The following is a 144,179-nucleotide window of genomic DNA, read 5'->3' on the forward strand; positions in this document are numbered from 1 at the left end:
CGCCTGCGCTCTATGTTTCATGGTTCTAAATTTGGTTGAAATCCGTACAATTTTGTCAAATTTCGTCGAAATTTCTTATTTTGACCTATTTTGGATGCAGACATCAACGCTTAAGAATAAAGCTTTTGACAAAATAGTAAAATAGTTTACTTTCTTACATGCCTGTAATGGAACTTAAAACATATTTTATCTTGTACCATGTAAATTTCTAATCAGGGCCAAATATGGCCATTATTGAACTTACTCCTTTATTGATGCAATGAGATTTTAAACTTTAGTTTTCTATAACCTACAGTTTAAAAAATGCGATTTTATTCTTATGTATAAGACTGACTGTTTTTAGAAATAATTTTAGCTACATGATTTCATTGCAACAGTCAATTTGATGTTCAATAATATTTTTTCTTTTTAAAAATTCTTTTTTCACTTTGACTGCTGGATGGTTTGAAACTGTCTCAGATATTTGTTTTATGATTTAACTACTGGTATATCTTGTTAATTGTGCACAATTTTCTTAGTACTTTTCAAAAGCAAATACTAAATGTCAATCTTACCATTCCAGAGAATATGAGATCACAGTGGGGTGTATGTTGCTTATCCTTTACTTTTCTATGTTGTGTCTTGTGTAAAAAGTAAAATAACAAAAATAACTAACTACAAGGAATATCTAATAGGGAAAGTCCTCATGAATAAGCAAAATCAAATGCTCAAACACATCAAAGGAATGGATAACAACTCTGATATTCCCGACCTGATACAGGTATTTGCTTTTATCCAGGAGCTTTTTTGTAATCAATCCTACCAAACAACGGCATACAGTTTTAAGTAAATTGATCGAAAGAAATGGAAGTTAGTGTACAATTTGTAAAGAAATACCTTTAAGTTATATTTGCAGTCATTCCTAATGTTCTGTTCAAAATCTAAGAATTGGGTAAAGCAAGTTTGTGCTTTTATACAACACATTAACCTAGGGATGGACGATGGATAGATGAACTAATGGAAAGACAGGCTAACACAATATGTCATGGTAAAAAGTTAACTTACAAAAAAAAGTTGCACCTTAGTCAGGTAATTTAGATATTGGGCTTAGAAGTTATTTCTACATATTGCAACAAGTAAATACCATATTAGACAATTATAATATTCATTTGTGAATATCCTGAGGTAGTGTTCTACAACTGTGTAAGTTTCATCAATGTGCCTCTAACTGTGACAGGAGTTTACATGTTTACCACACATTGCAATATTTCTAAAGTAAGTAAATTCCATTATCTTCTCATTTATAGAAAAACAAAAGATATAGAGGTATCAATCCATGACACAAAATCTGTACATGCACAGCAAAACACTCACAAAAAAAACCAGATCATTTATTGCAGTTCTCCATCTGAAACATTAGCATGTTGAACTGGGATTATATCCATTCATGCATGTTGTCAGGATCTACAACTATATAAAGGTGTCAGACCACCAATTAAAAATCCCTATCTGCTCAACCAAATTTTGCAATTTTCACAGCTTTCTAAATATTTTACCTCAAGTTTAACTTCAAGGAAACCAGGTATATCCTGAATTGTACATGTATCACCTTTCTACATGCCAATTTTTAACTAATGTTTAAAGTCTTGTAACAAATTTCTGAACTTGAAAAGACAGGTACTACCAAAATAACTCCGGTTTTCTGGAAATCTTAAATTAGTGTACTATGTAGCGCATTAATCCTGAATTTTTAATGCAAACTCATAGGCAAGTGAATTTTGGCTCAAAATGGTCTAAATATATTTCCCTTTCACCAGAAGTTTCATTTCTGCAAATTTGTTGGTTAGTTTAAGTAAACAATGACATCAAAAGCACTATTTTGTGTCAAAGTAGGACTACTTTTACATACGTTCTAAATTGGAGGGAGTAATTGGTGGTCTGACACCTAAAGCTTCATCAAATTGTGTCCATCTCCCAAGGAGGATGTTTGCTTACAAGGCACATTGACAAGTGGACATGTGGTTCCTAGATATAAATCTAAACATTTTGTTAGCTGGAGAGGTAAAAAAAAGAACTGGACAAATAGGTATATTGGGATTTAAATAGTAAAAACAAAACTTTATAATTATTTAATAAATACTTTATTAAGATGTGAATTATTCTATATAAATTATCAACTGTATAATCATAGATCAAATTTTACAAATTCAGTCACAACCAAATGTTAGTTACTGTCATGATAACAATTGTATAAAATAAAAATTTATAGATATGTTGTTTTGTCACAAATAGATATATAAACATACATATATATATATCACCCTTCAATGTTAGAAATATAATGGCTATGTATAATGGCATATGATTTAAACTATCACTATTATGTATTTTGATATGTCTGTAAACAATTAATATCACATGAATTTCATACACTGTAAAATATATAACAAGATGATGGGAACTTGAAAGAATCAATTACAAGTCTGCAATGAACTTTAACTATTCCTTTTGTACAGAAAAACAATGATTTTGTTTCTAGATTATATAAGACTTTAGTAAAAGCCAGTTTCTACTTAACATCAATGTCATTTTTCCAGAATTTTTTAACAAATCAGTTGTAGCAATGCTACACAACTGTTCAGCAAAAAATATGATAGCAAATAACAACTTTTGCAATAATACAAAACAGAATTTTACAAGTAAATATTAAATATATATCGCACTGCAAGATATGGATAAAATCATTTCCTACCTGGATTTCATTATATAAATTAGGCAATTGAATACATATATTTTTAAAACATGATACAGGTTTCTTGGAATGTTTGCTAAAACTTAAAAACATCTTCCTCTTTTAAAGACCAATCATAGCTTTTCAAAAAGCTCAACAATCTTTGAAAGAAATGTTTTGACAAATCTAAATGATTGCATACAGTAAATACTAAACAAAAAATAAAGAACAAAAACAAACAGCAAGTAAACAAAACATAAACATAATACAAATTAACAAATCTTGAGCTAAGGAGACACACTTGTACTTTATGTAAGTCATGAGGTCATGTTTTCATTGTTAGATATAATATGTTGATGGTATCATCATATGTTGAACACTTTGGTAAGTTAAAAACTGTAGTGTGTAAAGAGACCATAGCCTGCCTTTCATGGCATCACAAGCAAATTATAGGCTTGCCTAGTCAGTACAAATTTATCTAGCTTAGCTTAAATATCTCCCTTCCCCACAAAAACAAAAGGGAAAAATACTTGGATCTAGGCTGTTCTGTCAACAAACTCTGATACTGTTGATTCAATCATATACATAATCCAAATCTTCAAAACTAACATTTTAAATCCCTAGTATATATAGAAAAAAACACAGAAAGGAATGCAATGAATACATCTTGATGAGTATATTGTCAACATATTGTTTACATATGTTTTGGGGTGACTGAAATGTGTATACCTGGTAAAGGCAATTATATACAATTTTGTAATTTATTTAACAGTCTAATGACTACTTCAATTTAGAATTTTTTTTCCTGCTTATAAAATAATATATATGTTTAAATAAATGAAATAGGGGGAAAAGTTCAATGGTTCATTTTAAACTTTTTGTATTCAACTTCAAAACCAATAAGATAGTTTGTAAGTTTACTAATATGCATGTTTGTAGCCAAAACAGCACACTGTTTTTTTCTGATACAAGAATTCTACAATTCTACTTCTGTTGCCCATAACACATCTACTCTGGCCATTTTAACTTTTTTAAAGAAAAATAAAAGTTGTAAAGTTTATTCTACACTGAAAAAAATAATCATCACAGCCCATTACAGAAACTTGTCCTGTTGAAAAACCCTGTCATTCTCCGAGACAGTCATTATTTCTCTCTTGATTTGATCCATTCACTTCTTTATTGTCTTTTGACGATTCATATTTGTCAACATTAAACTAATGTATGAGGTCAACAGATCATCCATCTTATAACCCTGAAATAATAATAAAAAAATAATATACCAATAGATATAAGAAGATGTGGTATGAGTGTCAATGAGACAACTTTCCATCCAAGACACAATTTGTAAAAGTAATTAATTATAGGTCAAATTACAGTCTTCAACATGGAGTCTTGGCTCACATCGAACAGCAAGTTATATATATTTATGGTGTTTTTTCTCCATTAAAATTATTTGTCAATTCAAAATGAATAAATACTTCTTACTTTTCTATGTAATATATGCAATATTCCCTGCTTCTGGTAAACTTATCAATGATTTTTCACCCAGCAATTTACTTCCCCTTATCAAATTTCTTGTCAACCTAACAAAGATTTTAATACAGCATCTAACAATTGTTGTAAAGACAATGCCATCCTCCTTTTTCCATAAATGTGACCTAACCACTTAGCTTTAGTTGTTTGTATACAATGTTAACTTCTATGTCATTTGGTGCCTGGCAGGAATGTTGTCTCATTGGTTATCATACCACATTTTTTTTTAATTTGTCACTGGATTCAGTCCTTATTTGAGCAACATAATGAGTACAACATGTGGAGCAGGATCTGCATACCCTTCTTGAGCACCTGAGATCCCCCCCTGGTTTTCGGTAAGGTGTGTGTTGTCAGTCTAGTTTTATATGTTGTGTTTTGTGTACTGTTGCTTCTATTTGTATTTTTCTTTTTTTTGCCATGGAGTAATCAGTTTATTTCTGTTTCTCGATTACTTCCCTTTCTATATAGTGACTTTCCCTACAACTTACCAATGATGTTTCACACAACAATTTACTTCCTCGTACTAAGTTACCAATAGTTGTATGGAAATAAGTATTACCACTACTCCAGTTTGATATCTTTGTAAATGGATGTGTGGCTAGGATATCCTGGAAAAAGGAAAACAGTGTATAGATTATTTTGCAATTAGATTTGATACTATGCTTTGTTTTATTTATTTCATAAGCAGTTGTGTCTACATTTTAATATCCTAGATAATTTTAGTTTTCTTTCTGTTAACCTATAACTTTATTGTCAAGATTTTCAATTTTACCTCTGAGCTAAATATAAAAACAAGAAGAAAAATTTTAAAAAGTAAACACAATTGTAAACACAACGATTTAATGACATAATAAATATTTAGAAATTGCTTATAAATTGTATTATGAGAATCTCAATGGAATTTGGTCGATAAAATGTACCAGTGTTTATAAATACTGTAAACCAACTTATTTTTGCGAGCGATTTAATTTTGCTAATTTCGCGAGCATTTAACAAACGCGTAAATAAATCGCCGCGAATAAGTCCATGAATTCTAATGGGGAATTTACAAAATTTAAGATGAGAAAATGACAAACTTTATTACTGAAAGGAAATTGAAATAAAAACACAAACATCATTATGTAAACAAACAGATTAGACAACATAATTGTTCAGATAAGTCATGCCGCAGGTGTGTACATAATTAATTATTTATCGACTGTCAACATTCCACTTCTCACCCAATCGTTACGGATTACACCTTTTTGATCTTTCACCTTTTGTATTGCTTGAATAATCCAATTAGCGTGTATTGGCTTTATGTTTGACAACTTCAAATTAATTTCAAAGTTTTTGACAGTTTTACCAGCTTTCAATTGCGTACCAACTTGTTCAACAGTTGTGCATACCATGCAGTGAAATTTTGGGCGACCTTTCGGACTTCTGCTTAATTCCACAATTATTTTCTCTGGAGTTATGTTCAGTTCATCGATATATTGTTTTTTCATAGATCTAACAGTACTTTCATTTATTGTTTTATCCAACAATTTAGAAAAATGTTTTGCAGCACTGGTATTCCCATGTTTGCAAGCATATCTTGCTATTTTAGCTCTATGCTCGGATGAATAATTTGAATATTCACCACGTTTTCTTTTTCGGTTAGGAGACTGCAGAACGTCTTTAACTGACGAATTTGCAACGGTGACAGTTTTCGCTGTTTCAGCGTCTTTTTCTACATTCGGATAGGGCAGTAATGAATTCAAAGCATTGTTTAATTCTCCACTTGTAGTTTTTTGTTTGATTAAATATTGCCATAAAGACATCCTTAAGCTGACAATTAAATTATAAGAATAAACAATGTTGGGGTTGTACAGGTGCGTGAATTCAGTTCACGTTCGGTCAAGTTTTAAATAGTGACAATAGACAGATAGAAGTGGGGATTTTTATGGCCATTTTTAAATACACTCTAGGGAGAGTGTTAATCGCGAAAATAAGTAGCCGCAAAATTGAATTGACTTCTGAAAACGCGAAAATAAGTAGCCGCGAAAATAAGTTGGTTTACAGTAAAAGCATTTTGCCATTTTCCTGTAAGTTGTGGTCAAAATTGATTTTTTAAATGCTAAAACTGGTAAAGAATGAAACTGGCTTCAATTTTTTTTGTAATTGCACACAGTATATATAACAAATAACTGGTGAAACAGTCAGAGATAATATATAAATCCCATACCTTTGATTTAGGATCAATTAGATTCATTCCATTTTTGTTAATTGCAATTAATAAAATCTCTGGGTACTGTGGCTCTGTCTGTTGCTAAAAGACAAAAAAAGAAAACATTCTTATTATCGCTATTTTGTGCATTTTTCCTTTGATCTTTTTTTGTGATAATTTTCTTATCATGCTTCTTGCTTGAGATGGAAAAATTATTGCTAGAAACTAAGGAGGCCATGTGGCGTTTCTAACAAAATTGACATTGAAATTGACAACGTCGTCATAGGTAAAATAGCGATAAACAGATTATCATTGGTCATCTCAACGCGATTGCTTTTCTCACTTTCGCTGTACCAGCTCAAGCGAGAAAATCAATCACGTTGAGATAATCAACGATAATCTATAATTATCACATATTGATATTTCATTTTTACTCAACATTAATAAATGTTTTATCTTTTTTCTTCTTCCAATGGTCAACAACTAGATTTAATTGATCAATCTCAAATATCTGATGATAACCAAAATGCAATGACAATTCTGTCAAAAGGAAATTATGTCCTCCTTCTGTAACCAATGAATTTGACACCATTTTGACTTACTGCCAGACTTATCATGAGTAACATGAACAGACACCCAAACCAAAGTAACTTATTAACATTCTAAATCACAAATGTTCAGTTTTGCTCTATCTTTAGTTTTATGAGAAATGTTGTGAGGTTCATTTTCATTGTCTTTTTCAACTGGTCTATTTTCTATGAATTTTCAATTGGTCTGTTAGTATCTTATTTTCATATACCATAACACATTCATGTGCCAAGAAAATGTTCAAATTCAATATACAGTTGTTCAAGAGGTATTTAAAATTAAATGCTATGTATTTCTCTAAAGTTTTTAAATTCAACAATATGTAAGTAGGTACTCAAAGTCTAAAATAAAGAAAATAATACAATGTACAATATCTGAAATTGTCAATTGACATATCTTACCTTAACTTCAAAGAATGCAGAACCAAATGTTGGCCATTTGTAAATCACCTTTAAGAACTCAATCTTGGCGTCTTCAGGAGACATTCCACCATTTTTGTTAAAATGGGTTATTATGCCCTGAAAATTAAATTCAAGAAAGTTTATCACTGAACACTAACAGAACTATTTTGATTACTGGACAAACAAGAGTTGTCTGTCCATAAGGCATGATTTTTCATTTTTTTTCATATGTTTAATTATATTTACTTAAATCTGTTTCAGACATATCTTTCAAAGATTACTAAGGTAAATGGAAGTTATAAAAGAGTAGTGTCTATTGTTTGTCACTGGTAGAGCATAAACACTGCACTTATTTACAGCTAATCATTTCTATCTAATATCAAGTCTTTTCAACTGCTATCATTCATCAGATATCAATTCATGTTTCTTTTCTTTGTCACATATTTTTTTTTTATACAGATTTCAAAGTTCAGATCTACTACTAACCCAAACAACAATCAATCAATCAACGTTGCGACTCATCTAACAATACATGTCATAATACAATTTACCATTTGTTCTGTTTATAAAGGAAAATTATGTCTTACCCGTTTCCAGTCATCTGGTGATTGTTTCTTTACTAAATCACTGGGAACTAACTCTCGTAATAATCGCCTAAAACAAATCACATTTTATGAATAAAATTTTAAGTCAATATCTATATGCATATCAGAAATCTCATCTGAAATTAAAAGAAATATTTAAACGTTGGAGATTCCTTATTCAAAATAATACTGGTATCTTAATAAAAACTAAACTAAAACAGACAATCTAAATATCAGGCAAAGTGAAGATGTATTTATATATGTAAGTTAGAAGTACAGATTTAATACATTATCAATGTCGTCCAACCCAATGAAATATGTGGATTATGGCACATGGCTAGTTTTTCTTAGATACAATTGCACACCAAATTGTATGGCTGAATGCTTATAAGTCTCTGAGACTTATCTTGACCCAGTCTGACACAGAGATAAACACCAATCATACTCTAAAAGTCCATTAACTAAAATTATGTATCTAAAAACCAGCCAATGTTTCACAGAAAAGCTGATGACAAGACATGATATTTGTAATAATTTTTCGCGACTTATGATCTCTTTAAGTTGTAGGATTTTCTTTGAAACAAGGGCATGTTTTTAATGATCTACTACTTACGGTATGTTTGCTAAGCCAGCCTTGTTATCACCAAACTTGACCCTGTATATCAAAGCAGCTAGTATTGATGCCTCCTCTTCACTGCATTTATGATATCCTCTCAAAAGTTTAGGCAACTCCTAGAAGCAATATTATCAAATGTTATTTCCAGAAAATATAGAAAATAAATTAATTCCAACACTGTATGTACATGTATGAATATATGTTATGCAAAACACAAGATTTAATAATTATTATTAATCTTGGCAGCTATGACGAAGCAATTATTGTCCAGTCTGTGAAATTTTGTCGTGGAAGCAAGACAAGCATGTCTAGTCTATAATGATTAAAAATCAATAACTATGCCAAACCTTCATCGAATTTCATAAAACTTAATTACAAGCATATTTTTTTTATCAAATGAGTCAGATTTACATTTTACTATGAAAAGGTCAAATGAAAAAATATTGGAAGGCTTATAAGTATGTTTTTGATATTTAATGTAGTGATTTATTTTACCTGATGATAATGGAAGATGATATCAGCTTGTCTGTCTTTACCAGGAACTGTGTTCGTCCATAACTTCTTCATGAAGAATACTTGATATGTAAAAGACGGTGGCGCTCCTAAATGTGCAAATTATACAAAAATTAAACACTTTAAAATTATGCTTGATGATTTTATCTTTGGTTTTAATAAGAAAGTATGCTAAATTTATTATTTACATCTTTGTTCTATGTTGGATAGTTGTTTCATTAGGTCTCATACCCCATTTTTATATTAATTTATACATTAATAAAACATTTATCGCAATTGTATATATTTGACATGGTTCTAAAAAAAAAGTTATCATAGTTATAAAAACCAACAAATAAACTGAAATCTTGTGGTATTTGGGATTTTCTAATAGTTCTTCAACAATCAAATTGACTACATATGGTATATTATGTCAAAGAAAATCATAGTTTTTTATCAAACAAAATTAAACCTAAAATTTGTAGGATGATTCTTACCATCTCTGGATGGTCTGGCTTTTCTGATCCAATCTGTCAAATGTCTGACAAAGTCAAAGAAGAAATCTCCTTCAGGAACACTTATCACTGGAAAAAAGTAAGTTTTATATTTATTATTATTTTATACATGTTATGATCTGTCTATTACAGTACATTCCGGTTATTTGCATAGCCTATTTGTCAGACGAAATTATGCAATAAAGCGGAGTATGCTTATATCCGAAATGACAAATTACGGAGTCAAATAACATCGATAGTGCAGATCAGCAAAGAAGAAAGATGTATGTCCATAGTCCACTTACAACATAATGAATGCTTATTTATTCTAATAAAAGTTATTTGTCTACTGTCATACATTTTATTTCATTGTGTATTCTTTCAATAAAGTTTATAAACACATTTTGTTTTAGTTTATTTATGTACCTACTTTTCCTTTACCTGAGATACGAAAATAAAATTGTTCTAAAAATAGATTTGTTTCTATGACCCGGATGTACAAATTAAATTGTTACGCTTTGTTTAAAATAAACTGTTTAACAATACTACACAGTTTATAATCATTGTAAACAATAATTGTGCAATGAACTGCCTTTGATATGCAGTATTTACCAATTACACAGTGATGTTACACTGTTACTTTAACACCGATAGTTTCGTTTATAATGCAAAGCAGTTAACAGGTGATGGGGCCATGCACAGGTTATTTGCTGGACACGAGTGTTGAAAGTGAGAAAATATAATAATCAGAAGTTAATTTTCTTTTAGAAAAATATTAAAAAGGAAAGATTGATGTATAAAATTCTTCAACCATATATAAATGCCCTGTAATATTTAACATAAATGTAGATCACCCAAGCTGAATTACAAAATTACACATTGGATAATGATCGATAATTAGCAGGCGTTAATGTTTTAAAAATTCACCCAAAATATAATCTATGAACAATGTTTGAAATCCAATCAATAATTAACACCTTTTTGAGATAGAAGATCATAGAATGGTTGTGTTTTTACAACAATCAGCTGATTGACATTTTTATGACCTCGAGTATTAAAATAGAATATGGGAAACTTTACCTGTGTTCACATCGAGGCCTTTTCTATAATCATATAAACACGAAAGATACTGTTTTAAAACTTTATTTGAATAACACACAAGTAAATGTGAAATAATAATGAAAATTATGATGCATTCAAGAAAAATATACTTACCAAATTGCCGTTTCCGGTCAAAAATCTCGTCAGTTTTAACTGAGCATATCTAGCTGGCGATTATTTTCTATGCAATAAACCGAAATGCCACTTGTTAGGCTATGCATATAACCGGACAATTTAACATTAGGTGAATGGGAAATGGTTTTGTGCAGGAGAAAAGTATGCAATTAACCGAATTATGCTATTAAGCGGTATGCAATTAAGTGGAATCGACTGTATCTTCAATCTATATTTTTTTAATTTTTAAAGTACATACATTGAAATCAATTGTATACATAGAGTGTTGTTATTATATGTGCATTGTATCTATTGTTTTAAAATATTTCCATTTTATGTGTTCATATATATTAACTAGATCTGCCATTTTCAAACATTTTTTCATATGTTTTAAAAAGATTGTTTTTAGTTTCTGATGTAACTATTGACTTTTAGCAGTTTTGTTTATATTCAAAAAATGTCGCGTCATATTCTTAACTTCACATTTCAATACTTTTGAGACCCTGCTAATTATAATATGGCAGCTTCTATTTTTTGTTTATATATACAATAAGATTTCTGACTAAAATCAATCATTACAAACCTTTATCAGCAATTTTGACAAATAAACTGAATCCTTCAGATGAAGTTAACATTAACTTTGTAGCTATATTGTGACAGAAATCTTTGGCTCTGGTGCTAGATTCTACTTCAAATGCCTACAAGATGAAAAGTACTTCATTAAATTTTAGATTTTATCAAGACTGTTTAACATTGCAGATTCCACTTTTAAACAGCTATTCTCAAGCTTATCTTAATATCATTAACAAACCTAAAAGGCAAGCAAAAAGATTTTAGCCATAAAAGAATAATTTTATTGATCTTAAACCAAAATACATTACAAGATATAGTAAATTACCTCATCTGTGTCATCAGGGAAGTAAACTTTATGTAAGATCTGAGTGGTCTTATGTTGTATGGCTTCAACTTCTACCTGATGTGGTGGGTATTTTCTTGTACCATTCCTGTAATAAAAATAAACATGTTTTACTATGAGAAACACCAATAATCATTTGCACTAACAAATACAATGGATGCACAATGCCATTAGTTACTAGAGATTTTCTAAAGATCTTAAATGCAGATACTTAGTGGAGATGGATGAACAAACAAATAACTGATTGACATAATAATTACAAACGTCCACACATCAATAACAGGGGTATACATGTCAACTTTTCAACTCCTATGATAAAATCATTTCATACTTATTTCCATTTATATGAAAAATATCCACTATATGTTATATAATAATTTGGCCTTCTTTTACTTTAGGGGTCCCAACTCATAAAGAGCTATACTAAACCCCATACCTAAACATAACACTTGCCCTATCTCTAAAACCCAACCCTTACCTAAAAATAACACTAGCCCTATCCCTAAAACCGAACCCTTACCTAAAACATCCCCTTACCTAGAAATAACCATGAATGAACCTTAACTCAAAAGTATAGGGACCATTAAAGTAAAAGAAGGCCAATGATTCACATGTATAACTTTGTACATATTATATTTTCTTTGCTATTTTGATAAGATCATAGAATTTTATTTTTCACATAAAACATATTCTATGAGACTCACCTTAGTGTCTTCTGAACTCTATGAACACAATCTTGAGCTATTTGATTTTTACTCTTTGATCTGAGGAAGCTATATAATTCTTTAACAAGATTTGTACTGGGTACAAAGCATCCTGTGGCCAGCCACATTAACTCCCAGCCTCTCCTATCACTGATCCTGTTAATAAAACATGCATTTCAATCATTCAGGGTAAATAATGTTAAGTTCAATAAACAAATTATGATGCTTTCAATCAATATGGAAATAATTGTTTTTGTTGGCAACAGTTTCAGTGGTTTTGGGATTCAGGACATATAAACACTGATTTTCGTTCTCAATTTTACATCATATTTGTGTATAAAACAGTTGACCATAAAATATACAAAAAGTGCATCTATGAATAATACCTCTTCCTCTGTGAATAAAAATAAAAAACATTTCTTTGCCAAGTGAAATATGAAATTTTATTCTGTAGGAAATTTCATCATTATTTTAAATCTAATGTTAATAATCAAGACAATACACTTACTCATTTCTATTTTCAGTCAACTGTTTCATCAACTGGCAGTAAATTTCATCTCTCAAAATCTCCTATTTCAGAAAGAAAAAAACAAAATTTAATGATATGTTTATTCATGAAGCAAACAAGAATTGTATTCATACCCGATCTTACAGTCTAGTATATCACAAAATTTCAATTAATTAGTTTCTGGATTTAAATGTTGTCTGAATAAGACATAATTATCATTTGTACAGAGCCATGACTTTGTATATCTGAATAATATATCATAGACTAGTATTTATTAATTTACAGTGAAGTAGTAAATTTGAATGTGGAACCATAAAAATATAAAACTATCTTCCATACTACATCATTATAGTTGTATAATTGGAAATCTAAGTGTAATATTAGAGGTTATGTATCATAGACGTACATTTATAATGAGCTTTCTATTAAAACTTGAATATATATATATATAATTATGTCTCCATGATTGATGATGAACTGTACATAAAAGCATATTTTGTTCTGCGATCTAGCTTTGTGTATACATCTTATCACTAGGAGATCAAAATAACAGGACATTACAATTGGTCCCATAAAATTTTGACAGGAAACAAAAGGGGAGAGGGGGTGTCTCTTCCTTTTCAAGGTATACAAAGATTGCAGCTTGTATGAGGCTCTAGTTTGGATTGACAAGATATATCATTGGGGTGCAATTTTATAAAGGATATATAATACTGGGTAGAAATTTACATGTAAAAGTGTTTGTAAAAACTGTGTACTGATCTATTTATGGAAATTAAATGATTGATCCCATGTGGTTACTTTAAATTTAAAATGTCACATACACAATGTTTGGTTTTACAATAGCTAAGAAATATATGAATGGGTTAAGATTTTCCTATGAAATATATATCAATGAGGGCTTTTTCGCAAAAATCAATATATAAATAGGGGTGGTTTTTAAAACCAATTTGGATATGTGCACTCAAATTCCAAATTCATCTGTCAAAACCCCCTGTTGCAGGAAATGTCTGAAACCACAATCAAACTGTGAATATTGTACCACAACATCAAAACGTGTTACAGTAACCAAAATAGGGCTAAGGTCTATGCTAGCTTTGCTATGTGAAAGTATTTTAATTCTGTTTAGTAACTCACAGAACTGTGGCCCATAGTTCCCTAAAGTGCAACATGTATAATTATGTATATAAAATAAATAAGTTTAAATATGAAATAAAAAGTTAAAAATCCCTTTCAATAAGTTTTAAAACATTGGTAGCCTGTAACTATATTAAACACAGGTTAATAAAAATCAGATTGAAAGAGTCACCAATGAGAAAAATTGTTCAATTAACATGAAACTGTACACAACCTCCTCGATGGTTAGAATTGTCGGAATAAAACATCATGAAAGTCTGAATCAGCATGGAACTATTTAGAACAATCATACAACAAAGAGGTCTTATATTTATCTGTAAAAGCATCTTAATTTAACCTACACTTCTTAATGGTGGTTCATATATCTGGTCTGTATGTTCATTGGCTACACGTCCACGTTTGGATGGATGATCTCCCATGTATTTCAAAATAGGTACAAATGTTAAGAAAATTAATAAAACTCATTTTTTAGATTAAGTTAGCAAAGGTTATTTTATGAATTAAACTTTGTGATTAATTTATCTGTGTACATGAACCATGAATATTATAGTTCATCTGAAGCCTTTTAAACCAATATTTAAGATAAATTTCAATATAAAAATACTCATATCTAATAGACTTGTTTTGTGAATATTGAAGTAGGATTTCAAATAACACAAATGTTTTGATTTTCAAATTCAGATAGTGAAAGGAGGCTTTTTCACACCTCTTCTTCATTTTTGTAACAAGTGAAATCATGGAACTGGTGAAAAAAATGACACATTTCAGTTAAACAATAATAGTTGTCAAAAGTTGTTAAAGCAATATCTTAAATCATGACAAATTTATAGCATTGATGGGGGTCTCATTTGGGGGGTTCTGATTCCAGATCCTGCTTAATGTTTTGTCAAATTCCTGTATTCTGCTTACCCTATGTATGTAAGCAATTCTTATTTTATTGTAATTTTCTGTGTCCCATTAGACTTCATTTCCCGTTTTCACGGCACAATAATTTGACTTTCACCTGTCCAGCTTACAAAAAAATCGTCAACCCCTCGTCAAACTTATGAGACCCACATTGATCCTTCAGTTCAATAAGATTTTAAAAAGGATATCTAAGTAACACATGCAAGCTTCTTGACACAAGTCATCTTTGCCAAGTAACTTTTTAAGTAGAGGTTGCTTTAATGGTTCTTTGCTGTATCTCCATAAATCATCTGGTCTCTTCCGTCTGGCTGTTGATAATGTCTTTGATAATGTTCTCTTTGGTGGTGGCCTATATAAATAGACAATAGTTAATTAGTATGGCGTTCATTATCACTGAACTAGTATATATTTGTTTAGGGGCCAGCTGAAGGACGCCTCCGGGTGCGGGAATTTCTCGCTACATTGAAGACCTGTTGGTGACCTTCTGCTGTTTTTTTATTTGGTCGAGTTGTTGTCTCTTTGACACATTCCCCATTTCCATTCTCAATTTGAATAATAATAAACTTCCATATATAGATATCAAAGATGAATTAAGTGACACAGATGTATTACTATGCTATTAATTTTAATAATTTTAGCCGATTATACTGTCAAATAACAACATTTTCAAAATGTGATAGAGCAATTAAGATAAGTAAACTGAAGTAATACAGGACTACATAATTTAATAGTATTAATACCTGAAATGATCATATGAGTATTCCTCTAAGGTGTAAGGTTTTTCTCCTTGGTCTACTGGGGTGTCTTGGGTGTTAGACGCCAGCATTTTTTCAGCTTGGTCACCAGATTGCATAAATAAGTTCTGAATATAGGAAATTATGTAATCAAGAGTTAGAGTTTTTGTACCTGATCATTCTACTTAATGTTAATGTAGATGAAATATATGGACTTATCATATGAGCAAAAATTACAGGACTTGACTACATCTATAATATTGTACATATAGAATTAAATAATTTACAACATGCAATCATTTACTGTTTAAAATAGCCATTACAAAAAGATATTGTGGCATACTTTTGAAGTGTTTTTTTAAGCTTCATCAGAGGCATGTCCTATACTAGAGATTTAGCATAAATCCCCCTCCTTTATTGAGGAGGGTCAACAGGAATAATTTAAAATGATCTCATATAAATAAACCACTGCATTTTATTGTAATAATTCAGTACACTGCTATATGAACATCTGTAAGTGCTACAAACAATAAGGGATAGATTGGATTCTTTTCTCTATAAAATAGGAAGTGAATTGTTTTACATTGTCTTATCGGGACCTTTTATAGCTGACTATGTGGTATGGTCTTTGCTCATTGTTAAAGGCGGTACGGTGACCTATAGTTGTTAATGTTTGTGTCGTTTTGGTCTTTTGTGGATAGTAGTCTCATTGGCAATCATACCACATCTTCTTTTTTATAATCATAAAATATATAATGTTGCAGGTATTATGTATTACTTACAAGGATTTCCATGGGTGGTTTAGTAATAGTTGGAAGCACATAAACACATTCAGCAGGGAAATCTCCTTTCTGTGAAGTTCTGATACACTCTCCTACACACCATCCAGAGTTCATCACAGACTCACCACTTTGTTGGTTCAATACAATTAAATCTCCCTTGTTGAAGGTCAAGAAAGAACCACCATCACCTGAAATATAATATCAATGAACTGTAATTAAAATGCACATTGAAGAACTAATGAGAATAATCATTGTCAAAACAATTTGAAAGAAGGCACCAACTATTTTCCAGTTTTCAGTTTATAAATATCTTTGATTTTATTTGGAATTTTAGCCAAAAAATCTCCTAGTTTCCAATTTTATTACAAAAGTGCTTGAAGACTTATTTCTGAACAAATTCCCAGTGATGGCGTTAATGTTGTAGTTTGAGGAGATAGCATAGGTGAGACAATTAAATAAACTATAAGCAAAACTATATCCATATGATAAGAAATTAAAAGACATCTGTCTTCCTTAGATTTGTCATAACATGAAGTCAAAATTTGAATGACTATCAAACTTTCTTAGTGTAATCATCCAAAGTCATTGTCAAAGTATATATTAGGTATAGGTTGCTGTGCTATGAATTGGTGCAAATATGTACAGTATACAAGTATTAAAATTCCTGTTGATAAGTCTATTCTTGTTTATATATTCTTCTTCACAGTCGTTTTAAATTGATCATAAGCCTATATATTTATTATGAGGACAAGTCTTTTATCATAAGCCTACATTGTATATTATTATAACAAGTCCAAGCCTAACTCCTGTAACTTGCACCCTATTCATTATCAATAGACATAAAGACGAGGTCTTATTTGCAGTGACAGCATCATAAAGTATCATTTATTTCATTCATGAAGCACATCAAGAATGTTTCTATTCAAAAACTAAATGAATAATAGAAAATGTAAATAATTATGACTACAGTATTTAATTTTTACAATACATATATCACAGTGTTATTGTGGTTATGAGCAAACAGAAATCTTCTTTTAAAGAGTTTTTATCTAAATACATTGTATTCCCATACATATATTTGACTATTACAAAGTTCCTTAATCTAAAAGAATTTCTACAATATAATGCCTACATGGTAAATATAAATAAGAATTTTTAAATTTTCTAAACAAATTAGGGGAAAGATCCGCTGAATAGAAATTATGTCTTGCACAATGAAACACGTTTTTTTCTTTTATCTTCAAATATGGAAATGTATTAAATTTATGAAGTAATAATATTCGTTTATATTTGTCTAATATTTCAGAAACATTTTTAGATCAATGCTTAATAATGCCAATAAAGGTATTTTATATAATATTGTAACTGTTTTCCCTTACTTAAAATCAAAGGGTATACAAAAATCCATTACTCAAACATGTTAATACATTTATTGTCTACTAAAAGATAGGTGAAAGATGCCAATAGAACAATCAAAATCATAAGTTGGAAATAAACTGACAACAGCATGGCAAAAAATAAAACTTTAAATTGTTTTACAATGGGCATAAGACCTTCATTTTATAAGACATGGTCAGTTTGTCCTAGATGTCTCTGTGTACCAAATTATTAGTCTGTGCTTCAATTCATTTTGTAGAAACTGGCTGTTGATGAAGACAAGAACATGGATAACAGTCATAAAGTCCCACTCAACTTTGTTAAGACTAACAATACACAACACTCAAACACTAATATTTGACATTTTGTTAATTAAGTACAATGGTGTTAAAATTCTACACAAAGAACTAAATATGTGTGCAAGAACAGGATAGTATAAATCCGGTTCAATTAAATGTACATTGTGTCACTCTACATATTATCTTACCATTTTTCAAATCTTTAGCAGTATCTTAAAATTAAAACCTTACATTGTAACTATCATAAAAACTGTTATGTGTCAAAGAAACAAATCTTTGATAATAGAACCATTAACATAAACTGAGAAAAAATAAGTTAGTTTGACCTAATAAAAGATTTCCTAATAAGAGTTGTAAAATATTTCCACAATACCATTTGTAATTAACAAAGTATGATTGTACAAAATCATAATGCCACAATTCCTTTTTTTCTACAATTGATTGGTGTTTAACACTACTTTCAACACTATTTTGGTCAACTTTAATTGGTTGAGGGAGCCTGGGTGGCTTTAGAGAACCATTAAACTTTGGTGGTAAAGTTGACAATACTATTTAATTAAGGAGTTGAGTGCACCTGCTACTTGGGGAATTTGAACTCACAACTAAGTGTTGATATGGCAGTGGTACAGTAGTTTGACTCCTTAGACCACCCTGCCACCGAGGCGAGGCCACTTGTTTTAATATGAACTTACAGTAACTTATCAGTGTAATTATAAATGATTACAATAGAATAATTATTACCTGGTGGAACATAATCTTGCAATGCTATCACATATTTGGAGCGTTTTTTCAGACCCTCTAGAAAAGTAACCACTAAATCTCTGATGTCCTCAGCATTAGGGGAAGTAAATGTATATTCATCAGATTTCACAGTAGCTAATGTAAAGCTCTGTCCATGCATTTTCCCAGTTCTGTAGATTACAATTACATTAGAAATTAAAAAATATACATCTTTTCATAAACTTTATGTTCAAAGAATATTGTACGAATTATAACAAGGGTTCAAAAATTTTCTAACAACTTTGATAATTTAACTTGAAATACCAACCAAATTGAAGTTCCCCCATTGTGATCAAAGGGCTAAGTAGAATGTGAGTACAACAATTCTGCATTATCTGTTCATGTATACTTGTTTCATGTGTGGAGTGCTAGCTTGCCTTTCTATATTGGTGCAATTGTAATAAAAATTGTGTTGACAAGTTGTCAATTATAATGTGAATTCACTACAATGATATACTTTCTCCAGGAATAACATCTATTTTATCAAGGCAAAAAATATATTGTCTGTGTAAGGTTTAAATCATTAAAAAAATAAATAGGGAAGGTAGGTCAACATTTTTGTTTCATCTTTTTTTTTTTTGAGACATGAATAACAGCTATGTAGTCGGTCTTGCAATGGTTCAAGTGTTCCAAGGGGCAAGTTAGTCTGTATTTACAACTACCTGTACTCATGACTTACCTACTACTGGAAACAGCAGTGATTTCAGGGAAAGACAACTCTAGTAAAACTTGTTCCTGGTCATCCACAACATATACACCAGTCCAATTCACAGCAATAATCACATCATTCTTTGGCAAGCTAGGGCCAGCAAATTTATAGGCTTCATAAAAGCGTGAAAACAATAATGGCCACTTGTATTTTGCATAGCTTACAATGTCTTCCTTCACTTTGTTTGGTTTAATCCTTTCATTAGAGAAATAATTTGTTTTAAGTTTTTGAGTAACCAGATTTATGTACTGATTCATAGCATTAGGTTTACTGAGTGATGAGTCTGGGATGTATGAGGCTAACAAGTTAGATAATCTGTCCATGTTAACTCCACTACCATGTTCTATGTAGTACTGCTGGGCAGCAATCATGGCTAAATCATCATCCTATAATTATAATACATATCTACTTACACATTGTAACAAACGAATATACTAGATTTTAGTTTATTATTTAGTCCTAAATCTGGTAATTAGTTTGTTATTTAGTCCTAAATCTGGTCATTAGTTTATTATTTTAAATGATTAACACTTTGTCATGTCAAGAACTTTGGTAAATAAATGTACAGTATTGATGTTGCTCATTATTAAAGGCCGTCTAGAGACCTAGAGTTGGATAAATCCACATCTCCTTTGGACATATTTTCTCATTGGCAATCATACCACATCTCCTTCATTTATATAGATATTTTTTTTTGAATAGTGAACAATTGTGTTATTCTCAATACTTTTCTTCAAGTACAAATGTAATATAATTCAAAGCCATTCTCAGGTGATTGCTTATTTTTTTGTGGTTGCCTTTGTGTGCATGTAATGATGTTTTATATCTATTTTATCTATTTTCGTTTAAACTAACCTTATCACATCTGTATTCACCAAACTTGATACCCCTGACTACTTGCTGATAGATTAATGTGGTTGCTGTTAAATCTTCACCAGGATCGTGCCATGGAGCAAAGATCTCCTTCCTGAAAAACAATCTCCACGGAGCATTACGTTCCTGAGCACCTTGTTCTTTGGCATATTGTTCACACTGAGATATGGCATCCATTACATGGTCACCACCTCCACCAAGAGAAGATACCTACAAAATAGATAAAATGATATACCTAATCAAATGTATATCATTTACACATTACTTATTGGTTTTGTTTACTTGCTTAGGTCCATTTACACATTGTGTCAATATCATTTGCTCATTGATGCAAGTTATAAGATGTTAATTAAACGGGAGATTGATAAGTCAGCCATGTTTACATGGGTGTTGATTTTTAAACCAATTCTTTTGTCAATTAAGTGATCCACAATTTAAAAAAAATAGGAGGGGGATTGGGTACCTTGTTATAAATCATACACAAGACAAACAGGCTGACATGAAACTCAGGTTTTTATCCACAATAAACAAAGTAGATCAAAGGAGCATACACTGATATTCATGTATCCTAAAAAAAACTTATAAATAAATTTACCTTGTCAAATAATGCTATATACAATGAGAATCCAAATTGATCTTTTAATCCTATTTTCTCTGCTAATTGTTGACAGAGTTCTTTGGCAGTAGTTGCTGAATCTGCTAATAATGTTTTTGTATTACCATCCATGAATGTAATGGGAAGCATCAATGGCTTTTTAGATTTTGTGGCTTGTAATTCTAACCAACTTGGAGGCTGGTTTCTTGTTCCATTTGCAAATGTTCTCCTTAATCTCTCTTCACAATAAGGTGCATATCCAGGTGGACCTTCATGTATGAAATTCCTAAGATATTTTAGAAACTGTGAAGAAAGAGAAGAAACAAATTATTAATATGATCATCAATTAAATCAATTAAAAATCTGATAAACAATTGATACTTCACAAAGTAACCTTGGAGAAGCTTTTAATTAGAACTACCATACTTTGAAAAAGAATAACATTAATTATCGCTATTTTGTTCATTTTTCTTTTAATCTTTTTTTGTGATAATTTTCATATCATGCTTCTTGCTTGAGATGGAAAAATTATCACTAGAAACTAAGGAGGCCATGTGGCGTTGCTAACGAAATTGACATGACATTGACAAGGTCGTCATAGGTAAAATAGCGATAAACAGATTATCATTGGTCATCTCAACTCGATTGCTTTTCTCACTTTCGCTGTACCAGCTCAAGCGAGAAAATCAATCTCGTTGAGATGATCAACGATAATCTATAAATATCTATCTTTAATATCAAGGTTCTTCCTCTTTCTAGGGTTGTCTTGGGAATGTTTCTCATGCATTTCCATCACTTATATTTTTTTCTCAATTTAAATCAAATAAAATCATATGAAGTTTTCTATGAAACCCTGAGTAGTTGTCTCCAATTCATGATTTTTGTCAATAGAAAAGACAAGAAGCACTGAAAAGTAACATAGGGAAAATGCAATAAATTAACATTTCAAATCGGTAATTACCTTATCTGATGGGGCAAAACATCCAACACAAAGTGATAACAAGATCCAACCTCTTGCATGACTGGACTTTGATGGGTTCTGTGTTAACTGTTTACATATCTGGCAGTAAATCTCGTCTCTGGAATAATAAATCATGTGAATTAGTTTGATATTTCTAGTAATACTTGAAAACTGTGCGACTTTAATTTCTTTAAAAAGAAAAATGTACCAAAACTACAAGATACTGTATTCATAATCATCTTGTGTAACATGTTGCTAAACCTATATGAAAAGAAAATTACTATAAACTTGGCACATTTAGCTAATTTAAAAACAAGAAGAAAGGTTCAGATTTCTTGATTTGCAAGTAGTTACTTAAATGAAAAATAGAAACAAACCTTAAATCTGGTCTCAGAATACCATGTCCTATGATAAAATGAAGTTTTTCTAAGTTTGATGTAGGTCTGTCATCCAAGAGAGCATTTCCTCCAGATGTGAAACCAACATCATATTCCTGTGCCAATTTCTCCCGGACATCCTCTGTTATTTTGGACTTTTTCTTCAATGTCAAGGACACAAGTTTCTTCCTCATGCTTCTCTTGCCTTGTCTCATGTTCATGGGTTCATTTTCCTGAAAGACAAGAATATTGTTTTAGAATATGAAATCAGCTAAAATAAGACTTTAATTACCTATTCAAACATTGTCTGATTTTTTCAAAATAACCAAATGTAGATATAAGTGTATAGAAGATATTACATATAATGTACCTTTTAAAAGGGAATATTATTCTTATGATTTTACATAAAAAATTACCTAAATTTAAAAAAAAAAACAAGTCTTTTATCAAAGCAAAATAAGAGACATAATATGGTGTAGTCTCATTCTCTGGAACTAAGTCACATGTTTTAGGGTAATGCATTCAGCATATACACCAAAATAACCTATTCCTATGTATAAACTTTGTTATACAACTTAGTAGATGAAAACAAGTATTTTTCTACACACAGTAATGCTAGTTACTAGAACATGTCTAACAACATATTTATTCATACTTACAATATTAAAGCCCATCTGTTGGGCCTCCTCCAAATCTTTCTTGTTGAATTTTCTGCCCAATGTGGAGTAGATTTTTGTCATTACAGGAGTAGTGTCCTAGAAAGGCAATGAAATTTTACATTTATTTGTGATATACTGTTCTTTCAATGTTTACTGCCAGAACAAATGAAAAAGGAAATGTGTTGAATAAGTCAGAAAGCTTTACTTCATTAAATCTGCATTATATAAGATAGATAGAATAAACTTTCACATTGATATGTTCACTGACAAAGGTGTAATTGAGAATCAGGTTATTTAAATTAAATTGCTAACTTTTTGTATAAACCTTTCATATACAAACTGTTTCTGATCCTTTCAGTAATAGATGTGTAATTGGAAAATATACCACATTTCCTTACATTTATATTTCAATCTACAATATAATACAGGGTTCTCACTAGGAATTTTTCATGGTGAGTCCTGGGACTCATCACTTTTAGAAATGGTGAGTCCCAAAAGATTTTGATGAGTCCAGGATGCAATGTATTTTTTTGTGTCATAATATAATGAAATGCGACGAAATACAACTTAAACCATGCATGTCGGGTTGGTAGATTTTATTAAATCAATAAAAAATATGACCTCTTAATAGTTATTGTCCAAAATATATACATGTAACAGACTTCTTTCTGGGTCTATATCATATCCTTGATGTGGGGCCACATTGAAAAAAATGTTGGTTTGCCAAAGCCAGAGTTCTATTAAAAAGATCAGGGAGATAGTTAGGGTTTTTTTTTTTTTTTTTATATGAATGGACTATTTAATAATAAACCCAGTTAGAGAATTTGTCTTGTCATTTTTAGTTACCAAAATTTATTAAAATTACAAAAAAAAATAATTACAAATTAGCACCTTCCCCTCTTCCCCCTTTTGCCAATTAAATTAGTGTAGATTGAATTTATACACCAAGTTTAACTACTTTCATGCAAGGATTTCTATACAAATCCTTGTTTCATGGCACTACCATATCAGCTGTTTATTTCAAATGTCTATAAATATCCAGACAGAGTTGTCTGTTACAAAGGTGTTTCCCCAAGTATTTTTCCCGCCTAAAATGATCATGTGACATATTTGTAAACAAAACAAACCATGTGGTCAAGCAATTAATTTATTTTCTGGATTATTCTGCTTTTCATAATTTAGTTTGGATTTATATTCACTTCATTTAAGGTACAGTCAAGCATTTGTATTTAAAAAATAGTTTGCAAAGAATTTTTACTTTTCAATTTGAGAAATGTCTCATGATCGCCGTTCATTGGCTTGCTCAACCATGCAGACATGTAAATTATGTAAATCATAAATCTATCAGCTGTCAAAAATATTGATCTACGCATCACATCGATGTTTTGACATCCACTTCCGGTTTAGTTTCTTGTCAAAACAATGTCATATCATTAATCTTTTAGGCAAAACGATGTTTCTGGGACTCAGGGGATACAATCAGGACGCGTCCCAGGGACTCACGGGTTTAAAAAATGACGCGTCCAGCTCGATTTCCATGCGTCCAGGACGCGTATACGCGTCTTAACGAGAACCCTGCTAATATAATAATAACAAGTCAATCATTTCACCAAATCCATTTGACAACCTAGATACATCCAATACATGTACAAGTATTGACACTAACACACAGGTACCGAATACTAATTCATTACCACCAAAGAAAAGTACTAAACCAAAAAGAAAACCTGCTACCAAACAAAAGTGTCAAAATAAAAAACCAAGATGGCCATGTGGTACATGCCTAAAAGCAGTAACATGGAATCAGAAGGCACTATGCTGTGATAGCTGCGATACTTGGTTTCACATTAATTGTCAGAGTATTCCATCTCACATCTATGAGTGTATGAATGCTAGCAATATTAGCTGGGAATGTACAAATTGTGGAATGCCAAATTTTTCCACTAGCTTATTCAACAACCAATCAAGCATATCATTAAATTCAAGTAGTAACTGGAGTATGAGTGATACATCACTCAATAACAGCTTAGGTGCTCCTCAGGCATCTTCATCGCCTTTGGCTAAGACTAAATCAAAACCAAAAGTCAAAACATTACAAAAAGCCACTACAAAAAATCATAAACCTATCAGGATACTTAACATAAACTTTCAATCTATACGAAATAAAAAAGAAGATCTCAATCAGTTAATTGATTCATCTAAACCTGATATAATTATAGGCACTGAAACATGGCTAGACAAAAATATATCATCATATGAATTCTTTCCATCAGAACTATTTAATGTCTATAGATCAGACAGACCACCAAATAAAAATAACCAAAGTCATGGAGGTGTACTTATAGCCATTAATAAAGAACTTATAAGCACAGAAGTAAGTGAACTTAAAACTGATTGTGAAATAGTTTGGTCTCAAATAAACATGACTGGTAGTAAAAACCTATTAATAGGTGCATATTACAGACCACCATCAGATAAAGGAACATCCTTACAACAACTAGAACTATCACTTAGTAGAATTAACCAATCATCAAATACTAATATCATGATTGGTGGTGATTTTAACTTAGGCCATATTGACTGGTCTATACCTCAGGTCATACCCGGTAAACCGGATGCTGAACATCACAATAAACTTTTAGAACTACTAGAAAATTTTAACCTTCAACAAATAGTTAATACACCAACTAGAAAAGAAAGAATACTAGACTTAATCCTAGTTAACAATCCAACAACTGTCAACAAAGTAAACACACTTCCACCACTAGGTCTAAGTGACCACGACATCGTCTATATAGAAACAGACACTTGGCTACGAAAAATTAGACAACATCCCAGAAAAATACTAAAATATGACAAAGCAAACTGGGAAAATATAGAAGCAGATCTAAAAAAAACTCTAGAAGAGCTTACTATTATGAACAATAACAACACTAGTACTATTAATGAAATGTGGGATTTATTTAAAAACAATATCACAAAATCAATAGATACAAACATCCCACATAAAATGTTAACATATAAACATCGACTTCCCTGGGTGCACAACAAACTCAGAAAAATGATAAATAAAAAGAATAAATTGTACTCTAAAATGAAAAAGGACAAAAAGCATTTAGTAAAATATAAAAAACTAAAACAACAAGTACAACAAGAACAAAGACGTGCATATTGTACATACATAGAAAAAATGATCCTTGACCTTCCAACAAATGACCCGGACCTTAGTTACAGCAACCAATCAAAACCAAAGAAACTCTTTTCTTATATTAAATCAATCAGAACTGACAATAGTGGAGTTGCACCCCTAAAAAAAGAGGGCCAATTAACAACTGATACAAAACAAAAAGCTAACATTTTAAATGAGCAGTTTCAATCCGTCTTTACCACCGAAACGGCAAATAATATGCCTGATAAAGGGCCAAGTCCCCACCCAGTCATTCCATCACTCACAATTACCACACCTGGCATACAAAAACTCCTGCATAACATCAATCCGCACAAAGCCACCGGCCCAGATAACATCAGCGGCAGAGTACTTAAACAGCTTCAAAACATAACGGCACCAATCCTCACCATCATTTTCCAGAAATCACTTACAACTGGCTGTATACCATCTGACTGGAAACATGCAAATGTCGCACCAGCATACAAAAAAGGGGAAAAATATAACGCAGTCAACTACAGACCAATCTCTCTCACTTGTATCAGTTGCAAACTTATGGAACATGTCATTACTAAACACCTAATTAACCACCTAGAAAAAAATAACTTATTATACGACCTTCAGCATGGCTTCAGACACTCTAGATCATGTGAAACTCAACTTCTATCCTTCATACAAGAACTAGCTTCAAATTCAGACAATAACATCCAAACAGACCTTGTAATTATGGACTTTGCCAAAGCCTTTGACAAAGTCCCACATCAAAGACTCTTATACAAACTACATTTCTACGGTATACAAAATGAAACACTTAACTGGATCTCTGCCTTCTTATCAAACCGCACACAAACAGTTGTCCTGGATGGAGAGTCATCAGACATTGCTCCAGTTACTTCTGGTGTCCCACAGGGAACAGTTCTGGGTCCAGTTCTATTCCTGGTATATATTAACGACCTACCAGAATATTTGAAATCCAGTAAACTCAGACTGTTCGCAGACGACAGCATCATATACAAAAGCATCAAATCTCAAAAAGATTGTGATAGCCTTCAGGAAGATCTTGATGCTGCTGCAAAGTGGGAAGAAGACTGGCTGATGGCTTTCCATCCAGACAAATGTACAGTTCTCACTGCCTCAAACAAGAAAAATACCATCAAACACGACTACATCCTTCACGGCCACACTTTAGAATCTGTCTCCTCCGCAAAATATCTTGGAGTAACACTACAATCAGATTTAAAATGGACACAGCATACAAACAACATCATTGGTAATGCTAATAAAAGCCTAGGCTTTCTAAAAAGAAATCTGAAAACATCCATTACAAACATTAAGTCTCAGGCATATCTAGCACTCGTACGTCCTAAACTAGAATATGCTTGTTCGGTTTGGAACCCTCATACTGCTGAACAATGCAATAAACTTGAGATGGTTCAACGTCGTGCTGCTAGATATGCCTGTAATCGTTATCACAACACCAGTAGCGTTACAGACATGCTCCATACTTTAAATTGGCCTACCCTACAACAAAGAAGACTTAAAACAAGACTTATAATGTTTTATAAAATTGTACACCATATTGTCGCTGTACCATCAACATTACTCATACCAACAGACAATAGAACCCGACAACTTCATACACAAACTTACAGACATTTACTTACAGTTAAAGATTGTTACAAATATTCATTTTTTCCGTATACTATTACACAATGGAATGTACTACCTCCAAAGGTAGTACTTTCTCCCACTTTAAATATTTTTAGAGAACAGTTAACACCTACTGTTCTCTACAATATAGAACAGTAAACCTAGTAGTTATGTAAATAGTTTTAACCACATGTCATGTTAGTATTTGTTTATTTTTTGGCACTTTATTTTGTAAATATTTATTTATTATTATCCTACGCATGCGCAGCAGTTAGTAATCATCAACTAATGATGGATAACTGGATACCATAAGAAGAAGAAGAAGATAACTTACTCTTGTATCAGCCACAGCTGCCATATATTTTGGTTCAGGTAAATCTCCCATGAATCTTAAAATAGTTATCCACACAGCTAATGCAGCCTACAAATATTTATATTAAAATGATTTAAACAGAAAACAATGTATCGTTGAAGCATATTGGTATTATAGTTGTTGTCAGGGAGCTTACAAAATGTTGTTCCAGCTCGATTCTATTCTTCAAGATAAAAGTTCAATTATCTCCCTTTAAGATGTATAACTTTATGCGCATCTTGATATATATAATTTCATTGAAATCCATAAGATGATTCAAAATGGCGTGTTCTAATAAAATTGACAAGGAACAGACAAATAGAACAAGATGATGTACAAATAAAGTTAATATTACAATTTTTCTATTTTTCATTCAATACTAATATTTATATACAACATCTTATTTCACATCTATAAACCATAAGATATCTTAACCCTTTCAAGGCGAACAATGCGTTGAGGCATCCCCGTAGCCAGGCCGAACAATGTGTTGAGGCATCCCCGTAGCCAGGCCGAACAATGCTTTCAGGCATAGACAATCACGTGATAATCATATTTTTTTTGTCTTTTAACTCATTTCCCCCCGTAAAGCTACGTTTAACCAATACATATAGAGGTTTTCAGGAAGCTTGTATATCACAGTTAAAGAATACCAATTCTGACTGAATTTGATACCTTATATATACTTCAATACAATGAAAGATCGGTAGCGTCAACAAACAAAATAAGCCGCCGCCATTTTGTACAAGACATGTGATGCGAACATGTGATCTTTTTAGTCGAAAAAAGGTTATTTGGATTGAAAGTTGAATTTAATTGCATGAATATTTTGATTAACATTATGATACAAATTACGAAAAACGATTTTAAAAATTGCACGGAGAATAAAATCAAGTAATAATCCGACTTCCGTCGGCGCGGTAATTGGATTTTTCCCACGAGTGCAAAAGGTCGCACTCCTTTTATGGAAGTTCTAAATAAAACAATCCAATCACATTCCTCTCTCACTTGACGATGTCAAGGACGCAAAATAATAGTAAATATTAGTAAAATGTCGTTTCATGGTCTGTATCGTGTCTGTAACATTCTGAGACACAAAAATGTCCGATAGTTCTGAGAACGAGTTTGAGGAATTTTCGGTGGGAGAAGTAGATCTTCTTGGTCAACGGTATGAAATGCATTGACCTCAAAATGACATCGGTGAAGATTTCATGATCACTCCTGAAGTGATGTTGAAAGAGAAGGGGTCAGCGAACTTTCAGACGAAAAAAAATACAGCTGGCAGATGTAAATATGTCCCCCAACAATGACTGATGGCACCAAGAATTTTATATATTGAAATTTGAAAGAGGTCTTCCCCATTCATCCCAGAAGTAACTGGTCCACAAAACATATGAGACCCAAAGAAGGATATTTTTTCCAGATGTTTCTATCTCACAACCAAATAATTGATAGTTATAATTAGATAAGATAAGACATTTTTATTCCAAAGATAGGATATTTTGATTACAGAGATAAGATATTTTTATTCTAATTAAAGGGCCCATGAAGAGCAAAGTAATATTGCAATGATTTGATAATTAACATGAAACCGGTAATGTTTTTATAAATCATATATAAATGTAAAAATAATCATCTCAAATCTAAGATGTTAAACCGCAGCCAGATCAGAGCCACACACATATATTAAAGTAAAAAATATTTTTATATTAACAGGCAATTATTCTCATATTCAATATATATGTACATTGACGGAAAATAAAATATAATTGTATGAGCTTTAGAACTTAGGACAAAAATGTTATATTTTCTGACAATGTGCATAGATTGTTTTTATCCTGAAATTTATTAATCCCAACACTTGAAGGTTTTATCATGTTTAAAGTTATTAAAAATATAAGTCATGGTCTCTTAATTTTTCAAAGAAATGGACGAAATTATGCAGATAATAAGGTATCTTCACTTCACTGATACGCACCAGCGAGGTGAGCAAAGATGGGAGGCTAATAATGATGTATCTTACAAACTCAGAAATAAAAGACCCCCTTAACAGACAAAAATGAGGGACCAACATGTCCCCAAACGATAGGCGACCATTTATGATACCTTACAAAGTGAGGGATGCATTCAAGCAATTCATGCCTCCTAAAACAAAGAAATAGGCCATCAAACTTTGGGTTTTGGTAGCGTCAGACACAGTGTATGTCATATTGTGAAATCTACCACGTCAAGACAGATCAAACACATGTAGGTTAACTCTGTTTGCCAGTAGACTTTGGGAAACAAGATAAGGTGTCACATATGCTGGGCTAGGGTAAATATTAAAGGTACACAGGAAAAAAGGTTTCAAAATATGGTTGTGTTGAATGTAGAAAACCCCTTTGCCTACCCCATTGCTTCAATGTCTCCCACTCAGTCAAAAATTAAACTTTAACAGTTATTTTGTTACAATTTTTAAGTTGAAAGGATATTATATACATAATTTGTTGAAAAGGTTTTCACAGATAAGTTGTTGAAAGGATATTCATAATTTATATTTGTTGTTACAGTTGACATTTTCACTTAATAATTTTTGTCAATTTTTTTTAATAAGGAACATTAAATTATCTTCATCATTGAACAATACAAAACCAAAGACAGTGAAAATTCTAGCATCCCATGGAGTCAGGACACTTATAATAAATAATTTTAAAAATAAATCATAGACTTTTTCAAAGTAATTTTATTTTTAAAAGTTCATGATTGTCTTTCAACATTTAATTATGTCTCACTTAATTTATCAACACATTATTAAAGTGTTAAATGTACATGGATTAGTGTGTCAGGTCATCTTACATTTAATTAATATTTCCATGCAGTCAGTGGTTTGATACAAAAAAAAACAGAAAAAAATATTGGCACATTAAAAAAAAAGCACATATTAATCTCAAAAGTTTTGATTTTACCAGATTAAAATATCATTAGATATCTCCATTAAAATATCAAAAATTCCACAAAAGATCCCAATAGTCAATTTAAATCTATATTCATACAAAAATTCAAAGAAAACATCGGACTAAGAAAGACAACTCCAACTTATCCAGGGACACAACTTCATATCTGGTGATTGCATTGTACAGGTAAAAAAATGGCCGCCGCGGAATTTGACAAACCATTTTCATTCGTATTTATTCTGACTAATAAGCTAGAATTTTGACTCTGGAGTTATTTTTTTCTATAAAACTTCGATAAAGGAACACTCGAAATTGTTAATTACCGTTTGTATTGTTAATTTAGAAGATGGGAGGCAAAAATGTAAACCGGTCACAAAAAAAAATAGATTTTGCAAATCAAACGTCATTTTCTTTCCACAAAAGGTTAAACAAAATCAAAAGTAGGTATTGTCATGTAAATTTATATATATTGCAACACTCCTTTGATACTTATGTGTAACAATATCGAGTTTGAAACCGATTTGATGAGAAACAACAAAGATACACACGTTTTTTCTAAAACGTCATTTTTTTTCCCATTCACACGTCAAATTAATTCAGGCCAGGCAAACTGCGCGCGGAAATTTGATCAGGTCACACAACGTCGCGGAAAAAAACAATTCAGTAAGGAAAGTGTTAACAAAATTGTGTTTTATTTAGATAGTATAAATATTATCAGAAATGTTCGCTCATATTTTCATTTATGAAAGTTAAGAAGGATCAATCTGCAAAACATTGTAATGAGTAATTCATTCAATAAAAAAAAAAATGAAATATGAATGTTTATCATTTGGGCTATTTTAGAATCTTTTGATCAGCTGTCAATCATCTGACTTAAAAGACAACAATGGAAGGTAGACTTTATTAAGAGGCAAGCTTTTCAGTATAATAGCCAAGCATAGTTGAGAAAATTCAGATTCTTACCAGCTTATCTCCATCATTCTTCAATGGCAGTAATGGTTCTTTTAATGTTCGTCTGATGTAAGTATGATTATTATTCCCTTGGAAGTACATAGCAGTAAACTTAGCAAACTTATATTCTGATATGTCCTCCTCATCCTCCGGCATTGGGAGGGGAGGGGCATCTAAATCTAGCTCTCCATTCATTATCTCTCTTCTTCTGTGTTCTAAATCCTGAATATAAATTCACAATATAAAAATAGGGGGATGTAGTATGCTTTACCTAGAACAAGAACATTTAAAAAAGTTTTGATTTCAAATTTCTATCTTTTTATTCCAGTCAATGAAGGTTAACATTTTTTGCACTAAAAAGCAATCTTTCAAATCTCATAATTTTATATGAGTTTTAGTGTTACCCCTACTTATAGTCTTTGTCAACGCTTACCTTAAAAGACACAGGTCCCTCTCCAGTATCTCTATCATGAACGTCTCCAAATAACTCATCAATCTAAAATACAAAAGTCAATCATTAAAATTTATCTCAAAGAATTAAGGTGGTACCCAACACCTTCACTAAAATTAACTACACAGGTTATATAGCAGTTTGACAAACACTAATTTTGATCATTGAGAAGCTTAATTTTCCCTTAACAGCACAATGTAATTCAAATGTTTAGCTGATTTTACAGAGTAACCTGTCTGTAGTGTTAGGAACCACCTTAAATAGTTTTAAATTACTGTAGAAACATTAATTTTTGTGGGGTTAAAGAGTGACTTTCTATACTAACGGGACTGGTCACTTATAACGATGTCTATACAAATTATCAGACAGATCTCGGCTGTAGCTGATATCATGTGACTTTATAGAAAATCATTTCACATTTGCAATGTTTTCTTCATAACTATATACTCAAGTTTAACAAAAAGTTGTTTTATGAAATTTTATACATTTTGTCATTGCAAAATGCTGTTTTTCAAAAGTTTTCTAGGATCATTTTTTAAATATTAATCTCTGAATTTCTAGGTATATGTTCGATTAACTTTCAGTAGCAGCCATCTTGTTTGATATGTAAACCATTTTACACAACTAGAAAGTTCTTCAAAATAATACATCTAAGTTGAATAATTCATTATTCTTTCAAAATTTTATATTTTTTGTCATTGTAAATGGCTATAATAATAATTATTAAACAACAATGTACGCAATACACAAATAACTAATAGCATCGTATATCAGAGAAAAATAGGTTTATTGTTGGGTGGCAGCTTGAAACAGGCGCCTTAGCAATCAGTTAAAATCAATAGACAAGTCCCGTTAGTATAAAAAGTCCCTCGGTTAAAGTTTCTTGGTTTTGCCTTTATATAGTATTTCATTGGGATTTAATTTCATGGTTTCCAGTAAAAAGAAGTGATATAATATGAAGTTTAAACGTCGGAGTTTTAATTTTATGGATATATTCTTTCCAGGAAATAAACGAAACTAAATCCTCTAAGAAAATTTCTGCTTCTACAATATATTCATGCTAATGGAAAAAAAGTTTGTTTTCCCAAAACCTCACTGTGACCTTCATTCATTTTTTATCTGCTAACATTTTCTTGGGTACAAAATCATCAGACTACCTATAGAATCAGCAGACTCTCATCAATTGAAATATGATATTTATAAATTTTCAGTTGCAGTCGCATATTTCACACTTTGGAAAATTCACACACAAGTTTCACCTACCAGTTTACTTTCACTGACAGGTTCATCCTTCAATCTCTCTGCTTCTGCAATCTCTTTTTTCTTCTGTTCAGCCCTCTTTTTATCTTCAACTTCAGCCATAATGACTTCATCCCCAATTCTTGCCAAACGCTCCTATAAATTTCATCAAAATAGTTTTCATCAATCTTGCCAAATGTTCATATACAGTTCATAGGACATTTTTTTCCTCATTGATCTGTTAAAATATTTTAAACCTGTGCTACTGGGGGGAAAGAAATTCTCATATAAGAAACTAATTTTCCTTTCCCAATAAAAGAGGGCTTACAATATTGTAATCTACCAGTTTTCTAATTTTTCACTTGCATAAGAATCCATTTCCTTTTTTTTTTATTCCTATAGAAAATATAAATTTGAATACTAAAACTAGAATAGATTTTCTTACTTTTATGCTTTTGTGTTTTATCTCTTACAAAGATTCTATATCAAAAAGACTTTAAAAGTCTAACAAAATGTGATCATAAAACTGAATTAGAAAATTGTACCTGGTAAATTTTCTCGGCTTCAATTTTAGCCTTTTTGTCAGTCATCTTCTTTTTCAGAACAGCTTCCTCTTGTTTTTTCAGTTGTTCTGCTTCTACACGTTTTCTGTACTGTAATATGAAACAATATTATATATGTTAATATAAAATGGATTTAATAGGCAATAAATATCATGAATATTGGTTATAGGGTTCGTAGGAATAAAACTATGAAGCAACACTTTTTTTCTTAAAGTTGCAAAATTGTGTATCAATTTATTTTGCATGTATGCTTCCTTGAAATTCAAACCTTTATGATATAAACTTTCTTTCAATGATATTCAAAAATAGGGGAAAAAAACAAGTCTTGAATACTACTTTTTCTTTAGAAATCTAAAACCAACTTTTACATACTTCTATTTTCTGTCTTCTGTATTTTTTCTGTGCTATCATTGTTCTGACTAAAGCCTGAATCTTAACTACTGACTCCATTCTCCTGGAGGCCCATTTCCGTACTATGAAGCCTCGGCAGTATCTCTGTAATAAAATATGTTATAATTATTTTCTCTGTTAATTGATAGCACTGAAATAGTTACACTTGTATAATAGTTTGATCCCATCTCAACTAAATATAGGGTCTGCAAATGAGATGACCGCCAGAGATCAAGTTTATTAAAAATGTTGACAATTTTTCTTTCAATCTGCAATCAATATTCATCAGGATTCATTTTAATTGTCGTAAAACCAAGTCTCATGCTTATCAAATAACTTCTGCACATTATCATATCAACATTTATTGAAATTTACCTTTATTGTCCTAAAACTTTAAAATTTGTCAAATATATTGAGCTATCATATCAATACTCTAGGAAATTCATTGTCAACACTGAAAATAAAATAACAAGAGAAAATTGGGGGGGGGGGGGGGGGGGAGGGTCAGTTATGACATCATTTGAGTATCTACTCACCTGAACATCAATGATGATTCCTCTCATAGCATTAAACCTGGCTGTTAGAATTCTGGATCTGATCATAGCTGGTAATCTCTGGTAACCCTGTCTGGGAGGGGGGGTCAGTTATGACATTATTTAGGTATCTACTCACCTGAACGTCAATGATGATTCCTCTCATAGCATTAAACCTGGCTGTTAGAATTCTGGATCTAATCATAGCTTGTAATCTCTGGTAACCCTGTCTGGGGGGGGGGGGGGAGGGGGGGTCAGTTATGACATTATTTCGGTATCTACTAACCTGAACATCAATGATGATTCCTCTCATAGCATTAAACCTGGCTGTTAGAATTCTGGATCTGATCATAGCTTGTAATCTCTGGTAACCCTGTCTCATCTGTAATAAAGACACCACAATATAGACTAATATAACTAAAGGTGTAATACCATCAAATCATGGTATGTCACATCCGGTTGTATACGAAAATAGGTTGAAAAAAAATATTTCCTTGAATTTGACAGTTGTAGGTAATTAATCCTACATTTTATTGCAGTAAAAATATTTCTGTTTCATAAACATATGTCTTGGGTATTTCAAAGCACCATTATTTTTTTATTTGAGGTTTCTATAGATTATTTTGTAAAGTTGAGATTACATGGTAACTAAATCTTGTACACAGTTAAGTAAGGGCATACCTGTCAACTGACCCGTTTTCTGCGGGTGTGACCCAAGATTTTGACAATTCTGAGGGATCACCCGGACACCCGCCGGGTCATTGAAATAACCCGGGAATTCCGAAAATGACCCGATTTCACCCGTATTTCTTAGCCTTGAGATTGATTTCATAAGTAATATTCCTTTGAAATACCGGCAAATTCGTAATTCTTCCATGAACAGGAAGTTCATCTAGCTATGTAAACTGTCAAATTAAGTGACCCATTAAGTGCATGGCTTCATTTGACAGCTTTGGTGTCAAACACACTGTTCATTAACACCAATTACCTAAGCTTTAGGTCGTAAATAAATTGCACAATAAACATAAACAAATATATTTCAACTAGTTACTTCCCCTTATTTGTCACCATTCAAAGTTATTCCTTATATTTACGTTTTATGGGTGAAAGAGATTAAATCATTAAAAATATAAAATTCAAATACATATTGAAAAATAACTTTTCAATATTTTTATACCTTTATACAATATTTAAAAAAAAGTTGAAAATTATTTTTTACATTTATACTCCCTTTTACTGTATTACTATATTTTATCATATTCTAATTTCCCTATGAAATAGGTTACAATTTGATTGAAAGACAACAAAGCTAATAACCTTACACTTTCTAAAATTACATTAGATATTTGAAAAATGGTAGTGGATGATGATACCAAAAAGTAAAGGATACAATACTGAGTTACACATATTTATAAAAATCTTTATGAGTGCAATGAAACAAAAATTAATAAGATTTAAAATGACTGAACCAAGTGAACATGCATTGATGTTTTGGTATCTTTGATATACATTGTAAGAAAATGTACCATAAATACTGAAATTCAGCTCGAAAAACTTCGTACGCGTTATGACCTGAGATTTGATTCTTCAATGCAGGTCATGACCTGCATTTTCATCGTCACAGGTTGACAGGTATGTAAGGGGAGAAATTTAATTGGTTAACTTCCAGTGATGGTTAGTTTCTTATATTCAATGAAATGTTATGTGATTTTTTTCTATAGTACTGGACAGGATAAAACTTTACTCTTGTCAAGTATTTCTTTATTTGAAACAAAGATAAATTCTGCACATTTTTTTGAAAAGTGCAAATTTAACAAAGACTAATAGGGGAAGATCAATGATGGTATTACACCTAAAGCTTGGAGTATTAGGTAAACTGTAAGTTTAGGAGAAACGGACGTTAAAACAAACCACATTGTATAGCATGCTTATAATAATACTGATATCTCATTCTAGGGAGCTCTGATTTGTAGATCCCAAGAAAAATGTGAAAGAAATTTTGATAGAATGGAAGGACAGACAGTATCAAACAATTACTCCCTTCCTTTGTAATGACATTACTCATATCCAGTATTTTTGTTTCCTCCCACTGAATTATCAGTCTTTTTGTTTCCTCTCACTGAATTATCAGTGTTTTGTTTCCTCTCACTGAATTATCAGTGTTTTATTTCCTCTCACTGAATTATCAGTGTTTTGTTTCCTCTCACTGAATTATCAGTGTTTTGTTTCCTCTCACTGAATTATCAGTCTTTTTGTTTCCTCTCACTGAATTATCAGTCTTTTTATTCATTTGGTTCTTAGTGACATCTTAATTAGTAGCTTTTAACAACCTGGCTTGATGATGTAAAATCAACAGTACTTTATTATATTTCTCCCTTAGGTAATTTTTTTTTTTACCAAGTTGTAAAACCTAAACCAATGAAGAAACTGTTCCAGCAACTTACCAATAAGAAGCGTTTTCTTTCAATGTATGATCTCCAAGTAGTCTGTATAGTGACACAACTTCCCTTCATTTTCAAGAATCTTCTCCTGCAATGCCACGCTCTAATGGTCTTTTGCAGAATTAGAATTTTCCTTGTTAAGGCGAGTTCTCTTTGTTGTTCTAGATACACATCTTGAGCATCCTTAAAAATTTAATATTAGAATATGAAAATCAATGCATACTGTAATAAGCATTTAAATTTTTTAACTTTTATGTTTAAAAAGTTTATTGTTGTTCTTGCTATGTATTTGAAAAGCAGCTTTTAAAAGTAAATAACATCATTAAATCATATTCAATTTAACAGTTGATAACTCAAACTGATAAATATGTGCCTAAAAAAACAGTTTTATAATTTGTATAAACTATCAATAGACACAATTTTTTTTCATTGTATTATTTATTTCTTACATTTTGATGTAAACATACAAATATATATCAACTTTTTGTTTGATATACAGCCACAACCCTTGAGATAAACATAGCAAATCCATTGAAATTGAATGGAAACAAGTGCTTAAAGTTAAATACAATTAAATACGAAAACACAGAAAATATACAATTTTTTTTTTATAGCTTACAGGTAAGGCAACAATAAACAATATGACACACCTTTAAGAAAACTTTAGTTCTACCAAGTTGAAAATCCATTCCCTGTAAAACAGCTTTACATATTTTTTCTGATGCCAACCGACAATCTTCTTTATGAGATGGTCCAATGCCATTTGCTAATATTCTGTATCGGTCTACAAAGTCCCTAAATCTATGTCTTATGGGATACCCTGCTCTTCTGATTCTGATAGTCTCCATCATACCAGAATATCTTAACTGTTTACAGCATAGTTCTCGGTCAAAATCCTGAAGAAAGACATAAATTACTGATATTGATTGACAATTGCTTACTGTCCAGCAGCAAATATTACATAAATATGAAGGATGATAACACATTAATGAGTTACATGTCACAAATATTTCCCTTTTCAGTTGCTATAGTTTAGTAATCGTTCAATAACATTTAGCATTATGAATACTGATAAACCAAAGCTTCAACAAATTTATAATGTATTTTTTTTATTGGTTAATGTATATTTTGAAGTAAAAGGTATTTAAGGAATGACTGTAATATTTTTTCTGTCTATAACAGAAACAAAATATTTTGAAACTTACCAATGGCCGCTTATATTCATTAGGTTTGATACATCTAACAAAGAATGGTTGACAAGCTTCTAATGTCTTCATCAATGAGTCTAGAGATTTTTTGAACTGGGCTCCAAGAGTTGGTGCTCTCTTTCTTGTGTCTGCTCCTATTTCTATGTCATGTTTAAATAGATTCACAATGAATTTATTGCTAGAAGACTGAATCAACTGTAAAAGATCTGGACTAAATGTGTCTCGATTCTTCTCCAAAAAGCCTGTTGATATAGAATTATATACATCTTAAAATTATATATAAAAATCATGTAATGACATCTGCAATATGACCAACTGACCAAGCCTTCTAGATAATCAGAGAAAAAGAATCTGATGCAAAAAAGTTACTGCTAGCTTATGTAACTTGAAAAGATCTGTTACAAAATCAGCTTTATTTACAACAAACAGTATGAAATATGACTTCAAAATCAAATTAAATTTGTTAGTGACATTTTTTTTTTACAACTCATCATGAACTTGTTTGCTATAACATATGCAAAACTCAAGTAAACACACAATTATAATTTTGAAATAACCATACCTCTACAATCATAGAACACCAATCCAGCAAAGTGGTTGAGACCAAACATGACACTGATTTCTGCTTTAGGTTTAATATAATTTTTATTAGTACCATGCTGTTGATGAAGTTTGTTCAACATAGTCTGATCTGTGCCCTGTTAAAATAATTATTGATAACTTTAAATTTTATATTTAGACAACCAACTACTAATACAAATAGGAATAAGTTATGTAAATAAACTTGTTTCCTTTATCCTTTCAGAATTTTGAGTTGTCAATGCTTTAAATCTTTGTACTTTATTTGGACTTTTTGAACTTCTGATTCAATCATTGCTAACAAGTTTTTTTTAGTCAAAAAGAGTGTCTGGCGTACAAGCATTTTGTCTGATATCTATGATGAGTTTATACATTAAACTTAAATAGAACATTAAAATTTGTCAAAGAACATGTTTGTGTACCTATCTATATGCAAAACTCTTATCAGTGGTTGAATTTAGTTATATTTTGATGCTATTGTGTTATTTAGTAAATTTAGCAAAGATGACAGAGGGTGGTAAAGGGTTATTTTTCGTGCAACATGTTTTGCCATTTTTATTTCAGGTGCAGCAGTGAAAAAGGTTCGTTATTTAATGTGTTCCATGAAATCGGTAAAAAGATCAATGTTCCAGACTTTGACTTTATTTCCTATTTTTCATGACTGTTGGTAATTCAAAGCTTGACAATTTGTATATTTGCTAGTGATTATAGACCATTTTTTGTAATGTTGGGTTACTGTCTCGTTGATGTTTGTTCCCCATCTTTTTTTCTTCATGGTCTTACCTTAGGAAATTTACTCTCTTCATCGACCAGCGATATAATATTCATTGGTTTTGCACCAATCAAATCCAGTGTATCTTGATTGTCAATGAATTCTATGTGTTTCCAACTGATGCCTTCATTATTATATTCTTCCTGTTAAAAAAATAATTTATAAATTATTCATTGATGAATTTTAAAAAGACCATCAAATTTGTGCTTGATTTTATGCAATCAACATTATATATGTTCTTTAGCTTCTGTAGTGTAGTCTTCAATAAGCACATCTTTAAAAAGAAATTAAGTATATTCAGGTTGATACTAAAGGCCAATATGAAAATGCATATAGTATAATCTATAATAATTACACATAACTTTTGTTTACTTCCTGTATGACATAGGTTGGTGGTATATAATCAGGTCTTTTATTTTCATTGTATAGAGTTATTAGATATATTTAAAAGCACTGTTCTATTAAAAGAATTTAAAGTAATGAATAAACATAAAACAAACCTGTTCAAGTTTAAATATATGTTGAACAAAGAACTGTTGAAGATTTTCATTGGCATAGTTAATACACAGCTGTTCAAAGCTGGAAATAAATGAAGCAATATGATAGAAAGCATATTAAATATAATTGTAAATATTTGGTTTTTTTTATTCATGAAAGTATTTTTACTGTCTAGCACAGCATATTTGTTTCATAGTTAATTTCCATAAAAATTATTTATTCTGTAAGACAGAAATTTAGTTGGAAGATTAATCCTGCATTGCACCTATATTCACAATATTATATAAACTTGGCACTGAACAACTGAGTTTATTCTTGGTGTTTGGTAGGGTGCATGTTGTCCAATTTTTAGTCATTTGTGTAGTGTTTTATGGACTGTTGTTGTCTATTTCACAGTTTTTGAGGTCATTTTTTGGCTTGCTTATCTTTTGACTTTTTGGTTTTTTGATTGACCCCTTGCAAGCTTCTTTCCTTTTCACACATTTCCAGAAACTTTCTTCCCTTTTTGCTGAATTAATGTTGTGGCATGAACCTTACATATGAGATTAAGCATTTTTATAGGACATAAATTGTTTCATACAATTTAAAATAACTGATAATAATTGAAATTTAAGCATGAAACATCAATTAGTTAGCTTGTAACAATTTTAATGCACCAGTGAACATTTAAATCACCATCAAAACTCTATAAATAATATAAAGATTTGAATTTCTATTAAAAAAGTACCTGTTGTGATCAAAACTTTCAAATCCAAATATATCCAGCACACCAATACTAGATCTAAACTGGTTTGGAGATTTCTTAGGTTTGTATATGGCCAAGTTAATCTTGTCTACAATCCACACAAACATTCTACCATAGACACCTTTCACAAAGGCATCTCTGACATCACATGACCCTTCTGGTGGCATGGTAACAGTCACACTTTCTCCTCGTGTTATGATTGTCCTGGTTGTCAATGCATCTATCAAATCTTGAGCTCTGACCTATAAGTTAAAAAAATATATTTTTAAAATAAATTTATTATTTATAAATACATTCAAACTTTAAAAAAATATTTTCAAAACAACCTATGCTACATTTCAAGTTTTATGGCTGTTTTTTTGTAAGGAGCAGAATTTATCTCATTCAACTTTATCACTCAGAGAATGAATAATGGAAGTTATTCAAGAAAACAACTTCAAAAGCAGCAAACTCTGTAAATTTGCCTTTAATTTGGTACTAGTGGAATGATAACACTGTTAGTTGACACATAATCTCTCAATAGACTATTTCCATATTACCGACATTTGACTCCACATTATATAGTTTGTCAACTGGTTATCTTGACCATTATGGTACCAAGTCAGGTAAGAGCAAGCTAAAGAAGTAAAACCAATCTTTCAATCGGTACAATTTGGGGGAAAAAGTACCTGCTTAACATTTTTTTTTCACTACAAAATCATCTAAAAAAGTAAACTTTCCCCTCAAATTACAAATTATGTGTTTGATTTTACTTATTTTGGTTGCTCTTACTTGACCGAGTACCAGGATGTCAAAGGTAAAAAGTCGTCAAATTATATAACCCAAATCAAAAGTCAGTAATATGAAAATAGTCTATTCATATCATTCAACCACGACTCATAATGTAACTTTGCCTGATATTTTGTAGAGTTATCATATTTAGTAGTTAAAAAAGCCAATCCAGTTTTATATCTCAAAACTGAGGATTTATTGTTTTTTTGTTGAAAATTAACTTGTGTGGGTTTTGTGAGTATGGGTGAACTTGTTCCAATACAATATAACTTGTCCTCAAAATAACAAAATCCATATTACATGGTGTGTAAGAAAAACAGAATTCTTGCTTTCCTTTTTAGGGTTAAATTAAATGCTATACATAAAAATATTTTTGTATGCAGAATTACCTTTGTTTTCTATTATACTATTTCTTACCTCTAATGATTTTCCAGCTTTGTTGACATACTGTATATCTATGATTTCACTGGCTTCAATATTGTCCATTTCAATTTCTGGTAAATAAAAAAATATCAAATGTCATAAAATCAATGTCAAATTACAGGAAACCAAATGAATTTTTAACACCTGAGATCACTCAGGGTTTATTGAGGTTTGTGTTGCTCCGTGTTTAGTTTTATATGTTTTCTGTAGTGCTGTTTGTTTTTTAGTATATTTTTTTTCGTTTTTACCCATTGTATTGTCAACTTATGAGATTTTCCTTTTACAAATCTATATTCCGCTTTATCTATATCATAAGCCTTTATTATCAATATATTTAAAAGATTATTTTCTCACTTGAGCCAGTACTACGAAAGTGAGAAAAGCAATAGATGATAATCTGTTTATTGCTATGGTACCTATGTCATAATTTCATTGACAACAGCAAGTGTGCCCTTAGTTTCTTGCAATAATTTTTCATATCACTCTACTGTGCTGAGAATGGAATTTATCAGTCAGTAAGATTAAAGGAAAATTTATATATACATGTATATTATGATCTTCTCTTACCTTTATTTTAAACATCTAATTCTTACCACTGTATTTTATATTTCCAATATGAAGTAGAAAAGACAGAATTTTGAAAATTTCCCAGATTTCTGCATCACTAAATGTCAATACTTTCATAGCTGATCGGATGTCAGCAAATTCTTTTCCGTCATCCCTCTGTTCCACACTAATGTCTCCTCCCTGCAAACAAAAACAAATATGGTTCATTTAAAAACATGGTTGTTTTCACATTTATTCTATACATTGAACAAAATCCCCAAAATAATAGTTCTTCAACATTTTTATCCTGCAGAGTCAAACAGAAAACACACTTTGGCAAAAGTAATACTACCAGTAGAAAGAAGTGACCACCAGTAGCCTTTAAGGTTTAGTTTAAAAATTGTATGTTTGCTTTTTAGTGTTAAACACCATTTTCCGAGCCCTTATCTCTACCAGAGCGTCTTTCTTTAAGTGGACGGAGCTTGAGTACCCAGACAGTAACCACTTACATTGGTGATGGAATTGACAGGCTAGTGAAAGCTGTAAATGAACTACTTTAACCACTTGGACATTTCAGCCCCTGATTACAATTTTATGTGTAGCTAGAAAGAAGTTCAAATCTTCAAATTTTTTATGTTACAACTCTTGTATTTGTGTGGCGACTACATCTACATTTGTGCTGTTAGTTTCGACGAAAAAAAAAATCAAAATACATTTCAATAATACAATTTTAAATCCCATCTCTAATGATCCACGACATTAAGTTCATATGTGTCTCACCTGTGTTAGATAATAATAATGGGTTGCATCTTTGAGATCTAACTGTTTTCTTTCATCAGCTGACAGTCCAGCCAACATACAGTAGAATATATGATAATTCCTCTCATCATGTGCCTGGTTAACTATTCTCGACTTCTCTAACAAGTATTGTTCTATTCTTGAGCCCTCTATTGTTCCTTTCTCATTGAAGTGAATGTCTATGTATTTACCAAATCTACTAGAATTGTCATTTCTAATGGTCTTGGCATTTCCAAAGGCTGAAAAACAACATGTTTATAAATATTTTTTTAAGTCGGTATTTAAATTTAAATTTAATATAAGTTAGATGTCAATAATTCATTACTCATTTTCAGGGCTTGTGAATTTGTAACAGAATAATGTAGAATGAACCTGCAAATAAGCATAAGCTCAAAGACAGGAGCTAGGATAATGGGACAAAGTATCATTATACACAGACTAACATGTGATTAAAGCTGCTAATGATGTTTGTCTAATTAGAAAAGAAAATGCATCAACCGGTCAAATAAGTTATATCTGAACAAATGTTGTTAAACATAATGTAAGGATGACAAAAAATGGTGAAAGTATTTGAATTACCAATATCTGTTAAAACTGATTGAATTCTAATGCAATGGAATTCTAATCAGATCTTTCTCTTTGCTTCATTAGATTTATATAACACTTGTTCAACACCAAAAGTTAATTGGACAAACAATAAATTTGAGGTGCACAACTTAACACTTGGTATTTTTTTTGTAAAATTCATATTAAGAGCAGGCAGTTTTGTCGTGCCAAACTTTTCTGAACAAAATTAATATATCTCCAAGTATATCATTAACAGTACATATTTGATTATTGCTAGATATTTATTACCTTCCATAATAGGGTTAGCCTCTAGAATTTGTTGAGCAATCCATGAGTGATGACCACTGACAGCAGCTAAGAACTGTAGAATTAGCTTTGTACTTTCTGTTTTACCAGCACCTGATTCACCACTGAAATAACAAATTTATAATTACAAATAGCTTAGGAAATATTTTGGGCATAATGCTCAATACAAAAAGTCCAGAAAACTATGTAAACCTTTATTTTTTATTTGATAAGTGTGTCTTTTCAAACTCAAAGATAAAATTCCTACTACCTAAAATAGCTGAATCTGACTATTAAAACTGAAGGTAGGACAAATAAAATGAAAGCATCCATAATATCTTTTGAAATTTTTGTGCAGTTCATTAATAAATAATTTGGTGACGAAGTCTCATCAAACTTTTTTTAAAAACTAAATGAACAGAAGTCACAAATGAGTGATAGGTTTAATTTAAGAACATATCTTGTATTATTTGAATTTGGTATGAATTATCTGCAATTGCAAATATATGGGGAGATAACTCTCACCTCATAATAATACATTAATCATGACTATCGTTTCATGTTATAATATGATGTATCTGCTATGGGGAGATAACTCTCACCTGATTATAATACATTGGTCATGTCTGTATCGTTTCATGTTATAGTATGAATTATCAACTATGGGAAGATAACTCTTACCTGATAATAATACATTGGTCATGTCTGTATCTTTTCATGTTATAGTATGAATTATCTGCTATGGCAAATACATGAGGAGGTAACTCTCCTATTTTCCTGTCACTGTACAGTTTAATCTGTTCACTGGTGTAGATAGGAAGAACTTGGTATGGGTTAACAGCTACAAGGATGGAACCTGTGAATGTCTGTAAAGTGAAAGGGTAAAAATATAGTACTCATCATTAACCAAACTATATGTGTCATTTACAAAAAATAATTTAATATCAAGCAATTTAATGTTACAAACAAGGAATCTATAAAACAATCTAGTTATAATATATTAATGTATATTCTATTTCCTGTAGAATTCATAGATTTACCACATTCTTTCAGTTTTTTTACTGGGAACAGAATTTTCGCAGTCCTATTCTCGATGCAGCATAATTTAGAAGGAAGACAACTTTCTTTTTACTGGTTAATGATCAGTTTCTGTATACAGGTCTTTTACTCAATAACAAAAGTGTTATGAAAATTGGTTTACAAGTGGTACCTTTTGTCAAAAAAATAATTCATTTGTAAAAACTTAGATTGTAAGCAGCCAATAAGATATAATAAAAGGCCTATTTTTTGTTGTTGTTTTATAACAGGTACTTGGAAATACACATTTTCTGACAGTAACTGGTATTCAAGCCGTTAGAACCACAAAGTCAAAATATCCAACAGGTCCTGTTCTTGTACAAATTTGTAAGATTGAAGTTTTAATTAATGACAGTATCTTCACTTACGTATATAAGATTTTCCATGTATCTTGTAAACAAATTCCTCAGGATTCCAGCCTCGTTTAGATCACCTAACCCAATCATGTCTTCGATTCCTTCCACTGATGTAGGGTGCATGTGTTTGATCTGTGTCTTCCCATCCAGCCATACTTCTTTGCCATCATCATCGATCACTTGGATCTTACCAGACTGTGTGAACTTGACCCTCCCTCCAATGGCCACAACAAATTCTCCCTTCGTCTCTGGCTCCAGCCACACATGGTCTCCCTAAAGGTAAATAATATCAAAATGAAATATAAATAAATAAGTAACTCAATTTAGTTCTTTACTCAGAATAATAAATGTAATTGAAGTTATAATTAACATCAGTAATGTAAAAAAATGCTTGGTAAAGTGTAAATGGAGATATGGTAGAAACTGAACAATACAATCAAACCAGAATAAAAAACATAGAAGTCAACATAGTCTCCTATAATAGACAAGTCTGTATACCATATGGCATTCAGGCAAAAGCTAAAATGCCCAGAGTGTAAACAAGTTGTAGATAGATATAGGCAGATGTGGTATGAGTGTCAATGAGACAACTTTCCATATCAGACCCTTAAAGATATAAACGATCAAGTTCAACATTGAATTTTTCAAAAGACAACAACAATAAGCTAGATATTGGTTCTCACTTATTTAACAGATCTTATTAAGCAAGTACATGAAATCCTCATTTTTGCTCTGGGGAATCCAGAAAAAACATATCCATGCTTTAATTTATAATTTAGTTCTTTATGTTAAACAACATGAACATAGACAATTCAACTGAAGACTTATTTAAACTATTGCAATGAAATCATTCCATTTGCACTTTTTTCTTCTTCTTGTACCATAGCTTATAAAATACCAACTCAATCAGGTAAAATAGGTTTTGACACCTGATCCAAAAAAGTTGGTGTTCTGGCAAAATATTAACAGCAAATGCAGATCGTTTAGGCCAGAAGTAAAATAACCAATACTCTGCAAGTTGCACTAAACTGAGCTGTTGGCTCAGTTAGATATACAAATCATGACACAATCAACTAGAACACTATGTAATACAGGACATTATACTTAAAACAGCTGACCAGTGGCAGATCCAGAACTTTTCCTAAGGGGGGCCTCTGACTGACCTAAGAGGGGGTCCGCTCCAGTCATGCTTCAATGATTCCCTATATAATCAACCAAATTTTTCCCACAAAAAGGGGGGGGGGGGGGGGGGGGGGGGGGGCGGGCCCCCAGGATCCGCCTATGCTGACAGATGTACAACCCTAACACATAGTAATATACATTGTTTAACATGTTATTAACTTTTATTGGAAATTTCTTTTCTTTTGATTATAAATATTAGACAAGAAAGATCAGATTAACCCAATTCTACAATGAAATCATGTTCATGTATATCTGCAATGTCAAATATACACATGGCCTTTTGGAAATTGATCTACAAACTTAATCCCTGTTTGTACTGGTTCAATACTATCACAGATATTACAAACTGGTCTCTTACACTTGATTCATCAGACTGAATACTTTTATCTGTCAAAGTTATATGTAAACATTGGTAATACATTTAAATCTGATTGATTTTTATAGGTATTGCTTTACTTGCAAAATGCTTCGAATTCCTTAGTTGTTATGAGAAATTTTCTTATGACTTTAAATTTATATCTGCAATGTGAATGAATTGTTAGATAACTAACTCCTTTGCAGTATAATACTCTTATCCTTTTAAAATTTAGCACAATTATTTTGCAACATCAGAAGTTATTCAACTTTAAAGAAATCAGTATATCTAGATTATTAGGGTTATTTTACTTGAATCTCCTCTCTGAAACAGATTGGTTTGTCACTTTTTTTTTTTTATTTCAGTAGTTATTGCTTCAGATCTATCAACATTCATGCTTTGTTATGTTTATGTTTTCATATATTGGCCTATTTTAACTATATTCTATACATTTTTTTTCCAACTACATTAATTCCTATTTGCTAAAATATATCTTAGTAATAAATCTTTTTCCAAAATTTCATCAATTGACTTCATCAAATTTTGATTGATACTTACATGTACCTGTAGTCGTGGATACACATTATGTTCAGCATTCTTTTCCATATTTTATACAATTTTAATTCCTATTTTGTAAGAACACTAAATACTAGAATATTCATAATTCCGTTTCATTTCTGATTTGATACCAATATTTTTCCATGCATTTTATGATGTAAAATACCATTAAGGTTCAACATTTTACGTTAATTCCCGTTGGAAGGTGTGGAACTTTGAAATATTTGAATCACTACAATGAATTTGTGCCAAGGTGTTCGGTGGGTTGTTTTCAGAATTATAAACTAGATTATCAGCACGACCCACTATTATCTTGTTTTTAGTGATAAAAACCTCCATATAAAGGAGAGTCGTATAAACAGCTTAATGGAATTGGTCAATTGATATAGATAATGGTATCGGGATGGAGAACCAGATTATTACTCTCATCAGACACAAGATAGCACTTGAGGTAAATAATTTTTATTCTAGTTTCTATATTTTTGAAATCTCAGGCAATTTGTGATTCTATTTCCTTTTCAGATATCCCAATAGGGGTACATACAATATTTGCATTTTTTTTTTGTGTGTGCAGCCTTGTAAGTTTTTCAGGGTTGCAACTTACGTTAATATTATTCTAAGTGTAAGCAAGTTTGATTTGTCTTCATCCAATATCATATTTTTATTATTCAGTCAGATGTATCAGTTTCTCACCTATCTGAGTAACATAAGTGATCAAGGATAGAAGAAAGAGATCAAATATATTCAATTTACACAGAAATAATACTTAATGATTTCATAAATATCTAGATGCAAAGTTTTTAAACATAAACTTAATAAATGTAGGCCCATTTTCTAGCAATGTTTATATCAATCATTTTGAAGAGATATTATAACAGCTGAGAGCCATATGGGAAAAACCTTCTGATGAAAAAAATACAGGACACTGAAGAAGCGATCTAATCTTGTAAGTAATAGGTTATACAACACCTTTGTCAATTGATAATCAACACCAAAAAAAAATAAACAAAAGTCTATAAATCATGACACAAAACACTATGTGCAACAATGTATAAATCAATGTGTTTGAACACTAAACACAACAGTCATCAAAACATTGCACAGAACACGACCACAATAGTCCCTAAATCATCAGAACAATCACTGCAATATTCTATAGATCATTGCACAGAACACGAAGCACAGCAGTCCACGTCATATCATTGTACATACAACTATTAAAGCAGAAAAGGCCATATATCATTTAAAAGAACACTAAGCACAATAGCCTTTAAACAATTGAACAGAAAACATTGTGCAACAGTCCTTAAATCATTTAACAAAACACTAGGCACAAATAGCCTTTAAATCATTGAACAGAACACGAGGCACAATAGCTTTTATATCATTGGACAGAACACTGAAAACAATAGACCTTAAAATCATTGACAACAGAACACTAGACACAAAAGCCCTTAAATAATTGACCAGAACACACGGCACAATAGCCTTTAAATCATTTAGCAGAACACTGAAAACAATAGCCCTTAAAATCATTGAACAGAACACTGAAAACAATAGCCCTTAAAATCATTGAACCGAACACTCAAAACAATAGCCCTTAAAATCATTGAACAGAACACTGAAAACAATAGCCCTTAAAATCATGGAACAGAACACTGAAAACAATAGCCCTTAAATAATTTAACAGAGTCCTGAAGGTCATTGAACAGAACACTGAAAACACTGAAGACACTAGGCACAATAGCCTTTAAATCAATGATCAAAACCATAAACACAATATTTCATAATTAATTGAACAGAATACACAGAACACTAAGCCAATAACCTTTAAATCATTTAACAGAAAACTTAAAACAAAAACATGTCAATCATTGAAAAGGACACTAAACAACATGAAGTTCACAAACTTCCTGTCATCCTGTGTACAAAAGATGTGTTTGAATGTAAGTCCTGCCACACAAGAGGAACACATTCCAAATTCAAAATGTGTTCAAATAAACATAACACTCCTGACATCAGCCTTTTTCAGATAAATAAAATACATGATTTACAGTAAGTCATGGCTATCTCAGATATTACGTTATGTGTGGCAGAGTGTTGCATAACACTGCCCCCTCTGAGATTCAAGTCTCATATGTGCAGAAGGGCTAGGCATGTAAGGTGGTATACTCAAAACCCTTTAACACCATTGAACCACCAGTATTGTTGTAATGAAGAGAAATAACTCTTATTCTGAGTGTTGACTTTTCATGTTATTCTTTGATTGGATATGGCTAATGGATAATCCATAGAACAAATTTTAAAGATTAAAAGCATGCTGTCATGTTTACCTTAAACAAACAGAGAAAAGATAAACATTACCAACAATTATGATAGTCTTTAAAGCTAGCTTGTCAGAATATGCTTCTGAGTTTTTAATTATCTCAATATTCACTTCTAACTTTCACATTAGACCATTCACTGGTAGTCAATATATCCTGGTGAAGACATAGATGAAGTGACTGCAGAAAATCAACTTACTTCTTTGAACCTGCATTTGTTTACATCCTTCCACCCCAAACATGCCTAATAGGTTAATATAAAGATGTATGGGTAACTAATACAAAGTACAAAGATACCAGGACTGTTTTGATAGATTCAAAGTTGATATAACAATTTTTAAATTACTTCAAAGTATACTTGCTCACTGCATGGTCAGGTGATAACAATTTTCTTCAGGAATTACATAATTATTGAAATTGAAATAGGAAATAGGAAATCTTTAAAAGTATAGACTTGACCCACTGTTAAAAACTAGAGCATAGTAGAACAACTATTTTTTTTAATTCTATGAAAAAGGACAAAGATAACTCAATAAGGGGAGATAAGTATGGTAAGTAGGTAGGAGGATAAGATATTGGACAACATTGAGATGGGGTTCACACTAACATCAAATGCTAGCAATGAAAAGGTGGCCTAAAGTGTTCAGACGCTGAGCAAAACACATGTATGAGAAATTAATCTTTAATTTAAATTCTATCAAATCAGCATCTATTTTGTTCTCCCAGAATTATTTTTGTTCTCCATATTTGTGTGTATGCTCTAGTACGTCTGTTTTAGCATTTGCATTACTAGAATATTAATATTAGTTGTTACACATTTTTATCAAGCTTCAACAGTAAAATTAATAAATAATCAAAGAGGCATAACTTTTACAATTTCAAACAAAATAGCACATACAATAGAGCTCTTTGGTTTGCATGAATGAAACCTTTGCAATTGGGCAAAGTTCTCTAATACTAATGCTACATGTTCATAGTCATAGTCACAGACATATCACTTATACATGCACTGTCATCCTCCTGCCTTCCTGAAATCCTATCATTAAATTAGGTTGCTAGGTTTCAAATACCAATTGTCAGTAATGAGTCCCAATATAACAAACATTAGCCTATTTACATGACTTTTCATTAGGAAATGACATGAAAATATCAACACCTTTAGGTACACTAACATTATATAACAAAGCTAGATATCAAAATAACATTAAGTGCACTTTTCACTATACATGTATACCAGACATTTTAAACTTTATCCTTTAGATGAAGGTGTGTCTCTTCCTGGTAATATAGTATCTTTTTTGTAAACATCTTATGCGTTTTAGTTTGTGCAGTTTGCTTTATTTTTGTGAATAGACTGCATTACTTTAGTAAGAGTTATTATTAAAAGCCAAGTCAGTCTCCTTTCTGGTGAAAACAGTTTTAAGTTATTCTGATATAACCATATTTGCCAAATGTAATTTAAAAAGTTATGTACAAAAGTTTTCTACTTGTACAAATCCTTTTTCGTAAGGTATGTTTGGTGTATTAGAATAATTTGAAAATAAGTTGCACTTTTTGGATAGATGTATTGAAATTCATTATGAATGAATGGAAAATATTGAGGAACACTTGACAAAAACATGTGACACTGAGTTAGTCATTCAATTGTGTTTTAAGGAAACAATTGTACCTACCCTAGCGGTCCCCCCTTTTCTCCCCAAAAAATGTTATTGGTAATAACCAATTAAAAAAAAATAATAATAATAATAACAATAACAATAACAATAACAATAATAATAACAATAAAGTTCAGGTCTTGTTAATAATTTTGAATATAGCTGGCTATCAATAGTTTTGTTGTCATAAAACAAAAAAGGTTTACAAGGAACCTTGCCTTTTTTCTGCAAATTGGTAAAACCTAATGTTGATAACCAAATACCTATTTATCTGAAAAAAAATATCAAAATTTGCACAGGACAATTGTCTGCTCTCTTGATTTTAAAGAAACTTCTATATAAGTTTTATAAAATACCACAAAATTTTAAAAAATCTTTCAGACTGCATCCAAGTGTTGACAAAAAACCAACAAGAGGCCAATAACTTAATGCAGGTTGTCTCCTTGCAACATGGTGTAACATGCAGAGATGAAGATCTATAAGTATCTGAAGTTAGTTTATAGTAGTTGTCTCCCTTCAACATGGTGTAACATGCAGAGATGAAGATCTATAAATATCTGAAATAAGTTTATAGCAGTTATCTCCCCTAAAAGTGATGAAACCAATGGATTTTTACTTTACATTAAGTTATGTTTAACCCCGTCGCATTTTTGCGCCTGTCCCAAGTCAGGAGCCTCTGGCCTTTGTTAGCCTTGTATTATTTAAACTTTTAGTTTCTTGTGTACAATTTGGAGTTTAGTATGGCGTTCATTATCACTGAACAAGTATTATTTGTTTAGGGGCCAGCTGAAGGATGCCTGCGGGTGCTGGAATTTCTCGTTGCATTTAAGACCTGTTGGTGACCTTCTGCTGTTGTCTGCTCTATGGTCAGGTTGTTGTGTCTTTGGCACATTCCCCATTTCCATTCTCAATTTTAGATTATTAGAAACATGGGTCAAACGTTTTTTTCATTCAAAATACAAATGTGATGTTTTAACCAATGCCATATTTATATACAATGCGTCAAATCTGCATTTTCTATGAATGTTTTTATCCATTTTGGTCATATTTTTTACAACTTTTATATTGATATAAACCCTCGTGGTTATCATAACCTAACAATTCCCCTACTTCTGTTGACAGTTATCATTTCAAGATTATACTGTCAAGTCACTGCTTGTAAGACATTACATTTAGACAAAACTATTATATTTATGTTTATCTACTAAATTGTCACCTTTTAGATGTTCAAATATATGACCAAGTCACCAAGAGTAAAAATAGAGTGATGACCCATAATAACTTGTATTTCTCTATGCAAAACAAAGTTATCTTTTCTTGCTGATCAAAAGTGTGAAAACTTCATTAGTTTCTACTGTTTCTTACAATGTTACTCCTTATAACATCCTTTCAATCATTTCACCAAACAAACACAATTCTAACTCTCTTTGACAAGACAGACCTTTAAACTACCTGCTGCTTAAAAACTCGGCTGTACAGCAACAATCTACCACTAGGCCCTTACCCTTCCTTTTTCTACTCTCCTATCCCATGTGCATTATTTCTTCTACCCATAGACAAAATGATTTTGTATCGATGTGTATCTGGATAACCCGTTCCATCAGCAGATCTAACATATATGTAATGATGGTGTACTTCCTCCTACCCCTGTTCTTTCACCCCTCCCATTCTAAGTTCCCTATTATTCTTACCTTAGATAAAATGACCATGGTTCTACCTGTAGCTGGCTACCTGTAAGAGAAAAATCAATAGTAAATCAATGATGTCATTAAATATATATCTTGCTGTATTTAATTTTTCTCTTGTAATTACTGGTTGATTTGTGTTTTTACACTTGGTCCTTTGTTTACCGAATGTGGAAAAGATATATTTTTTATTGTCCTTAGCTTACAGGCACTTAAATGATAAAAAATATGAAATAGAAACTCAAGGGTGATTGCTTATAAGGTTATTCAGTTCATCCTTTGAATAATCATACATAGTGACTGAAAAAAACCATCTCAAGAGTCAAACTCTAGAGTATGATTTTATTTTATGAATAAGATGTGTCAAGTATCTTTTAATGAGGCCTGATAGTGGTTCAGCAATTGATCTTGTTACCTAAAGGTAAAAGACTATCATTTTTCACAAAGTTATTTTAAAATATGGATCAAGAAAACTGACTTTATCCTTTCGAAAATGTTCAATTTCCGTTGACACCATTTGCGAGTATGGTCTTGAGGAATCAATGATAGTCCGTCAGAAGGGCTAATGATAAATGGCTGACCCTTGTTAAGAGAGAGCCATATCTCTTGCACGTAAAAGACACCCTTGTAGATTTCCAAAAAGAGCAGGCCAATGCCGCTTTAAGGCAGTTCTTGCACCCGCAAAGTGGAAAGGGATTATTATGTTGCAAAACTTGTTTCACAATCCACTATAAATAAATATGTTTAAACTAAGAAAACTGACTATCATACCATAATGCTGTATGGGGATGTCTTGAATCAAATTAGAATTATATGGAAGCCTCATGATCCTCGCCATTGTTTTATTATCATTCATGTACAGTGACCTTCACTATAATAAGATCATCATTTCAAATGATTCTGTTAGTTAGCTTGAATGCATACAGTCTCATAAACAATCTTAAATATACTGTTATTGAATCTTTTCCTATCATTATAAGTACATTATATAAATCGTATAACTTGTCATTGAATCTTCTCCAATCAAAATACATTATAAAAATCGGAATGCTGGCCTGCAGATATTTCCACAAAATATGCAAAAATTGTTTCCAGACAATGAAATTCAAAATAATATATCAACCGTGCAGACAATGTAAACAACAATTTAAAAGAGATAAGATGGATGAAAAAAAAAGCCAGGATGTAACTGATATGTGTTGAACATCATAAATTTGTTATATAAAGCAATTTGTATAATTAGCGGCCTCAAGATATTCTTTCTTTCTGAGTTACTTGAAAATTGCACACTAAAAGGTCTACTTCTCATTATAGAATCACCTAATGGCAATAAAATACTTGTTATCAGGATTTCTACCTGTTCTTCAGACCTCAGTACAATTCAAGGAGGGCTCATAAAACTTACTAACATAATAAAATAATGTGGTCTCCTGCTTTTATCAACAAATAATGATCTGTGAATTCACCATTTGTGTTGTCTGCAATGTTTTTCATGACAGTGGAGGACATTGTCTGTCCAATTAGTAGCATATCTTTATTAAGAGGTGTTAAACTGTCAAATTAACCTCAAAAGAAGAAAGTTCATCCAACATCAATCAAGGATAAAGTGAGGCATTGTTATAAAAAAATTCTGAGGCTCCAAAAACTTATCAAGTATAAAAGCTATATGTCAAGTTCCAAAGCATAAAGGACACATCCACTGGCCATATACATTCACCTCAATCGAACATCTTTTCAGGAATAACTTTTTTTTGTGTTTTGTTAAATTGTTTCTCATTCTTAAATAAATGAGATGTTTGCCACTGGACATTGTAAGCAAAGAACAATAAATCAGCCAATTTCTCTATCATGATATTTTAGTTATTCAAGGCCAGTTGCCACTATGATAGCTATATATAGTTAAGACATGAAAAAAACTTATTGATATTGATAACATAATTAAACACCAAAGGTTCAAATAATCAATACCTATAAACACATGTCACTCTTTTTGTCAAAATCATTTCTATATCTGACAAAATTATGATTGATAGTTGACAAATTATGTGTAAGAATTTATGTCAATCTTTTTTTCCTGATATAGACCTTTTTTAATTGAGCTATCAAGAAAATCTGATATAAGTTTTTAATGGTGTATGAAGGGAACTGTTGGGTATATATGTCTTTGCTACAACAACCCCCTTATAAGTACATGTAGGTGTGTCTCAACAACCTTTGCTACAACAACCCCCTTATAAGTACATGTAGGTGTGTCTCAACAACCCTTTCTAACTACATGTGCCTCAACAACCCCTTCTAACTACATGTACCCTGACAACCAATCAGTTCTTAATCGGAAGGCAAACACAAAATAGTCCTGACATGCACAATTTTCAAAGGCAACCATTCAATGCAAAAGTGTTCAGTAGGATTGAAACTAAAACACTTTTTTATAAGTAATAATTACACACACTAAAGAAACAAAATCAAATAAAAATCTTCAGAAATGACAAAATAAATCCTTGAAAATACTAATTTCATGAAATTCCATCAGTCAATGGATTGATAGATCTATGATTGTTTAAGACGCCTCAAAACAAAAAGGCTTTATTCCAGCAATTGAGTCAATGGAAGCATGATTTTCGCTGCCTATAAAATTAGTTGACCAGAACAAAAGGCAAAATTGATCTATAAGTAGTCAATATATGTACTATTATAAATGTACCAAAATCAGATCAATATCTGCAGGCAGAAAGAAAACGGCCAGACGTCTGGTTTATTTCAGAGGGTCAGAATGACAGAATTAGTAACAATTTATGCCCAGATCACTAAATGACAGGGGCATGAAAAAGCAAAAGCAATCAAGAAGACAACATACTGTCTTCAGTCCTAATTCTGATTTATAGGATGATTGCTTGTATTAATACATGTACAAATTGATAAACGCAAAAAATATATATTAGATGTACAAATGACAAATGTAGACTAAAAGACAGTTTTCTCCAGAAAATCCTTTACATGTTTAATTTCATCACTAAACATAATATTCACCATTATAAAATTGAGAATGGAAATGAGGAATGTGTTAGAGACAACAACCCGACCAAAGCGCAGACAACGGCCAATGACCACCAATGAGTTTTCAATGCAGTGAGGAATTCCTGCACCCAGAGGTGTGCTTCAGCTGGCCCCTAAACAAAAAAGTGTACTAGTTCAGCGATAATGGACATCATACTACATGTACTAAACTCCAAAATATACACAAGAAACTAAAATTAAAAAATCTGTATTACAATTGTTTTTTATCTATTGCTTAGTTTATAATGCTAACCTTTGTATTTTTTGGATAAACAGCAACAGTTAAAACCAAAGGGTCCCCAATAATAAGTACCACCATATTTTTTGTAAAAATGTCTATTTTTAACTTCCTGTATTATTCTTACAAAGTAATTCACAGTCTATCAACCATGGGTTAATGTGAATATATAATTTAATGTCCCCTTAAATAATCTTCACTTATATCAATAATCAATCTCAACAGGAATCACTTTTTAAACCTCAATGACATAATTTGACAGTATTTATTTTCATGGGTGGGTTTATTTTCTTTGTATTGTGTGTTTAAAGGATAGATTTTTGGTGTTAAGTAAGCTAGGTCAAAAAGTAGCATGTGATATGAGACAGAATAAAAACTCCCAAAGTCACATGACAGACACAGACATACCGGTAGTTTCCTCATTGTGAATAAGTTAACTGTATCATATACATTTATCCAATAGGGATACATATATAGGTAGAATGTGCACATAAATAAAAGTACAAATAAGTTCAGAAATAACATTTAAATTTTATATTTATCAGTTATAAGTAAAATAAAATAAAATGATCCTGTCATGTCTCAACCAAAATATGCACACAGTCTTACTTTTTCGTGATATTGTGACTTTTTTACTATTTAAACCATTGAAAAGGGAACCCTTGTTTTTTACTTTTGTTGTCTTTGATTTTCTACATTTATTTTTATTTTACATTTTCAACTTTATTGTTTTTCTTCTACAAAAAGATGTTAATAAGACAGACTTAGGCACTCACAAAATTTTTTTCTGATTAAATGTCTAATAACAATGGTTAAATAATTTTAACAATCCATTTTATTCATTATTGTCCCATTGCAATATATAATTTTTTATCAAACAAATTTCCAAGTCTCTGTATTTTAAATTGACTCTGCAACCCTAAATAAAAAATCACTAACATTTTGAGAAACAACTTTGATGGTCACTTTCAAGTTTTGTTAACGAATCAAAGAAAGTTCTATTGTAGTATTTTGTAAATAGCTTACATGCATAGGAATATTAGCCTTAAATTGATACACATTTACTCCTATCAATTACAATTATTGTTGTTTTAAGCCTAATGAGTCATGAGAAAGGGTGTAAATAATTTTACCTGTGTACTCAGGTGTGATCAAGGGTAGACTTGTTATAAATAGGTGATCAATAAGTAATTGATATTTGAAAAACTTACATACAAGTTTATGACCATTTGTTAGTACACTGTACAATGTATACTGTAGGCGTTCAATATGTGACTAAGTCAATAGGACTGCTTTTTTTCAAGACTTAAGATTTACAATCTGAATGATAAGAGTTTTTCTAACTGATTAACGGAAACATTTATGAAATGTTACTTAAAATACATACATTGTACATGTGTAGAAATTCTGAGGTATGCTTTTTTTCTAGTTAAACAGCAAAGGGCCAATCTTAAATAATACATGTTACATGACTGTTGAAGTGGCAAACATAGTTGTATTGCTATCATCATGAAATTAGCAGAGGTCAATTTTGTTCCAAATAAAGTTTAAATTTGAAAACCAATTTTCAATGCATCAAATCTCATATGAACTGAGTGTACACAGAGAATACTTAGTATAGAAAGTCCCTGGTGTACAGCTGATATCTTGAAACTTAATATTCACATATACATGTATCTATTTTACGAATAAAATACAATTGTCAACGAGACAACAACCCAAAGACATAAAAACAGAAAGACATTTTGAAGTCAACATTAAAAGTCTTGAACAAAAGACAAATGTCTTTACAACATCTGTCATATAAGAAAGATGTGGTATGACTGCCAATGAGGCAACTCTGCACACTTAGTGACCATATGACACAGAAATTAACAATTATAGATCCTCGTACAGTCTTCAACAATGAGCAAAGCCCATAACGCATAACACATGTTCTAATTAATTGCCATGGAGAGTTGTCTCATTGGCACTCACACCACATCTTCCTATATCTATAGATTCTTATAAAAATAGTGGTTTATAACATTGACTATCAAAAGTTTTGGTTAGATGTATTGATACACCCCTTGTGTAAACTTTTACATCAGATAATGTTTTCTACTTTTACATCAGATAATATTTTCTACTTTTACATCAGATAGTATTTTCTACTTTTATATCAGATAATCATTTTACAGTACAGAATGTAGTAGGTGACCTCTTACAACTTTTTAAATTTCAAGTTATCAATTAGTCATTATGCAAATACAACATTTGCAATTAACATCTTTTGCGTTCTTTAGTAAGTTTCATAATTTTTCAAATTATTTGATTCATAATAAATTGGACAACATGTACATTTAAATGATGCATCACATAAATTTTAATTTTTAAAATTGTTTTTATGTTCTGTGATATATTACATGTATTACGATGATGATTTGTCTCCCTTGAGGGATGATACGAGACTGATTAAAACATTCTTATCACGTATCTGTTAACCAGGTGTACAAACATTTAGTACATCTTTAACTTTTAAGGCCTTAAATTAACAACAATCTTAAAATATATATTGAATATTGTGAGAATAAAATTGAGGCCATCGGGAAGAAGATACAAATAGTTGTGGAGCTGTAAAAATACTGGAGATCCCAATCAATATATCCCTATCAAATATACTGTACCCTTACACACAAGTATTCGAAACAAATATAGCAAACTGAATGAGATCCAAAGTCGCAAACTCACAAAATCCAAGAATTTATATTATTCATAAACTAAATTGAAAAAAACAAAATTGTAATAATTATCTTTCATAAAATACCTGTAATGAATACAACTACCAATACAAAACTGTCATGCTATTTCTTCCTGAAGCTTGATTTAATAAACTTATACTAGGTAACCTTACAATGCAAATTTGAACAAAAGGTATACTTGTATTTCTACCTAAGATTTTTATAAGGTTCTTGTCAGCTTATAAGCAGTGGTGGATAAACAATTTTAAAAAAGATGGCAACACTCTGAGAAGCTATAGGCAAATGTTCCTCACTCACTCAGCAGGCAAAAAAACAAATCCAAGACACTAAAGAGACTTGTGCCACATAGGATATGCCCCTGATTTGTACACAAATATGTACCAATAAGATGAGTGGCTTGATTTTTTTAAAGCCACATAATTAAATAAATTCGTATATCATCCTACAGGACAACAGATTTAAAATGACTAAGCAAAGGTTAAACTTTGTCCCAATTTATCTAACCAAGGTGAACAAACTAATACCATATAAAATGTACACAAGAAATAAAAAGATGTCTTAAATTACAATAAACCTGAATAGGAATAAAAGGATATGTGGGCATTATGGTGATATATCCATGATCTACACACTTAAACAGAACTAAATAGATTTACCTTCCGCCTAAAATTCTTAGCGCTCATCCAAACTTCATAAACACTATATTTCAAACACTCATATAATCTTTTTTTTTTTTAATAAAAATCAATATTGATTGATGTATATTGAACTAGTTATACATGTATACCTAAGATTGAGGAAGTAATGAAAAAGATTAGAATTTTTCTACACCACCTTAAAATGTAAAGGTGGAAGGTTATCTGAATATCAACAATGAAAAGCAGATATGCATGTACATTGTAACATACTTCGTGTATATCCTTATCACACATACTTACAAAAATTTATTGTCTTATTTTATCTTTAAAAAAAAGGTATTTTATTAAAGTTTATTTTTATTTTATTTCAATGATCAGAATTCAAATCATCAGACACAATCCACAACAGTAGAACTGTGATTATGATGAGGTACATGTATAATATGATTTCTTTATACATGAATATATATTAACTAAATTAGTTTCAAATATCTTGATACTTATTTCATTGCATTTCAGTACAGATTTATGAAGAAACATATAATACAATGAAATTTGTCCTAACAAAAGGAAACTTAAAGGTTACCCCTAGAAGGAAGTGCTTGGAATGCTTTGGTGCTTTGAAAAACTGATGGACAACAGTAAAGCATAAAATGTGTGTTATTGACATTTTGACAGGCATAACAAGGACAGAACATACAAATGTACATGAAGATCAGGTACATGTATGCCATTGCTCCCTCAAAAAGAGCTACACCAATCAACTTCATATATTCCAATTAGCTGTTTATGAAATATATATACAATTTATTATGTATGTGCATGCCATACCAATTGATATTTTATAGTGTGTCTTTCTATGATGTGATCTAATACTATTGTTTCAGAAAAGGGAGACGGTTTGGTACCATTCAAACATTTAATCCTGATGCAATTGTTTGCACCTGTCCTAAGTCAGGAATCTTAAGTTCAGTGGTTGTCATCTTTTTATGTGGTTAATAAATGTTTCTTTTATTGTTTTTATAAAGATTAGACTGTTGGTTTTCCAATTTGAATGGTTTTCCACTTGTTATTTTTTATAGCTTGCTGTTCGGTGTGAGCCCAGGCTCCGTTCCGTGCCTCGTCCTAAAATAGTTTACTTTTATATATTGTGACTTTGCTGGTCAGAGTTGACTCATTGGCAATCATACCACATCTTCCTATATCTATGTACAAGTATATTTGTAATTTGTAACAGGCCTTAAAAAAATTAATATCAAAGCGAATCTTTTGAGAACTACATTCAATTCAAATGAACGATATTTTCTGTTTTTAGTTTAAAAATATTGTTGTTACTTTTTTTCTACTTATTATCATAGCACATGACAATGTGATGTGCCATTTCAAATATAATGTTGTTGGGTTTCTTTTTAGTGCACATGAATCCTATACTTACCTTTAATTTAAGGAATAGAGGGTTAAATTTTATATCCTAATGTTGTTTTTTCAAATTATCTCCCTTTGACAAATTTTCTCTGTTGATACTAATGATAAATCTTTACAGGAGCATAACAAATAAACACAGCTCAATAATCAGCAAAAAGTGTGTGTAATTTTTTTTTACAAAAGGCAAATAAATAGATGTGTCAGTAGCTCAGTAAATGCCATGTACTGATGTGAGGATAAATTGAAAAGCTGAAGAAGGCTTAAAATCAAAGTAAGAGAACTGCATCAAAAATATCTGGAATGCAAAGTCTAATTACCATATGCATCAATGTTTCCAAAAATAAAAACAAATTTCAGTTTAACCATGTCTTAAAACTGGTGTAGAGACAAAGAGACTCAACAGAATAACAGATTAAAAATTTTCAACTCAGATGAGAGCTTTCTTCCACTAATTTCAACATTACATATATAAAAATTAAATATATATAAACTGATTAAAGGTATCAGACCACCACTTCACTCCCTCTAACTTAGAATGTTAAAGTAGCCCTACTCCGAAACAAAAGAGGGGCCAAAGATACCAGAGGGACAGCCAAACATATTGATTGAAAATAAACTGACAACACAATGGCTAAAAAATAAAAAGACAAACAGACAAGTTGGTTTACCTGTTTGAATGGTTTTACACTAGTAATTTTGGGACCCTTTGTTGTTTGATGTGAGCCAAGGCTCTGGGTTAAAGGCCGTACATTGAACTATAATGGTTTATTTTTATAAATTGTTATTTGGATGGAGAGTTGTCTCATTGGTACTCACACTACATCTTCCTATATCTAAAGACTGACACAAAATAGTGCTTAAGATTTCATTGTTTACTTCAACTAACCAACAAATTTGCAGTTGTGAAACATTTAGTGAAAGAGCAAGATATTTGGACCATTTTGAGCCAAAATTTACTTGTCTATGAGTTAGCATTAAAATAAGTGAGGATTAATCTGCATTTTTGCACCTGTCCCAAGTTAGGAGCCTCTGGCATTTGCTAGTCTTGTATGTTTCCTTAACTTTACTCATGTAAATGTTTTAGAGTTTGTTGTGATGTTCGTTTTCATTTTATTTAGGGGACAGTTGAAGCCTGCTCTGGGTGTGGGATTTTCAAGCTGTGTTGATGACCTATTGGCAGCCTTGTGCTGTTTTCTACTCTTTGGTCTGGATGTGGTCTCTTTTGACAATTCCCCATTTTCATTTTCAATTTTATGCTCCATTGTATACTAACACCTTTTAACTCTGGAATACATGTATAAATTAATTACCTTTTTGACAATTTACCTACATAAGTGAAAAAGTATAATTAAACAAAACGCATTTGACTAACAGGTCGAACAACTGATGTCCTTTAACCCTGCTGACTGCCATTGGCGATTGCTATATATATATATACAATGTATATAATAAAGGCTTCACTGTGACTTTCAGATGAAGAACAGCAATTAAAATACTGTACATTTGCTTAGGATTTTGTGCCAAACAATAGTACCTCTTCTTCCATTCTACCCCGCCACATTATTTATGTATGTGCCTGTCCCAAGTCAGGAGCCTGTAATTCAGTGGTTGTAGTTTGTTTATCTGTTACATATTTGTTTTTCGTTCATTCTTTTACATAAATAAGGCTGTTAGTTATCTCGCTTGAGTCTTATCGGGGCCTTTTATAGCTGACTATATGCGGTATGGGCTTTGCTCATTGTTGAAGGCCGTACAGTGATCTATAATTGTTAATGTTTGTGTCATTTTCAGTGGCGGATCCAGAAATTTACATAAGTGGGGCCCACTGACTGACCTAAGAGGGGCCCGCTCCAGTCACGCTTCAATAATTTCCTTTATAACCAACCTAAATCCACCTCTGATTTTGGACTTTTGTGGATAGTTGTCTCATTGGCAATCATACCACATCTTCTTTTTTACATTTATTGAGTTTAGGCTACATAATTTAGTATAAAAAAATCAATACTTTTTGTTTATGTTTGTTTGTAAACATTTTTTACCACACACTTATTTAAGAACTGATCAATACATGTATGCATGTCATGGCCGACTCATCTGTCAAATATGACAATAATTAAAACAGCATCCTTTACCTGTTGATTAGACACGTGTTTTATGTTAATTTCAACTTACCGGTTAATCTATAATTCGCTTTTAATTAATGGTTGAAGTAATTAACCTTAAATCTTTTTCACATTTTCATTGAACAAGAGTTACACATTCGGCACACCCATTCACATTGAGAAAACCTGTCGAAGTTCTAAACCGGGTGACGTCACAGGGTTTTGTTTTCTCTCACCTGGTGGTGTTTCCCAAATATAATGCACGTAATGTTAATTTTCTAAGTCTTAGGTTTTTTGCATTTTGTTATGAATAGGTTAAATAGGGTTTTCATCTTGTAATGATTACTTTATATTCTTTTTACCTGCATAAAATCACCTGTAAAGTTGCCATGACGTCATGCAACGAAAAACCGGAAGCCTATTATATTTGATATCGTTCAAAGGGAATTAACTCAAAAGTTAATTTTGTGTTTACTGAGTAAAATAAAATCATGATAAAAAAAATGTCAAATATCAGGGACAGTCTACTCTATATAGAACCTCTAAATACTGTCATTGCAGATATGGTTTTTTTTGTGTTATTTAAAATCATACCTGACTAATCAATAAAAAAATTAAAGACTTGTATTTTATTGATCTTTATTATCTTATTTTTCAGCTTATCATATGAATTCTTTGTGATTCATATCAACCGAAATCCATTTTATTTATCCAATAATATATCCATATTTTATTTGATGAAATAGAGTTTGTATTTTCCTTTGCCGTTTGTATTAGACATATAGCACAAAGTTGGTCCTGTTTTAAAACTACTAGTATATGAATATGACACCAATATTTCACTATGAATACCATATAGAAAGATTTGTATTAGACATATAGCACAAAGTTAGTCCTGTTTTAAAACTACTAGTATATAAATTAGTATGACACCAATATTTCACTATGAATACCATATAGGAAGATTATCTTATTATCCTCTGTATTCGTCACTTCAGTCTTGGGAATTCAGCTCTTACACCTTATCTATATTTTTTTTAAATATAGTGAGTAGTTTTTCTGAGACAAGCGAATCAGTCTATTTAGTTATACATTTTTCTACATTTACAAATTAATTTGGAGAAAAACAGCCTCATATCTCGGAACCATATACATGTATAATGCAATATTGTTTAATTTGATAGGACAGTTAAAAAACATGTAATCGAATTTGTGCAGTTGGAGTGTCATTGTTGCATTGAAAACCCTTTGATCTTTAAAGAGGCAGTAGACTGTATTTTTTTATATATATAACTTATTTTCAAATATACCATTGGAACCTTTACTGTTCCCGCCAATATTTTAGTACCAATGGTTTCACTTGTTGTTGAAAACCGTTGAAAATCGTTTGACCATACAGGCGGACTATCATCGAAAGCCATTGAAGGATTTACATAGTTTTATATTGAATAATTCATGTGAAGGCTGTATGGTGACCTATAGTTGTTAATGTCTGTGTCATTTTGGTCTTTTGTGGATAGTTGTCTCATTGGCAATCATACCACATCTTCTTTTTTTATATTATCAATGACTTGACACCTGTTTAGTTAATTATTTCTTTTTCTTCATTATTTTTTTTAATCGTAAATGGGTCACTAATATATGATTTATATATTGATCATACATCGTGCAACATAGTCAAGGATAGTCATTGAAATAATTTAATAACTAGACCACCGACTTTCTTTTTCTTTGCAATTTTATATCATAATAATTTTGCAACGATTTCAGTGTAATTCAAAACTTTTCAAGAACAACAAGTACAAATCAAATGCACGATATTAGTTGAAATATTAAAATTACAAACGTAAAAGGTGTCCTTACCCAAAGAGAATGTGGTCTTTCTATACTGACTGTATCAAAAACACACTGATTTAATCTTTCTTTGGATTCGTTCCATAACAAGAGTTATTCTCGGAGGAGTTATTTGAACTTTAAAAAAAACCAATTCGGGACTTTTAAAATATTGTAAATATGACTATGAGGCGTAGATTAAGTTTGGTAAAATAACAAAAATACAAGACTCCAAGGAAAATTCAAAATTAGTAATTCTATAACAAAGGCAAAATCGGCAAACACATCAAACGAATGGGGACATGCATGTCCCTTTTTTATCGTAAAAAATATATATAAAGCAGTTCTTTTGCAGTGACTCGAATTTCTAATGGTGTCAGTATACTCAATTTGTTCTTTAATTTTACCTCGATGATTACAAAGCTCGTTTGGGAACTAATTCAACAGTGATTGGAACTGGCTTCCACAAGATGTTAAATGCGAACCTTCAAAATTTACACTAAAAAACTATATAAATCGAGATACTAAGAAAGTCCCTACATATTATAATGCTGGTTGAAGAAAAGGCCAAATACGCCAGGTAGTAGCTTAAATGAACACCTTCTTCTAGAAAAGATATTGTTTTTTCCAGCCTCTGTATATGTGGGCAAGTTGAGAGCAGCAAACACTATTTGCTAGAATGTCATAATTATAGACTCATCAGGACACAAACGATTTCTACACTACCAATATATATAATATACAAACATTATTATCAGGTAGTTAACTTATCAGTGATGAGGATAACGAAAATATTTTTAAAGTTGTACAAAGATTTATTTTAGAAACAGGGAGATTTGTTCAATAACAATTATTTTTATGTCGATGTCGATTAAGATGTTGAAACTTTATTTGATGTAACCTTATTTTCGAAACATTTACATATTTCTCAGCTACATGACTATAATTATGAAAAAACGAGTTGATCACATTTTTCGATCAAACTAACTTCTGAGTAACGGGCAAACCACAGAATAAACATGTTAAAAAAGAATAAAAAATTATATTATACGAGTTTCTTATACTAATTTTGTCATTTTTTTTAGGGAGACGGATTTATATATGTTTATCTTGTTTCCGAATCCCTGTATTAATATATTGTAGTGTATTTTGTGCTCTTTTGAATATAAAATATTGTTTAAACTAATTCAACAGTCACTGGCAAGATTCATGCCCATGAATTTTGCTCTCTCCCATTATTTTTTTGGTAACACTAATTTTTCTTGAGTCTCATTTTCCGTGATTGTAATGTTAATTCCAAGCTGACTAGTTTTGTCAACAAAAAAGCTATTTTTTATTATTAATCCATCAACGACAAGTATTACAGCAATCAGTGAGAATTATTTTGTCATCAAGTTGAACAAACCCTCAACGTTTGGCCTGGGAACAGTATATCTAACAATATATGTTCCTGGTTTGGCTTACTATTTAATGATTTTTCATAATCAAGTCATATTTACATTATAAATATCTGAATAACTTAAATTAATTAAACTTTAATGCCCTTAATATTTGGTTAAGTATAAAGGAGAACCATATGATGTAATACTATAGATGGGTTTACTATAGATGGGTACTATTACATCTATGGGAGAACGAAACCAGAGCGAACGGACTATATGGGCGAACTAACTCATGGCGAACAAGTAAATAGGGCGAACGGACCCGATACCACTTTTTCCCACGCAATAAGGGAGATAATCAAAAATTTGTAATTGTAAACAAATCGTGACCGGAAGAATGCGATTTCAACTCAAACAAGACGATCAGAACTAATAATAAACAAATATTTTCATGTATACAGTAAACAAGTTATTTAATATAAATCGTCTAAAGTGAAACAACCACTTATACAATGACTGTTGGATGGGAAACATTAGATGTTGGAGAGCAGGTGAGCTCGCAGTTTTAAATTTTTATCCACGCAAAACATTTTATTGAAATTATAATTTTTAGTTAAATAATGATCTATTTAATTAAGTTGATAAACATTTTTTTTTGGGGGGGTGTCTGAAATGGGCTTAAACTTACTTAAAATCATCAAATCTCCAAGCTTTTGCCAAGGTGTAGATTTGTTTAAGGTTCATCATAACAAATGGACAAAATAATAATAATATTATATGGCCGTAGTTTCACCTCAAAATTTACTCTATGTACAGACATATACCTGTGCTGTTTGGAAAGTTTTAAGGCCTAGCATCCACTAGATATATAAAAGTTAAATGCAATTTGTGTTTAAGAAAGCTGAAATCCTGAATTACTTTGATATTGACCACTCAGCATGCTTAGACAAACTCTTTATGTCACCTGTAGTTGTGAAGATACCTACTGTCCAAGTTAATTAAGGACAATCAAAACAATACAAACCAGTTTTTTACCTGAGGGAGCATCTCAAAGTTGTTCCACAACTTAGTCAATTTTCACACTTAATGCATTAAAGGAAAAAAAATGCCCATCAATATCCAAAAAAGATTTTATCTTTCTGATATGCAAAATACATGTAACTTTTATATATCTAGTGGATGCTAGGCCTTGAAACTTTCCAAACTGCACAGGTATGTCTGCACACAGAGTCATTTTTGATATAGAAATTCGCCCATATTTGTCCATTTGTCATGTTGAACCTTAAAAAATTAACTCATTGATGAATAGATTTCTGTTTTTAATTGGTTTATTATAACCATAGGTGAGGGGGGATAGGAGGGGTCCTGATCCCGGATTCCTGGACTTAAAAAAACAAAATCCTGATGTCCCGAATTTTAATAAAGTAAATCCCGACGTCCTGAAATTCGAAAAAAAAGATTCCCGGATTCCGAAAGGGTCAATCCCGGAATCCCGCGCTTAAAATTACCCGATCCCGGAGTCCTGATAAAGGTCCTATCCCCCCTCATAGGTTGAAATACTTTACAATACACACCATTCAAAGTGGTGTATTAGGTGAAAAAATGCCATAAAAGTGAAAGGAAATTATAATCATTGTCATTGAGTAGTAGTTAGCAAATTTTGATGCTTGATGGTCTTTTTCCATCCTTTTGTATGTCCCATTTTGGATTCCACACTCTATTAAACTTTGATTTGTCTCATTTAAAACTTACATTTTGTTACATAATCAGGCTGACTCAGATAACATCTGCTCCAAATGAGTACTCTAATATGACGTCCTTATTACCCTTTATAAACAAAGCTGTGTTTTAATGAGCACAAAATATGTTTGACACATGCGCACCAACTTACTGTGTACATTAACATTATTTCCATTGTTATCCTTTAAAATATATACATTTAAGTAGCTAACATTAACTTTTATTATATATTTTTATAAAAGAACATATATTTACCCTGCTCGATGTGTTATAATTTATCAAATATGAAATGTAATGCACAGACTCATTGGGGAGGAAACGGGAAAAGCCAAACATTTTTACGGTATTTTCATTCGCTTCGACCTGTAAAAATGCTATATTTGTCTTAATAGATTTGAAATAATTCCTTCATGTCATGCTCTATGCTCATTTTAACATTGGTAGGCATTATATTTGACCACATTTTACACCTGGCTAACACTCAGTGTAAAATATCGACAAATATAATGCCTTCCCATGTTAAAATGAGCATAGAGCATGACATGAAGGAATTATTTCTTAATTTTCACATATAAGTAAGCTTAAGAGTGTTTACAATAGATTAATAAAATTGAGAATGGAAATGAGGAATGTGTCAAAAAGACAACAACCTGAACAAAGTGCAGATAACAGCTGCAGGCCACCAATGGGTCTTTTTACAATGTACATGTACCCTTTGAAAATTGTACACTGTTAAAACAGGGTTTATGATGGGTTCAACTGGTTTGAAAAAGCTGTATAATTTTAGAACTTAATTTGTTATGGAATAAAAACCAATAAGACATTCTTTAAAGTTTTTCTCATCAGATGTTATCCAAGTTTTATTTTATAAAACTCATACAAAATACTAAAAACCAAAACTCTCTGACAGAGTTCGAAATTTGGTAGCGAGTCATTTACTGTTCTATAGTTATATATGCTTATATATTTATCTTTGAAAATTGCAAATATTTCTGTTTCTACACCTGAATTAAGTTTGCCCCATGAAAATGTTATAAAACTCATAAACAATGCTAGGAACAAAAGCTGGCAGACAGAGTTGTAAAACTGAGCAGTGAGTTACTTACTGTTTTAGAGTTATTTCCCTTTATAATTTGAAATTTGGAAATAAAAAAATATTTCTGCACTCTATTTGAAAAAAAAGAGGAAACAGTATAGAAAGATTGAGGATAAAATATCTTTACAATGATTGTTGTGGGCAGAGTTGTACAGGATTTTTTTAAATCTTTTTCTAGGCATTAGTTTATAACCATGAAGGGGAAGCCAGGATTGAAGAGGGACCTAAAAGGGTAAGCTGCATTAATATTAATTTGATATATTTGGGTTGGGGAGATTTTAAATCATTATGGTCTTAAAATTAGGTGGTTATGTAAATTATTGTGGTTTTTTTTAGTTTAAAAACAGCATAGCAGCATGTGTCATATTTTTAAAGTGAGAAATCCTAGTTAATGTCAGATCTAACCAATAGAGTGACAATATTTTACCAAAATTTCTACTGTGTCAACCAATAGAAATAAAAAAATAAAAAAATGTGGTATGAAGCATGACAAATAACATCAAAGTAAGTAAATCTTACAAAACTTAACCAACCCATAGAAAACACTCACAAAACTTAACCAACCGCAGGGAAAAACTTAAAGGGAGCTACACTTTCAGATAAAGTTAAGTTGAACATATAGAAAATAATTATGAAATATCTGGTCTGGGCTCCCAGTTTGAAATTCCCAAGTTTAGTCCCTGCTGAACCCATAGAAATCACTGACAAAACTTAACCAACCCATAGAAAACACTCACAAAACTTAATCAACCCATAGAAAACACTCACAAAACTAACCCATAGAAAACACTAACAAAACTAAATCAACCCATAGAAAACACTCACAAAACTTAATCAACCCATAGAAAACACTCACAAAACTAACCCATAGAAAACACTAACAAAACTAAATCAACCCATAGGAAACACTCACAAAACTTAACCAACCCATATATATCACTCTCAAAACTAAATCAACCCATATAAAACACTCATAAAAATTAATCAACCCATAGCAAACACTCACAAAACTAACCCATAGAAAACACTAACAAAACTTAACCAACCCGTAGATATCACTCACAAAACTAAATCAACCCATATAAAACACTCATAAAAATAAATCAACCCATAGAAAACACTCACAAAACTTAATCAACCCATAGAAAACACTCACAAAACTAACCCATAGAAAACACTAACAAAACCTAACCAACCCATAGAAAACACTCACAAAACTTAACCAACCCATAGATATCATGCACAAAACTAAATCAACCCATATAAAACACTCATAAAAATAAATCAACCCATAGCAAACACTCACAAAACCTAACCAACCCATAGAAAACACTCACAAAACCTAACCAACCCATAGAAAACACTCACAAAACCTAACCAACCCATAGAAAACACTCACAAAAAATTATTTGTTGAAAGTTGGTTAGCTCATTATTTGATGCATTCAAGTGTTGTAATGTGAGATAGAATTCCATATAAACAAGCAAAAAACAAAACAATGGTTTATGATTCCCCAGAAACTGAAAGTTTGAGATGCATCTCTGTTAGTTTTAAAATGCATGTATTTATATACATATAATACTTGTAATATAAAAAAAAAATGCAATAAACAATATATTTGTTGATAAAACAAAATTCCTTTTCAATGCATTTTAAAAGATTTAATTTGCATTGTTGTAAGGTTGAAAATTGAAAATAACAATCTTCCATGTTATGATTTACAGTGAAAATAAATGAAATTTTTAACATTTTATTTATTTACTTATTGGCCAATATATTTTGCAGTTATTTTTATGGAGAGAAAGATTTCAGATACTAAAGAGGAATGCAGTGAACCAGAACTCCTATGCAATTGTAAGGTACAATGATGGTCAAGTGGAACATTTGAAAGGGTAAGGAGTCATACATGTAATTCTATATGTTCTAGTAATTTATCTGATAGTTCAAATTAAAACTACCATGCATGTTAAGTAATAATAATATCTTCATGTTTTATGATGTTGTTACTGGTTGATTGTAAGTTTTTTTTCTCCACAAAATCTGCCTAATTTTGTGATCAGCACTCATTTATATATTTGTATACTGCAGAACAGATGTACCTGTATCTGGGACATTTTCTTTTGATTAGCCTTGAAATTCTATAGTGATAATCTTTAGGAATAACTTGATTTAAATAACCCCTATATTTATATGAATCCTATATCGTTTTACCAGCTCTATAAATAATATCACTGTGAAAAAAATCCTTTTGTGATAAGATTTTGATTTGTTTTAAATTTTTTGTTTATATTTTGCCTGACATTCATTGAACATGTACTGACAGTAACCATACATTTGCAGGCCATGTGTTATATATGAGAATCCACTTCACCACAAGTTTGTGAAGGCCTATCCAATGGAATCACTTGATGCAAATGAGGCTTTAGTTGTGTATAAACAAGATAAGGAGACCAACAAAGTCACTAGATATGTACAGTTTGGACCAACCTTATTTATGCCAAAAGCAGGCGAATGGTAAACACATTATTTTTTTAATTCCCCTGCCTTAGGAAACAGGAGCATTAAGTGTTATACCCTTGACTGTTTCTTCCATTAATCTTTCCCTCCATGTTGGTTGGTTTCATTTTTGTTTTTGTTCTCGAACTTAACTTTTTCTCATTCAAATTTTATAACACTCATACACAATGCTAAGAACCAAAACTAGCGAACAGAGCTTGACTTTTGGTAGTGGGTCACTTATTGCTCTTGAGTTATGCCCTTTATTACTTGGAATATTGCAAATTTGCATTTTTCGTTTCCACATTTTAACTTAAGTTTGCCTTGTTCATATTTTATGAAACTCATACAACATGATAAAGACCAAGTTGCACAGAGTTTGAATTTTGGCAGTGAGTCATTACAGTTTTGCCCCTTTTTAACTTGGAGTTTTATTTCTGCACTTTAACTTAAGTTTTCCTCATCCCAATTTTATGAAAATCATAAAAAGTGATAAGAACCACATTACTCACATGATTATGCAGAGAGAGTACAAATCTGGGTTGTAAATCATATACCTTTTTAGAGTTATGTCCCTATTTAGCATGGAAATTGCAAATCTTAGAAATAAGTTGGGGTATACATGTCTTCAGAATTGAATTAAAAAACAATGAAAATTATCCTTGAAAATAGCAAAGATAAAACTAATGTAAGTACTGGATAAAAGGTACATCTTTTAACAAGGTGGTCACTGCATTATAATCAGTGTCAAATAGGGTCTTACATTTTTATGCCCCACCTAGGTTTTTTGGTCTGAGTGTCCATTAGTAAGTCCTTCTGTTTCTTTGTCTGTCTGTCCCACTTCAGGTTAAAGTTTTTGGTCAAGGTAGTTTTTGATGAAGTTGAAGTCCAATCTACTTAAAACGTAGTACTCATGTTCCTTATGATATGATCTTTCTAATTTTAAAGCCAAATTAGACTTGAGACCCTGATTTCATGGTCACCTAAATATATAAAATGAAAGTGAGAGAGGGACATCCATAAAATATATTATTTTTCATGTGAGTCTATTTTCACATTTTCTGTATTTGAAATTAGTCCATTAAAAACTTCTTTGAAGATTAGGCTTAGCAATATTTTGTCCAAGTGGGTAAATCAAGACTGAACGATTTTCTTTTTTTATGCCATTTAGAAATTTAAAAATTTATATGGAAATTAGCATTGCACATTTTATTGCTGTCAAACCTACAGTACTCAATGCTGTTTTGTTCAGGCCAAAGGTGTTAGCAGTATTTTGGAGTACAAAAATTAGAGTTGATTGATTATTTCTGTGGGGATAAGTACTTTGAATTATTTGGAAATTCAGCATTGTAATCTCATTTGCAAGTTCATTCCTTAATGGATTTTATAGAATTTATGTCACCAATTAAACAAATTTGCATCAATAATATCACAAAAAAACAAGTTAATTATTGTGGACTATTTATATTTATGGAAATTATTCCCCTTTGAAATAAAAGCAATTTCGAAAAGATACAGTGTAAGGTAAAGGGGCATTTGCTATCCTGTAGCAATCTTGATAATATAATTGATCCTTATTTTCCAGGCTACATGAATTTTGCTGGCATGGTATAGATCCAGACAACAAAACTAGTATGATACCAAACAGTAACAGATTCTCAAGACTGAAAATTATTCCAGATCAGTTTTATTACAATGTGAGTAACAACAAAAACATCTTTTTATCAATTGTTTGTATACAAAATTGAAATTGTGAATTTTTATGGCCCAGTAACAAAGATGTCTGGGCTTTATAGTTTTACCCTTATCCGTCATTTTGTCACACACAGTTATACAGATTTTTTTCTACACCCTTCACATATTGAGCTGATTTTAAGTATGACCTTTTAAAATTTCATGAAAATAACAGTATACCGACTTTCATTCTGAATTTTCCATTCCCATTAAAGGCTTTCAAGCTTTTATTGCAAGCATGGCCATTCATGATGTTCTGTTACATCTAGTTGTAAATTAGAATGTACATGTATAAGGATAAAAAAGCAGCAAAAAAAACAAGCATAGCTGTAGATTGTCAGTAAATGATTTTGGTAACCTTTTCTATATTTATTTTTGTTAAAAAAGAAAATAATGTATATTGCCAAAATTCCACTCTTTTCAGAACAGTGTTTGATTATTAATATTTATGAACTAATATTGGTTTGTTATTTAACAGGTTGATGAAGTGAGAACAGCAGATGATGCAGCTATCAGAGTCAAGTTAATGTTGTTTTATGAACTAAAAGATATTGATACAATGGTAAATATAATTTAAAACTGGGGAGAACATTGTGAACATACCAATTTTGTCTTATTGCCAATCAGTGCTTTTATAAACATATGACCATTTGGAATAGAAAATTTTATGAATACTGCACTTACCTGTTAAAGTATTGTCTCTCTACAATTCATTGGGTTGATATTTTTATGCCTATTATAATGACAGAGTAACATTTTGATTCTGTATTTAAGTTTGGTAGATCCTTCTGTACAGGAGAATGACAGGGTTTCCGCTGGCGGTCGCCATTTTCGCAATTTGCGAAAAAATAATAATTGTGGCGATTAAAATTCGTCATTGGCGAAAGAATTTGGCGAAAGAAATATATATAACGATTTATTTTCAGCCATCTTGTTTATTTACTTTTTTCGGGTTTCTCTGACTTTACCTATCAGACAATACTCGGAATTCACCTTGAACTCGTTAAGATTTTGACAGAAATCAATAATCAGCTGATTGCATTCATAGCTATCGTCATCAAAGGATTAATTAATAAAGGTGTTGATTGTATGATATGACAAAATGATATAGTTAAATGGCTTCTGTTACATGTCACAAAAAGGATTTATTAACCACTTTACGACGCACGTGTTTGAAGCAAAGTTTTTACGCTTCCTCTTCTTCTTTTAATGAAAGTCCAGAAAAGAAAATTGTTGTTATGACGGAAAATGTTCAAAACCGAGAAAAGTCTCTGATTTAAAACTATATCATTTAACTTTCATATAGATCATCTATTTGAGTGGTTACTTCAAAGTCGTTTCAGAGAGACATGTGTTTCAAGCATATAGTTTTACTTATTTACGATGGTCTAGAAAAGAAAACTGTCGTTATGAAGAGATCTATGCAAAAGGTTGGCATGCGAGTAACCCTTCAATGTAATGATTACACCTTACAAGAGGGATCAATTCCTAATAATAAGATGCTTCGTTTTGTTGTAAAAAACACTTCTTATTTAGGGGGGGGGTCTGGAAAAAAAGAAAAAATTTAAAAGAAAAATACATTTGTGTGACTTGGCGAAAAAAATAATAAAGTGGCGAAAAAATTATTGTTTTGGCGAAAGAGGTGGCGAAAAAAATAATTGACCCAGGGGAAACCCTGGAATGACATTTGTATGAAGATTTTTATACTATTAACCCTAAGATTCATTGACTGTTGTTGTTTTACTTCAATTACATACAAAGTTTGTTATTAGGTCAGGTTAAAGGTAATGTTTTTTCTGAGATTTTGGATTGACATATTGTTTGTGAAAGAACAATCTAGATTGACCAGTTTGTTAAAGATGTGACAAACATGTATACATGTAAAAATATTCTACATTTAACTGACCATATGTTATTTTTCAGCTAAATGCCACCAAAGATCCATTTTCTGATTTTATAAAGTAAGTATTAATCATGATCATGATAAACAGCTGTCTTTGAAATTTTATAAAAGTTTTATTAAAATAAAGGATTGATGAACAATTGTGTTTTCTTGTTTTGCCAAAGTCTGTATACCAGTCTACAGGTAATTTATAGTTTGTTGAATATTTAAATTCATGGTCACTTGAATGAGCACCTTCTATTGTTGGTACATTTTAAGGACTGTTTCTAAAATAATATATGCTCTGTATTGTACATTGTCAAGAACATTTGATTACTGTATATACAATCATCTTTGAAATATTCTTAGTTAACTCCTCTTTGTTATGCATTACTGGTATGTTTTTCAGTTTAAGTGTCTGTACTGCTTCAAATTACAGTGTGTGCCCAAAAAGAGTTTTGACCCCAATTTTAGACTGCAATGAACATAGAAAATGATAGTACCCGCTAATTCCGGTTAAAGTTTTGGTCAAGGTTGTTATTGATGAAGTTGGAAGTTCAATTAACATGAAACTTAGTAGACATGTTCCATATGATAGGATCCTTCTTATTTTAACCCCAATTTCATAGTTCACTTAACATAGAAAATGATAATGCGAGTGGAGCATCCATGTACTTTAGACACATTCTTGTTGATGGTCAAAGTTGTAATAAACTGCACAAGTTTATGTCTACATTATGAAAATTCTAATACATATTTTTTTTTCATTGCAGCTGCGTCTGTGCAGATATTATAGCTTATGCTTCTAAATACACGTAAGTAAAAACTAAGTGGATTAAAAATGACAAAATATTATAAAATAACAACTCAATCATTGCACTTCTTCACGAGAGGAAGTTTGTGGTTTCTGAATAGTGCTGCAACGAATATAAAATATTTTTGTGAATTATAGTGGTATGCAATGTTGTCTTGTATGTAACATATAATGTTAAGCAAACTCATGAATGCATTATTTCTTATTTTTAATGTAGAATTCTTCTCTAAAATAATTACATTATTAGAATGGTAATACATTTAATATTTAAAACGCTGATTTATCTCTGAATCAGTGAATGTCTTAATACTTTTTTAAGATAATGGAAAAATTTATGTATTTGTGATATGATTTTTAGGTATATAGAATTCATGGAAAAGTCTTCAGCGTTAAATGATCTATCTAACTACCCACAGTTATTAGACCGTAGTAAACAGATTGGATATGAGATCTCTAAAGTTGTCTATAGAGGATTCCATACACATGACAAGTTACAGAAACTTCATGATGGTGCAGTCAAAACCAGGACTAATCTGAAAATCGCTGTAAGTATAAAAACATGAATACATTTATCTAATGAAGTAAAAAAAATGTAAAATGGTGAAGTTGAAGGCAAATATTTACCAGATGTTGAGCAGTAAGACCTGTAGAAAGCCCTACAATATGTATGATTTTTGTCTTGCTTTGACAGAGTCAAAAACAGAGACAAAGGTATGCTGTCAGCAGAGGTGGCAGTGGCAGTGGGGTCAACAATGTATTAGTTTGAAATAAGGTCTAGTTTATTCTGAACCACAAGTGGTAGGTCAATCATATTAGGTATGCAGTTGTATAAGCATTAGCACATCTCCTTTCCATGGAGATTATATGGCCCTGTCCCCTCAGTCATGGTCTATTGACTTCGAAACTTTTGCTTATTTTACATGTATTAGTTTGATATTGGGTATGCAGTTGTCTAAGCATTGGCATACCTCATTTTCATAGAGATAATTTAGCTCTGCCCTCTTACTCATGGTCTATTTACTTTGAAACTTTTGTTTATTTTACATGTATTAGTTTGTGATTAGGTCAGTTTATGGGGAACCACCACAAGTGGTAGATCAATGATATTTGGTATGTAGTTGTGTAAGCATAGGCATATCTCATTTCCATGGAAATAATTGGCTCTGCCCGCTAAGTCATGGTCTATTGACTTCAAAAAATTTCTGAGCTATCATGTATTAGTTTGTGATTAGGTCAATTCAAAGGGAACCACTAGTGGTAGGCCAATGCTAATTGGTATTCAGTTGTATAAGCATTGGCACATCTCATTTCCATGGAGTATATTTGGCCTCACCCCTCAGTCACAGTCTAATGACTTTGAAATTTATCTTAGTTTACATGTATTAGTTTGTGATTAGATCAGTTTAAGATGAACTGCTAATGTTAAGTCAATGATATTTGGTATGCAAATTTATTGGCATTTGCAAGTATCTTTTCCATGGAGATTATATAGCCCACCCCCTCTTATTGACTTTGAAACTTTTCTATAGCTTACTAGTTAATGTTTGTATTTAGATTTGGAAACAACTTATGATAAGTCAATGGTCATGAAGGTATTTGGTATGTAGTTGTATAAGCATTGGCACATCTCATTTACATGGAGATTGTTTAGCCATGTAACTCAGTCATGGTTCATTGACTTTGAATATTTCCATAACTTGTGTAAGATGTTAAAGTATTGTTATTTTGATTTCAACATTTGCATAATAAAATTTACAAAAAGGCGAGCAATATCTAACATATTTAACATTTATGTATTGAAATCTTATTTGAAACATGCTTATAGTGGTTTGATTTTTTATGTTTTTTACCAAATAATGTACCAAACAACCCCTTATCCATTTCTAATGAATGCAAGATGATATTGGTATGTCAAAGAGACATCTAATTGACCTAATTCAACAAAATAATTTATGAATTTTGTTAACAGAGACTATGAAAAATCTATGATCAAAATACTAGAACCTGTATAATGAATAGTCATAATACAAGTACAGGCAAAGCAATAATAAATAATGTATCAATACTATTTGTACTTCTCATTTTCAATTTCAAGTAAGAAAAAAAGACTAAAAATAGATATCTTTTTTCAATTTTATATTATCCATAACAATGGCTTAAATTATTTCTTGAATTTTTCTTTTATGCTTATCAGTAAATTTTTGTAAAGTTCCCTTTCTCTTTGTGTCTAACAAAATGCAAAACATGCATACTTTTCTATTTTAATCACCTTCAACCGTTTTATAATGGACATTATTATTTGACAGTATGAAAAAGAAGAACAAGAACAAGAAATGACTGACATGAAACTGAAGAATGAAAAAGACAGAATACAACTAGGTGAGAAAAAAACTTTGGTAGCTCAAGAAAATTAAAGTTCTTACAGTAGTTGTTTATATGACTAAGTCATATAATGTATGGGCCATTTGTCCATATACAATGTTTTATAGGGATTATAGCCCAACCCAATTCATTAAATTTAATTATGCAAATGTGCAGAGTCACTGTTGAATTCATTTTAGACTTTAGAATAATATACAGTGTTAGTCTTTGGTCATGTCAATTATGAATTTAATTTAACTGTTTATATGAATTGAATTTATATTCAATTAAAGATTTCTTGCTGTTTTGCAATACACTGCGCCTTTGCAGAATACTTAGTAAATCTATCTGTTTAACTTGTACACAAGTTGTATCCATTTCACTAAATTGGGATAGCAAGGTTGCTTTCCAAGTTCTTGAAAAAAACTTGGCAGATTTGCGTTTACTATTTTCAAGTGATTTTTTGTGTTTCCAATTCCAAACCAAGGTCTAACCATGTATGCTTATTTTATTTGTAGACAGCAGGCTACATACATCTTCTGAATCATTACAAACTCACATTTTTTAATGGAGAATGTTACATAAATATTGTGTTCAGCATATATTTGGATATAACTAGATGAATAAACATATATTTTCAGAACACAAATTGGAAGAAGAAAATTTATCACACAAACAAGAGTTGGAAAAGTAAGTTGGACAATATCAATTTATAAAGTATCAAACCAAACTTATACTATAGAAACTTATTTAATTTTATTTTTCAAAATAATGTTATCACACAACAAATCTGAAAGCATGTAGTGAAATCTTGTTTACATTTTGTTTTATTACTTGGTGCTGATTGGTTTATTTCTCTATCAATGTTAATGCATATCACCTGTTTCTATTTGTGCATCACAGTCTAGAAAACAAAAATGCCTTGTAAAATATTTAGAATAGACACTTGTCAACTGTTTAAGACTAGAAAATGACCCCTAGATATTTTTTTTGGTGACCAGTTGTATTTGTAGGTTGCATTCTCATTGACAATTTATCCTATCTCCTTTTATTCATATGTAAATTTGCCTTCGTGTATTTATTGCTTATCTATCTTTTACAGAGATAGAGTAAGACATAAACTGATGATGGAACTTAAACAAGAACAGAATGTTAGAGATGTCTGGATTCAGGAGAATACAGCATCATTAGAGGTAATACCTGGCAGAAACTCTAACTTGATAAAATATATTTTTTGGCACATTCTTAGATCAAATTGTCTTTCATGTTTTTACTGATACACAAATGTACTAAAACTAAGGAATTATATAACTTATTTGATTATTTATTCCTTTTATGTTCCAACAAATAATTGAAACTTAGTAAACATGTACCCTATGATATGATCTTTCTTATTTTAATGCCAAATTAAATATTTTATCCCATTTTCACTGTCCACTGAACATAGAAAATGATAGTGCAGATGGGGCATCCAGACACATTCTTGTTTCTTAATATCGGTTGAGACTTCTTTATCAGCTGAAACTTAAATTGGATTCAATCATTTTTTGTGTTTATAATTTATAATTTGTATTTTGTTGTCAAGAAACAGACAGAAAGGGTTGGTTAATTTGTTTCTCTGTCTAGTACAAAGTATAATCTTTATTAAGAGATATTATGCATCATTTGTCTTTGTCTTTACTTTAAAGTATTCTGTCTTGTCTAACAGTCTTTGTAAATTTATTTTATTAAATTCATTAAGGTATAATTTTATCGACAGGGTAAGAAGTTACAAGATGCTCAGACACTGAAGTACTACACAAACTTACATGACCTAGGTGTTGACCTCAATGGATACATACAGGCTAAAGCTCAACGTCCACAGAAAATCATCAAAGTAGTAGCAGATAAAGATTCAGCTAACTTCCATCTTCATCATACCTAAATATATTGACCTTTTGATTTGATGTTTTCATTTTATAACCAACTTTATATTGCATTCACTGTGTCTGACTGTTTGTCTATATTTTCATCTGTTTGTTTATCTTTAAAACCATTTTCCTGACATTTTTTTAAGTTCTACTAAATAGAACGATTTAAAATTTACATATTTCTTTTATATTTAATTTCATAAAACATATATATTAAACAGCCGAATTAGACATTATTATGAAATCAAAGTGTCATGCATGACATGTTAAATTTATGAAACAAGAAGGCTGACATATATGATCCTTTTCACACATCAATTCAATAAAAAAATAATTCGGAAAAGATTCAATATTTTCTGTGTTTGCAATTTTAGGAGTCAGTAATTTTGTAATCAACAACATGTTTTTTAAAAAATACTGTAAACCAACTTATTTTCGCGATTTTCGCGAGTAGAAAAAAAACGCGAATATGTCAATCTTTGATCTTTCCTTAATAAACTTCATCAATTTAATCAGATAATCGCGAAATTAAATAGCCACAAAGTGGTCAAGAAAGGGTAAAACGCGAAATAAAGTATCCGCGAAAATAAGTTGGTTTACAGTATGTTATACTTTCTCTGAAAAATATTGCACTATTATGTATTTGTATTTTTAAATATCATTCAGGTTATTTGTATTGTCAACTTCTATTGAGGTCCCCCTTATATGTTTTTATTTATTACTCAAACATACTGTGATATATATACACTGAATCTTTTATAAAATACTTTTTAATCATTAAGAGAAGATATTATTGTAATGTGATCATAAATGACGGGTAATTAGTACACCTGGTCTAAATATATTTTTATAAAATAAATGACTGGCTTTTGATTGAAAATGTTTGCTCAAGTGTCTTGTGATATTTTGACTTATAGAAAAAAGTTCTGTTAATAATGCACAAGCTTAGCAATGAACACTGTGCTTTTATTATTCAAGATCTGACTTGTTCACTATTTCTTTATTTACCTTGCACTTTCAAGTCATATCCTTGTATACATATAGGTATATGATAACACCAGGATCCTTGTTTACACATAGGTAAAAATATCACCAGGAAACTGCTTGATAGCTCACAAATACTTGGAATGATTTAACATTTAATATGATATTTCTTTTTACAGATATTCACTTAAGAAATCTGTCTTTATATGACTGGAATATAATTGTGATTCAGGTTTCTAAATTACTATATAGTCTGAGAAATATATGCAATTCAAAATAAATAGTTCTAATGATACTCTTATTTAAGAATTTTGATTGAGGGTATTTGTTTTATTTGTGTAAGAATAAAAGAGGTTTTGTTCAGCATCCTATATAATACCAGCCTGCTGAGTGGCTAACTTATTATTTGTTTTATTTATTTTAAAACAAGGGTTAACTCAGAGACAACAATGCCTATCATTGTACTTTAAAATACAGGGGACTCCTAGGAGATTTATAGTTTAGTCTTGATAGAATTTGTTTATGGCTTAAAGCTGTTAGACCCAATACACTTTGACATACCCCTTGCAAGTTACTACCTAACAAGTTGGTACAAAATTTATTTATAATTGTTTATATTTTATGTTGATGCTGGAGACGCCCAGTTAAACTTTTTTTCTATATTTTATTTGTGCATGCTTTGAGGTATTTAGATATATATTTGTATAATGATCCATCAGCATTCATCTTCTCAGGAAAAGTCACCAACATTCCATCACTCATCCGAAATATATAATTTGATATTAACTACATCTTCACTGAATATTCAATACCTAACACCATCATGCAGCTTTATTTTTTTTAAATTGATTGGGTTTTTTTAGGTCTATGTTCATGGCCAATAGCAATATGAATGGTTTATTATGGGATATGGATATTTATTTTTGAACACATCTTACAAGTTGGAACCATATAGTTGATAACATTTTTTATATCTAGATGTGATGTTGGTATTCTTATTCGCTTTACAACTAAAGATATTTATTATACATTTGTGTTTGTTTGTTATATGCTCTTAATATCACCAATCTAATTGTGCAATATCCTTTTTTCACACTGTGTATATTTAAGATAATACCAAATTAAATATTGATTAAAAAATGCAAAACATAATGATCTTATTTATTCAGTCAGAGCTATAACATTTTTAATATTAATATTTAGCAGCGACTTATATCATCATTTAAATTTACATTATAAATGTATGCATGTAAATAGTTGGTAAATCTTACAATGCAAAAGACAACTAGGAGAAGGACAAAGTTGCAAACATAGTTAAGGTGCAATATTTCAAATTGATTCCTCCTTTGTATGATTTGCTTTAAAACATTTATAATAAACTAATTCTTTATTCATTTAAATACTTTACACTGTCATTTTGAAAATAGGAGAAGGTTCATAAAGGGTTCTAATTGACCTTATCAATTTCAAATCTTGTAACTAGTCAAATCAGTACACATTTCACATAGAACTGGTTGTTATATTTATACACAAATTACAAAATAACTTATTTTTGGTACATCACATTATTAATAATAAAATAATAATTTATTTGATTAAAGTGTCACTTACTTGTCTACAGATTTTTATACAGATTATATAATATACATTGCACAATAATACAATTCAAAAAAGACAAATATTCAGCCTAGATAGGCTTATGATACACTAATTAAGACCCTTAATTACTAATATGCATTATTTATGTTGTGAGATCAGATGTTGGTCGGAATATAACATAATTCAACAGTTTCTATATGACTGTTTATAGGACGTATTATGGTAAACCGTTGTCCATCCCTCCATCTGTCCATCTTCCAAATGTCAAAAAAATAACAAAAAAACGCTTGAATCAATTCGTAAGATCACCTGCCTTTATTGAACTTTATTCTTTGAAAAAGCGACTGGTATATCATTCACTCATGGCACAGCTGTTTATTATCATTTTTTCGGCCCCAGTCCCTGCTTATATTTTACAGCATCTTTTTCATTCTTGTAATCTTCTATGGATGATGATGCTCTTGTCCAATTGTAGATTTTTTTCGTATCTCTTGAAAAAGATATACATTGTATCTTCAAATTTGTTTAAGTCATTGAAATCAATGTCCAGTTTACATCGTTAATTGTCACCTTATTCTAAGATAACCCTTAATAAGTTGGGTTTTGCAAGATCGTTTAGAGGAAAAACCCATGCTGTAAAGGGTAGATAATTTGGTGGTGACCTGCATGGTTTATGATATGGCTTGTGATTATGTGTTCTATGAGTTAGTAGCATATACAAGTCCTAGATGTTGGCCGGCATTTCTCGCTCTATATCTCTCGCCTTTCTTAAAGACTGGGCTAACATTGGCATTCCTTCAGTCCGATTGTACACCCCCTGTTTCGAGTGATGTTTGCAAAATGAGTGTGAGTATATGGACTCTATCCGTTGCCTGTTCTATAAGTAATATTGGCCTTATGTTGTCGGGTACTGCTGCTATATATGGATTGATTTAATATTGCGCCACTCCACTGCTCTCCATTCGTCCATGTTTTATGTATATCCAGAACTGTTTCATATTGCTGTATTGATTGTTTTACTCTTTGGGTGTTACTATGTTCTTAAATCTTAATATAGTTCCAATATGCTCGACAGAGTCCTCTATGGACCATTTGCTTGGTTTCTTCAAATTTGAGGTGGATTTTCGGTCAGCTGACTTTTTTTTGTACAATCTGTCTCGACTATGTATTAACTTGCATATATTCGGAGTGAGCCAAAGGAGGCTATCTTTCTGTTATGAAGTTTTATGTGGGATATGATCTGGTTAAGCAAGGATTTGAACTGTAAGCAGAGTTCTTATGCTATACTCTCATTTTCAACTTCATTATTGTTAAATCTTCTGATGAGTTTCATTCATTTTTCTGTTTGATAGTTTCCCGATTTGCTTTCCTATGTAAGGGAAATATTCTTGGGTTTTGTTGTTGCTTTCTTTACATAGGCTTGGTATCTATTTCACTGGAGACAATATCATGGTCTGACACCCCATGTACTTCTTTGATGATTTTTTAATTACAGGGAAGCTTGACGGGTTGTTTGTGATCACTAGATCCAATGTATTCGGATCTCTTGTTGGTTCCTCTACCAGATGTATATATGTCTGTATTCTCAACAAACCATATACATTGGTACAGAGAAGACAATTGTTTACAATATTTACAACAAGACAGAACAAACAAACAGTTGCTAACACAATATATGAAGTCCATTTTAGCCAGGAGCACATACACCTGTGTGAGTTATCTTTATGAATTTACATATAGTTTAATCAATTCTGATTTGTTTTTTGAAGACATAATCTGGAAAGTGTAGGGTCAATGTACTCAAACATTAGACAGAATAAGGAAGTACATTCAAATGTTGAAAATTCAAACTCAACGTCAGGTATCACACTTTTTAAGTTCATGTTACTTTTTAAAAAGGCAATTACTATTTGAGTAATATTAGATCATAATATATCCTAACATACTTTTTTTTTTTTTTTTATACATTTAAAAGTAAGGAAATAGCCAGTTGAAGATGATAATAATTGTCCCTGACTCGAAATGGTTTGATATTGGCAAGATGGGTCCAAAATAGTTCAATTCTTGACGACATATGATCACATATGTACACACACATAAGTATAACAAATCTATGTAACCAAACGAAACGAAACCAGAAACCGGAAAGTTATATAATGATAACGAGATGACTATATTTAGTCTATATATTTTACATATAATTTCAAGGTTAAAGGCCCGATAAGTTATAAATAGTTTGACCTATTTTGGTGTTCTAATTTATAAACCCGTTGAAAGCATATATTTACAATTTCTGTTAGAGATGGAGTCCGAAAAAGAACAATGCAAGGTGGAATATACGCATCTGGGGAAATCTGGACTAAAAGTATCAAACATATGTCTTGGAACAATGACTTTTGCCAAGTTGGAAGAAAGTCCGATGGCGGTATGTATATTAATAGATTTGGTTCCATATCAGGGCGTTTTTTTCAATAAAAACGTACTTTCTTGTCATAGCCACTTTTTACGGGGCGCCGAATGGGACTCTTGTGGTTTTGTACAAAATTCAATTCTGTCATAACAAAATCATTTTTGTCTTACAAAACTATGTGCTACAGACTTGTTTTGTGAGAACTTCAATTTTGTGATGACAAAATTCATTTGTGTAGACAAAATTCATTTTTGTCATGACAAAATTCATTTTTGTAGACAAAATTCATATTTGTCATGACAAAAGTCAATTTTGTCTTAAAGGTATGCAAATATAAACATATTTGCATACAAAATTGACTTTTGTTACCTGATATGGAAATTAAATCAAGTTCAATTTTGTTAATTTTGTTGAGACAAAAGTCAATTTTGTAAATTTTGTTGAGACAAAATTCAATTTTGTCATTTTTGTTGAGACAAAATTCAATTTTGTCATTTTTGTTGAGACAAAAGTCAATTTTGTTAATTTTGTTGAGACAAAAGTCAATTTTGTAAATTTTGTTGAGACAAAAGTCAATTTTGTTAATTTTGTTGAGACAAAAGTCAATTTTGTCAATTTTGTCAATTTTGTTGAGACAAAAGTCAATTTTGTGACGACAAAATTCATTTTTGTGATGACAAAATTCAATTTTGTAACAACAAAATTGACTTTTATGAGACAAAATTGACTTTCGTGAGACAAAATTGACTTTCGTGAGACAAAAATCAATTTTGTTAATTTTGTTGAGACAAAATTCAATTTTGTTAATTTTGTTGAGACAAAATTCAATTTTGTCAATTTTGTTGAGACAAAATTCAATTTTGTTAATTTTGTTGAGACAAAAGTCAATTTTGTCAATTTTGTTGAGACAAAAGTCAATTTTGTCAATTTTGTCTCACAAAAGTCAATTTTGTGTAACAAAAGTCAATTTTGTGTAACAAAAGTCAATTTTGTGTAACAAAAGTCAATTTTGAGTAACAAAAGTAATTTTTGTGTAACAAAAGTCAATTTTGTGTAACAAAAGTCAATTTTGTGTAACAAAAGTCAATTTTGTGTAACAAAAGTCAATTTTGTGTAACAAAAGTCGATTTTGTATGCAAATTAGTTCACAGAAACCAAACTAAACTAATTTAAATACAAAATTGACTTTTGTCGCTAAATTTTCAAATTAGGTAACAAAAGTCAAGTCTGTGTAACAAAAATGAATTTTGTCATGACAAAAGTGACTTTTGTCCGCTGATAGATAATTTTGTATGACAAAATTTCAAATTTGTAGTATGATACAAATTTTGTTAAACTGAACTCATTTTTGTTGAACTAAAGTCACTTTTGTCCGTACAAAATTGAATTTTGAGTACAAAACCACAAGAGTCCCATTCGGCGCCCCGTACTTTTAACAAATGTGTTTGATCTTTGCAAGTATTTTTTTTTGCAGTCAGTACATTGAATTAGATTTAACATTTGTAAGCAAATAAGCAGTCATTTTTTTAGAGGGATTGATAAGATATTGATTCCTGAATGATCCAAAACAACCAAAATGGAATGTCCCTAGACCGCCTGTTCAACATAGTATTACATACTCTAAAATATCGTAAAAAAATGTAGAAATAAATGTTATTAATACTTTTAATATAAGTTCTTTAATAATTCAAAAGTATGTTCAGAAAAACACATTTCAATAAACAGCTTTTAACATAGGATTTTTAATTTCAGAAGGATAAAACATGTGAATATGTTCCCTACGAAACGGTCACCTACGAAACAAATATGGGAGAAAAATGTTTCGTAGTGGACACTACCACTACCATGCAGTCCTTTTTACTCTTTTTTCAGTTATATTCGTGCAAATCAAATAAAAAGGATTAGTTTCATGTAATTTTTATTATGTTTTTATCAGCATAGAATAGGGTTGATGTCAAATTGTCAACTACGAAACTTTTTGTCCACTACGAAACGGATTTGTCAACTACGAAACGCATCAAAATGTCCACTACGTAACACGAGTTGTACCTTCATATGTGAAGTACTATCTTATCTTTATCGATAAAAAATGGTTCTCCAATTAAGAAAAAAAAGAGATTTTTCTAGTATATAAAGTAAACAACCTGGAATGTCTATAGGAAACATTTAAAATTGCAAAAATATGTGTGTTTAGTAGCAGTTTCGTAGGGGACAAAAGTTCCCTTCGAAACAGTACACAAGTTATGAAAATACTTTCATTTTAAAGAGTATTTAAGATTGCACTTTTTGTTTACAAACATGTCTAAAATAGAGATATTCAAAATAACTCTTGAAATTAAATTTTAAACAAGTTGATTTTCCATTTTATTTAGGTCTGAAAGTTACACTTTTATTGAAAAACGCCCTTCAATGACAACAGCGCAGTATGCGTTTTGTTGCATGCTAAACCATTTTGATTAGACCAGAGAGTTTGACCATGAAAGCTCGTAGTTAAAACATAAATAACTTATGTGACTCGTTTGTCTCATGCAATTGTTTCTTAGACAGCCTCATCAAATAGCCACAGTTGCGCAATATTAAATCCTTATAATAATAAAGGATTAGTTAACAAATCAGCTTTAATTCTTATGATTTCTTGTAGGCAAAAGTAACCTTGCCATCACATGTAATGAGAATATACCAAATATTATTTGAAACCATATGCATAATTTACAAAGTATTTTTTAAAGATCATAGGAGCAAAAGGAAAGAAACTATGTCCACTGATGACGGATCTTTTAAATAACATTTCATGTGCCCAATGTTTTTAAAGTGCAAAGAACGTGATACGCTCCACGTACGATGCCTCGGAACCGACATGACCTGGCTTCGTTTTTATACTATCCTCATGGTCAAATGAGTAAGACCAGTAAGGCCTTTTTTTTTTGTCCCCAAAATAAAGCAGTTTTACAAAATTGTTAAAATGTAAAATTTTAGACACTAATTGGAAAGAAGAATGCTTCTGCTACTAACAATGGGTGGTTTTTTTACAATACCGTGCACATATATTGGGAACCAGCCTCATGAAGTCAGGCTAAATTACTGAAATCTTCACATTTTTATCATTTTAGTTAAATTTTAGTCGGTTTCCGTCTTAAATGAAAATGGCCGCATTTCCGTCTTAAACGAAAGTGGCCGCATTTGTGTTCATTCTTAACATTGAAATGTAACTTGTATTTAAGAATTGAATGCTTGTTTTTGTAAATTCATTGGGGGTGTAAAAGCGTTGACCGAATTACATATTGTATGAAGCGCGGAAGCGCTTCATTCTAAAAATGTGCGCACGGTCAACGCTTTTACAACCCTATGAAGTTACAAAAAGAAGCATTCAATACTTATAATTACATTTTTAGCTAAGAGCATGCAAACACGATTTTTTTTTATTTAATTCACCTGTGCACTTTATTGTGGGACCACGTGTGAACATGAATGAAAAGTTTTGTTGACTGATAAAATTGCTTAAGGAATAACACGTGGTGTGCAGTTAGCCAATCAGAGTAATGTATTTTAATGAAACATACATATATATAACATATATAAAGGTTGAGGATGAACACGGATGCGGCTACTTTCATTTTTGACAAAAACCTTATGAAAAGTGACATTTTTGGGCATATTTGATAGATTTTTCGTCAGGTGAACCTGAAATTTGAGGCCAAAAATCGGACCTCACCACAGTATAGGTCGGACGGGGAAAGTGCAAGTGCTATATTTTCATATCCAAATTTATTTTCAAGTTACGGCATTAATGCCAAAGCTTAATTTATTGATATTTTGTTAAATCTGCTATTATTTGAAGAATTATTTATTGTTTGCTTGATGTTCAGCAGCGAATATATGTTATACCTTTCAAGACGATTCCAGCTGAATGAAAAAATACTGTGCTTGGACCAATGTAAATAAAACACATTTTATTTTTGTTTAGAATTTTGTAGTTGCTTTCTCGAAAATTTGTCAGGTTTATGGGTTTGATTTTGCTTTGCAATTGATAAAACATATTTAAAAGGCAGACATTTTGATTTTAAGAAAGCAAAAAATTCTAAAATTAAGCAGTGTTTCACGATTCAATGATTATGTGAACACATGCAAACAGGCATACTATATGCAAGAACTAACTGCATTTAGCAGTAAATAATTATCGCATAAAAAAAACAAACATATTGATCTCCAGTGGCGTTCAAAATACAATTGACGGCAAGCATGTATACTTGTATGTTTTAGATTTTTTCATGCCCAACACAGGCAGACGAAGAAAAGGCTCATGGTATAATGGACCGTTTTGTGGAGCTTGGTGGTAACTTCATCGACACAGCAAACATGTACTGTAGTGGACGATCGGAACACATTATAGGAACATGGCTTAAAAAGTAAAAGAACGTCATAAAGTATCTCGTTATAAAAATTATCATATACAGATATTTTAGTGCTCCTTTTTAGAATAACATACATACACAATGCTATACCAACCGATTTACTCTCTGACACTCTGAAATGGCCCTACATATTTAACTTAAGGGAACACAAATTATTAAACGGCAACAAGACCCGAAACACACTCTTTAAACATTGGTGATTAAAAAATTTGGAAATTTTGCTGACCTTTTGTTTTTTATGCACTCACCTTAGGTTAAGGGGGCATTAAGTGTTACCCTTAACTCTCCGTCCGTCTTTACATCGATATATCCGTCCCAGACACAGTTCGAATTCGGGCAGTGAGTCACTTACGGTTCTAGAACTTTGCGCCTTTTTAACTAAAACTTGAAAAAATGCAAACATTTTCGTTTCCGCACTGTAACTTAATTTGTTCTCCTCCAAATTTTTTGAAACTCATATACAAAGCTGATAACCATAACTAGCAGACAGAGTTAGAATTTTGGCAGTTATTCACCTACCGATCCATTTTTTTCATTTATCCCCCTTTAAATCTTAGAAAATTACAGTTTTGGTTCGTTTGTGCACTCTTACTTAAGTTTTACTTATCCAAATTTTATGAAACTCATACACATTGTTAAAAAGCAATACTCGTAGACAGAGTTTGAATATGGACAGTGAGTCAAAAACGGTTTTAGAGGACTGTCTCTTTATAACTTGGATTCGTTTCCACACTATAACTTAAGTTTTCCTCTATCCAAATTTCATGAAAATATTACATAATTCTTCGAAACATTAAAAGCAGACATATTTTGACTTCAAGAAGTGGTTCACCTTCAGTTCTGTAGAGTTATGCCCATTTAATACTTCGAAATTTGTAATTCATCTCGTGTCTTCACTCTTAATATAAAAAAAATGTGGTATGATTGCCAATGAGACAACTCTCCACAAGAGACAAAATGACACAGAAATTAACAAATATATGTCAATGTACGGACTTCAATAATGAGCAAACAAGTGAAACTGCGAGCTACTGCTCACTGATGATACCCCCGCCGCAAGTGGATAAAAATATGCAAGTGTTCGGTAAACAGGAAGTCGTCGAGTGATGAATCTGAAAACGCATCACACGGTATAGCTGACTTATATAAATCCTGTAACCAAATTTCAGAAATCCTTGTATTGTAGTTTTTGAGAAAAATGTGACGAAAATTTTCAACTTGGCTATCATGTGTAAAATCATACAAGTATTCGGTTAACAGGAAGTTGTCGATTGATGAATCTGAAAACACATCACACGGTATAGCTGACTTATATAAATCCTGTAACCAAATTTCAGAAATCCTTGTATTGTAGTTTCTGAGAAAAATGTGACGAAAATTTTCAACTTGGCTATCATGTGTAAAATCATACAAGTGTTCGGTGAACAGGAAGTTGTCAAGTGATGAATCTGAAAACGCATCACACGGTATGGCTGACATATATAAATGTTGATACCAAATTACAGAAAGGGTGGATGTGTAGTTCCTGAGAAAAATGTGACGAAAGTCTCATGGGACGGACTGACTGACGGACGGACTGACGGACTGACGGACGGACGGACGGACGGACGGACGGACGGACTGACAGACAGAGGTAAAACAGTATACCCCCCTTTTTTAAAGCGGGGGTATAAAAAAATAAAATGCTGCAATCCAAATATGTTATGAACATTAACATTGAATTGTTTCTATCATTTTATTTAAGGAAGTCCAGAGACAATGTTGTTGTGGCGACAAAATGTCGTTTCTCTATGTCGAAGGAGCCAAACGACCAGGGACTCAGTAGACGACACATTATCAAATGTTGTGAAGACAGTCTTGAACGTTTGCAGACAAACTATATAGATCTTTATCAGGTACTATGCATATATTGTTAACTTATCTAATTCACATAACATATATATAACATATCATAACTTGCGTTTGACATATAATTTTTTTCTTTCTTCATTTTCTTCTGTTCTTTCTTCCATAGAAGTTGGCAACGCAATATGTTTAACTTAATTAACTTTTACATATCAGGCATGATTAATAATCTTGCCTAATAATCAATTTTCTTCTTCAAGTTGCAAACCTATTAACCTAATGTTCATAATAGACATTGAATGGAATCTGAGGTCAACAATTTCTTTTGATTTGTTGATGTTATGGGGAAAATACAGATTTGTATACATTGTACACAGTCCAACCTTAAATACAATCTAAGCTTAACTTTATAACTGATTCTAAAAATATACTCTAATTGAGTTAACGTCAAGTATCGCACGTCTGTTTACAATGATTATGTGCTTTTGAAGGCTTATTCGTGATGTTTATTTTGACTGAATCCGTTACATTTTTCGTCCAAAGGTTACATTTATCCTTTTGACACATTGAATAAATGTCTCAGACAAACAAGACTACTTTTTGGCAAAGTGAATACTTTTGATATTAGAATATTGTTGGATTAAATTGTTCAAAGGACCTTTATATAAATCTTAAGTGAACACTATCTATAATATTATAATATTAGTTACATAGTGTGCTAGTGACCTAAAACGGTATATATGGGGTCAGTAAATTCCTTATGGTCTCGAAGCTCGAGCTCGAATCACTAAATGGAATTTACTGATCCCATATTTACCGTATTACGCCACTAGCACACCATGTAACGGATTAGTCTTACCGACTATCTAATTCTTAACGAGTGAAATTTAGACTAGTGACCTATCAAAATGAGCAAGTCTTCAATACATTTAGATTTGTTAACTTATCTAATCTATCATTGATTCTACAAAGACAGATGCCAACAATAACAACTTGTTAGGTTTAAATGTGTTTAATGAATTTATTTTCATAATAATTTAATTATTTTTTTATCATACTCCTTTTATTACATTATAAATGTCTGGTTCCGTTCGATTCCGTTAAATACCAATTCCTCAGAGCAATTGGTACTTTACGGAACGGAATAATAAATTAAAAAGTTTAAATCAGATTCAACTTAAACACTGTTTCTAATCCTCGTCGGAACGAGAGGTAGAAGGCCTCTTTTAAAAAATATAATTACCAATGGAAGAAGTAAGACTTTTTGTCTATCCAGCCTTTGTGTTAAATTCTTAATTATTTATCTGGTCGGGAATGCTATCTAAAACACTTATTTCTTCTGCAAAAAGGGGTGTCAGACACATTTTTTTTTATCATACTCCTTTTATTACATTATAAATAAAATGTCTTGTTCCGTTCGATTCCGTTAAATACCAATTCCTCAGAGCAATTGGTACTTTACGGAACGGAACGGAACGGAATAATAAATTAAAAAGTTTAAATCAGATTCATCTTGATCACTGTTTCTAATTCTCGTCGGAAAAATGTGACGAAAGTCTCATGGGACGGACTGACTGACGGACGGACTGACGGACTGACGGACGGACGGACGGACGGACGGACGGACGGACTGACAGACAGAGGTAAAACAGTATACCCCCCTTTTTTAAAGCGGGGGTATAAAAAAATAAAATGCTGCAATCCAAATATGTTATGAACATTAACATTGAATTGTTTCTATCATTTTATTTAAGGAAGTCCAGAGACAATGTTGTTGTGGCGACAAAATGTCGTTTCTCTATGTCGAAGGAGCCAAACGACCAGGGACTCAGTAGACGACACATTATCAAATGTTGTGAAGACAGTCTTGAACGTTTGCAGACAAACTATATAGATCTTTATCAGGTACTATGCATATATTGTTAACTTATCTAATTCACATAACATATATATAACATATCATAACTTGCGTTTGACATATAATTTTTTTCTTTCTTCATTTTCTTCTGTTCTTTCTTCCATAGAAGTTGGCAACGCAATATGTTTAACTTAATTAACTTTTACATATCAGGCATGATTAATAATCTTGCCTAATAATCAATTTTCTTCTTCAAGTTGCAAACCTATTAACCTAATGTTCATAATAGACATTGAATGGAATCTGAGGTCAACAATTTCTTTTGATTTGTTGATGTTATGGGGAAAATACAGATTTGTATACATTGTACACAGTCCAACCTTAAATACAATCTAAGCTTAACTTTATAACTGATTCTAAAAATATACTCTAATTGAGTTAACGTCAAGTATCGCACGTCTGTTTACAATGATTATGTGCTTTTGAAGGCTTATTCGTGATGTTTATTTTGACTGAATCCGTTACATTTTTCGTCCAAAGGTTACATTTATCCTTTTGACACATTGAATAAATGTCTCAGACAAACAAGACTACTTTTTGGCAAAGTGAATACTTTTGATATTAGAATATTGTTGGATTAAATTGTTCAAAGGACCTTTATATAAATCTTAAGTGAACACTATCTATAATATTATAATATTAGTTACATAGTGTGCTAGTGACCTAAAACGGTATATATGGGGTCAGTAAATTCCTTATGGTCTCGAAGCTCGAGCTCGAATCACTAAATGGAATTTACTGATCCCATATTTACCGTATTACGCCACTAGCACACCATGTAACGGATTAGTCTTACCGACTATCTAATTCTTAACGAGTGAAATTTAGACTAGTGACCTATCAAAATGAGCAAGTCTTCAATACATTTAGATTTGTTAACTTATCTAATCTATCATTGATTCTACAAAGACAGATGCCAACAATAACAACTTGTTAGGTTTAAATGTGTTTAATGAATTTATTTTCATAATAATTTAATTTTGGATGTAACGCGTCTTCCGATTGGCTGACGTTATTTTGTTATGAGCCCATAGACATAGACATAATTTAGTCATGTGACCTTGACGTCATCAACGTTTTTTAATGGTTTTCTACGGTTTAAAATGGAATTTAGAAATAAATTATAAGAAACGACTGTACTATTTTTACTACCTATTCGAAATAACATAAAAATGTGATGCTCACTGTTAAATGTGGCCATATCCTGTTTTAGTCCCACCTTCCATGCTAAAAAAAACAATAAATCCATAAGGGTGGGACTAAAGCAGGATTAATAATTAATAGATATTTCCCTAAACAATTTAATGAAACACAATTATAAAAAACAGGATTCGAAAAACATTACCAAAATGAAATACAGTTATGGATTAATCCTGTTTTAGTCCCACCCTGTATGTTAAAACACTATAGTCTATACATGGGGGTGTGACTTAAACTGGATGCCTTATATATGCAATGATAACAATACTTGATTGTTCTATACCTATTTCGATTAACAATATAGTATAAAAACATACCTAGAATTGATCCCTACCCGTACTTATGTTTAATCGTGTGTGGAGCTGTATTAGAATACTAAAGGTGCTGATTCGATTCCTACTTGTGCTGAATAGATTGGACTGTATAAGGATAATAAAGGTCCTGATTAGATCCCTACTTATGTTTAATATGTGGAGCTGTATTAGGATACTAAGGGTCCTGATTTGATCCCTACTTACGTTTAATATGTGGAGCTTTATTAGGATACTAAGGGTCCTGATTTGATCCCTACTTATGTTAAATATGTAGAGCTGTATTAGGATACTAAAGGTCCTGATTCGATTTCTACTTGTACTGAATAGATGGGACTGTATAAGGATATTAAAGGTCCTGATTAGATCCCTACTTATGTTTAATAGGTGGAGCTGTATTAGGATTATAAAGGTCTTGATTCGATCCCAACATATGTTTAATATGTGGAGCTGTATTAGAATACTAAGGGTCCTGATTTGATACCTACTTATGCTTAATATGTGGAGCTGTATTAAGATACTAAAGGTCCTGATTTGATCCCTACTTATGTTTAATATGTGAAGCTGTATTAGGATACTTAGGGTCCTGATTTGATCCCTACTTATGCTTAATATGTGGAGCTGTATTAGGATACTAAAGGTCCTGATTCGATTCCTACTTATGTTTAATATGTGGAGCTTTATTAGGATACTTAGGGTCCTGATTTGATCCCTATTTATGCTTAAAAGATGGGACTGTATAAGGATACTAAAGTTCATGATTCGATCCCAACCTATGTGTCAGACCTATGGTATTCTCCTACAATTCCACGTATTTGACATAGGTAGGTATTAAATCAGGACCTGTGTTATCCTTCTATAGTCTACCTATTAAACAAAAATAGGGATTGAATCAGGATCTATAGTAACCTCCTACAGTCCTACCTATTAATCATCCGTAGGTATCGAATCAGAAGCTATGGTATCCTCCTGTTATAGAGAGTGACTTAACATAAAGTATATCTATTAAATTATAGTGATTTGAATTTTTTTTTCTTTGTCAATTTCATTTACGGAATAAAGCAAATGGTTTATACCCTGTTCTTCTTGAATAATAAGAAATAATAAAATGTAGGACTTGTTTAATTAAGTATTTTTTGATGCCATACTGTTACTCGAAATAAGTTTACAATAAGTAAGTGTTGGTATAATTGAAAATTAGCCAACTATCGATCAGAGACTATATATACCTGAAATGAAAGGAACTTTTTGAAAAGATACTAAAGGTCTTGATGTGTAGGGGTATATCGTAGTTCATGATTTGATCCCTACTGATGTCAAATAGTTTGAACTGTAGTAGGATAACATAGGTCCTGATTCGATTCCTGCTGATGTTAAATAGGTAGAACTGTACGTAGGAGAATAATTAAGTCCCTGATACTACCCCCCTGATGTTTAATTGGTGGGACTATAGGAGGATACTATAGGTCATGATTTGATTCCTGCATTTGTTGAATAGGTGCGACTGTTGGATGACAACAAATGTACTAATTTCATCCCTACTAATGTTTAATAAGTGATAAAAAGTGTGACTGTAAGAGGATACCATTGGTCCGTATTCGATCTCTACTTATGTTAAAAAGGTGTGACGGTAGAAGGATACCATAGGTCATGATTCTATTGGATCTACGTCTTTCTTGCAAGGTCATAAGTGGCTGTTTGCCTTTTATAAAGCTTTGTTTACCTCTCTTTTTGTGAAGGTTCAAGGTCATGTTTTGTATGTTAAATTTTAGATAATGTACACGTCTGTCCTTCAATGTCATAGTTCAAGGCCATATTTGCTTTTTTTAAATGTCATACGTTTATCCTTTAAAGTCGAAGTTCCATGTCATTCTTTTTTAATTTTGTATACGTCTGTCCTTCAAAGTTCAAGGTATTTTTTATCATGTTTTATCTATGATTATGTATATATGTCTGTCCTTCAAGGTCAAAGTTCAATTCATATTACTTCTTTTTTTTAAATGTCATCCGTCGATCTATCCGTTAAAGTCAAAGTTCAAGGTCATTTTTTTAATTGTGAATGTGTTTGTCCTTCAATGGTCAAAGTTCAAGGTCATATATATATTTTTTTAAATATCATACATCTATCCTTAAAAGTCAAAGTTCAAGGTAATTCTTTTTTTTAAATTGTGTATGTGTTTCTCCTTCAAGGTCATTTTTCTATTTATTCCCCAAAACAATTCCTAGCCCCTTTTTTTATAATACACCAAAAGAAAAAACCCTTTTAGAATGCAATTTTAATGAGTTTTTTATATTGGTATATTATTTCATATCAATTTATTTTGAAATCAATAATTAAACATATACGGTATTTATTATCCTGGTTTAAAGATGTTTTTATATATAAGACACACATATATATTAATCCTGTTTTAGTCCCACCCCTATGGAAATTTTAGTGCTTTAACACATAGGGTGGGACTAAAATAGGATTAATATGTAACACTGTTTTCTCAAAATAATAAATATATTTTTACTAGTTTTCTTTTATATGTGTAATTATACTTATAATAATACTAAATAAAACATTTCGGTCGTCTTTACTTCAATTATCAAATGATATTATGATTTCAAAAAAAATACAAAATCTATTAGATTCGAGGCAATTAAAAATGTTCAATCCCACGTGGGACTAAAGTAGGATTATGCCCGTTTTGTTTCTTCATAGACAGAAAAAAAATAGTACAGTCATTCCTTAATTAATCATCAATTTCTTCGTCTGTCGAAACCTTCAAGATTTTTTCTCAGTAACGTTTTGTTTTTATAAAGGGACGTAACACCACTACTGACAGTGTATGAAATAAGCCCCGCCTCCCTTCTTACCTAATATGGAATATAAAGGGACGTAACGCAATACTAACCGTGTTTGAAATATAATATCTTACATCCTATACATTTCAAGGAATATGATTGGTTAAAAGACGATCCACGTGGAGACCGTGTATATTCAATATTATGTCAGTAGGGAGGCGGGGCTTAATTCAATACACGATTAGTAGTGGATTTACGACTTTGTTTGATTATTTAAAAGTATTGAAAGTTCTGTTTCATATTGTTATATTACGGTTGTTATTAATAAATAGTTATTGTTTGCATTATTTTTTTTTAGTGCAGACCAATTGAAGAAGGTTTTAAACATTTAACTCTAGTCTAAATTCAACAAATAAAGATAGTCGGTGAGATAAATTCGTTACATTGTGTGCTAGTGGCCTTATATGATATATACAGGGTCAGTAAACATATGGGGTTCGAGCTTTACTCTCAACCCAATTGGAATTTACTGATCCCGTATATTTCATATTAGATCACTAACACACTATACAACTAATAAACCCCGTCTCCCTTCTTACCTAATATCTATAATACTAAAATTACGAGGTCCAATTTGTCAGCCGTCATTACGTAAAAACGACGAATCTAAGAATTCAACTTTATATATAACTAATATAGTACTTAACTGTAGATTAAAAATTACACCACTCCAGGCCCTTTTGTTTTACACGTAATTAATATTGCCAATAATTAAGAAGTTCCGGGTCGAGTCCGATACCGATACCAATAGTATATTCATCTGTTACCGATTTCCTTATCTGTACGTTCCGCATCTGACAGGCGCACCACCAAACGTTGTACTCGGGATTCATGTGCTATATTCACGGGTCATAATCACAGGGTTGACACTACGAAATTATCAAATTGTTACCTATTGTAGTATTTTAATCAGTAAGACTTTCTAAGATAACAATACGAATACTAACATTCTGGACTAAAAATAAGGCGTATAGGTACAGTTTTCAATTTGTTAGCGGGCATGACGTAAAACAGTGAATCAAAAAATTCAACTTTAATAATAACTAATATAGGACAATGCTGTTGATTAAAAAAACTCCATTCCTGGACCTTTTGTTTTCCAAATAATTAATATTATAAATAATTGATAAGTTCCAGTTCGACGGGTTCAAACAGAAGACTTGAAAGCAGAGAAAACTGTGTATCTTATAATCGGCATGATTATATCAGATGACAATACTAATACTAAAATAACTTATAAAGGCTTGCGCATAGTTATATTCTTTAATTCAGTCACGGATCCGCGATATCACGGGTGTGTTTAATATGCTATATACACGGGTCATAATCACAAGGTTGACACTACACAAATTGTTACCTATTGTATTTTAAGTCAGTAAGACTTTCTAAGATAACAATACGAATACTAAAAATCTGGACCAAAAATAATGCGTATATAGTTACAGTTTTCAATTTGTTAGTGGGCATGACGTAAAACTGCGAAACAAAGAATTTAACTTTATTTATAACTAATATAGGACAATGCTGTTGACTCCATTCCAGGACCTATGGTTTTCCAAATAATAAATATTACCAATAATTGATAAGTTCCAGTTCGACGGGTTCAAACAGAAAGATTTGAAAGCAGAGAAAACTGCCGTGTATCTTATAATCGACATGACTTTATCAGATGACAATACTAATACTAAAATAAGGATTGCGCATAGTTATATACTTTAATTCAGTCACGGACCCGTGAGATCACGGGTGTGTTCTAGTGGAATATAAAGGGACGTAACACCACTACTAACCGTGTATGAAATAAGCCCCCGCCTCCCTACTTACCTTATATGAGATATACATGGTCTCCACGCGGACGTTTTTAACCAATCATATTCTAGAAATGTATAGGAGGTAAGATAAAAAACAACATTGTACGTAATTTTGTAGATGGTTTGAACAGTATGCTATACCAAGTGTAGTTTGCTTGTAGTCATGGTCAGCAGTTCCACTTAGGTCGCATGCAGAGTGGAAAGAACAGTCCCTTAAATTAAATACAAATATATTGCAACACGATTATCGAATCATTCTGCACCTCTAACGTTCATTGTCCTCTCAAAGTAATTTAGCGATAGATAATGAGTTGAATACAGCAACTAGAATAGTCTTACATGGAAAAAAAGTGTATCAAACAATTTGGTCAAAATTTTCGTATAGTATCACTAGCGGGCACTTGTCTGTATATAGGTATATATATTTTTTTCCAGAGAAAGAGTTCCTATGACATCCCTTCCTCAAACTTCAAACACTAGATCTGTTTTAGATACAGTATTCCTTCAGTTTTTTATGTTGTTTTTCAAATTTATTTATAATTGCTCATGATCTATTGGTTTTATGAGTAGACACATATGTGGGACGATGCTACACCAATTGAAGAAACACTCAGGACTCTTGATGATCTGGTCAGGTGTGGAAAGATTCGATATCTTGGAGTGTCAAATTTGCTTGGATGGCAAACACAGAAAGTTGTTGATTATACCAAGTTTATGGGATTGACAGGTTTTGTTAGCATGCAGGTATGTAAATAGCAAATATCAATCATCTTTTCTAAAATACCAAATAAGTTTGTTCAATACCTGGTGTAACCTAAGTAAGTCTCAAACATACCTTAATAAAATATGTAAATTATTATGCATAAGGTACTCAAGAAATTTAAAACACAAATGCATGAGACGGGTTTTTATTGCTTTGCTTAGGTCTTTTTGTTTTTAAGGTTCACAGACGCTTTACATTTTTGTTTACTCTTAACAATTCTCCACAAGAGACCAAATCGACACAGAAATAACAACTACAGGTCACTGTACGGCTATAAATAATGAGCAAAGCCAATACTGCATAATCATCTATAAAATGCCCTGAAATGACAATGTAAAACAATTCAAGCGAGAAAACTAATGGCCTTATTTTTATAAAAAAAAAAAAAAAAAAAAAAACTAATATGTAACACATAAACAAACGACAACTCCTGAATTACAGGTTCCTTATTTCATGTTCTCAAAACTAGATATCATCTCCTATTTAGAAAAAAAACACGTGAAAAAGAACCTATTACGTGTTGCTCTCCTAGCTACGAAATGTATCCAAAATCAAAGATGTAGAACATATTCTATCATAATCATTTGGTAACTGATGTAATTACTGTCTCCTCCATGCCCGTCTTGAACATAAAAAAATACAAGAATGTGTCCAAAGTACACGGATGCCCCACTCAATCATTTTCCATGTTCCATGGACCGTAAAATAGGGTAAAAATCTAATTGGCATTAAAATGAGAAGGATTATACTTTAGGAAACATGTGTACTAAGTTTCAAGATGATATGACTTCAATTTCATCAAAAACTACCTTGACCAAAAACTTTAACCTAAAACTCCCATTTTCATTTTCTATATTCAATGGACTGTGAAATTGGGGTCAAAAGTCTTAATTTGGCTTTGAAATTAGAAAGATCATATCATAAGCAACAAGTGTACTAAGTTACAAGTTGATTGGACTTCAGCTTCTTCAAAAACTACCTTGACCAAAAACTTTCACCTGGAACTCCCACTTTCATTTTCTATGTTCAATGGACCGTGAAATTGGGGTCAAAAGTCTAGAAAGATCATATCATATGCAACAAGTGTACTAAGTTTCAAGTTGATTGGACTTCAGCTTCATCAAAAACTACCTTGATCAAAAACTTTCACCTGGAACTCCCACTTTCATTTTCTATGTTCAATGGACCGTGAAATTGGGGTCAAAAGTCTAATTTGGCTTTAAAATTAGAAGGATCATATCATAATAAATATGTATACTAAGTTTCAAGTTGATTGGACTTCAGCTTCATCAAAAACTACCTAGACCAAAAACTTTAAGCTGAAGCGGGACAAACGAACGAACGGACCCACAGACCAGAAAACATAATGCCCCTATCCTATCGTAGGTGGGGGCATACAAAATTTAATAAATAACACTCATAATGCTCAGATTGGTTGTCATCGTATATAGGAAAAACATAGAACTCATTTTGTCATAAGACACTGTCAAACGTCCATACATACTATCCACACTCATCTGTGTCCACACTTGTTTACTCTTAAAAAAATCTATAACATGCGCCTGATGATGCTTACCAAACCTTTTTTCTCAATAAATTTACAATAAAACAATTTATTACCATACCCCTCTCCACACACAATCGGATGAAATTGCTTAAACTCCTGTTTCCAGGAGATGGGAAGATATGACCCCCAATTTAGTCGAAATAAATAAACTGAATTTTGATAAGAATCAAATTGCTATATATATGCCATTAGAAATCAGAAAGATTATTTAGATTATGTTAATCGCCCTACGGGAAAACTATGCATTTTGTAGTTTTCGTCTTTTACTTTTTTCTACAAGAATAGTATGAACTTCATATTGATTTTTTTTAACGTGTCTCACTATCATATGTTGGGGTTTTTTTCAGCAACAATACAGCTTGTTAGTTCGACACCCGGAATTGGAAGAATTCCAAGTCTGCAAGAATGAAGGACTTGGTGTTTTACCATGGAGTCCTTTAAGAAGGTATTTATATGTTAAATTGATGAAATTGTGAGTTTGTGTTAATCATAAAAAGTGTATATTTTAAAAGTTTCGGCAGAAAATTCATAGACTGCTCGAATCTGCATATACTGCAAACATCGCACTAGTTTTAAGACTTTTAAGTTATAGTCCATACCTTTTAAATTAAGGCCTAATTGAATTACGCCATAAAGAAACTTATGCTTTTCCAGGTATTAAATCTTCTGCAAATCGGAACAAGACGAAAAAAAAACCCAGGCTCAAATGATTTGTTTTTAACAAATACAAATATTCGATTACACCAATTTGTATCATGTTGTAATTATCTAATAAGCCACGGTGACTTAGTCACGTTCGGCAATGTTGCAGCATTGAACTCAACGGACCATACATGAATTAATGGAAGTCAATTACAAGAGATTCATGACGAAATATGAGTACACACTTTTCACCCTAAAAAAATTGCATATATTATAATATATTGATTTTTGTCTAATAGTGGTATGCTCACTGGAAAATACAAACGAGACGAAAAGATGGACCCTAAGAGTGGTCGTTTAGCGTATGATTTTGAAAAGAATACCCAGGCTTCTTATTGGACTAAATATGCAAAGGACACGTACTGGGATATCATGGCAGTTGTAGAAAAAGTAGCAAAGACAAATGGTAAACACGTTTACCTTATAGTCATTTTAGTTTAATTAATATAACATTATATACTAGTTTGTTTATTGGTTTCATATATCTGACTTTCAGAACTCTTTTGCTTCAATCAACATATTTACGGATAACTTTTCAAACAAACAATTGAACATATGACAATATTGGAAATAGATGATATTTCATGATGCCAAATGTCAACTACTATAAAACATACCTTATTTCCCCAGTGTAAGTACAACATTTTTGCAATGATACCGATCTACCAACTTCGTTTAACCTTAATAGTTGATTTGTTGATTAAAAAATGCATGAAGAAATCTTAGCCATTAGATGTAAAATTATACAGACAATATAAGAATAGAAGAAGTGCCAGCCGCATGATTCATGCCAATGAGCAAACATACAACAAGGACTCAATAAATGAGAAATAGTACCATCAAATTAAATCTGTCTTTTGTTAAAAATTCAAGTTTAATGACAAAATATAAACTTCTACAAAATGAATAATAAAACAAAACATCTTTTATTGTATTTTTTCTTAATTCAGGTAAAACAGCGGCACAGATAGCGTTGAAGTGGCTATTGCAGAAAGACGTCGTGTCATCTGTAATAATCGGTGCCACATCGATTAAACAGTTAGAGGAAAATATGTCTGTAGGAAGTGGCTGGAGCATTTCCAAAGAAGATGTAGGTTGATTTTTTATGCAAAGTCGGTACCATAGGTTCCAAATAAGAATAAAGAAATAATTGCTGTCGTGTTAGAAATAAGAATAATAGACAAAAGTCACACCAAGCTGTACAGAGTATACTGGCCTGTACATGCTGGTTGTTCAAATATAAGAATAAGAAGATGTGGTATGAATGCCAATAAGACAACTCCCCACCAGAGATCAATAGGCATAGAAGTTAACAGCTTTAGGTCAACTTCTAAGCATAAAATGGTCTCTATAGTTCTCCAAAGCATGACTGGTATGTACACATTGTTACTTGGATGAAGAGTTGTCACATTGGCATTCATACCACATCTTTTTATATATACATGTATCGTATATTTATGTCAGAGAGACAATTACTTGTAATAAGAACTAGTATCATGTAAAGACCAGTATATGCTTTGAAGAAAAAGTTAACAATTACCGGCCATTGTACGACCTTCAACACGAGAAGCCTTGACTCACACCGAACAGCAAGCTATAAAAGCGCCCAAAATTACTTTTAAACAACCGGACAAAAACACGTGGTTGTAATGCTTTAAAGTAATCAGAAACCATTTGAAAGATATGACAGCATAAACATAACATGACATGTATGTTCATCAATACTAACAAGACAATTAAGTAAAACATTTTTTGTGAAAATTGTTAATTTTATACCCAGTCTTCATTCATACGCTAGTACTGTGCAAATAAACAATAACAAACTTGAATAATATAAGAGATGGTAGAGGGGTAAATACGGAGGCGTACAGGCGAAATTAACCCCAAAAAAATACTTTAACTTTGTGAAGTTCGGATACTTGATGCATCGTGTTCAAATAGATTATGAAATATAAAATGTTCTAGTGAATAATCCAATTTGAATGATATGATATGAATCAATATTGAAATCTTGAGATTTATTTTAAAATGGAAATTCAAGGCTGATGAAAATTGATTTCTGTTTTCAGATGGAGACACTAGATGAAGCTTCAAAACCAGAAAGTGCGAGCAATTATCCGTATGAAATGTCGAGGTTGGGAAATATATCGCGAGTAAACAAATTTATACCAAAACCAGCCGTCGCAAATCTCGTATAAAACTGACATATTGTTTAAGGTTTACGTGATCGTAGTTTCTAGCTGCGTGCTGATTTATTACGTGTGTGTATCCACGACTAACCTCATGTTTGAGAGATATTGGAAAGACGAGAAATGATTGAATATGATTTATGTTATAATTATTGATTAACAAAGTTTCCTTTGTATAAAAAGACTGTGTATCCTTTAACATATTAAACAAACAATTTGTACATTTTGATAAGATAATATCGCTTTTCTTACGCCATTTCCAGTTGGTTGACCGTTATGGAATATACGTTTCACAGATGATAGCGGATATGTTCTTAATGTCGTTACTACAATCCCGTCCCCTTTTTCAGGATGACTGCCAAGACATTTTCCCGTTGAGATGTTGCAATCAATCCATAGAGCAAGCATCACAGATGATTTACATTTATCATTGGGCACATGGCCATGTTCTAAGCGACATGTACGTGCAGGTCGTAAATTAATTTGTTGAATGAAACCAAAATAATCTAACTTATAATCGGTGCCGTAGATTTTTGAGCAATGCTTTCTTGGCATGTAACACTTATAAAACCCAGGAATAGAAATTATAGAAAAAAACAAGGTGCAGTAGCAAATATTTGAAATGAAATGATAATTAAGTTTTTCTCAGCTAATATGGTTCCATCTTCTCAAAATAACCCTAAGAAATATCAATGATGAATTATTCACTTGCAAGTGAGTAGTTCGACCACGTTGAATCCCTATTCATGTGACCTTCTATTTAACCCCCTTACCTATAAATTGATTGCGCATGAATTTTGCGTGTTCGGGTATTCAAAGTAAAAAAACTGTCAACATTTAAAGTGCAACAAAGTCAGTTTGATTGACTGATTCGGTCCACAAAAACTCATTCTTGTACAGTTACAAACGATAATGAACTGGTTATGAAATCAAAAAGGTATAGATTAATCCAATTTCACGAGGTCGCTATCTTTTTATATTAAAAAGAACATGCCCGCGAAATCACGCCACAATTAGGAAAGTGTTGAAACAAAGAGGTTTATAATTTCGATCATGCACGAAAGCGTATAAGACACGGATCGATAACGGTCTCCGAATTTAGATATTTCAGAAAAACAAAATTGGCGTTTTCTGTGGAAAAAAGATTTTTTCAAAGACAAAATGAAGTGCAAAACACTACATTTATGTATGGGTTCAAAGGAATTGCGACTCAAAGAAATCGGACTATTCCTTAACGGGTAAAAGATGTTTATGTTCCTATCGTGTTATGTGGCGTCTGACGTCGGAGGTCATCATCTCGATAGTTAATAAGATGGCGTCTAGACCAAAATACACAAGATATTCTGATTTATTACATTGGTTGCAATGAATTACATTGATTTTCCAGTGAAATAAAAACCGATAATTTCACATGTGAAATATACGTGGTTATTTCACTCTCCGACGTCAAACAACAATAGGCATTGTCAAGACGTCGATAACGTGGTATCAAAACAAATTGTCAATGCGTAGGAAAAAGATATAGTTCCTTACATTTTCTACCTTAATTTCATAAAAAGGAGGCATTTGCCAATGTAATAAAAAGAATAACTAATCGCCGTATTTGAATATCAAAAATAAGACAACTTGTGACCGAACGCCGATATGGAATAAACTCGTGCTGCGCACTCGTTTATTCCATGCGTCGTTCGGTCACGCGTTGTCTTATTTTTTATATTCAAATACGGCGATTAGTCATACTAGTTATTCTATAAATATGTTTTCTATTATATGCCCTGTTAACCATTTATTTCAGACTAACTTTAATTTGGATATATGTGTTTTAGTTTGTTGTAAACCAAATCTGAGAAATTGAGTCAAATCGGGGAACATAAATTTGACAGCTAGTACCAGTACTCCTGTAAAACAAATTGTGAATGGTCTTTCACCCTTTCTCCCATGCCAATAAATCTCCTCCTTTCAAATTTTGAAAACATCCCATAGAACAAATTTCATGGATGATTTATATTGACCATTCGGTGCATGGTGGTATTCTAAGCGATACGTACATGCAGGTCATAAATTAATTTTTGGAATGGATTAAAATTTCTAACTATCGGGTGTCATAGGAGGTTCACCGGACTTTTTTTGATCGGCATTTTCTTAGCATGGTGACCTATCGGATTTTACTTATAACTGGGTTTGTACTAACATGAGCATATCGACAGATACAACATGTGGAGCAGGATCCACTTATCCTTCCGAAACACTTGAGAACGACCCCAGTTTTTTTGTTGGGTTTGTGTTGCTCAGTCTTTGTTTGAGGTGTGTTCTGTGTACTCTTGTTTGTCTTATTTGCCTTTTCTATTTTAGCCATGGCGTTTATAGTTTATTTTCGACTTATGAGTTTATCTGGCCCTTCCGTATATTTCGCCTCTACTTTTACAGTCGAATTATTTCCTAAAACACACAACCTTCCTGCCTAACGCTATTAACATGTTCAAATAAAAATAATAATCTCTCCGATCGGAAATCAGTCACACGAAAGCCTTGTCATTTGACAAATTGTGCTTTATCTTTTGACGACTAGTTTTGTAGCGTATAGATGCTTTCAATTTCCGTTAACCGATATCAGGATAATTATATATGACTTGTTAGTGTTCACTGGAACACATCTCATGCATTTGTGGAAGTGTGGCGCTCTCTTTCTAGACGAGACATCGAGTTCACGTTCTCATCCTGACCTGAAGTGCATGCGTATTTATGCTCTCCCTGCAACAAAAGTCGCATATATTTCCAATGTTTTATTTGTTATTAAGAAATGATTCCTTCATGTCATGCTCTATGCTTATTTTAACATGAGTAGAGATTATATTTTGCAATATGTTACACTGAGCGTTAGTGTTGTAATTCTAAATACAAATCAATGCTTTAATTCCAAAAAGATAATCAAACACAATTTTCACTGTTTATTATGCCTGCACATTTTAATTTCAATATAATACATATATGATTATCCTATAAACACTTTGCATGTCAAGTTAAAAAGTTTGATATGTCAATATATATTTGCTACAAATGGTCTGGGATTGTATCTATTGACCCGAGCAGCATTTGATCTCCATGACATTTCATATGGGTAAGGTATATCTGGTATAGAAACCTGGTCTAATTTCTCCATCTGCAATGCATAAAATTATAATTAGATTATTGGAATCTATGTCTGCATCTAAATTAATCAGAATGATACAGGAAAATGGTAATACAATAAGCGGTCAAGACAAAAATAATAAACCATCGAGAGCACACTTAAACAAGAATGTGTCCCCATTACACGGATGCCCAATCTGCACTATCATTTGCAATGTTTAGTGGACCGTGAAGATAGGGGGAGGAATCTCTGATTTGGCATATCATAGGGAACATATGTACTAAGTTTCAAGTTGAATGCACTTTTATTTCACAGAAAACTACCTCGACCAAAAACTTTAACCTGAAGCGGGAGAGACGGACGAACGGACGCACAGACTAGAAATAATAATGCCCATACATGGGGCATAACAATCAATTATGATTTCCAGCATACAGTTATCAGTTATCGACTCCTGGCAAAATGGATAACAGGAATAACTGAAAATACTAAAGAGACCATACAAACCAAATTAGTCGTTCCCTCCGAAAAAAAAACCCTGGGATATAAGAAGACAAAACGAAAACTAATAGGCGTCAAATCAGTTTTTTTTCTTTGAATATCTATTTGGCTCTTCCACTAAGGTTTGCGTTGATAACATATACATTTAAAAAATAAAATGCAAACACCACATAAAAAGGTTAATGTTTCATTTATAATTTTCGATATTCAGATATAGTTTTTTTACCAGAATTCTTTGTTCTGATATCTACACTAACATTTTGATGTATTAAAAAGAAAAGTATAAAAATCAGAATATTACTTTTCAAAAGAAATTCGAAATAACTACGAATTGAGTTTGACTTCAAATAAGACATGCATAAGACACCTTGCATGTTCTATGTCAATTTTAAAACATAAAACACGTCATTTTACCTCTTCTTTTGTTAAACTCCAACCGCTACCAACTGCCATATTGTCTTCTAGTTGTTTGATTGATGTGGCACCAATTATTACAGATGCCACAACATCTTTCTGAAGGGTCCATTTCAAGGCAACCTGAGCCACAGACTTTCCTTAAATTAAAGTTATTAAAGATTTAAGATTATTGGTGGCTTTTTATTTCAACTTTGTTATATATACACACTTCATTAGATACAACTATTTATAAACAATACTAGATTATAGAGTCAAAGACTGCTATTTTATCATAAGGTTATAAAGCAAACTCAAATAACATTGCTATCATAAGGGGCAGTTCCATGATTTTGAAAGGGGGCTGGCAAGTCAACGTCTGACGTGATACTCGCAAAAAGTCTATATGCATTTATCATATATGAAGCTAATTATGGAAGCCGGGTCCCTTGCCTCCTGTACAATCTTACCCCGCGCCTAATTATGTCACCCTGATAGTCACATATCTTTAAAGTTGTCCATTAAAATAGTCTGATGTAAATATAAACACGACGTAACTAAAGTATATTGATAGTTTTGAACTTGTTTTAGTGGAATGGATACGAAGTGTTAATGTTTACTACGCGTTCAAAGTGTCAGTTTTATCTAAGATAAACAAGGTCATGTTTTTCTCTGGCTGTTTATGACGTCTTTACACTAAATCCACTGGATGTTGGATGTGTACGGATTGATAATTTAGTCTTAGATGCATGATTCGTTTTATTAGTTGTTAGTGGCTTTGAACTAGCTGTCAGTTAACTGTAAGTACTGTCAGATATGTACCTAGTGTCTTTTTGTTGTTAAGATTTACAAGTACCCGGCCACATTCACTTGTATTTTTGTCCATCTGATGAGTTAAGCCTTTTTCAACTGATTTTTATAGTTCGTTCTTATGTTGTACTGTTATACCACTGTCCCAGATTAAGGGGAGGGTTGGGATACCTCTTACATGTTTAACCCCGCCACATAATGTATGTATGTGCCTGTACCAAGTCAGGAGCTTGTAATTCAGTGGTTGTCGTTAGTTTATGTGTTACATATTTGTTTTTAGTTCCTTTTTTGTACAAAAATAATGCCGTTAGTTTTCTCGTTGGATTGTTTTACGTTGTCATTTCGGGGTCTTATTTAGCTGATTATGCAGTATGGGCTTTGCTCATTGTTGAAGGCCGTACGATGACCTATACTTGGTAACTTCTGTGTCATTTTTTGTTTCTTTAGGAGAGTTGTCTCAATGGCAATCATACCACATCTTCTGTTTTTATATTCATAAACGATCATATGTGTTTAATAAAAGTGAATTACCATGAGCCTTTCCTATTTCTTCCATTGTACTTATAAGACTCCAGTACGATTCATTGTTCGCATACTGACTCCATGCCGGAGCAGCTTGCATGGCCTTGCTTTCATCTTTAGCCACAAAAGCAATACGTCCACTATTGTGGTCAAGTTTCTCACCTCGTTTGTATTTACCAGTAAGAACACCACTAAGAGAATTATGTAAAACTAAACACATTTTCATTTTATATCATTTCAAGTACATTTTATTTTTTACATAGTATCTCATCTATATTATATATTATTCATTGTGTTATGGATCAAGGTTGTTAATCTTTCAAATAACAGCGCGTGACATTGGTGTGACATCATTTTAGCGATTGTCATTTTATGTTTAATTGAGTAAAAATGGTAAAAATAAACATATATTTACGATTTTTTTATTTATATCCTGTGCTATGAGAGAAAGGTTTGTTCAAAATGTTGGGTTTTTTTTATTTATGAGACCAAAAGACAAATATACAACAGAAACATAGGTTTTCGGAAACAAAGAATGTTTGTATAAATTCGCATATCTTAAGAGTATAGTTTAAACAAAATGTTTGTAAAATACAATATTACCCCTTTAGAGGACTCCATGGAAGAACTCCTAAACCTTCATTTTTACAAACTTGGAATTCTTCAAATTCTGGATGTCGGGTCAAGAGATTATATTGTTGCTACAAAGGAAAATTCGTATTTTACGTTATATATATAAAAAAGAAGATGTGGTATAAATGCCAATGAGATAACTGTCCACAAGAGACCAACATGACACAGAAATTAACAACTATTGATCACCGTTCGGCCTTTAACAATGAACAAAGCCCATATCGCATAGTGAGCTATACAAGGCCCCGAAAGGCCAATGTAAAACAATGCAAACGAGAAAACTAACGGCCTTATTTATATACAACAAATGAACGAAAAACAAATACTAGTATGTTACACATAAACAAACGACAACCACTGAATTACAGGCTCTTGCCTTGGGACAGGCACATATATACATACATAATGTGGCGGGGTAAAACATGTAAGTGGGATCCCAAACCCTTCCCATAACCTGGGACAGTGGTATAACAGTACAACATAAGGACGAACTATAAAAATCAGTTGAAAAGGCTTAACTCATCAGATGGACAAAAATACAAGTGGACGTGGCTGGGTACTTATATCCCAACAAAAAAAAGACATAAAAACAGGTATGAGAGTACTAGCAGTTATTTGGCAGCTAGTTCAAAGCCACAAACAAATAATCAAATTGATATATTCAGTAATAACTTGTTTAAAACTATATAAACAAAATAAAGGTCAAACAAAGAATCCATTATCATTACTTGAATTCAATCCCTTTTAATATAAGAACACCTTAATCATCATGAAAATCACTGCAGACGTTTATCAATAAAAGATTGATGCAGTTTCCTACCTGTAGGCTTATCAGTGGTGTAAGACCCATATATTTCGTTACATCTACAACTTTCTGCATTTGCCAACCGACCAAATTGGATGCTCCAATATAACGAACTTTTCCACATTTTACCAAGTCATCCAAAGTTCCCAAAGTCTCTTCAATTGGCGTAGCATCATCCCAAAGGTGAGTCTACAATAAATGATATGTACCTAGTTAAATTATTTAGATGTATCATGATATCTAAATGCATTGTTATTGGTTATCTTAACGAACTCATATCTGCCAAAGAAAGCATTAACAAATTGCATACATTGGTGTTGGTTTTATATTTAAAAAGTATAAATAACACATAACTTTAATTTTAAGGATGTACTTAGGTGATTTCAGGTAAAATTAGATAAATCGAAAAACTAAGGCTTTTCAACCTCAGGCATAGATTATCTTAGCTGTATTTGGCAACACTTTTAGGAATTTTGGATCTCAATGCTCTCCAACTTCGTACTTTATTTGGCAATTTTATTTTTTTTAGATTCGAGAGTCACTGATGAGTCTTTTGTAGACGAAACACGCGTCTGGCGTATATATAAAATGAAGTCCTGGTATCTTTGATGAGTTTATTTATCAAGAATACATAATTGATACTTTAAGCTGGTTTTTGACTGGTCTAGATGAGAGGGTGACAATAAAAAAAACTGTCACCCGCGCTCAGCCATTTAATAGGGGAAATTAACACCCTCGTATTAGCCAATCAAAATAAAGCATTTCAACGTCAAGTATAATAATCTAAATTGATTTTAGAATAAGAGTCGACCCAAGTAATGACAAATTCTTAATGGAATAAACGATAAACTATTGTGTGTGAATAATTGTTTTCTTGAAAATACACTGTACCTGATAAAGGTCAATGTAATCTGTCTGAAGTCGTTCTAAACTGTCCTCACAGCTCTTGATAATGTGTCGTCTGCTAAGACCAACACTGTTAGGTTCCGTTCCCATCGGGGCCCGAACCTTTGAAGCCAAAACTATGTTATCTCTTTTCTGTCTTTAAAAAATGAAATTGATTATCTAATAATGATTCACAATTTGTAATATGGGTTGAATTTTACTCAACCTTTGATTATAATTGCATGACCCTATTACCAACATTATTGTCCCGTTTACGATATTACAAAGGGACTACATTATCAAATATTAGTCCGTCCGCACGTTTGTTTGTCACTTATCAGTATTGATGCAGAGTCTACGGTTAGCAAAACATGGATTTAAGATAGGTTAAACTTTTAGCTTTGAACAAGCTTTCAGTAGCTGGTAGTATTTATATAGAAATGTTGTGTCTTTTAGTTATTTCAGGAACTTTAGTAAATAAAGGCAACAGTAGTATACCGATGTTCAAAACTCATAAATCGATAAAAAAAAAACCGGGTCACAAACCAAAACCGAGTATACTGGAGTAAAATATACCAAACTCCAAACCATTTTTTTTTTATTGTTTAATATTAAATTATTTCGGGGCTTTTTGATAGCTAGATAAACGGAATAGGTTTTGCACATTATTGAGGCGTCTTACAGGTGCTTATATCTACTTCATTTGGTCCCCAGTTCTATAAATGTTTCAATGGCAACATACAACATCTCTCTCTTTCGATATAATGCAATCATCTATAACTAACTTTGTGTTTTTTACATAAAATAATGTACAGATTCAATATATATATATATATTGATGAGAACAATTTTAACACAAATATTCATAGCAGCATACCATCAATTTCGTGATTCGAATCATCTGGACAGAACCAAAATTATATTGGTAGAAACTGGTAATTGTAGAAAATTGAAATTAGACTTAAGTTTCGGGTGCTGAAATTGATTAAACAAATAAAAGGTTTGTTTTCTACAAAGGATAGTCGAATGAACATTAATAAAAAAATTGAATAAAATACAATTTACAATAAATGGGCTTACTTTTTTAACCATGTTCCGATTATTTTTTCTGACTGGCCGAAACAATACACATTAGCAGTGTCCAAAAAGTTGCCACCAAGTTCCACATAGCGGTCTAACAATTTATGAGACCTTTCCTCATCTGCTTGTGTTGGACAGCTGTACATCTAAAATATTTACAATATCTAAATTTGTATGTTTGCTGTTGATATCCACCCATAAGTCTGTCAACATATGATTGTTTTTTGTTTGTTTTTTAGATACATGTATGGCGTTGTCTGTAATACGTGAAAATATTGATCTATTTGTGTGTAAAAAGTAAAATCACAAAAATACTTACCTACGAAAATCCAATAAAATTCAAAATGGAAAATCCGTTATCAAGTAATAGAGAGAGAAATTAATAATACAGTTAGATTGTTTGTTTATTTTGTAACTTGTATGTTTTGTACGAGGTTTGGCTACCAGCAATGCTTCTTTGACCATTTATACTTACAATCTCTACATTTATATATCTATTTCACAAACTTTTAATAATTGTAACTTGAAGAATATTTTGTTTCCAATAGCCTGCATAATTCCATAGGTTAACAAATTATAAAATGTAAACCTTAACTAAATACCGCCATTTGTGTAAATGTAAGTGTGAAATAACAACATTTTTTTCCATTGTCTAATTTTCTACTTTGTTTTGTTTTCAGCTTAGAACGATTACGAAAATAATAAACGTCTTGATACAGCATATCATTTTTTTTCTTCAAATTTTAGAAGTACTGTGACATACACATTCCAACGATACTTAATAAATTTAACATTGATCTACATGATTTAAGGGTTATCTTCAATAATTATAAAAAGTAGGTAGATTTTTCTTCCTGATAAAGACAGGTTTTGTAAAAAAAATTGCAATATAAAGTTTTACTTTAAAAGATAGTAGTCATAATTCATTATTCTGGTAATTGAAATACACGCATAAATTAATCCATGCATATACTTTCTATTCAAATGACGTGCAAACAGACACATGGTTAGCGCAAATCGAAGCGCTGACTTTTTGATGAGCAAAACGTCATCTTTACGTAATTATGCAACAATAACTCGAACCAAATTTTGTATTTAAAGGACCAATAAATGCCATCTGTTTTTTATCAATGCAACCCTTATGCATTGTCAACTTTTAAAAGTTGAACTTATTTTTACAGTTTGCTACTTACAGCATGATCTTCTTTTCTACCAAAAGTCATGGTTCCAAGACATACGTTGGAAACCTTTAGTCCTGATTTTCCAACATGGGTATATTCTACACTGCATCCTTCTTTAGTGGCCGCCATTTTACCTAAGCTATGTTATCTGTTCAGCTTACCTTTGTCCTATCTTCTTTATGATAACAAATATTTTATTTACCGGCCCATATACTGAATAATGACCTAATAGTATACCATGTTTTACGATATTAACATACAAATATTGGTTCCTTATTAAAAGCTGCGCATAGGATTGTTCTAGAAAACTTTTTAAAATAAAAAAAAGTAACTTTCTTGGTATGGATGAATTAATGTTAAAAAAGGGTATATAAATCCTCTAATACCAGCAACATATTAAACATCTAAATAACACTAGTGTCAGATTGTATAGGGAAACTTTACTGCATTGTTGGAAAACGGCTATATATACAAAAAGATGGTAAACTACCAACTCATATAAGATTCAATAGTAATCTTTAGTTTATATTTTTTTTATGTTAATTACATGTATACGACTTTTTATGCAAAGGAAATGCATTACCAGATATAGAATATCTGCTCACAATAGAAAAAGAGGAAATGACACAAAGAACACTAAAACTTGTCCAAACTTCCAATAATAAGTTACTAACAACAAAATAGTTTGGATAATAATAAGGAAATAGCACTGTGTTATTTGTATACATATATGAAAGTTACTTATGAAAATCTGTGGGTTATTTCTTCGTTTGGATTTTTGTAGCGATTTCTCTGTAAGGTATTAGGCCTTTTGATTTTTCAATGGTCAAAATACACTCCCTGATGCACTTGAGTCGATTTTACCATAATATTGATTGAATTTGGTGTGTGTATGCGTTTTATTTTTTGGATTATTTATTTTTTGTCTTCTTGATTTTACAGGTACTTTATCTTGTGGTACAATAATCAAGCAAGTAAAATAAATATATAATTAGTATTCTATGCTAAATCAGTATGAAATCTATGAAGTAATTACTATAATAACATTTTCACTAACTAAAAATAGTAGTAATAGTAGGAAAAGAACCTAAATATAGTTCAGTGGTTTGTTTGTTCATTGTCTGTCATATTTGTTTTTTTGTTTTTTGTTTATTGTTTTGTTGTTAATAAGGCTGTCATTTTTCCAAATTGAATTATTCACATATTTTTCATACCGGAGAATTTATAGGTCTTCCAGTTTTCTAATAATTGTTAAAAGAAAGATTAAAATTGACACTCGGTCAATTTTATGGACGCCATAAGAAATTGGTTGAACCATCTTTGGTTGAACGATGTGACTGTGTATAACCTAACTAACGATATTTTACCACGTCTTAAATTGCGGTTTACCATCTATGTCGTCTGGTCTGGTAAGTACCAAACGTGACCTAATCCCGAATATGACTATTTTGTCGTGTTTGATCTTATAATAAAATGAACGGTACCAATTTTCTTGCACCAGATGCGCATTTCGACAATACATGTCTCTTCAGTGTATAGGTATTAATACTTTCTGCATGTATTTAGCTGTGGTGTTTCTTTTGTAAGTCTAGTTAGATATTGTGCTATGTCTTATCGTTTGTGGTTTGAATTCTATTTTTATTTTTTTTGTGTATTCAAAAGTTTAAAGAAGTCAATTAGTTCATTTATATGATTCCAGTTCAGATTTAGAAGAAAAGCAGGTATGGTTAGAAAATACAAACAATAACATCATTACATCATTACATACACAATTATATATTTATATTATTGTAATGGTAAACATAAATTAATACCATTACAGACTCAATCCCAATTTTATATTCTATTTTTTTTTTTTTAGAAATTAACCTTTGATAAAAGTAAACTTTAAAAAAATACGTCGTTTTTATGTGACGTTGATACATATTGACGTGCACTTCATAATTCTATTGTGGAGTAATGTAGTATATTTTTGGGAGGTATCCGTTGTTATTATGTGATATACATGATGTAATGCACTATTATATTATTTATTTCTGTAGTTGTCTGTCTCTTATGTTCATGCGTTTCTTTGTACTGTATTCCTGTCAAGTAATGTTGTCACTTTAGCGGTATTTTTTTCCCTTGTCATATAAACTGGAGGGTAAGCTACCAATAAAATCAGGTTCAACCCACCCGTTTTTCTTAAAATTTCTTGCACCATGTCAGTTCCGTTTTATTGTATGTTGGTGTTTGTTTTTGTAGCAGTTCAGTGTGTCGGTTGTCTTTCTGTCTTTCTGTCGATTTTTATTCGTGACCCGGTTTTGTTTACGCTTTGAAATCGATTTATGAACATTGAACATTGGTATACTACTGTTGCCTTCATTTTCTAAACTGAACAGAATAACTGGGAGAAAGGACTCATTGGTGCCATGGTTATACCATGAATCTGGTTATAGCATTCATTTGGTCCAAAACACCTCGTAATAAATGGTATTTCTTTTCATAGAATCTGTATGATCCAATGGTTAACACATTATGAAAATAACAAATCATTTTTGAATTTTTATCGACATAAATATATATCACACATATAAACCCTTGTAACATAATATATTGTAAGCTGGTATTCGTTATATATTGTTAATACTGATATTATTTGTATCATAATTCGAGATACAAATTTACAAATGCTTAAGTTAAAAAAATATATATTTTTTTCTCTTTTCTTATGCCTTCACATTCTAATTTCAATATTCTATATATATATATTTCCTAGCGCACTTTGCATGTCAAGTTCTAAAGTCCGATATGTCAATACATATTTGCTACAAATGGTCTGGGATTGTATCTATTGACCCGGGCAGCATTTGATCTCCATGACATTTCATATGGGTAAGGAATATCTGGGATAGAAACCTGGTCTAATTTCTCCATCTGCAATGAAAACAAAATTATAATGAGATTATTGGACACAATATATGCATTTAAATAAATAAAAATAATGTTTAAAGGAAAAGATTTATAGAATCTACCTACACCAACCCAATCAAGCCAAAAAATGGAACATAGAGAACAAACTTAAAAAAGGTTAAATATGATTTCCCGCATACAGCTGTTAGTAATTGACGCTTGACACAATCTTATTTGCAAAATGGATAACAGGAATAACTACTGAAAGTACTGAACATCACAAGCGATCATACCAAACACCAAGAGTCGACTCCTCCGAAAAATAAACCTGGGTACAAACAGACAAACTACAATGAACATCACAAAAGTGTAAAACCAGTTTTAAATTTAAAATCTTTTTAGCTTTTTCGCTATGGTAACCTGCATATGCTGATATTTACATTGAAATGCACACTACAATTCTTTTTATATATTCAGATATCATTCAACGATATCTGAATGCATACAAATTTCATAAAAATCGAAGAATCGCCTATTGGTGTATCTTTTATCTAAACGTCTTTCCTGCTCGTTGTCTAGATTTAAATTGGAAGAATTTCTATGCGACTCGGTTTATTATAAATACATAGTGTTATGATACCAGCACTTAGTTGAATGCAAAAGTAGAAAAGCGGAAAAGCAGACATTGAAATATAAAAAAAAAAGAAAATAACTACGAATTGAGTTTAACGTCAAATAAGGCATGTATAAGAAATCTTGAATTTTTTAATGTGAATTTGAAATTTGGAAGAATAAAACACGTCATTTTTACCTCTTCTTTTGTTAAACTCCAGCCGCTACCAACAGCCATATTGTCTTCTAGTTGTTTGATTGATGTGGCACCAATTATAACAGATGCCACAACATCTTTCTGAAGGGTCCATCGCAAAGCAATCTGAGCCACAGACTTTCCTAAAGTAAAAGTTAAAATATTTGAGGATATTGGTCGACTGCTATCCTTTTTTAACACTTAAATACATATACAAATCTTTGGTATTAAAACTATCTATAATCGACGAAAGAGAGAGACTATTATTTCATCATAAGCTAATAAAGTATACTCATATATCATTGCTTTTACTAGTATGCAGGTGTACATCCAGGATTTTGAACGGGGCTTCCGAGCATACGTTTTAGAGATGATTCCAAAACATCTATACATTTATCATTCATATAAGACGCTCCATAAAGGAACCGTGTTCATAACACCCGCTTCCCTTTTATCCTGCCTTTAACTGTGTCACCAAGAAAACACACGTCTTTTTTAAAGTTTGTCTTTAGAAATATTCTGAAGTAAAGTTGGAAAATATAAACACGACATTACTACAATACAAATGTATATTGAAAGTTTAAATTATTTTTTAGTAGAATGGAATATAATAGTTGGTTTTCACCGGTGTATTCATTTGTCTTTCACATCAGTACCAATTCAGTCTTAAATAAATTCAAAAGGAGCATATTTGTTTGTTAATCTTAAAATTACCATGAGACTTTCCTATTTCTTCCATTGTTTTTATAAGACTCCAGTATGATTCATTGTTAGCATATTGACTCCATGCTGGAGCAGATTGCATAGCCTTGCTTTCATCTTTAGCTATATGAGCAATACGTCCACTTGTATGGTCAAGTTTTTCGCCTCGTTTGTATTTACCAGTTAGAATACCACTAAAAGAATTATGTAAAACTAAGCACATTTTCATTTTATATCATTTCAAGTGCATCTCATTTATTACATAGTATCTCATCTATGATCATCTATTTTATGTTCTAGTGTATTGTAATTTGTGTATTTCTCTATCCTGAATGGTTTTTTTTTTATTTATTTGTATTGTAGTCCTGTCAAGTGCTGTTGTCATTTTAGTGCTATGTTTAACATTGCCATGGAAGCGAGAGGTTTGGCTAGCCAGGTTCAACCTATCATTTGTTTCTCAAAATGTCCTGTACCAAATCAGGAAAATGGGAATTGTTATCTTATAGTTCGTTTCTGTGTGTGATGCATCGTTTGGTATATATGTTGCACTTTAGTATTTCTGTTATTTCGTTGTGTTCCTTTTATATTTAATGTGTTTTCCTTAGTTTTAGTTTGTAACCCGGATTTGGTTTTTTTTCTAATCATTTATGACTTACGAACAGCGATATATTAATGTTGCCTCTATTTATAGAGAATGTGTTATGGATCAAGGTTGTTAATCATGCTAATAACAACGCGTGACATTGGTGTGTATAAAAATAAGAAGGTGTTGTATGATCGCTAATGAGACAACTCTCCATAAGAAATCAAATACATAAAATATAAAAATTATAGATCACAGTTATGAACAAAACCAAAACCACGACTTCACTTGAATATTTGAACATTTTGCGATTGTCATTTATGTGAGTTGGAATAAAAAAGGTAAATGAACAAATTATAATATGGTTGAAGATAAACAAAACGTTTTATCATTCTCTGTTTTCATTACCAGTGTTCTGAGAGAATGGTTTGTTTTTAATATGTTTCTTTTCTTTCTTCTTCTTGCATTCGGAAACAAGAAAAACTTATATAAATTCGCCCCCCTTAAGAGTATAGTTTAGACAAAATTTTGTCGAATATGCAATATTACCCTTTTAAAGGACTCCATGGAAGAACTCCTAATCCTTCATTTTTACAAACTTGGAATTCTTCAAATTCTGAATGTCGGGTCAAAAGATTATATTGTTGCTACAAGAGAAAATTCCTATTTTACAATATATTTTATTATTTATTATTTACTTCGTTTAAATGTATACATTGAACTTAAGGGTTATACTGTGTATGATTCTAAATAAACTCATCATAGATACCAGGACTAAACTTTCAACAAACAAAATAAGGGAAAAATCAACAGTTATAACTTTAATTCAATTTTTTAAATATAAAAACCTGAATAAGCAGAAAAAATCATCGCAGACATATTTTTACGGTAATGGAAAACACATACACACAAAATAATCCGCTTAAAGCTTACATTTGCAGTGAATTTGAAGTAACACATTCGCTACTAACGAAGAATGCAGTTTCATACCTGTAGGCTTATCATTGGTGTTAGACCCATATATTTCGTAAGATCTACAACTTTCTGCATCTGCCAACCGACCAAGTTGCATGCTCCAATATAGCGAACTTTTCCACATTTTACCAAGTCATCCAAAGTTCTCATAGTCTCTTCAATTGGCGTAGCATCATCCCAGATATGTGTCTACAATGATTGATATGTACCTAGTTAAATGTCTAATAGTATATCGGGATCATTTGTATTAGTAAGCTTAAAAACGTGTTCAATTATACATTGCAATGGCAATTTTTTACACATTGCATACTATATAAATATAAGAACATGCGGTATCAGTGCCAATGAGATATTTCTCCATCCAAGTCACAGTTTGTAAAAGTAAACCATTGTGTTTGCATGTGTGATTTTGTTATTCACTGTTATATTGTATTGATATATGCATTGATGTCTTAAATATTTGTTAAAACACATATCGTTAAAGAGATCCAGTAGCATGCCTTTAACAGTTGGCAATCAGTAAAGCATTTAATATATGACAATATATTTTCCAACTTTAAAGGTGGAGCCTGATCGATTGGCTAAACTAAGGTTCTATCTTTGTGTAATGAAAATGGCAACTAATAGGAGGAACATTGCAATCCAGTATTATATATATGCACTCAATGGGCTGTAGAGTATCTTTCAAAAAGAATATATGAATATAGCTAAATACAAAAAAAAATAGTTCTAACTATTCTACAATTCTCTACTTCTACATTTCTTGTAAAGCTGTATCTTGGTTTGCGAACAGAACGACAAAAAAGGCATTAGGAGTAAATACTTAGAAGTTTAAAAATATCTTCCAGAGTCTAAAAAAGAAGAAAAGAAATTTAATACACGCTTTCAACGCTTAAGTTTTCCAAATTGTATGAGAGCCGTGGTGTAGTGGTTAGTGCATCGGACTACTAACACATAGGTTCCTGGTTCGATTCCCGTCTGGGATGAAAATTTCAGGAACTGAATTTTCGGCTCTCCCTTGACACCATTTGCGAGTATGGTCTCGAGGAAACGATGATAGTCCGTCGGAAGGGGACGATAAATGGCTGACCCGTGTTAAGAGAGAGCCATATCTCTTGCACGTTAAAGACACCCTTGTAGATTTCGAAAAAGAGCAGGCTAATGCCGCTACAAGGCAGCACTCGCACCCGCAAAGTGGAAAGGGATTAATATAAGTTGCAAAACTTGTTTCCCAATCCACTATAAATAAATATGTTTAAACTAAATGACGAAGAATTTTATGAGAAAAAAAACCACAATCACTGAAAGATACCAGGACTAAATTTAGTATATACGCCAGACGCGCGTTTCGTCTACTAAAGACTCATCAGTGACACTCGAATCCCAAAAAAGTTTAAACTGCCAAATAAAGTACGAAGTTGAAGAGCATTGAGAACCAAAATTTCCAAAAGTTTTGCCAAATACAGCTAAGTTAAACTATGCCTGAGGTAGAAAAGCCTTAGTATTTAAAAAAAAATAAAAAAGTTGTAAACAGTAAATTTATAAATATAACCATATCCATGACAATTCATGGCAGCACAAAAAGTGCTGACTACTGGGATTGTGATACCCTCGAGGAAATAAATCTCCACCAGCAGTGGCATCGACCCAGTGGTTGTAAATAAACTCATCATAGATAACAGGACTAAATTTAGTATAAACGGCAGATGCGCGTTTCGTCTACTAAAGACTCATCAGTGACGCTCGAATCCAAAAAAGTTTAAATTGCCAAATAAAGTACGAAGTTGAAGAGCATTGAGAACCAAAATACCTAAAAGTTTTGCCTAATACAGCTAAGTTAAGCTATTCCTGAGGTAAAAAAGAGTGAACGAAATAATTGGAAAAAGTAAAAACACTGTACTCCGAGGAAAATTCAAAACGGAAAGTCCCAAATCAAATGGCAAAATCAAAGGCTCAAACACATCAAACGAATGGAAAACAACTGTCATCTTCCTGACTTTGTACAGATATTTTCTTATGCAGAAGATGGTGGATCAAACCTGATTTTATAGCTAGCTAAACCTCTCACTTATATGACAGTCGTATAAAGTTCTATTATATTAAGTTCTATTATATTGACAACGATGGCGAACAAAACAAAATGACATAATAGGGGGAAATGTCTATAATGGGTGTACGGCAAGCAGTCAAAGTTCTGTTATTATTTTAATCACTATACAAAAACAACCATTTACCATGACACAACCACACAATGACGTCACATGTAAGAAAGAAACACAAACAAATATTAGCAATGTTTGAAAAATTGAAGAAACGCAAGACAACAAAACAAAAAGAAACAAAAAACACACACAAACACACGTAGACGCAAATTATATCGTAAAAAACATTGTGGGATAACGCAAACTATTTCTCCAAATTCTCGCTAGTCTACTGTTACACCACTATCCTATGTTTAAGGATGGGGATCTCGCTTACATGTTTAACCCCCGACACATTATGTATGTGTTTGCCTGTCCCAAGTCAGGAGCATGTTATTCAGTGGTTGTCGTTTGTTGATTTGTTACATATATGTTTTTCATTAATATTTTGTGAATAAGTGAACTATTTTAAATGTAAGTACAGCACCTGATAAAGGTCAATATAATCTGTCTGAAGTCGTTCTAGACTGTCCTCACAGCTCTTGATAATATGTCGTCTGCTAAGACCAACACTGTTAGGTTCCATTCCCGTTTGAAACCGAACTTTTGAAGCCACAACTATGTTGTCTCTTTTCTGTCTGAAAGAAATAAAATTGAGTATCTAAAATCGTTCGTTGGAGGTGTACTAATCCATATTTTTGTCTGCGAAATTGTGATATTTTGCTTTTTTGGAACTGGGGTTTGGTATATATTTCGAAATCATTATTTTACGAAAGTTTCCTTTGATCATAGTAACCGATAATTTTCTTTCCCAGCAAAGTAAAAAGATATACAAAATTATCACTAGAAACTAAGGGCGCACGTGCCGTTGTCAATGAAATTAACAACGTCATCGATTGTAAAATAGCGATAAAAAGATAATCATTGGTCATTTCAACTCGATTGGTAACTTTTAACCTACTGGTGCAAGCGAGAAGTCAATCTCGTTGAGATGACAAAAGATAATCTATAAATATATGCATTATGCGAGTACTCTTTACTCTGTAATGTGTGTCTTTTGTCTCTGTTAATATTGTTATGATAAGGGCCTATCAGATCAAGTCATTTTCAAAATGTGTTTCAGTCTGTTTTATGTTGTTTTCATCACTGACCCACGACGGGTGTCACATGTGGAGAAGGATCTCTGCTTACCCTATCGGATCACCTGAAATCACCCCCCAGATTTTGGTGGGGTTCGTGTTGCTCAGTCTTTAGTTTTCTATGTTGTTTCTTGTGAACTATTATTGGTATGTTTGTCTTTTTCATTTTTAGCCATGGTGTCGTCAGTTTATTTTCGATTTATGAGTTTGACTGTTCCTCTGGTATCTTTTGTCCCTCTTTCCGTGTTAATAGCTAAGAAATTATACCACAGCTCCTTATCTTTATATAATGAAATCACCTCCATGTTTAACAGTATGCTTCTTTAAAAAATAATCTTTGTACTGAAGTTCACAAAATTTAACAGATGAAAACACATTGGTGGAAATAATAATTATTGAAAATTGCGAAAAATCCGCTTGTAGCCAATTCTGGGTATTTTGGCTAATTCCAAGTTTAAAATATATAACAAGCAGAAAAACTTCGTCGTTTACAATTAAAAAAAAAGCATTAAAGTTAATTTTATAGCGCAAAATTTATCAAACTACAAATTGCTATGATAGGGCTTACTTCTTTAACCATGTTCCAATTATTTGTTCTGACTGGCCTAGACAATACACATTAGCAGTGTCCAAAAAATTTCCTCCAAGTTCCACATAGCGGTCCAACAATTTGTGAGACTTTTCCTCATCTGCTTGGGTCGGACAGCTGAACACCTAAAATGAAATATGTTTGCTGTTGACATCCACCCATAAGTCAGTCAACATATGATTATGTTTTTTTTGTTTTTTTGGGTGTTTTTTTTTTTTTTTTTTTAGATATGACGTTGTCTGTTCATTTTCGACTTAACCCTTACTTTTTTGTCAAATTATTATAAACAAAGTAAGCTTAAACAATTAGCAGTGAATTTGAAAAGATAGAGCGAGAGAGAAAAATGATATTATTGCCAACTATGAGTCTTCCAGTATTCAAAATACTATCAAAATAAAGTCAAAATTTTTGTTTATTTCGTTACTTGTATGTTATGAATCCTCTAACTCAAAAACTCGAATTTTGTAAAATATACAACGGGTGGCATAAGAAAACAATAATTCATTGAATGCACGAAGCGGATGACTTTATTATCGATGAGTTAATCAGCATGTTATTTGTCCACGAGATGAATATTTTTTTTTGGGGGGAGGGGGGATTTTTTTGATTAGTTATTTCAGAGACATATGTGTATATATGTCTCTAGTTATTCTATTACATTCGTAATATCATATATTAAAAAAAAAATCTGTCGACGGAATCGAAAGAATATTCACAGGCACTTTTCTAAAAAAAAAATCCTATATAAATACCTTAATATAACTTTTTTTGAGACAAGTGCCTGTGAGAATATTGTAGTGAAGGACTATTGTTTTCGCCATATATAGAAATACGTAAACACTATGTATTAATAAATCTTTTCACAAATTGATTGTTACTGGAATCATTTATGTGCTTTTTGTTTCATTTTACACAAGTCAGCAGCCGATACAATTAATAATGTCAAAGGCACAAACACTATCAAACTTGTACCAAATACCACCATTCTTGTTTATAACGCGGAATAACAATACTTTTTACAGTTTTTTAACGTTTTAAAAATTTTGTTTTGTTTTTGAGTTTTGAAGGATCACAACAATAACGCTTTTAAGAAACATGAATCATGATAAAGAATCATAATCCTTGTCTAGATTTTAGTTAAATTCCAGAAGTACTATGACTTTTACATACCTTTAATACTTAATAAAAACGGTATATTGGCCTAGAGATAATGCTCTAAAAGGTTACCTTTTTAAAATAAGTATACTAGTATATTCTGACTAAAAGTAGGTCGATTTTTTTCTTAGTTTATGTAAATAATGTTACAAAATAAAGCGTTACTGTTGAAGAAGGTAGTCATATTCCATCATTTTGGTAAATAAGACACACGCATAAATTTTGCCCTGCTTAGAGTACATATAGCCATCGACGTGCAAGAGGACTCCTAGTTTGTGCTACACGAAGAGCTGACTTTTGAGCATGGAAAACCCTTATCTACCACATGTACCAGTCATAATGCAGAAAAATCTGAAGCAATTTTGTATTATGTGGCCAATAAATTCCCGATTCTTGGTCACCAACATCATCATGTCCTGTCATTAGTATTATTATACATATTTTTACAGTTGGCTACTTACAGCTATTGGGTGGTCATCGTTTTTACCAAAAGTCATAGTTCCAAGACATACGTTGGAAACTTTAAGCCCTGATTTTCCAACATGAGTATATTCTACACAGCTTTCTTTAGTGGTCCCCATTTCTTCTCTTCTCGTATAGGAACTTTTGTAATCCGTTTAACTTTATAACTTCTGAAATATAGATCGTTGAACGTTCTTAAAAATAACCTACCCCGATATTTGTTTATATGATAACGAAATATTTGAGTTATCTCCCTTACACAGGCCACAGGAAAACAAAAGTCAAAATGTTTAGATATTTGCATCAATTAAAAAAAAGGTTCCTCCTTTACCTGGTTAAAAATTGCATAGTATTGTTCTAAAAAAGATATTTGAAGGAAAACCCTTTATATGTTTTAAAGGAAAAAACTCGAGTGTAAAGAAAACAACAATATACTCAAAATATTCAAATTGATCAAATTGATCAAATTGTACGCATCTTCGCTAGCCAAGGATTATGATCCAGTCCCCTCCTCTCCTCTCGTGAACTTTAATGTGGTGTACATTTTATCAATCATTATAGCTAACAGCTACAGCGATAGTTCCATAATTGTTGGTGTTCGGGCTCAATGCAAGAAGGACGTTCCTATTGCCTTTAACATACCCACCCTTTCCAATGCTCATATACATATATTTTTATTAGTTCTTGCTTTCTCAACTATCATACAAATAAATCGGTCAGCCAAAAAAAATCGAATTTTATGCAAAACTGCATTTTGACGGCATTTACCAACCATGTGTTGAAAGACGCAGAATATATTTTTGTTTATTTGGTCATAATTTTTCTTCAGTTATTTTTGTTTTCTTTTTATTTTACAAATTAATTTTAGTTATATGTAAACAATGATAACATGTGTTTTGAGTACATTGCAGACACGCACTGTATACGATGTTGAAGATGTTAGTAAGACAATACAAACAATTGACACGATATCAGTCATCCGTTGGAGTCGTCGCAATGTCGACAATATCATTTTAAACATTGCGCATTGGTCATGATGAAAATAAACATCAAGGTGACAAAAGATAATTTGATGAAGATGTATGCAAGTAATGATGCGCGCATGAACTCCGTATTCTTGTGCAATGGATCCCTTTGAAAAATACAATGTGTGCCTGTCCTATTAAAAGTGAAGAATCTATAATTCCGTGGTTTTTGTTTGTTGCTGTGTACTTTATTTGTGTTTTGATTATTGTTTTGTACATACATCAGTTCCTTCGTGCTCTCGTATGAATTGTTATACATTTGGCATGTCGGTGCCTTTTAAAGCTTGTTATGCTGTTATGAGTTTTGCTCATTGATAAAAGCAGAAAGTTGCAGCGTTCTACGTCATTTTGGTCTTTGGTGGAGATATCATACCTCATCTTTTTTTATATGCTTTAGTCTTTATGTTCTAGGTGGGGTTTTTTTGGGGTTTTTTTGCGGTTTATTGTGTTATCTTCCTATTCATTGTCTTATTTAAAGAATGCAGATAATTTTTGATGTAGAATCAGCACTGAATAAAGGAATTGAACGCAAATTGGACCAGGGATTCATAGTATATTAATTACAATGAGAAAATCATTGTCAGCGGACGGATATTCCAAGGAAGAATATATAAGTTCGCTTAGGGATCACCACAGTATATACCTTTGCATATAGTGTAGAGAGGCCTGAAAGTCTTTGAAAAAAACAAAACTGTTTTTCTTCTGTTAAATTAGTAAATTGTACCATGCATGAAAACTCATAAGTCGAAAATTAAACAGACAACGCCATGGCTAAAAAAGTAAATGGCCAAAAGACAAACATACGAAATAGAAAATGCATTATTGCAATACGTACCCCACAAAAAAAAACCGGGGGAATCCTATGTGCTTCGGAAGGATAAGCATATCCGGCGCATGTGGCACTCAAGTAATAGTATCACAAGCTAAGATCGTGATTCATAGCCTCTGAAAAGTCTAATGCATTGTCTGTTGTCTTGCACGGGAATAACAACAACAGTCGTGAAAAAAGTTTCAAACATTATGTTTATACGACTATAAGATATTGTTTTTTTCTCATTGTTAAAGACCTTACTGTGATAAATAAACTTGTCTTCGTTTGAACTGGGTTGTATAATTGTCACATTGGCAATCAAACTACATCTTCTTATCATTGTGCTCTTAATTTTTAATACATTGTTACTGAACCTATAGTTCTATTGAGTTACTGAATTCATGTAATGTATTTACAAAGTTAAACAATATGAAAAATTCTGATAGAATTTAATTTCTGAAATCCTGGTTATCTTATTATTCTCATCAAAGTTGTTTTTCTCATTTAATATCTTCGCTAATAATTTGAACTTTCCTGATAATAGTTTGAGGACTAACAGACGACAAATCTGAAATGACGATGTGTCTTGTTAATGTTCGTTGAATATTCTAGTTGAAGTTCGTCCATAGCTCGGCGAATATTCTAATTGAAGTTCGTCCACAGAAATCCCGGGTAGTCCCTCATAGCTCTATTGTAATGTTAAATTTTCAAACTCTTACCAGATAAACAATATGCACTCCCTTTTCCTTGACATAAAAACCTAGATAAAAATGTGTTTACGTCCGTGTTTACGTATTTATTTGATTTTTTTTAAACAGTGGTGAATTACATAACTATCAGGAAATATCCTGCACAGTGTATGCAGCGAGATTGCGCATGTTAGAGATTGGTTTAGAACCCTTAACTTTTTGGACAGTAAACAATTTGTAAATTTGTAAAAGGAAGTAAACTGTAGGTCATATGACGTCAACATTTATATTATAAGTTGGATTTGTAAATAAACGAATCAAGGAATAAAAAAAAATAGGATAGGCTTTACTTTGACAGACAAGGTGAGATACCTTAAACTTAAACTAATTAATAATAAATGTAAGAGATGAAATAAACATTATATGTATACTCTATTTATGAAAACATATTAATATTATGAGCATGTTGCATTGATTGCTAGAAAATAGAACAAGGAAAATACAATTATTTTTTTTTTTTATAAAAAATGAAAGTTTATATCAATGTCTAAAACATAATTATATGTATATCTAACAAAAAGCACTGTCTTATTTTTTAAAATACATTTTTTTATTTATCAAAAACAAATATTTTGTATGTTTTAAAAGGTATGAATTATGGGTTCATTACTAAATATCTATTATATTCTGCAAACGAATGCTAACTTTTCTTTTATTTCTTAGCAGGCTCATGAATATTGTTTAAAGAAAAATATTATTTTTACTATTTTTTCTAATTATTTTTTTTATTATTATTCATATTTTATTCATTTTAATTAATTTCAAGTTTTTTGAAAGTTTATTATTAACATAATATGTCAGTGCATTAAAATAAATATTTGTGTAAATGCTGAGACTGCCAAATAGGAGCTTTTTCTCAGTGTTGACTCTTTCTCTGTTGGACATGTAGCACTTTCATTACAAAAAAAACTGGGAAATAAAGAAAAAAACTGTTTTATGTCCAATTATTAATTTGTATATAGTCATTTGTCAAGTCAAATATATACATCTATGAATGTGTAATCTGTACAAAGTGCGTTTTTCTGTCATTTCTTTACAATAATTTACATACGTTATGAAAATCACCAAACTATATTAATGTTTGACAAAAATTAAGATTTTTAAATTTTCAGTGGTGTTCCTAGAAATCAGCAAATGGTTGTTGTTCTCCAATGCTAACTATATACTTTTTCTCCAATTGAAGCACAGAAAACAACTTAATTTTATTTATTGTTTTTTTTATAAAGAAAATGGTGATTATAAAAAAAATGGGAACGAGTGTTAAACTTTCATTGTATAAAATATATTGTATTAAAAAATGAACATTGGTGCTACTAAGGTCCTGTCTGTGTTTTTGTTTTATTATTTGGCTTCCGTCGTCCGTAAACTTTTACAAAAATCTTCTCTGAAACTAAAGGGCCAAATTTATAAAAACTAGGCCATAATCATCATTGGGGTATCTAGCTAAAAAAAATGTGTGTGATGACCCTCCCAACGAACCAAGATGACCGCCATGGCTAAAAATAGAACATAAGGATAAAATGTATATTTTGTCTTATATCTTTGAAACCAAAGCATTTAGAGCAAATCTGAACTTGTTGATCAGGTCAACATCTATCTGCCCTGAAATTTTCAGATGAATTGGACAACCCGTGGTTGGGTTGCTGTCCCTAAATTGGTAATTTTAAGGAAATTAGGCAGTTTTTGGTTATTATCTTGAATACTATTACAGATAGAGATAAACTGTAAACAGACAGCAATAATGTTCAGCAAAAATTGTCAGTCGACCCCTTAAGGAGCTATTGCCCTTTTAGTCAACTTTAAACTACAGTGCCAAATTTAACAAAACTTGGTCACGAACACCATTGGGGTATCTAGTTTAAGAAATGTCCGCCTACCAAACAAAATGGCCGACATGGCTAAAATTAGAACAAAGGGGTAAAATGCAGTTTTTGGCTAATATCTTTGAAACTAAGGTATTTAGGTCAAATCTTACAAGAATATAAGTATTCATCAGATAAAGATCTATCCCCTCACAAATTTTCAGACAAATCGGACAAACTGTTGTTGGGTTGCTTCCCTGTAATTTTAAGGAAATTTTGCAGTATTTGGTTATTATATTGAATACTATTATAATAGAGATAAATTGTGAACAGCAATTATGTCCAGCAAAATAGATCTACAAATAAGTCAACATGACTAAAATTGTCAGTTGAACCCTTAAAGAGTTATTGCCCTTTAAAGTCAATATTTAACAACTTTTTCATCATTATTTGTAATCTCGTACAAAAATCTTCTTCTCTGAAACTACAGTGCCAAATTTAACCAAACTTGGTCACAATTATGACTAGGGTATCTAGTTTAAAAAAGTGTGTCCAACACCTGGCCTGCCAACCAAGATGGCCGACATGGCTAAAAATAGAACATAGGGTTAAAATGCTGTATTTGGCTTAAATCTCTGAAACTAACGCATTTAGAGCAAATCTCACATGGGGTTAAAATGTTTATAAGATTGCAGAAGAATCAGACAAAACTGCTGCCCCTGAGTCATAAAATTTACGGAAATTTTGCAGTTTTTTGTTATTATCTTAGATATAGTTATAGTATCTAATAATATCCAATATTTAATACTATTAATTATAATGTTAACCTTACCGACCGACCAACTTCCAAAGCATCAGTACATACAGGTGAACGACACAGGCTCTTGGGAGCCTCTAGTTATAGTTATTACAGATTCGAAAGTATCAATTGTTCAACGGTTTTCTTTAGAAAGCCCACTGCAAATTTAATCAGGATCATCTGTAAAAGCTAATGATTACTAGACGATTTTATCCACAAATGTCTGGAATTTTATTTTTCCACACCTTTTCAAATGATCTTGAAATTATTTGTAGCTTTAATCCCACCACAAAGGATGTCCTAGACTAAATAGTTTATCATTTGTTTGGGTTTTAAAAATTCAGTTTGAAAGCAGTTGATACATAGCCCAAAACCATTTCGTTTAAATTTACATAATGTTAATTCAAATGTTATCAAGTTTACAAATTACTTTATTAAAACATGAGACAAGACAATACAAATATAAATATTTTTTTATTAAATTAATTATTTAATATGCAAGGGAAAAAATTACTATATTTTCATCCCTTAATGATTAATATGCAGTTACCCGCATGTTTTTCAGAGTACACTTGGTCTGTATGTATTCCGGATGGTTACTACCAGACAAAACTAGCATATACCACAATGGCATATGGTACAAAGTTCTCCTTCGTGGATATGGTACTACCAACTGTGTTATTACGAGAACGACATGTCATGATGAAGGTCGACTCGTCGTGTGAAAACAAACAACACCCACGCATAGATATTTGAATAAAATTTATGAATGAATCACGTAGTAAAAGTTCACAGTTAGCGGGTTAAGCAATATTCATATTTTGAATGAATGGAGTATGTAATCTGCATATCATAAAAGAGGAATATAACCTGAATGTTAACCAATCAGGAAGCAACGTTTTAAATGCCACTATTTACAAATATATCTTACGACCATGTTGTGTTGAGCGGGAGGATTGGATACAAGGTAGGGCTCAGACATGCAGTATAAATGATATATATTTTATAATATTTTCTAAGGTAATGAAGTACAATTTAAGTAAATATTTTTTCAGGCATTTCTAAAATTTGGAAATCAATCCAAATATTTCGTTTTGGTATATACAATTATTTGGAAGCATGATCGAGATTCGGACGGAAATTGTAAATAGAAACTGCTTGGAAAGATAGTTGCAGTTGTATTACCAACATATTTCTATTCAAAATGTTCTGTGATTGAACTGAGCTAATGGTACCTATCTCTCTTATAGTCAATTGCGCCATAACAATATTATTAATTTGTGTATTCAAAGTTAAAATATTTTGGTGATTGTGACAACTAATATCATATATGATTTAAGATATATATGTTTATGGACATTTCTTTCTTCGTTTTTTTATACATTTTAACAAAAAATCAGCAGCAAGGCTGACAGGGACTTGATTGGTATTTAAAGAGGAAATTGGAAATGTTGCAAGATTTCTGAAAAGTCAAAAGTGACATCAGGTCAAACAATTGTGTTACATACTTTGCATGTATGCTACAAATTTGAATTGTGAAAAAGTAAAAAATGACATTTATGGTTTGTATACATGCGAATCCTGACTTGTCTTATTTTTGTATACATTTGGTCACTCAAAATCAACTATCAAATTTCAGCAAAGCAACAAAGTTTGACATTTTATTTTTCCAAAATGATTCCCCCTAAAAGGATTAGAGTAATAACAGCCATTTTTAATGTGTGTATCTTGCATGTCTTAGTTACTGTCTTATTCTTTTATCAGCAGTATAAATTGTAAGGAGTGGGCGCATCATCAAAATGAAACTTATCAGGAGATTTTCAAGAAATTTTGATAAACTACATATAATGTTGAAGCGGGCGCTATATTTTTTGCGCTAATGCTTCTTCTGCGCCACTTCATATTAAAAACTATAAGTATCATTTGCGCCAGTTGCAAAATCATCTAATGTGCCAATTTTATAAATTGATTCACTTTTGATAATTTTTACAAAAATCAAATTAATCATCTTCGTTTGTTACAACACCTATATCATCACGAATTCTGTGAAATTCGGCTTGGTTTTTTGGTGGAGATAGGTGCAGTTCCTTTCTTTCTCTTGAACAGCTTTTGTTTATCCTTTAATACAAAAAAGTTGTGAATTTCCGTCGAAAGTAAAAATACGTCCACAAATCCGAATTTTGGCCACATATCTAAACTTACGACCTCATTTTACACAAAAAGTAGCACGTGAAGGTATATGTTTGATTACATATTTGATTTAATCAGGTAAAAAATAGTCTTTATGCAAATTTTCATAAAAAAAATCATAATGGGATCAAATATGAATCGTATGCTGTACATCGCCATCTAATTCCTTTATTTTCTTATGCATGCCTTACGAAATTTGTGTACTTCGACGACGATCATGTTGATGATAGGTTTTCGTCTTTCAGACTTGATTTTCTTGAACGATATATCATCAGACATCTTTACATGTGAACAAACTATTCTGTTACTAAACAATTTATTTCGTGGTGATTTTTCTCCATTTTGATGAGTGTTGAGTATAATATTAAGTTGATAGGTTATTCATAGTACATGTATGCTGTAGGTAAATCATGTACAGGAAAATGTGGCGCAATATGATTCAATTTATTGGCGCAATCGATATCATCAGGAAAAACAAGTAGCGCAATTGATACCTGTTAAAAACTGTTATTGGCGCAAATTGATGCTGTGGTATGAGTATACAAATGAGAGTCATATAAGAATATTGGGAGAGATCCGTTTGCGCCAAAAATGCGTCCTTTCGCGCCACATTTTTTTCTCCAATGCTACGTTTGCGCCTAATGTTTTAGAATTACATGGTATCAATTGCGCCAAAAATAAAACATACGATTGCGACAATTAGAAGAAAAAGGACTTCCTTCCACCTTTATTCGGACTTGGAACCGACAGTTTACACGGCAAATGTTTTCTTTTCTAAAAAAATACTTTCTTCTTAATGCTGCTGCATGGGTACTTCCTAATTTAATGTTTGTAGTAGCTTTTAACTTCATTTTAATGTCTAAAAAGACAAACATTGAAGGTTGAAATGCATAAAACCGTTCATAATAATTCGCCGTGGAATGCTTCTGCTCCATTACTAGTACGTCTTGCGGTAGATAGAGTTTCAGCTAAAGCAAAGCACAATTTTCATCAACTTATATGGCTAAAATATAATCAGCAAAAACTTATATTTTCTTCTCTATTGGCATATCTTGTATTAAATATTCAGCAAAGCAATACGTTTTCTTCTCTCTCTGTACATTAACTGTCTACTGCATTTCAAGACATTTCTCTCCAAATGCTCATCTTCATGGTGAAATATCTCCGATCATATGATACTATTCAAGCCAAAAAGAAGAATAAATAATCATTTATATCTATGATAGATATGTGTATCGGTGAATTGGCGCAAATGAGTTCCGATTATTAGCGCAAATGATACATTTGGAAAACAAAATTTGGCGCAAATGATACCTCTGAAAAACAGTAATTGGCGCAAAAGGTCTGCTGCCAGAATATTAACACGTGTGGTTCTTATACACATTGGCTCTAAAATATTCCGCTTTAATCGTTCCTGGAGAAGCTATAGGGACATGCAGAAAAGCGCTGCGGACGCATCCAATTATAAAGTTTAGTTTTCATTTTTACATTAAATATTAAACAATTTTAAAAAGTATATTCTGTATGCATATATGTGTAGTATGTTTCTTTAATAACACACTCTAAGCAATAAGATTTAAAAATATAAAAAAAAAAAGAAATGTACATTAAGAATACGAAAACTTAAACGGCACAAACTGCGAAAATCTTACTGTTCCTCATGCATGGGGGAAATGAACTTGAGATGTGGTAATATTGTTTTAATAAATATTTAGGTTTAAGCAAAATAGAACTTTTTTTTGTTTGGTAATTGCACTGTTGTATGCAATTTTGATTTAGCGGGTCGTACGTTTTAGAGAATTTATCCTTAACTGATATATGTACTTAGTTCAATGAACAGTAAATGGAATTTGTCACAGATTTTGGTATAATTTAGCATACAACTATTAAAGTCGGTGTCACCATGATTATTTTACACCAATAACAGAAATTCATGTACGAACAACAAACATTTTTTTAGAATATCTTTGGAGTAGAAATTTGAGCTTTTATGTTTTAAAGACAAATTTAAGAACGTTTTCGCGTGCTTTCTAATCAAATATATAGCTATTTTGAAAGAATTCCATCAATATAAACGAAAAATCAAAAGATGTTGTGTTTAAAAAAGTGTAGCTCATCAGCGAAAAGAAGAGCATTATACAATATTGAAAACAACACGTTATTAATTTCTTGCGTCCGAAGCGCTTTTCTGGATTTACCTTCATCAGGAACGCTCAAAGCCAAACATTTGAAATCCGAAGATGTATAAGTACCGAAACCGTTGAAGAGCTGTATGTCAAAAAATACCTAAAATAAATAGCCAAATTCATCTAAAGCCAACTTTGCCTGAGGGAGTTGAAACCTAAGTTTCTTAATAATTTATAAATTTATAAACGGACAATTTTGTTAAAGTTTGTTAAATCATGTCAGTACCGAAATACTGACTACCGAGCTGATGATACCCTCGGGGACTGATAATCCACCAGCAGAGGTATCGACCCAGTGATGTAAAATATTGAAAACAACACGTTATTAATTTCTTGCGTCCGAAGCGTTTTTTCTGGATTTACCTTCATCAGGAACGCTCAAACCCTCTAATCACAGGGTTAAGAATTACGATACATGAATTCCCTTTTTGTGCAAGAAAAAAAATCAAAACACTTATCAATTTAATTATTAGAGGGCCATGTCAATGAAAATATTCATGGATATTTCCTAAGATATATGTGACTGAGGTCATTACTTGGGATGATATTGGAACGTGTCTGAGAAATATGTGGGACGTAAAACAACTCCGATTGTCCTAGGACCATCCTAACATATCTATTTAATACAATTCAATATACATTATAAAATTGAGAATGGAAATGAGGAATGTATCAAAGAGACAACAACCCGACCACAGAAAAACAACAGCAGAAGGCTTCCAACAGGTCTTCAATGTAATGAGAAATTCCCGCACTCGGAGGCGTCTTTCAGCTGGCCCCTAAACAAATATTATGTATATAATTAATAAAAAATTGTAGAGAATTAAATGAAATATATATATAAATGTATTTCAGTATATATGTAAAGGGCGGGAGGTTGCATATTTTATGAAAACAAATAATGACACAAAGTGAAAATACAAATAAATGCATCCAAATTTTACTTAAAACGAAAATTCAAATGTTTTTCACATTTCAATTTTTATGGTACCATTTGCATAGTCGCCAAAAAAATGCTGCTTCTATTGATAGAACTTTTTAAACAGATCAAAAGAGGCAGCACAAACGATTTTAAAAGAACTTAATGATATGACATTACTTTTTGTCCATGAATTTCCATTTCAGATTATTTTATTTTTATAACTGCAATCTTAGTTCTTAAAGTACTTCAGCAAATGACTCCGGAATATCTCCTCATAGGAGTGAATTCTTCAAATTCTGACTGAAGGCGATCTCTCTTGTTTTTAGTTCGATTAGGACAAATACAATTATTACTTTTAGGACTATCTTAATATCATCCTAAGGCACCTATGTATGTGCGTCAATCTGTTGTATCAAGTCAAGCTAGCTGAAACATGTTTTTGTTTGTGCCTCTTTTTTTTTTTGGCGAGCCAGCACTCTTGGTAATTCATGTAATTCATGTTATCCTTTAATGTAATATCAATTTAGGGAAAATAAGTTGACGCGCTCCTATCGAGATTTTTTAATTTTACTCTTTATAACAGTTTCCAGTACTCTCGCTTTGCAATTGATACAATATTCCCAGGTTTATACTTTTCCTAATATAAGATTTTCTTGATAGAGGGTTGCTGCTCACAAGGAAGCTATTAAACCAAGAGTTTTAAATGGTGAAGTTCAAATCATCACTTCGTTAATCATACGAACTCCATCACGAGTTGTTTGACCGTTATATGGAATATCCGTTTCACAGATGATATTGGATATGCTCCTTATGTTGTAACTACAATCCCGTACCCTTTTCACGAATGTGACCTACCGAATTAGACTATTTACCGGGTTTGTGATATCATGTCATGATGAGCAACACGACGGGTGCCACATGTAATGCAGTATTTGCTTACCCTTCCGAAGCACATGCGATCACCCCGTTTTTGGTGGGGTTCGTGTTGCTTAGTCTTTAGTTTTCTTTGTTGTGTCTAGTGTATTATTATTTGTCTGTTTGTCTTTTCCCTTTTAGCCATGGCGTTGTCAGTTTATTTTTCGATATAAGAGTTTGAATGTCCCTCTGCTTTCTTCGCCCTTCGTTTGCAATTGCTTTTTAAAGAACTGCATGTTACTGTTTAGACTATAAACCAATGTTGATTGTGAACGTATCGACTGGTTTACAAATAATGAATAATTTACAAAGAAATGTTTTGTTACACTTTTTGTATCTTAAGAGTTTGATCATGCACTATCGTAATAAATCAATTTCTACCCTAATTTTACTGTTATGTCATATAAACTGCAACAAAAGTACAGATGTTGTTGGGATTGTGTGATTTTTGTTGTTGTTGTTCTTCGGTATTATCAACGAAAATGTTATCTTGAAATTCGTGAAGAAAGTTGAGTAGTATCGATATATAAAGTGTCAAATAATATTATATTCGTGCAAATATTTTTGAAATAAATGGTAGTAGTCTTGATTTTTCTTTTTTCACTTTTAAGTTTGTTAGGTTCTTTTTATAAGATATTTAGAACAAAGCAAATGTATATTCTAAATATTTTAGCATAGTTCACAATATTTCAACTTTATAATGGACCAAGTATCTTGTATTACGTATGTTTTATCATTATTTGGCATTGTAAGAGCGATATTCAAGGACTGACGATGACAATTTGCAATATACAATTTGCATATATTCATTAGGTGGACTTCAGTTTTGGAAATTTTGCAGAATGGGAAAAAAATACCAGCAATGTTAAAAACAACACTATTTGTCCAACAAAAACTTCTATTTTCTTACAAAATTTCAAGATATCCATTTATTAAAATTTGCAAATCGCAATCAGAGTTATTGGTCAGATTTTTGTTTGTTTGTTGGTTTTTTTTATATTTTCGATTATTTTTAACAGAGACATATATACATACATGTATTATATGTCTCTGTTTTTAATCAAACTTGGCAAAGACAAGACACGAAGTCCGCTCCAAACCTTCCTGGAATATCAAATATTTTATACATTAAGTGTAGTAAGATATGAACTTGGAAATGATATTTCTGGAAGTACAACTACATATATATATGTGTTGATGTAACACTAAATTCTGCCTGGCCACTGTATCATAGTAAGTGAACTAATGATTATTCCCCCCCTAGAAAAAAATAAATGCGGGGATTAATAAAGGGGGGATGAGTCAATATAGCTAGCAAAATATGTCTGCTCCTGTATCTTAGGAAAATTTACCAGATACTTCATTGATCTTCTTTTTCTGACAAAATTCAGAATAGGATTCAAATGACTAGGAAAACTGTAAACTATTTGAAAAAAACTATTTTTTCCTAGAAACAAAAGTCAAAGTAATTATATTTACAAGTAAATATGTTCCTTTTTGACACCAATTTTTTTCGAAGTCCAAGTTCATATTATTTCAAATTTTATGGAATTGTTTGCTTTAAGTTAAAATTAATTCATGCAAATTTAAGAAGATATTCAAATTTATATAAAAATTCTTCTGAAAAACTAAGATACTATGTAACATAATTTAAAACTCAAGTTTCCTATTTATAATATACTTTTGCTAGAAATATGTATAACTTGTTTTTACTTCTGATACAATCCGTTATTTTATTTGTATAATGAATATTTGAATAGTAAAATACTGAAATTCAATTTCCTAAAAACATGTTAAAAACGCATTTATTATTTTACAAGGAATATAACTTCGGGATAATTATTGAAAAACAATGAAAAAATAAAATAAGAGTGTTTGCAGGCAAAGTTAGGGATTAATACGCACCTACATAGAAAATTCCAAACATAAGCGTGAAAACTAAAATATTCCATCGTTTACATCCAAACGATTTTCTTTCAAAACAAAGAGTTTTCTCACTAAAAATATGCATGTTTTATAATGATCATTCACGGTATTGTGTAGCTGCGAAAATGTAGCTCTTAGGTCCTTTTGATGATTTTTGATATTTGCGGATCATAGAAATCAAAGGACAATAGAGCTACGTTTTCGCAGCTAGGTATTGTGATGTGTATGTATTTCGCCCAACAAGGTCCCATGATTGGTAAACAAAAATAACGTAAAATGTCTACTGTGTTCCTAGTAAAATTGTGGACAAGGAAATTTTTACATGGGGAAAATAATTCTGTGAATTTTCGTTATCACATGACATAGAAACTCAAGGTAAAACAGAGGAAAAAAATCTACGTGATTTACTTGCTTTTTGCATCTTGAAGAGTATAGATAATTAAAACACATTATCGATATAAAACCACTTTTGGAAGAACAGCCACACTATGCGTAAATCAAAACTTGTGTCCAGAAAAATGACCTATTGTTGCATTTGAAGGCCATAAAGTTTCAGGTAAACTCTTTGTAAAGATATTTTATGTGTTTAACCTTTGTCTTAAAAAATCACAAATCTGCATGTACGTTCGGATACTATTTGAGAAAAAAAAGATGTTTTTATCATATCAGTTTGTTTTCTCGAGTCATCAACTTTGTCTTAATTGCAAAATTAGACAATTTTTCATATTTTTGATTCCAATATGGTTTAACTCCGATGTGGGACAGTCGATGACAAGACACCCCCAGTATGCCTTCTCAAAATTGAGAACAGGGTGTACACAGTAAACTTGCTGTTTGAGGGCTTTCTGTCCGGCAAAATATATATTTTTTATTTCTTGTAAAATTAATTTCTGACAGGTTGAAATGATTTTGTTCTGATTTCTAAATTATAGAGAACAATGTAGAAAAAAGCAATAGAAAAATAAAGAGACGTGGTGTGATAAATAATAAACCAATTATTGATATACATAGGACACAAAGAGAGAATAAAATGAATATCTGCAAAACTATATATAACTGGATTTCTTTCAGGAAATGAAAATAAATATGAAGAACCTAATGATCTATTGAATATTATGTAATTTGTAAATATCTTGTCTACCTTCCTTTATTCAAATAAAATTTCATTCTTTGACTAAAATTAAAAGGCGGGAATTGTGAGTTCAAAGGTTCATCTCTATGGCAGAAGGCTTGGTATCAAGAGTTTTATTTACAATTTAAATAATTTGCGTTAAATCTTTTGTAAGCTTCCCGCATATTGCTTCAAGAAGTTTGTGGTTTTCAAGGTGCAGTTAAATTCTTAGTATAAACATGTTGCTGGCTGTTTTGTATTTATAATGACATACCCCGACTTGAAAGGTTCCGTAGGGTATAAGTTCTGGCTTAATGTAATCACATATATGCATACATTTCTCCACAAATATGTACATGTATTAGATTTGTTTACGTGTTGGTAATTTCACCTGGCAGCCTTTTCGAATCCATTCAATTTTACAGCCGATTTCATTGAGTGTGTAGGCAAAGGTAATATCTCTGGTTAGCTTGCTTATTAGCTGAACCGTGAAGTCATTGTTAGGACAGGAGAAAACCCCTCTTTAAGAGTAGAATAGTCCGACAGATAACTCATCTATCTGTCAGTTGGACTAGGCTACTTCGACAGGAGGGTTGTATCCCTGACCTAATAATGACTTTTACGGTTCAGCTAACAAGCAAGCTTACCAAAGAAATTACCTTTGCCTACAAACTTAATGAAATCGGCTGTAAAACTATATGTGCTTTAATATCACTCTTTTAATTCCTGGCATGTAACACTAATCTATCATGGTGTATTCCTATTTATTAGTAAAATTAGTTTGATCGGGGTAAGTGCAATGTCATAAAGTTCGGATTTCATACAAACTTGTCAGATACGCTGTGCGATGTCTTTAAGTTCGGATTTCATACAAACTTGTCAGATACTCTGGGTTTTGTTTTATTTCCTGTCTAAACTTCAAAACATTAAACATTAATAGAAAACTGAAATTTGATTGAGGGATATAATTAAACAAGTTGGAACGGGAATGGAATATGACTATACAACGGCTAGAAGAAAAAGTAAAATAACAAAAATACAGAAAATAAAAATAAAAAAGAGGGGTGCATGCAGTGGTCTCAGAGATTCTTGCTTGAAAATTTCTTCAAAACAAATAAGTATTGGATGAAGACTGGGTTTAGAGCACTGATCACATTCGTTTCTGAGATAACACTTGATGGTACTAGTATACTGTGTGGACTTGTGTGTTGTTCAGCGGTTTATGTTCTGTCTTATAAAATGCACGAAATACTGCGTTGTCTTGTATGACATAGTATTTAAGTTTGTTCAGAACTTAGGGAGCATCCATTTAACTTCAAAGGGGGTATTGTTTTTTTCTGAATCAGATTAATTTTACGCGCAAATCGGCGAACATTTTCGTGGGATATCTGCTTTTGGAATATTTTTCTGGTCATCTTGACCAGAATATCTTTTTTTCATCAAATTGGAAATCAGAATACCATAATCCCACCTTTTTGGTGCTTCTGGCTAACCCACATTTAGTAAAAATGATGGTTAAAAGGAATAAATAATTTTATCATTCTTAATAATACTGTATGAAGAAATTAATATAACATGTGTGCTATCTGTTTTCTCTTTTAATTTAATGCGTCCACTAACGTTAGATTTGTCACAATAACTTTTTTTTTAAATTACAGATTGGTCTAAAAGACGAGAAAAGGAATGTCACTCTCCAGTACCGGAAGGTAAGAAAAGCACTTTCATGTTTTGAAAATGGAGAATGTGTGATAGACCGGCATCGACAAGGTTAGGTAATACCAGAATATTGAACAAAGTATTTAAAGTTTGATAACAAAAATGATATAGTGTACGTTTTACATCTAACTTTTCAACATTTTAACAAATAGTATGACTGACATGTCACGTTAGTGTGTATTGATCGAGTTTTAGGCCGAGCCACGATGACCCAGTTTTTTACGAAAAACATGTCTGGGTGTCTGTATTTATATAAATGGAAAATTTCACAACATAGTTATTTTGTTTTTAATGATGAATGTAAAACATATGAGAATTTCTTTGCTGTTCTTCCCCCAATCTACTGATCGTATTAAATACCGCGAAATTATGAACCAGATACATTTTGTACTCAGCCACCCACGTGATAAGTAACCTATATATCTGTAATCAGCTGATGT

At 31.5% G+C, this 144,179-nt stretch overlaps 6 protein-coding genes across 17 annotated transcripts in view; 3 read left to right on the forward strand and 3 right to left on the reverse strand.

Moving 5' to 3' along the window:
• Nucleotides 1–2,104: 2,104 nt before the first annotated feature.
• On the reverse strand, nucleotides 2,105–64,819 carry LOC134712498 (myosin-VIIa-like). 11 transcript variants are annotated; one of them, XM_063574109.1, is made up of 47 exons: nucleotides 64,755–64,819; nucleotides 54,198–54,237; nucleotides 46,445–46,705; nucleotides 45,681–45,865; nucleotides 45,003–45,124; nucleotides 44,130–44,386; nucleotides 43,397–43,550; nucleotides 42,798–42,874; nucleotides 41,592–41,851; nucleotides 40,867–40,945; nucleotides 40,378–40,509; nucleotides 39,578–39,713; nucleotides 39,013–39,257; nucleotides 38,458–38,703; nucleotides 37,811–37,990; nucleotides 35,653–35,748; nucleotides 34,816–34,938; nucleotides 34,426–34,533; nucleotides 33,905–34,036; nucleotides 32,624–32,686; nucleotides 32,203–32,412; nucleotides 28,289–28,375; nucleotides 23,139–23,234; nucleotides 22,480–22,712; nucleotides 22,103–22,220; nucleotides 21,142–21,444; nucleotides 20,529–20,756; nucleotides 19,644–20,059; nucleotides 18,926–19,095; nucleotides 18,373–18,396; nucleotides 16,509–16,696; nucleotides 15,733–15,854; nucleotides 15,181–15,341; nucleotides 14,428–14,519; nucleotides 14,087–14,107; nucleotides 12,950–13,011; nucleotides 12,442–12,597; nucleotides 11,720–11,825; nucleotides 11,405–11,519; nucleotides 9,610–9,696; nucleotides 9,116–9,222; nucleotides 8,618–8,736; nucleotides 8,008–8,074; nucleotides 7,421–7,537; nucleotides 6,450–6,533; nucleotides 4,732–4,851; nucleotides 2,105–3,962 (listed from the first exon to the last, which is right to left on the reverse strand). In XM_063574109.1, exons 2-47 carry the CDS (start codon nucleotides 54,213–54,215, stop codon nucleotides 3,879–3,881), a joined length of 6,567 nt encoding a protein of 2,188 aa, XP_063430179.1. In that variant the 5' UTR covers nucleotides 54,216–54,237; nucleotides 64,755–64,819; the 3' UTR covers nucleotides 2,105–3,878. The 11 variants fall into 11 exon arrangements, with proteins under 11 accessions (XP_063430179.1, XP_063430178.1, XP_063430181.1 ...); XM_063574108.1 differs by lacking the exon at nucleotides 64,755–64,819 and adding an exon at nucleotides 64,463–64,665; XM_063574111.1 differs by lacking the exon at nucleotides 64,755–64,819 and adding an exon at nucleotides 58,513–58,584.
• On the forward strand, nucleotides 64,601–83,737 carry LOC134712499 (uncharacterized). Of its 2 annotated transcripts, none has more exons than XM_063574118.1 (13): nucleotides 64,601–64,656; nucleotides 70,622–70,675; nucleotides 72,229–72,335; nucleotides 72,784–72,957; nucleotides 74,525–74,636; nucleotides 75,152–75,235; nucleotides 76,597–76,634; nucleotides 77,329–77,370; nucleotides 77,728–77,914; nucleotides 79,676–79,748; nucleotides 80,372–80,420; nucleotides 80,833–80,923; nucleotides 81,490–83,737. In XM_063574118.1, exons 1-13 carry the CDS (start codon nucleotides 64,651–64,653, stop codon nucleotides 81,652–81,654), a joined length of 1,182 nt encoding a protein of 393 aa, XP_063430188.1. In that variant the 5' UTR covers nucleotides 64,601–64,650; the 3' UTR covers nucleotides 81,655–83,737. The 2 variants fall into 2 exon arrangements, with proteins under 2 accessions (XP_063430188.1, XP_063430187.1); XM_063574117.1 differs by lacking the exon at nucleotides 64,601–64,656 and adding an exon at nucleotides 68,048–68,158 and having other exon boundaries at nucleotides 81,490–83,735.
• A 2,270-nt stretch (nucleotides 83,738–86,007) lies between these two features.
• On the forward strand, nucleotides 86,008–106,560 carry LOC134712500 (1-deoxyxylulose-5-phosphate synthase YajO-like). Its single transcript, XM_063574119.1, has 9 exons — nucleotides 86,008–86,084; nucleotides 86,524–86,648; nucleotides 90,894–91,039; nucleotides 92,790–92,940; nucleotides 101,551–101,724; nucleotides 103,658–103,755; nucleotides 104,252–104,418; nucleotides 104,963–105,102; nucleotides 106,082–106,560. Exons 1-9 carry the CDS (start codon nucleotides 86,018–86,020, stop codon nucleotides 106,208–106,210), a joined length of 1,197 nt encoding a protein of 398 aa, XP_063430189.1. The 5' UTR covers nucleotides 86,008–86,017; the 3' UTR covers nucleotides 106,211–106,560.
• A 2,661-nt stretch (nucleotides 106,561–109,221) lies between these two features.
• Nucleotides 109,222–116,304, reverse strand: LOC134712503 (1-deoxyxylulose-5-phosphate synthase YajO-like). The gene is made up of 8 exons (XM_063574122.1): nucleotides 116,154–116,304; nucleotides 114,961–115,106; nucleotides 113,887–114,037; nucleotides 113,011–113,184; nucleotides 112,161–112,258; nucleotides 111,567–111,748; nucleotides 110,247–110,386; nucleotides 109,222–109,361 (listed from the first exon to the last, which is right to left on the reverse strand). The coding sequence occupies exons 1-8, from the start codon at nucleotides 116,268–116,270 to the stop codon at nucleotides 109,239–109,241; spliced, it is 1,131 nt and encodes a 376-aa protein (XP_063430192.1). The 5' UTR covers nucleotides 116,271–116,304; the 3' UTR covers nucleotides 109,222–109,238.
• A 2,421-nt stretch (nucleotides 116,305–118,725) lies between these two features.
• On the reverse strand, nucleotides 118,726–133,420 carry LOC134712502 (1-deoxyxylulose-5-phosphate synthase YajO-like). The gene is made up of 9 exons (XM_063574121.1): nucleotides 133,324–133,420; nucleotides 127,587–127,757; nucleotides 125,950–126,095; nucleotides 124,730–124,880; nucleotides 122,117–122,290; nucleotides 121,676–121,773; nucleotides 120,556–120,737; nucleotides 119,845–119,984; nucleotides 118,726–119,057 (listed from the first exon to the last, which is right to left on the reverse strand). Exons 2-9 carry the CDS (start codon nucleotides 127,704–127,706, stop codon nucleotides 118,935–118,937), a joined length of 1,134 nt encoding a protein of 377 aa, XP_063430191.1. The 5' UTR covers nucleotides 127,707–127,757; nucleotides 133,324–133,420; the 3' UTR covers nucleotides 118,726–118,934.
• Nucleotides 133,421–143,723: 10,303 nt separating this feature from the next.
• Nucleotides 143,724–144,179, forward strand: part of LOC134712501 (kelch-like protein 9) — an 8,999-nt gene continuing 8,543 nt past the window's right edge. Inside the window, exon 1 of the mRNA XM_063574120.1 lies at nucleotides 143,724–143,790. Within this exon, the coding sequence (XP_063430190.1) occupies nucleotides 143,765–143,790 (26 nt within the window). The 5' untranslated portion in view covers nucleotides 143,724–143,764. The remainder of the gene's footprint in view (nucleotides 143,791–144,179) is intronic.

This window comes from Mytilus trossulus, chromosome 3 (genome assembly GCF_036588685.1).
Source record: "Mytilus trossulus isolate FHL-02 chromosome 3, PNRI_Mtr1.1.1.hap1, whole genome shotgun sequence".
NCBI classification, from domain to species: domain Eukaryota; kingdom Metazoa; phylum Mollusca; class Bivalvia; order Mytilida; family Mytilidae; genus Mytilus; species Mytilus trossulus.

Excerpts from the sequence above, each read along its gene's own strand:
- LOC134712499 (XM_063574117.1), top strand. The coding sequence starts at position 68,120 with ATGACTGTTGGATGGGAAACATTAGATGTTGGAGAGCAG. Across the intron at positions 68,159-70,621 it reads CATTAGATGTTGGAGAGCAG|GCATTAGTTTATAACCATGA; the intron begins GTGAGCTCGCAG and ends ATCTTTTTCTAG. Across the intron at positions 79,749-80,371 it reads AAAAGACAGAATACAACTAG|AACACAAATTGGAAGAAGAA; the intron begins GTGAGAAAAAAA and ends ATATATTTTCAG.
- LOC134712500 (XM_063574119.1), top strand. The coding sequence starts at position 86,018 with ATGTACTCAAACATTAGACAGAATAAGGAAGTACATTCAAATGTTGAA. Across the intron at positions 92,941-101,550 it reads ACTATATAGATCTTTATCAG|ACACATATGTGGGACGATGC; the intron begins GTACTATGCATA and ends TTTTATGAGTAG. Across the intron at positions 101,725-103,657 it reads CAGGTTTTGTTAGCATGCAG|CAACAATACAGCTTGTTAGT; the intron begins GTATGTAAATAG and ends GGTTTTTTTCAG.
- LOC134712498 (XM_063574105.1), bottom strand. The coding sequence starts at position 48,575 with ATGGAAAAGAATGCTGAACATAATGTGTATCCACGACTACAGGTACAT. Across the intron at positions 39,714-40,377 it reads AAGAGAGTAAATTTCCTAAG|GGCACAGATCAGACTATGTT; the intron begins GTAAGACCATGA and ends TTATTTTAACAG. Across the intron at positions 8,737-9,115 it reads TCATCTTCCATTATCATCAG|GAGTTGCCTAAACTTTTGAG; the intron begins GTAAAATAAATC and ends TATTGCTTCTAG.
- LOC134712502 (XM_063574121.1), bottom strand. The coding sequence starts at position 127,706 with ATGGGGACCACTAAAGAAAGCTGTGTAGAATATACTCATGTTGGAAAA. Across the intron at positions 124,881-125,949 it reads ATTGGAACATGGTTAAAGAA|ACAGAAAAGAGACAACATAG; the intron begins GTAAGCCCTATC and ends TATTTCTTTCAG. Across the intron at positions 119,058-119,844 it reads GGAGTTTAACAAAAGAAGAG|ATGGAGAAATTAGACCAGGT; the intron begins GTAAAAATGACG and ends TTTTCATTGCAG.
- LOC134712503 (XM_063574122.1), bottom strand. The coding sequence starts at position 116,270 with ATGGCGGCCACTAAAGAAGGATGCAGTGTAGAATATACCCATGTTGGA. Across the intron at positions 112,259-113,010 it reads CACCACTGATAAGCCTACAG|CAACAATATAATCTCTTGAC; the intron begins GTAGGAAACTGC and ends TTTCCTTTGTAG. Across the intron at positions 110,387-111,566 it reads AGAAATAGGAAAGGCTCATG|GAAAGTCTGTGGCTCAGGTT; the intron begins GTAATTCACTTT and ends CTTTAATTTAAG.